Genomic DNA, 144,179 nt, shown 5'->3' with positions numbered 1-144,179 from the left:
TGCTCCTGTTCTTTCAGCACCTGATTTCAAGAAACCTTTTAAACTTGAAGTAGACGCAAGTGGTACTGGTGCTGGTGCTGTCTTAATACAAGAGGACATTCATGGCATAGACCACCCTGTCAGTTTCTTCTCACGCAAGTTCAACCGCTACCAACTAAACTATAGCACTATTGAGAAGGAAGCCCTTGCCCTTTTGCTTGCGCTTCAATACTTTGAAGTTTACATTGGGTCATGCCCTGATCCCGTTATGGTTTTTACAGACCACAATCCCCTAGTGTTTTTAAGTCGTATGTCAAACAACAACCAACGACTTATGCGATGGTCTTTAGTTTTGCAAAGTTTTAACTTGGAGATTCGGCATAAGAAAGGTTCTGAGAATGTGGTGGCTGATTCGTTGTCACGAGGCCATAATTGAAGTTGAACCTGACGTTCACTTTTAAGGGAGGGGGTGTTACGCCTTTATGTTTTGAATTTTGCTTAGTATTTTTGTGACTGTCACTGGTGTCTTTCGGTGTCTGGTTCTTGTTTCAGCCCCTCCAATTACGTCACATATCCGCCTGCATGCCATTGGACGATCATCATGACACTCTATGCCCCGCCTCTTCGTCGTGCTATTGGCTGGCAGCGAATTTCAGGTGGACATTTAAACCACGTCGGCGAAAGTGAAAGGGGGCGCGGTTTTGAATGGTGGTATGCTGTGGCTTGTGTGCCGTACTACCCCGGTTGTGCAAAACACGGTGTATTGTCGAAATTGTGGGTTGTTTTAGTCATTTTGTGTTTTCTGCCTCGTTGTATGAGTGTCCTGTTGTATGTGTTTTTCATGTAGATTTTTGTAAATATGGTTATATGTGGACCTTGTAAATACACACTATTCGGTGGTTTGTAGGAAGTCGGTGCCAGTTTTGTTATTCGGTTTATTATTGTTTTTGGCGAGATAGGGAGCGAGGGAAGGACATGTACTTTCTTTTCTTTTCTTTGGATTAGGTTCAGGGAGTTGTACTTGTTGAGTTAGAGGGAGTTTTATTTATTATTTTGGCCTTTCCGACTTCTGAAGCTGACACCACCTAAATAAAATAATTACAAGAAGGAAACTGACATGCCGCGTTCTGTTATTTTTCTTTTTTCTTTTCTATTTTTGTGCTGAGTTTCATTTTTACCTGTATGTTACGGTCTGACCTAGACCCGGTCGTAACACATCTCACAGTATGGATTCCCACACTCCTGCTTTGTCGAATTTCTCAATTATAGCAGCAGAAGAGATTTTACAACTCATCCAGTCTTGCAATCGTACCACCTGCCCATTGGATCCAGTCCCTTCCACTATGCTCCAGACCATCTTGCAAGACCTTCTACCCTTCATTACCACTATAATCAATAGATCCATAGCATCTGTTAGATATATGTTAGATCAGTCAAACTGTCATCTGTCCTTATCCTCCTTGACCTTTCAGCAGCGTTTGATATGGTCAACCACAAGACTCTCTTGTCCACCCTCAGGAGTCATGATTTGTGAATCAGCTTGGGAATGGTTCGCTTCCTACCTGTAAGGATGCTCATATCAGGTAACATGGAGGAGAGTGACATCTGCTCCACGCAGACTCTCCACTGGTGTCCCACAGGGCTCAGTACTTGGTCCTCTTCTTACCATAACCCTCCCTGCATACTCACTCTCTTGGTGAAGTTATTTCCTCACATGGGTTCTCTTACTACTGCTATGCTGATGATATACAACTTATCTTCTCTTTCCCACCCTCATATTCCCTTGGATCTCAGCATGTCTGGCAGAAATATCATCATGGATGACTACTCATTTCCACTATCGTCAATAGATCCATAGCATCTGGTCAGGTACCTACTACTTTCAAGAGAACAAGGGTTATTCCCATCCTAAAAAAAACCTGCTCTGCATCCATCAGACATCAGTAACTACAGTCCGGTATCACTTCTCTCATTTCTTTCAAAAATTCTTGAACGCATTGTCTATAATCAACTGTCTGTCTATCTCTCACAGAACAACCTCCAAGATCCCAACCAGTCTGGCTTTAAAGCAGCTCACTCTACAGAGACAGCCCTTTTGGATGTCTCTGAGAAGCTACATACAGCTAGATCAGCCAAACTATCATCCGTCCTTATCCTCCTTGAACTTTCAGCAGCGTTTGATACAGTCAACCACAAGACTCTCTTATCCACCCTCAAGAGTCTTGGGATTTGCGGATCAGCTTGGGAATGGTTTGCTTCTTACCTGGAAGGACGCTCATATCAGGTAACATGCTCCACGCAGACTCTCCACTGGCGTCCCACAGGACTCAGTACTTGGTCCTCTTCTTTTCTCCCTGTATACTCACTCTCTTGGTGAAGTTATTTCAACACATGGGATCTCTTACCATTGCTATGCTGATGATACACAACTTATCTTCTCTTTCCCACCCTCAGATGCCACAGCTTCTGACCGGATCTCAGCATGCCTGGCAGAAATTTCATCATGGATGACTGCTCATCAGTGAAAGCTCAATCCTAGCAAAACTGAACTGCTGTTCATCCCAGGTGATTCATCCCAGGTCATGATCTTGCTATATCCTTGCACAACGATCTGATCTCCCCTTCAGCCACAGCTCGCAACCTTGGGGTAGCCCTGGACAATCAACTGTCCTTTTTCACTCATGTTGTTAATGTGACTCGCTCATGTCCGTTTCTTCTCTAAAACATTAGAAGGATTCGGCCATTTTGTCCACACAGGCTGCTCAGGTACTTGTTCAGTCTCTTGTCATTTCAAGACTGGATTACTGCAACAAACTGCTGGCTGGTCTACCTATGAATGCAATTTGTCCTTCACGGCTTGTTTTCTACCTAGGGTTAGTTCTCGTATACCACCCCGCTGCTACAATCCCTCCACCTCCACTCGCTCCTCGCACTGCACCCTGCAACCTCCGATCTACCAGCACTGCTCAACTGGTTCCACCATCTCTCAGGGTAAGAGGCAAGTATACTACAAGACTATTTTCTGTTCTGTCACCAAGGTGGTGGAATAAACTTCCACTAGAGGTCCGGACAGCTGAGTCACTGGCTATTTTCAAATGGCGGTTGAAGAATTTCCTATCTCAGGCATCATCGGGCATCAAGGCAGGATACACCCTGGACGGAGTGCCAACCCATCACAGGGCACACACACTCTCATTCACTCACACAATGACGGACAATTTTTCCAGAGATGCCAATCAACCTACCATGCAGGTCTTTGGACCGGGGGAGGAAACTGGAGTACCCGGAGGAAACCCCGGGGAGAACATGCAAACTCCACACACACAAGGCGGAGGTGGGAATCGAACCCCGACCCTGGAGATGTGAGGCGAACATGCTAACCACTAAGCCACCATGCCCCCCACCACTGTGCTCATATAAATATATAAATGTCTATTAAAAAGAAATAACTTTGCTGTGGTGCTTTTTACATGCCCCATATTAGCAGGGATGAGTGTTGATAACAGAAATACATCATAAACCAACAAATTAGCATTAGCATAAGCAAGAGATTGGATTTAGTTATTCAATAACATTGTTTTCAATAATAACCAGATTTATTTGTATTTTCTCTAATCCTAACATTTTACCTCATTACATGCAACTTTATATTTCTGAATTGTAAAAAGCTTATTTCGGCATGTGTAAAAGAAAAGTACAGAAGAAAGCAAATAAAGGGAATCTCTAGTCTTTCAGTGTGTTAAGAGTATTATGCAAGTGTACTCAAGCTGAAGATAAATGGTTTACTCAAAGGGAGATAGGTTGTCTTGCACTTGCATGTCAAAGGCTTTGTACGTCAGCAAGCGGAGAGAAAAGCCAGCAGTAGGAGAAATCAGAGAACTAGAGAAAGGAGAGTAGAGACATCTGGGTTTTCAGTTGACGAGAAGTGATGAAAGATGCTCCTGCTAGCCTTCTGTAAATGCACTTTATCCTTTGCAGAAAACTTAAGCCTTGACATGCCTGACGTCATTTGGCAGGATTTGCTGGATTATGGACATGCACTGTATCTGCAGCTGAGTCTTGTACACGTCATGAACCTGATACCAAACTCAGAGAAAGCATAAGATACACAAAAACTGCTCATAATTCAACCGGAACAAATCCTTTTAGTTTGGGAGACAAAACATTATGTTTTCAAAAATCTGATTTATCACAAGAAAATAATAATGAGGCCTGGAAAAAAAGAAAATAATTGGGGAAATTGTGCTCTGCTCTGCCACTTGCTCCAAAGCTAAGTCCCTCTTCAAGTGTCACTTTGTGTTAATGCATAAATTAAATGTAAAATTTAATTGGAGTGAAATCCCATATAGCCAATTTGAATTTCCACAATTTAGAAAGAGACTCGTGATGAGTAGACATTAATCAAATAATACATTTTCAAGGTGTTCAGGATACGGTGTATCTTACACTACAGACACATAAAAAGTCATACAAAAAAACCTAATCATATAAAACATACCACAGCACTCTATTCCTTTCATCAACCTTTTTTTATTTTCCAAGTTCCCTCAACTCTCTAGCATTTTATCTCATTCCTCAACTATTTTGTTTTAAAGATATCAATGCCAAAATCCCAAAATTGCAAAAACATTTAATTTATTTGTAAATGGCAGCCAGAAAGGGGAGGTTAATATGTCCTTATCATATAATCCATGGATTACAGATAATCTTCCTTATCAAGTAGGCTACCAGTGTAGGCTTAGCATTCTGTGATTTAATATGTTTGCTGTCTAAAACCTACTGTGGATTGGGATGATTATTTCTTTTTTGTCCCCAGAAAAGTACAGTATATGTTGGACCTACATTGTACTTTTTAATGCATACTAAAACTATGATAGATTTATACAATTATAGTATTTCATTTATTTTTATTTGTCTTGTTACAGGAGCATCAAATAAGCAAAATGTGCTAAAAGAATAAAAAACAGGACTCATTAAAAGCAGTACTCAGTACCAAGAGTACCATATTATTAATGTTGTCCAGATGAAACTAAGGCCACGTTCACACTGCAAGTCTTAATGCTCAATTCAGATATTTTGCTCAGATCTGATTTTTTTGTTTGGCTGTTCACATTACCTTTTAGGCCTATATCAGATACCAGTGTGAACTGTGTGCTGTTTCGAACTGACCCGCATGCGCAAACGAACAATAACAATGACGAGGTTATGGAGGAAGTAAGCATTTTCGCTTTTCTTTCAAAATGTCTGTGTAATGGCAGCCGTAACATTAATAGCTTTGCCTGAATTGAAGTATCTCCCCATATACTAATTAGGTCTAACACCTCACTCTCCCTCCACTGACTTGCTCCATCACTGTTCTCCATTTTGTAGGCGTAGTCACATTTGTTACTCGCCGGTGCATAATTGTGACGAATGTCGATGTACAGTAGATTGACGTAAAAGTCGCTTCAAATCCACCTTGGTTGTTCACACTGCGGCCACATTGGAAAAAATCTGATTTGGGTCTGATTCAGGACCACAAATGGAAGTGGTCTAAATCTGATTTGAAAAAATCAGATCTGGGCCAGATTTGAGTGATCACACTACTCCTGAAGAAGTCTGACCTGGTCACTTGACCCCAAAAAAATCAGATTTGGGCCACTTTTACCTGCAGTGTGAACGGGGCCTACAGTAAGTAGGCACTAGGATGTACACAGATACAATTGTATACAAACAATGGATAGATGATTCTTGTCCAAGCGGTCAGTAATATGTGACTATTATTTGTAATTTACATAAAGTTAAAAGTTTATAATCGCTCATTATCTCACAATCCCTTGCAATTTTTCTGCTACTCCCTATTGAAAATGCATGGAAGATTCAGGTGATGAAAGTGCATACAGTGGACATTCAGCCTTAATGCTTAGTTAGGAACCACATCATCTGAGTTTCAGTATAATAATTTAGTGCCAACTAAAACACAAAAACAACAATAGTAAAAAAAATATTTTCATAAAAATGCTCCTAGAGTTTTACAGGTTATTATATAGATGTTTGCTGCTATTAGTGCTAAGTTCTCAGTCTTCTCAAGTTAACCAACCATTCTGTCTATCAAGCAGTGCAATCTATCACCCTGACAGTATGACAACAACTGTGTTCGGAACATTCACCACTGGCAGTGGATGAAATAAGCTGGCACTCAACATTGTTTGAAGCAGAATTTTGTCACAGATTGCATGACATAATCAAGGTTTTTGGAGACAAACCAAATGTCTTTGGTTTTTCACATCAACCTCCCTATTTGTCTTGACCAACTTTTGTGAAACTGAAGAATAATCCACACCGAGTGGAGTCTATCCATAGACACTAGCATCATGGAACCGATTCAACACAGTATCAAGTAGCACAATGCCCCTGATGCCCCATGTGGAGTGTTCCACAGCATTCACCTTAATGAATCAACTCCTCTACTTGATCATCTACAGTACGTTAAGTCCATCCACACAATAATCTTCTCAGACATCTTCTATAGTATAGAATTATATGTAAATCACAAAGTCTCTTTAAGGTTTTCTTACAGAACTGACCCTGTAACAGCTGGTAACTTCTCCAACTAATCAATTCAACCTCAACAAGGTCATTATGGTTATCATTCACTGCTTTCCAAGTCCCTGCACCTTATTCCTCTGTCCATCCCTCCTTCTATGTTTGACACAGCCAAAAATCTCATCAACTAGATGTTCCTGTACTGTCAATATTGGGACTCTGTGATTCTGTCATAAGTGTGGAATAGATTTATAGACAAACTGCTAGTCTCAGTCAGTTTATGCTACCATCTGCAATCCAATGGACAAATAGAATGAGCAAACCAAAAGAGTGGCAGATTTTTTAAAAAAACTTTTAGCCACACAATCAAGAGAACTGGACATGCTCCCAAAACTACCTCAGAAATTCCACTACTCTCTATCTCACCCTATTCAAATGTGTTCTTGATATTACTATTGTAGCAGACAAATGCTTTAGACATGCAAGCAAGTGTGGGAAAACACTTATTAGCATTTATAACAAGTAGCGCAATCCAAAAAAAGCAGAAATATGGAGGCCTTAACTACAAGATGCAAACTATTTACAAGCATTAAGACATGGAAAGTCAGATTTGAAATCACACAGAAGTACAGCGATGAGCCACAAACATTCTGGAACCAAGATTAACCTTTAGAAAAGAGAAGGAAATTGTGGAGAAAGAAAGGATCTTCTCATAAAAAAACATATGAGCTCATTAGTCAAGCATGGTGGTAGTAGCGTCATGGCTTGCGTTTGCATGGCTGCTTCTGGAACAGGTTCGCTAATCTTTATTGATGATGTTAAAGGTAACAACAGAATGAATTCAGCATTCTATTTGCCAATTTACAGAGAAATTCATCCACTGTAATTAGAAGGAACTTCATCATGCAGCAAGTCAGTCCAAGTCAGTCACCAGACCTTAACCCATGTGAACATTCAGTTCACCTCCTGAAGAGGAACACGAAGGGAAAAAAAAACAGGTAAACACCAAACAACAACTGAAAAACACTAAGGAACAAGCCTGAGAACACATTACAAAAGAAGAATGCAACCGTTGGTGAAATCAATTGGTTGTTTGCTTGGTGCAGTTATTGCAAGTAAAGGATATTCAACCAAATTTTAAGCATAATTTAATTCATTTAAAAAAAAAATCAGTTCCTATTTTGGTCATGTAAAAATTGGTCTAACACCAAAGGTGCCTTGTTCTAAGTTGTTTAACACAACTGGCTGTAAATATCAGGCAACCCAAATATCATTAATGGCTCATTTTAATCCCATCATAAAGAGTTTAGAAACAAATATTGAACTGTTTTCTAAAGGACTTACTGTTCCAGGGAAAGCTTGTGTACAGGACATAGAACATAGTAAATTGTGTTAGTCTATATTTATGCCTTCAGCCCTTTTCTATTTATTTTTTCATAGACATACTAACATAATATCTCATTTCCATTCCTTATGTTACTGAAGCTGTAGGGAGGTATCGTAGGGAATGACAGCTCAGATTTTAGTAAGTCATACAGGTCTTTCTCCAGTGGATCAAACCCCCACACCAGGAATGTAAGATGCATGGCCAGCAATTTTATACAGCAGATCTTCATCATAACATAGTGCACACGAAGCCCCTTATTATAGTTAATAACATTACATGGTGATGGTGGACAGTTCAGTGACAACCAAAAATAACGTATTGCCATATTTATTTCTATTAAAAAATGTTTTTTTGATGTTTCAAAAACAAAATATACCTTAATATATTTGAGAAATAGTCAATCAAAGGTTTTACTTTTGACATATTTGTAAATAGTTAATTGTGTAATTTCAGACTCCTAGTTTCTTGCTAATACAAACTGTGAGGTTTCATATCTTACCTTTCTCTGACCTTTCTTCTGGCAGCTCAACTCTAACTCTTTCAATATCTCAATAAATATTATTTAGTCTTCGTGACCGAAAGACCTTAAAACGGTCTCTAATAAAACTGCTGTAACAGCTTTCAGACTCAACGGGCTACTTGCATTTAGTGGTATGATGAATTTCCATTTTGAAATACTGTGGATCTCACATTTCTGGAAGCACACATTTGTCAGTATAGTGAGGCAGAAATTCATGTTTATCTTCCAGTTTATCTAAGGCCATAATAATGAGTGTACACTATAAGGTATTTATGACAGAACATTTGCAGAAACAAAATAAATTTTAGAAATGTTAGAAAAAAATGATTTACAGGCTGATAGCATGGCAAACATGTTAGCAAAATCGATCTTTGTAGCTGACATTTTCATAATAATAATTTACTGTATATGTTTAGAACCCAATTTTGTTCATGGGTGGTATTACTGCTAATTTGCAGTGAATTGTGCAGGCTAAAAGGGAACTGTGTCAGATAGAATAAGCTACAATATTAGCATGGGTGTCAACAGGTATTTTCTTTCTTTTATACTTGTATAGTTGAAGCTTTTCTATTAGTGAAAAATGTTTGTTATTATGTAGGCCTCATTAGCAGCTATGAATAATTAGCTGTCTGACAGTATTGAGGTCATACTCTCCACTGCATAACAACAGAGGAAATGTCTTATGTTCAAAGTTTTTTTGTTTGCACATTGTAGAGGATATCTCCTGCCTACCTAAGAAAGCACAGCAGAGTCCTGAATCCTGAAGCATCTCCAATCCTTCCATTCTCACCACTTTCCCTTTCCTCTCATGGACACTTCAAAATGAACTGCAAGAGAGATGGTATCATGCCACCACTATCATACTCCAAAAAAGTTTTTTTTTCCCTGAAGCAATCAGAAGGCTGAGACACTTTTTATTTGTGATGCTTCTTGATATTTCTGCTACAGTTGTCTTCTATAATTGACAGACTTCGTGCACTGTTTATTCCATGCAACATTATTCTGTTGTCCTATCTTGTTAGGATGTGTAGTAGTCCGTGAGTGGGTGTAGGTTGGGGATGAGGAGGCAGGAAGCAGACAAGGTCAATGTCACACACCCCAAAGACTATATGTACACTGTGCTTTTCAGTGGTCTTTACATATACACACATAAACATGAGCAATCACAAACAGGTCTGTGTGCTCAGCTCTCTCTGGCTGCTCTCTCTCTCTCCATCCTTATATTTCCTCCAGCGTTCACTGTTGGGAGAGCAAACACATCATTAACAAAATTACTCACAGGTGTGTGAAACTTACCGCTTGTTCTCCCGGACTCCGACCACATGCACAATACATCACTCAGCCATGCCTCCCCTCACCACCACATACCACCACCATCCAACTAAGGCCTTGAAGGGAGATAAAGTCTGCCACAGCCATCTGCACCCTTGGTCTGTGAACTGTCTAGAATTTGTAAGGCTATAAATCTAGCTACCACTGAGTGATCCAAGCATTGGTATCGTTCATGCAGTGAAGCCACTGGGTGAGATCTGAACAGAGTGTTAAAGCCTGTCACAGCAGATCGGAGGGTGATGACTGCCATCTTGAAGGCCAGGCACTCTTTTTTGATTGTGTTGTTCCTCGACTTTCTTACTGACAGCTTTCAGCAGATGTAAAGCACAGAATGCCCTCCAACCTCCACCTGGGACAATATGGCTCCCAGCCCCTTGTCCAATGAGTAGGACTGTAAAATAATAGGGACAGAAAATTTTGGAGAATACAAAAGCAACCGACCACCGGAGCACCAAACAATCTGAACAAAAGAGTCACAAATTGGTGTAAACCAAACTATGTGGAAAAGGCTGTTTGCTCTTGGGACATGGGAGTCCCAGGTGGAGGTTGGAGGGCATTCTGTGGGGGAATCTGACAGTATCCCTTTATTAAATCCAGTGTTTAGTAAAATAGGCCACATCTAACTGATTAACTTCATCAATAGGAGGCATTGGGTATGTGTCAAATTTAAACACCTTGTAGACTTTTCTAAAGTTGACACATAACCAGACTGAGGTGTCAAAGTTAGGCACCAAGACCACCAGACTAGACAATCCATGTGCAACTCCTCCCTTATCTCTATTTCTACTCCTCCGTTACCTCTATTTGGACCTCTTGTACTGCAAACAATAGGGGCTCCAGTCACTTATCCCAATTATAAGCATCGTCTTTAACACTTAGGAATCATTTTTTTAGGATTCATGTGTTTTTTTAGACCACCCTACAAGGCCTCTTTCGGGATCCCGACTTGGGAGACTATGCGGCTTCATGCACAGTGGCACCACAGCACTAAGGAAGGTTAACCCCAGCTACAGTAGATGGGGGGACTGATCTGCCTCAGGAGAGAATACTAGTCAAGGCATCTTCTCATATAGGTCAGCTCACAAATGCTTCTCTGTGACAACTAGCGCAGCTATAGAACAGTCGATGGCAAAGGCACAGAGAGTTCGGCCTGTGGCTCGGCGGAGCTCTGACACTGCCTCAGGCTTTAGTTCCTGTGCAGTGACACAAAAGGCTAACCTGCTACCATGTAGGCCTTGCCTATAAGGGACAAATCATTCTACATGGCTTGAATGATAGTGCAAGTTTCCTCCATGATGCTGAGGAAGGGGATTGATAGCTAACTAACATCTCTTTCACCTAAGGCAGTGTCCGAAACCCGTTCTTGGGCATGACCACAATCTGCAAAAAGTTGGCGGCAGCAGGTGAAGGTCAGATTAGAATGGGTGGTTGTGACGCAATGGCGGTGCATGGCCTGACATGAGAAAGCAATCATCAAGCTTAGAGCAGACAATGCTAGCATTCTCGTCAGGCCAATTCAAAATAAGCATGTGTCACCACCGGCAACAGCTCCTCAAATATGACTGTGGAGGCTGTTCAGTTGTGACCCGCTTTTCCACGTCCATACAAAATGTTTTAAGGGTATGTCTCAACTGCAGTCACAGAACTAAACTGCATGCATTACCACATTACTGCATGCAGAGACACAGGCCGAACTCTCTGTGACATAAAGCAGCCTTTGCCATCGACTGTTCTATAGCTGCGCTAGTTGTCACAGAGAAGCATTTGTGAGCTGACCTATATGAGAAGATGTCCTGACTAGTATTCTCTCCTGAGGCAGATCAGTCCCCCCATCTAGCTGGGGTTAACCTTCCTTAGTGCTCTCAGTGGTGCCACTGTGCACGAGGCCGCATAGTCTCCCAAGTCGGGATCCCGAAAGAGGTCTTGTAGGGTGGCTTAAAAAAACACGAGTCCTAAAAAAAATGATTCCTAAGTGTCAAAGACGATGCATGTAATTGGGATGCATTATTAATAGACAGAAACCTAGCTTGTCTGCCATACATACATACCTCAATGCCTGTTTTATTGTTTGTGAAGGTCAAGTGAAGTGCAGTGACATACGGCTATGTCAATGTCACCTGATTCTTGATGATAACCAAACTCTATGCGGTATCTGAAGTAACAAGAATGAGATATATATAAATTAATTACAAACATCTGTTCATAAGTTTGTAAAATTACAGCCTTTTTGAATTCTTTTTCATTCAAGGCCACGTGTAACTATAATACTATTCAAACCAGGAACCCTAGCTAGTGTTATGCTTATCATCAGTTTCTCTCAGTTCATTGTTCTTCTGCTTTTTTGCTTGTTTACATTCCATTCTCTCTCGAAATAAATCTTACTTGGAAGATGGTAATTATCATGTGCTTCATTTTTTTTTAAATAAATGGAATATAAGCCTATTACTTTTTAATCTGATTCTGATCTAATTTATTTTGTTCACTTGATGTATGTATTGCACAATTTCTACATTTTGAGAGTTGTGCATCAATCTTTATTTATGTGCACGATTGTCAGTCCGAGGATATCTGCTTTCAATCAGGTTTTTTCCAGCACTGCTTAGGAGTTTTTCCACATCCTCTCGTTCTGTTGCAGTCTTCTTTTCATTTAGATGTGTTTATAATACAGCCATGATCCATGCTTTGTATAACCATGATTACATACACATTTAAAGATGTGCATATTGAAAGCACAAATGTTCACCTCTAATGTGTTTGTAAATGGCTTATAATATTGTCAAATGATGTAATCCTGTTAATGTGAAATCGTTATCAAAATTGAGTTGTTTAATAAATAACTAAAAATTGTGGACTTTTAATCCTGCTTGTGAGAAATTTGGAAAATGTCTCATTTCATATTTCACCTGGGTCTCACCTGCAGTAACAGATTATAAACTGTTATTATTGCAGTTACGATTATGAATAACTGTTAACTGTGCCAAAAAAAATGTGTACATCACCAAAAGAACATCACATCTACAATGCAGCATCGTGGTGGGAGCATCATGTTTTATGGCAGGGATTTTTGCCACAACTGGGAATTTATGGGTAAAGGGTATCAATAATAGCTAAAAATGACAGACAATTTTAGTGCAAAACATAACAGTAAGTCAAAGCATAAATCCAAATAAGCAATGGAAGGGTTTAAGCAAAAGATTAATGGCTTTGAAAGACCTAGAAAGACCAGAGCCCAGACATCAATACAACTATTAATACGTTTGGTGACCTGAAGTGGGCTATGCACAGGAGATGGCATTACATTGTGATGGATATCAAATTTAGAATGCACTTACAGTCTAGTTTTTGCAACAAATGCTGTCCAATGCTGATAGACTCTTATTTGTGGTTCAACAAAGTAATACAACTTTTTACAGTTAAAGTTCTGTATCTGGAATTTAGATGCTCTGTGGCAATGCCCACTGTAAAAAAGCACAATACAGATTAAACTGAACTGTCTCCTACTTAATTCTGACAAGATAGTAGTAATTCTACTAAAGGCATCTAAGCTTTCTGATCGTGTTGTACTTCTTGTTGGCCTTTCACTCACATCATGTGCATCTGGCCCAGTTTGGCCATCAGGAGAATATGGAGAAATTCCAGTGGCCCGGTCTGTTTTGTGTCTGATTTCTGTCTGCCTGTTTGCCTTTTTTTACCTCAGTGGTACAAAGTGTCTGGCAAATCCTTTTACTTCTAAGAATTTTTGGTCCATTTAGTCAAAAGCAATTGGTTAATAAATCTTGAACACCATCTTGATCATCGTTTGCATCGTCTCTGTCCGGCTTCTGTAAATAAAAGCAATGTGAAACAGAGAGCAATGTAGATGCAATGAAGAACAGACAAGAAACAGCCAGATGGAGCAAAGAGGGTAAGGACATAAAAAAAAGAAATAAAAGCCTTTTCAAAGGCTGATGATGTTTTTTTTAAAGTAACTGTGTTTTAAAAGTCTGATATGCAAGCTATCAAATCAAACAGGCATGATTTGGCTGGTTAAATATGTATATACAAAATATACTACAAGTTGCTCTGAATAAATTGGTCAGTTTTTGTATCTAACAGTAAATTTGTTTTGGTTGTATGAGGTGGCCAGTGAAATTCTTGGCCTGAATGTTTTGTCCCAGTCCGGCCTGGGTGTGCATCCCTAAAACACATTCATGTGCTTATCATTTGTAGCTTATGTTGATTATCAAGCATCATGTCAGTTCTGACAGGCTACGTCGTCAAGCGTGCATCATCTGTTCATCAGCTGTCCAGACGCGCACCAATCCGGTTGCGACATCCATATTACCCGACCATTTAAATTCCCATTCATTGAGCCACTTTCTAGCGCGTCGCTGCTGCTGCGACTTAAACTCCCTCCTCCAAACCCAACTCCACCATGTGTTTGTTGTACCAGTTTCATCTTAAATCTCCACTTATTTTTCCCTCTCTCTCACTCTCTCTCTAAATATTTAATTATTTATTTATCCATTTATTCATTTTTTTTTATTTGCCAAAAAAAAAAAAAAACCTCTATGCATGATTAATGGTTCTGTTATGGGGGTCTATTCTATTTTCTAGTTGCTGCTGTCCCCGCTCGGTCCATGTTCGCTCCCGTCAGTTCAGAATGCAGCATTATTATCTCTATTTTATTAAAACTACGTTGCCTCCTGGTAAAAATTTTACATTGATCATAAAATTGCTGTCATATTTAGATCTGATCGCAATGTACACCCTTTTAACTCACTGTAGAAGAAAATTAATATCCCTAATCATCTTTTCTCTCTCTCAGTTGAGCTACAGTATACATTTGTATACAGTATACATTGCTTGTTGTTGTCAGATCCTCTTCTCAAAAAACAGTTTATTCTCAAGACTCACCGTCAGCTGATACTTTCACCTGGATACCTTGTAAGAACTGTTCTCAAACGCTTATTTACAGTATTCTCAAACAAATTACTACAAAACACTCTAATGAAATGATCATTTACAATGTGGTGTAGTCTTCTTCTTCTTTCGGCTTTTCCCTTCAGGGGTCGCCACAGCGAATCATCTCTCTCCACATATCCTTATCTTCTGCATCCTCAACACTCGCACCCACTAGCTTCATATCCTCATTAAATACATCTATATACTGTACCTCCTCTCTGGACTTCCTCTTTGCCTCCTGCCTGGCAGCTCCATGTTTAACATTCTCCTACCAATAAACTTCCTCTCCCTCCTCTGTACATGTCCAAACCATCTTAATCTGGCCTCCCTAACTTTGTCCCCCAAACGTCCAACATGAGCTGTCCCTCTGATGTACTCGTTCCTAATCCTGTCCAATCTTGTCACTCCCAAAGAGAACCTCAACATCTTCAGCTCGGCTACCTCTAGCTCAGACTCCTGTCTTTTCTTCAGTGACACTGTCTCTAAACCATACAGCATGGCCGGTGGTGTAGTATTATATCTCAAAGTAGGTTATAATCATTGAACTGCTGGATGTTCAGGTTGTGCTCTGAAATCATTGTAGGCTTAATTGATTACTGGAGAAGTTTGAGGGCAAGGCTGACCTTTTAGATCATTCTGAAAGTATCAGAATGAGTACGCAACATCATAAGTCCTCCTGGATACAGTACTGTACAGATATCATCCTTATCTAACCGATAGAGGAAGAGACCATACATTCTGATTAAACAGAGAACATATAGGCAAGTTAATTTAGTCTTATATGACCAAATTGAAATTATTTGGCATTTGAAAATGTAACAATTCATTCATTCATTTTCTACCACTTTATTCGAACTTCTCAGGTCACGGGGAGCCTGTGCCTATCTCGGGCGTCTTAGGGCATCAAGGCAGGATACACCCTGGACGGAGTAATGTAACAATTAAAACTGTCAAATTTAAGTTATAGAATTTGAAAACTGACCGTGTAGATGACAATATAATATCAGATCAGTGATTAGAATGATTTACTTGCCTCTCATTAAAATCATCATCTTTCCCTTAGATACACATTTAGATACAACCAGAACTTTTTCTAATAAGTCAGTTCTCCCTTTCGCACTGGCTATGTACTTAAATTCTTTAATCTAGCAGTTATAAAGTTCCTGATTAAGAAACCCAAACATGACCATTGTCAGACATCCAACTATTGGAAAATAGAAAAGATTCAGAAAAGATTCAGAAAGTCACTCAGCATTTAGGCCTCATTCACAACACTGAGAAAGTACTGGTTAAAGTGGTAAATGACCAACAACTGGCTTCTGATCACTGTTGTGTCTGCTTGCTTGTTTTGTTTGTGCATATTTAGACACGACTGTTCAAAACACTGTTATATGACTAATCAGTTTGCGGATGTAAATGTAGATGAATAAGCAACGAAATCATTTTCCATCGTCTCTGCATTATAAAGACGTCAGGATGTCTCCTAAGTGTTTAAGTATGATCAAGTAAACTTCGAATGTGATTTGAATCTAAAGTTACAAAATGCACAAATTGCTATCAAGTCTTCCCAGTAAATGTGAAGTCCTTCTAAATATATGCAAAAAAATCTATAGTGGATGCACATATTGATTGACTTTTTCAAATGTTTTTGACAATGCCTCCATTGTTCTCTCTCTCTATTATACTGTACATTGCACCGTCCTGTACCTTCCCTTCATTTTCTGAGAAGAAGCGCAGTGTGTGAGGGAGATATGTTAACAGAGGGAAGGGATTTTTGCACACATTCCAAAAACACTTGGGCCCTTCATAACTCACACAAGGGACTCATACTTACATAAGACATGAACCCATCTTGACCTCACACCTTTCTCTGTTGATCTTTTGCCTCTTACGTATGTGCCCACTTTCAATGGTCATTAGTGCAGGTTGTTACAGCCTCAGATGCCAAAATAAGAATCTTAGACCTTATACATAATCTTTTAGGCCACTTCTTGAGATACCCAAAAAAAATAGTTTAAATGAGCTTTAAACAGAGGAAAGGGAACAGGAAAGCAGCTGTGTTAATACTGAAAGATGAAAAAAAACAACAATGATGTCATTTTCATTTTCAGCGCAGCTGAGCGTGCTTTTTAATTGGTTGCTTGTGGACACCGGCCAATTTTGAACCTTTCACTTTTCATAGTTCTCAATACGGCACTAATAAAAATAAAACTGGATAAACAATGAAGTTAAAATTTAATTTTATTTAAAAATGTAACATGATCATTTGAAATGAGCTTTAAGAGACAAAGGTGGATAGATAAATCTTCATTTTCATGATCATGTAAATATAAAGAGGTCAATTTGGTTTTCATGCTCTGTCCCTAGTTTCTACATGACAGCAGCCTCGTTGCATAGTCCTCGGCTTTCGCTCTGCAGACAAACTCCTTATCCTGTCTGTTCTTTCGGGCCATCCAAAGTGAGCTTATTTGTGTCCAAATGGAAGACAGCATAAACATGTCATACACGATTTTAATGATTTCAGAGCAGGAGATGATACTCTGCCAAGAGAAGTTACGAATTAGAGCCTGCAGCGTTACGATTATACACATAAAATATGGATTGCAGTGAACCTTCATGCTTAAAATTATTTTCTTAATGTGCACATTTATATACCAGGGTACTGATTTGAACAGGATTTCAGGGTGTGTGTATAACTGTGTACGATATATTCAGGAAGCCTTGGGTTTTGTTCATCCTTATATGATTTGTACCATCTACATTTTGTGCATAAGAGATGAGAAATCAAAGCTGGCCACACAGAGACTTTGGACCAGTTCACTTCTCTGTGGGAGACACTTACATGAACATGAAGAGCCATGCTGCCCCCTACAGACAGCTTAAAGGATTACCTTATGTGCATTAAGTTTAAAAAAACACTCAATTCCCCCTTTTTAAATATATTTATTTAAAATAAAGATGTTTAGAGTAACCCATCAGTTATATACTGTATAAAGTATAAGGTGTAAAGTTGAACCTGTGGGCCACAAGTGAATCGTAAAAACTGCAGCTGCAGCAGAAAATGATTATTTCCAGGCACACGTGGAAATGAACTCAGTAAGATGAGACTTTCAAATATGTTACTGTATGATACTCTCTGCTAAATCTATAACTGACCATTTCTAATCATCGTATCATGCTTTTGTTGCTTACACAGCACACAATGAAGGCCAAAATGCATCACATTCTGTATGAGGAAAAGCCTAAATGAGCTTTAACCTAATGATTCACTCAATGAAGCCCAGATGGTACTTAGTTAACAAAGTCTACTAAATGTTCCCAGACGGAGGACAAATATTACAGTACAATGATCCACTGTTTGCACTTCGAAGAATTCAAAATATACCTGAGAAAGCTGAACTGTTGACCCTAAATGTCTAGAACAACATACAAGTGTGGCGAAACTAAAGTTAGTAAGAAAAAAAAAAACGTTTTCAAACTTTTTTTTTTACAATGGAACACAAAGCACATATTATTAATGTCTTTATAGTTAGTCACTCACAAACACTTATTCAATCACTCACTCACTCACTCACTTACCCACCTGAATCACTCACTCAACCACTCACTCACTCACTCACTCACTCACTCACCCACCTCAATCACTCACTCACTCACTCACTCACTCACTCACTCACTCACTCACTCACTCACTCACTCACTCACTCACCCACCTCAATCACTCACTCACTCACTCACTCACTCACTCACTCACTCACTCACTCACTCACTCACTCACTCGCACACACACACACTCACCCACCTCAATCACTCACTCACTCACTCACTCACTCACTCACTCACTCACTCACTCACCCACCTCAATCACTCACTCACTCACTCACTCACTCACTCACTCACTCACTCACTCACTCGCACACACACACACTCACCCACCTCAATCACTCACTCACTCACTCACTCACTCACTCACTCACTCACTCACTCACTCACCCACCTCAATCACTCACTCACTCACTCACTCACTCACTCGCACACACACACACTCACCCACCTCAATCACTCACTCACTCACTCACCCACCTCAATCACTCACTCACTCACTCACTCACTCACCTCAATCACTCACTCACTCACCCACCTCAATCACTCACTCACTCACTCACTCACTCACCCACCTCAATCACTCACTCACTCACTCACCTCAATCACTCACTCACTCACTCACCCACCTCAATCACTCACTCACTCACTCACTCACTCACTCACTCACTCACCCACTTCAATCACTCACTCACTCACTCACCCACCTCAATCACTCACTCACTCACTCACTCAATCACTCACTCACTCACTCACTCACTCACTCAATCACACTCACTCGCTCATTTACCCACCTGAATCACTCACTCACTTATCTCACTCACCCACCTCAATCACTCACTCACTCACTCACTCACTCACTCACTCACTCACTCACTCACTCACTCACTCACTCACTCACTCACCCACCTCAATCACTCACTCACCCACTCACTCACTCACTCACTCAATCACTCACTCACTCACCCACCTCAATCACTCACTCACTCACTCACCCACCTCAATCACTCGCTCACTCACTCACTCACTCACCTCAATCACTCACTCACTCACTCACTCACTCACTCACTCACCCACCTCAATCACTCACTCACTCACTCACTCACTCGCACACACACACTCACCCACCTCAATCACTCACTCACTCACTCACTCACCCACCTCAATCACTCACTCACTCACTCGCTCACTCACTCACCTCAATCACTCACTCACTCACTCACCCACCTCAATCACTCACTCACTCACTCACTAACTCACTCACTCACTCACTCACCCACCTCAATCACTCACTCACTCACTCACTCACTCACTCAATCACTCACTCACTCAATCACACTCACTCGCTCATTTACCCACCTGAATCACTCACTCACTCACTCACTCAGCCACTCACTCACTCAATCACACTCACTCACTCACTCACTCACTCACTCACTCACTCACTCACTCATTTACTCACAAACACTTATTCAATCACTCACTTAATCACTCGCTCACAAACACTCACTCAGTCACTCAATCACGCACTCTCACTCACTCACTCACTCACTCACTCACTCACTCACTCACTCACTCACTCACTTATTTACCCACCTCAATCACTCACTCAGTCACTCAATCACACTTATTCAATCACTCACTTAATCACTCGCTCACAAACACTCGATCACTCACTCGCTCACAAACACTCACTCAGTCACTCACTCACAAACACTTATTCAATCACTCACTCAATCACGCACTCTCACTCACTCACTCACTCACTCACTTATTTACCCACCTCAATCACTCACTCAATTACTCACTCACACTCACTCAATCACTCAATCTTATTCAATCACTCACTTAATCACTCGCTCACAAACACTCACTCAATCACTCACTCACTCACAAACACTTATTCAATCACTCACTCACTCACACTCACTCAATCAATCACTCACTCACTCGCTCAAACATTCTCACTCGATCACTCACTCAATCACTCAGACACACTCACTCACTCAATCACTCGCTCATTTACCCACCTCAATCACTCACTCAATCACACTCACTCACTCAATCACACACTCACTCACTTGCTCATAAACACTCATTCAATTACTCACTTAATCACTCGCTCACAAACACTCACTCAATCACTCAATCATTCACTCATCTCATTCACTCACTCACACTGACTCATCTTACTCACTTAATTTCACTCTCTCTCTCACTCAATCACTTACTCAGACTAACTCATTAACTTGCTCACACACACTCACTCACTCACTCACACACACTCACCCATTCACTCACTCACTCACACACTCATGCACTCATTCACTCATCTCATTCACTCATTCACACTGACTCATCTCACTCACTCAATTTCACTCTCTTACTCACTCACTCACTCACTCACTCACTCACTCACTCACTCACTCACCCATTCACTCACACACTCACCCATTCACTCACTCACTCACTCACCCATTCACTCACTCAACTCACTCATTCACACACACCTCACTCAGTCACACACTCGTTCAACTCAGCCACACACTCACTTCTACAGGCAGTTTACAGAATTCAATAAGCACTTTTTATTGGTGGTATTTTAATTTTAGTCTTATTAACAATAACAAGCCCAGGATTCAACCCAAAAGCCAGAAGGCTCTAACACTTGGTGCTGCAACAAGGTGCTTAACAAAAAGACTGCGTTTATTACCTTATGCTAATACATGTATAGACTGAGAATAAGGTGGAAAGTTTTTTGTCTGTCTAAACTTAGAAATATACACACATACGACAGCTTGCATCTTGTGTAGATATTATCTCTGATTCGGCAAATCCTAGAATCAGCCCTAAACTCTACTGTACAAGTATTGTTACATTTAGGTCTTGCTTCAACTGTTTCTGTTACATTTACAATTGTCTCTACTGCACCACCAGCTCTGAGATTTCCTCTTCCCCAACTTGAGATGGTAAAGTGACACATGTATCACATCATATCTAGGCCAGAGCAAGGGGTCTTGGGCATGGAATGACGGTGATTGGGAGATCTTCAAGGGTAATGTGAGTCCCTCTGCACAGCTGACTTCCTTCCTGCAGGAAACCCGGCCCATCCCTTCTGTCAACAGCCACTAATGAGCTCAGCAGACCGAGAGCAAGAAGAGAGCCCTACTTTGCAATGATCTTGGTCTTAGTTCCACCTGCTTCAGGATCTTAAGCTCACAACTTAGGCCCTCGATGCCAACTGATGACAGACAGGTTTCTTTGTATCTCTCAGTAGTCTAAACCTGAAAGGAGCAGACAGGTCAGGGATTGTGCCAGGAATGCAAATGGATCCCTGGGCAAGCTGTTACAAGACAAATATTTCACAGTTTGCTTGGTTACAGCACCAACCCTGTAGGTTCTGCATCACCTACCAAGGTAAACAGTCGCGCTGTGTAATCCAACAAACCAGAAAAGTTCCCACCAAAACTGATGGCACCACAGATTGCAGGTCAGTCTCAACTTCAGCCAAATGTGTGGTCTTGTCTGTGCATGAAAGAAGAGTCTCATTCATTCGTCTTCTGTAAATGCTTTATTTTAGTCAGTGTCATGGGGAATCCAGGGCCTATCCCAGGAACTACATGCAGGAAGGCTAGAAATTACTTTCAATTGGACATTCCTAGCAACACCGAGCACAACAAAGTATATAATCTGTCCTGCTTTTTGGATGTGAAGGATGGCATCACTCTCTTCTATTGATAAGAGTGACTAAGAAGGTCATATGTGTGGAACAGAGCTGTTAGCGCTCTCCTCCATGAGCGTTTAGCTAACCCTGTGCTACTGCAAAAGCAGCAGCTAAAAAGATGATTTCTCGAAGCTGTACATCTTTTACTACTAGTGGATAGGAATTAGATAATTGAGAGAAAATGGGCTAAAAGTTTTAAAGCATTACTTCGACTGTTGTTAGAGATCAGCAAAAGATCCTGTGTAATCATTCACTTTCTAAATATATTTTCATTTGGATTTTAGTAAATCGGCACGGGGGGCACGGTGGCTTAGTGGTTAGCACGTTTGCCTCACACCTCCAGGGTTGGGGGTTTGATTCCCACCTCCGCCTTGTGTGTGTGTGTGGAGTTTGCATGTTCTCCCCGTGCCTCGGGGGTTTCCTCTGGGTACTCCGGTTTCCTCCTCCGGTCCAAAGACATGCATGGTAGGTTGATTGGCATCTCTGTGAAATTGTCCGTAGTGTGTGTGTGTGTGTGTGTGTGTGTGTGTGTGTGTGTGTGTGTGTGTGTGTGTGTGTGTGTGTGTGTGTGTGTGTGTGTGTGTGTGTGTGTGTGTGTGTGTGTGTGTGTGTGTGTGTGTGCCCTGCGATGGGTTGGCACTCCGTCCAGGGTGTATCCTGCCTCAATGCCTGATGACGTCTCCCCATGACCCGAGGTAGTTCGGATAAGCGGTAGAAAATGAGTGAGTGAGTGAGTAAATCTGCTTTGTGACAATGTGCATCTTTCAAAGCATTACAATTAAATACATCATTTATAAATACATATTTATTTCAAATTGTTTCTTTGAATGCTTACAGAAATGTGTATTAGCATTCCTGTAAATTCTACTAAGTCAGATTGTTTTAATGATTCATCAGGAAAATTCTCACTCAAATACATGTTTACATCAGCAGGTTCATTTGAACCAGATTTTCAGGTGGAACCCAGATTTGGGTTACACACAAAGAACAGAATCAAACGTATTGATAAACCGATCTGGACTTTAAGAGACATAGCATAATATGCAAAAAATATATTACAGTAAGTCATCAACCAAAAGAAGGCCAAGACACTCTGCTTTGGCTAGTGAATAAATGAAGAAGTTTCAGATTCATCAAATGACTTGATGCTATAAGTTCATCTGTTCATTCTATTGCGTATCTCCAGAACCTCATCTAATTATCCATCTCATTTTTTTCTTGGTGCAGGGAAGGTCTTTCAAATTATTGCAAGTATTGCAAAGTGTTGTCATTACAGTATACCAGCTGAATTACTTGTAAAGTATCATCAATGGCATTATCCAAAAAAAAAAAAAAAAGTGAAAGCTGCGTAACATTTGTTTCAATAAACCAAATGCAAATTTGCTTGTAAAAAAACAATATAAAGCAAAAGGTTTTGGATAATACATATCATACTTTAAGACAGAATTGTTTACTTTTAAAATGTAACAGTAAATTAAGTAAATTAATTGCCATAATTGTGAGGGCCTACTGTCCTGAAGGGCTTGATCATGATCCAAATGATCATCTGTTTACCAAAGCAGCTCTGATTAAAGGACTTTGATTCACATTAAATGATGTTTAAATGCAGGGCGCACGGTGGCTTAGTGGTTAGCACGTTCGCCTCACACCTCCAGGGTTGGGGTTCGATTCCCGCCTCCGCCTTGTGTGTATGGAGTTTGCATGTTCTCCCCGTGCCTCAGGGGTTTCCTCCGGGTACTGAGGAAGGTTGATTGGCATCTCTGGAAAATTGTTAGTAGTGTGTGAGTGTGTGAGTGAATGAGAGTGTGTGTGTGCCCTGTGATGGGTTGGCACTCCGTCCAGGGTGTATCCTGCCTCGATGCCCGATGACGCCTGAGATAGGCACAGGCTTCCCGTGACCCAAGAAGTTCGGATAAGCGGTAGAAGATGAATGAATGAATGATGTTTAAATGCACACCTGCACAATACTTTTACAAATGCACAAACTGTAGCTAGAAATTTAGACAACACTTTTTTCAGCATCATTTGCGTAAAACTAATTATTTGGTATTATTTGGGATTCTGACTTCCATGGCCAACGTCCTGCTGTCTATATCAACCAACACCTTTTATGGGGTCTGATGAGCATCTGGTTCGTCCCACAGTGCCAGTTCTGCTTACCAAAATTGGCCAGCGAGCCGGGTTTCTTATCCATTTAATGTTTGGTGAATAGGTTGAGATCATTTTGGCCCCAATACCTCTAAACATTAGCTTTAAAAGATAAAACTGACTTCCTGAGCGCCAGCTATCCTCAAATTCACACTCACCCTACCTCAGTTTTATTCTATTAGAACATAATATTCACACTTAATTCTGAACCTGAGATGAAAAAAGTCAGAATGACAACAAACAGAATCTACTGTAGCATTCATTACGCTGAATCTTACATGATAGGATCAGTTTTTTAACAATGGTGGGAAAGTAAGACAGCAAGTTAATTCATAGAGGCGTTCAGAGGAAATGACATCGCCATTTTTTAAAAACCCATTCAGAGAGTACATTCAAATGGTCACTTCCTGCACTCTAACAGTGCAGTAATGCTGATTCATCAGGGTGTTACTTACTTCCTGTGATGTAGACATGTTTGCTGTTGTGACGTAACATTGATTTCCTCACTTTTATGCTTCCCAGGTTGACACGTCCTGCTTTAGGAAGTACTTTGTACGTTTCCAGGAATAAGGCTGACGAGGCACGTCCTAGAAATAGAAAGTTCTAGAACCACCCTTTCTGCCCAGATTTATTTCCACTCATTGTCACACAAATCCAATGTGTTACCAAATAAAAGGGGCTTTTTAAAATCTGACAAATAGAGGTTGGAATAGGGGAACATGGGTGAGAAATTGAAACCATGACATCAACTTGCATGAGAAAAGAGGAATGGTTAGTGTGACATTTGGATGCAACACTATGGAGCTTTCTGAAACACAATATAAGCTAATAAAACTTGTGTAGAAGTAGAAAGTTTGTGTAAACCACAGCCAGTTAAAATGTTTAGGAGATTAAAAAATTAGAGAATCTGAAAGATTAAGCAGCTTAAAGTATAATCATGGCTTAGCCTTACATACAGTAGGTAGGTTACGTTCAACTTACAGTAAATCTGACGAGCATAAATGTTACCTTTATTTTATCAGGACAATATAACAAACAAAACAAGACTACAAAGTCTACAATTGTTCTGAATTATTATTATTTCCATCTGTTAATGATCTCGTTTCGGACCTCACAGCCCTGTTTGGTTTAGGTGCAATAATACACAACAAATAATAGTTCTGTAGATTGAGATTAAGTAAACCAACGAGTATTTGTAAGAAGGCTCATCCTACCTCAAAGAGAAGATGCCAGCTCCATGAGGATCCTGAGGCATCTAGAGATGTATCAGCTCCAGTTGTATTCCACTTCATGAAGGTTTCAGACATTTGAAGAGAAGTTGCCGACCCCATGAGGACATTGAGGAGAACGACCTGTCTTATTTTAAGTTGCTCCAATTGACTGTATATGACTATAGATAGGGAATTATTTAAAATCACACTCTCCGTAGTTTATAAGAATTTATATTCACACTTTCTGGTGTCACCCAAATAAAGATAGGTTGCCTTTAGAATCTGGGTCTTCCCAAGGCTTCTTCCTAATACCATCTAAGTGAGTTTTTCCTTGCCTCAGGTTTGCTCATTAGGGATGAATAGGGATAAATTCTAATAAATTTACATTTAAACATATTATGTTCTGTAAAACTGCTTTGAGACAACGTCCATTTTTAAAAGTGCTATACAAATAAAATTAAAATTGAAATTGAAATCGAAGGCTGCATGTTGATGTTCATACTTGGTATTTTAACATCATTATCTCAGTAGTAAATTAATGCTATCTATTTGTGGCTTGGAGTCTAGTAGCCTGACTCCTTCTCTGGCTAGTGTTGAGCAGCCCTGACAAGAATCCTTGTAAACAAATCATGTATACTTCATCCCAGTGGTCATTAATCACAGTGAAATGAGTTCGCTGTTGCCTCCGCATTGCTTCCACTTCATACTCCTGAAGGGTTCATTTACAATGAAATCAAATTCTTTTATTTCAGTAAAAAAATAAATGGCAAATCTGAAAGAAGAAGTCCGCCCACATCAAGCGTCTGTTATTTTGAACTGCCGACTTTAGAATGAGTTAAAGCACTGTTTAAAAAGCCTGTGTAAAGTCATTCAAATCAAATCTAATCACATGAGCAGACATGCCACTGGCAGTCTAAACCCCAATAACCTTTGTCTCTCAAGTTATTGTTGAAGTTCTTATCCTGTAAAACTTGCCATCCATGAAAGTGAAATACAACTCGCTATCAAGTGATATTACAGTGAATCCTCTGTGCTCACTGTGTTGAGGCTGAGGGCTTAGCAGAGTGCTTGAGTGCTTCTATCTTCTTCATGATGGTTCCCTTATGCTGTGTGTGCAGGGTCTCTTCCCCTGAGACAACAGAATCCTTCATTTCAGATGAGGGGAGCAGCTGTGCTAAGTAGCTTCTCCATTAATTTACAGATTTTCTTGTGAAAATTCTAGACTGGTTCTGCTTCTAGATGTAAAAAAAAATGGCAGTTATTACAACACTTGTTACTGTACGCATTTTGTGCCATTTGTCTGGACTGGGCTGGTGCCTACATTTTGCATCTGTCACTTTGCTTCATTCCCACCTATGGGGTTTGGCTCAAAATGTCTTCCTGTTCCATTTGTAAGAAAGATTGGGAAGTGGGTGATTTTGGCACTCCAGTCAAGGCCTTTTCCTTCCTGTGGTTTTATGGCCTAGTTACCGGTGACTCACTTTCATCCTTGCGTGGTAGATATCTTTGCCAGATTTGTCTCTGCCATTATGCTGATCTTGAGGAAGTCCATGCTGTTCTTTTGTCCAAAATTGGTTCAGAAGCAGCAAACATAATGTCAGATACATGTAAGCATGCTTCATAATCAATAAAAAAAAAAGGACAAAGGGAGGGGTTTGCAATGTACAGTATTGAAGTAAACATTGCATGATGTGGTTTAAAGGAGGAGATCCACTATACCACAAGAAAAAAACCTCATCTTCACAACAAAGAATGAAAACAATTAATGTTGACGCCACTGGCCTTGCATATAGAAAATATGGCTGCCTTGAGGTCGTTGTTGTGGTGAAACAGAAGGCTTGCAGAGCAGAGGGTGTGATGAATGACTCAGTACTGTAGCTGTATCAACAAAAAAAAAAGAGGGGTTCATGAGGTTCAAAGCTAAGTTTCTAGGAAGATGAAGCTCAACATGTGCCAAATGACAAGACCAGAGCTGTGAGCCTTTCACAAAGAATAGAAAGCTGAACAAATCTGTGAAAAATGACTAAGTTTAGGGATTTTTATGTTCTGTTCAAAGCACAAATGTTATCTCATGCCTGTGTAGTTACACGTAAACTATAAGTCTTTAACTATAACACACACAGTAACACAATTTATCCAAGACATGCCACCTACACTGCAAAATACATCATGGCATGTATTCTATTAGCATTACATTCAATTCTTTGAATATAAAATTTAATATAAAATTTCCTCTTTTAACAGTATCAGTAAGACTAATTTCTAGCCATTTTTACTCAATTTTAACTAGAAATTGCCATGATTTATTGTTAAATTAGAAGAATTTTGTCACTAGAAAAAAAGTACAATTATTTGTCAATAGATTAAGAAAATGTATAGCTTTGATGCTAATAGAAATGTCTGTGACTAGGTACAATAATCTTATTGTATCTATTTGTGTTTATTGTAATCTCATAATAGTCAATAGAAAGAGAATTACATGTCCATATTCAAAATGTTTAAATATACAACTTGCTAAGGTACAAGAGTATTATTGGAAAGTGGGAGAAATAACCCAAAGGAAACCCACATGGACACTGGGAGAACATGCCCCAGAACCCTATCTGAGCTCTACTGTCTGCGTACAACATATATACAACTTTATTTTGAATCATGTTAGTCTACATGGGTGTCTGGTTGTAGCAAGTCATTAAGTAGTTAATCGTGCTTAACAGGCTGAATGGGTTGTATCTATAAAAATGATATCCATATAATATCTATAAAATAAAACTTTGTGTCATGGTGTGCATAATTTCCTTGACTTCAACTGGAGGAAAGAAAAGGAACAGGAAAAGGACGATTCATCTTGATTTATACAGATTTATAACTGTTTACATCCCTAAGAATTAGAGGCTTTAAAGCAATCTGTAGGTAAACCAACACCATAGAATCAAACTAATATGCACAGGAACCAAACTACCCTATCAAATCCACTGCATTAGCATCAGTCTGTAACGTAATGTATCCATAATACTTGGCAATCTATATTTTTGTCGTGGAGAAATAAACACAAGAGCCACTATGGTTTGCATGATCTTCATGATCTAAGCTAGTACTAAAATTTCTACTGATCCTTAAAAAAACTGACTCTTCAACCATCTTGAGCATTAACTGTGGTGTAAGAAGCCAAGGCCAATAGGAGTTTGTCCTCAGCAACGTCAGTGATGCTGGACAGAAAATTGAGACCAGCTGGGAGCCTCAAGGGTCATGGATGGTGGGTGGCTTAACAGTTTCTTAGAACACAAATGTGCGGTTCCAAGCTGAAGGATAAACAGACAGAAGGTCATTTCTTGCTGTTCATGAAATTTATCATTTGTTTCACTGTAGATGTAATCATTCGCAACCTACATTAAAATGTCCATTAAATAGATGAACCTACTTGTCTGCAGTTACTTATTGTGTCCTGTAATCCCATTAGTCTGAACAAAGCTCCACTGGCTAACACAAAAGCATCAAAATAATCCAAAAACAATTCATTAATTAAAAAATCAGGTTAATAACCAGAGAAACAATTTATAGATACTTGTCAATTGTTGTTAATAAATTAAGTACACGTGAACATGTAAACTCACATGTAAAATACACCTGAACTTCGTATGTTTTAGCTGTTTTATTATTCATGTGAACATAAAAACTAAGCATCATCGTGACTATTTTTTTGCTGTGTGTTTTTATTCATGCTCATACACCATGCTTTGTTTTCTGCAACAAATCACCAAATTTTAAGCACCACAGATGGAAATTTTTACAAAGCACATAATTGCTAATTGGCTCTGCAGACTGTCCTTATCCAATAATATTATAATGTTAAGGTTTTTACAGCTTAGTGGTTGTTACGGCACTTTAGACTCCCTGTAAAACAAGATGAAAGTCCATAAGGCAGAAGCGGCATCTCAGTGCGTTCAGAATAATGTACTACAAACTAATAATGGCAAAAGATTCAATTGTTTAGAAGATTCATTTTACGCTGTTTGAATAAGAAAAGTAAACAGGAACTAAATATATAAAAAATAAATAATTATAAGAAAGAGCAATGTATTAAGGAAAGATGGTGGGAGTCCAACTCTAACCAAACACATGTTATTTACATACAATTGCCTGTTTTGTAGATTTCGTGGTCCTCTAATTTAAAAAAAAACAGTCCTCAGAAGAGACTTCTACGTTCAAACATTAGTCGTTATTTTCTTACAGCAAAGAAGTGGAGAGAGAGAGAGAGAGAGAGAGAGAGAGAGAGAGAGAGAGAGAGAGAGAGAGAGAGAGAGAGATTTCATCTGATCCAAAGTGCAACTTTTCTAGTTTATTCTATTGCCAGGGGGATTTCCACCTTTTAAAGGGTGGTGGAAGTGGAAAGTAAAGTTTTGTACTCTGCTCGCTCTGCCAAAACAGAACATTTAATGAAAGTAAAATAAACAAATGTCACAAAAATGCCTGAATTTTTGCACAGAGAGATTCACAGAGAGATCCGAGATGTGGGCTGAGAAGGGCGATGGCAAGAAAATAAGTGGAACCCTTTGGTAAGTAAAGGTAAAATGGCATAACAGGTCAGCTGGAGCAGTTGTTGACCAGCTTCATATAAATGCTTGTATATAGATAAAAGTAGGTCCTATATACTGTAGATAGTGAATGGATAGTAGAACATTTGTCTGTATGTTGTAATTTCCTTGAATATATCTACTAATCATTCATTAAACACTACAATATTCATTTTCTACAGGCTATAAAAATGCAGATGGTCAGAACAAAGCATTTCACATGTCGTACTGTGTATGATTGTGTATGTGACAAATAACATTTCAGTTTCAATTTGAACAGTCTGTCTCTACTATTTCTTACATGATCTTGTTGTTACAGTAAATAAGACATATTTGGATGACGCATTTCAAGCAGTAACTCCTCTTTCCAGCTGTGTTATGTAAGTCTGACTACTACTACATGTTTTCCAGTAGTTCAGCCTCACTTCTGCATTCTAACGTATTCAAAGGAGGATATAACGTACACTGTGTTGCTGAACTCTACTCTTCCATGTCTGGAGTTCCAGCAACACAACGTAAAACATATCCTCCTTTGGTCCTGATTGTATTAGCTATATTAGTGTATTAACCTGAAACAGTACAATTACATAACAGAGTAATATTAATAAAAATATATCATCACAAGATCATTATAATCATTAGTACGTCTTGATATGAGTGATTACAAAAAAAAAAAAATACAAATGAGATCTCTCAAGTGAAAACGTAAATGAATATTAAGAACTCCAACTCTGAGGCTGCCAAATATACAGTACAACCATTTGCAGAATAAATGTGATGTGATATCTCCTGAAGTGTTGGTAGAGATTTTAGACAGAACTTACTGCACATCATGTGGGTGAGTCATTTAATCTATAGACCAATATCTACGTCCGAGCAAACATAAACTTAGGTATTATTACCATTTAAACAATTCAAATTACAATCAAAGCAGCTTTAAAGAAGTATAGAAACAGAATAATAATTGTGATGTTTAAAACTAAGTTCTCTAACATCTTTCCCCAATGAACAAGCCTGAGGTGACGGCGGTAAAGAAAAACTCCCTGAGATGTTATGAGGATGAAACCTCTTGAGGAACCAGATTTGGGTGACACTGGACAGGAAATAATGTCAATGTAAATAATGTCCTTTCTGGAACAGTGGAATTAAACAACCAAGAGCTCCTGAGGAACTAACAGGTCAGAGTCATTTCTGAATTCATTACAGACATAACAAATGTTCACTGGTGAAGACTTAAGTACAAAGCTGACCAAAATCTCTAAGCTGATAATAGTCTCTAAGCGGTTCTATGCACAGTACTGTAATTACATGGGTCGCAGGCCGGCCATGAAGATCAACCTCCAGCAGATTGCACCACTATGTGATGAGATGCCAACCAACGGTAGGTCATTAGGATAAAGACACTAAAATTGGTTTGGTTGCAGATCATAACTAACCTAAAGATAAATAAGTTTCCATATAAATACTTGAAGTGAGACTTAAGTGAGATTTATTCAGAAATGATGTGATGATGTTGTTGAAGAAACTAAGTGTCAGGTTGGGCCGTGCTATTTGAAGGGCTCATTTCTTCTATTCCATCTAGAACTCTTCTGGAAAATGACAGAATTGAATCCTCATTTGAATTAAATAATAGAATAAATGCGATACGATGATGTGTTCAAACTCCAGCTTAATATGGCCCACACAAGACTGTTGGAGAACAGGAGAAATCTGGAGCAGTGAACTTGGCAGTTGTGTGATGGCAGGTTAGGAAATATCTGGCCCTGCTCTGTGAAGGCAGACGAAGGCTAAATCATTTTGATTTCTCTAACAATATGGTGTCAGTTTATCAATAGTTGCACAGCCAAAAGTCAGCACATGGTATCTGAGTCTGGGTTTTTAGGTTTCAAAACAAAAACACCGGCGTTCTCAATCAAGCTCTTTTTAAAACATACCGGAAATTTTTCAAGGCATATTAAGAAGATGGCTTTATTAAGATTCAGCATGGTCTATAACTAGGATCAGTGCAAATCTGTACAGTTCCTGCTTTCCTCCTGCCAGACAGCATTCTGCAGACAATATTGCACCTGAAAAATATTTGAGCTGCACAGTGAGCTACTGTAATATTACACTGGACAAATAAAAAAGATTAAAACATATAACACCTATTTAGAATGAAATAATTCCCTTATTTATTTTGTTCCACCGGTCTGAAATAGAGGCATCTCTAACTATACGCTGATAGATAGCTCTGTTAGATGTTATTGGAGAAGGCTCAAAAAGCATTTTGAGAGATTTATCCCTCCAGCTCCTGTGTCCATTTCACAGTCTCATGATAGCTATTAAATATTCCACATTTACTATGAAACTAGAGTTATCTAGAGTTATACAGGTGCCTGTATACTTCATGGCATGAAATGAAACTGCTTTTTAGAGGGAATTTAAGCACTGTGTGTTACTCCTGATGGAACATTAGCTTCAAGAAGCCAGGTTTTAAAATTAAATTCAGATTCTGATAGCTGAAGGAAGAATCAAGCATTAGAGCAGACTCTTATAAAATTCAGTAAAAGGCACATGAGCACGCATTGTTTACCTGAGGTGACTTAACAGAGAAGGCTTGGGTGTCCAGATGGTTTACACTTTTGTACATCTGGAAAAGGCCTGCCAGTGGTTATCTCTCTCACACACACACACACACACACACACACACACACACACACACACACACACACACACACACACACACACACACACACACACACACACACTATATGTTCATATTACAAACATCATCACATGGCCTTCATTAGGAGATAAATAGGAAACTGTATGTCATGCTCTGTATTAACAGAATTCTGAAAAGTGTTTAGCATAAACCTCATAAAATATTCGTATGTGCCAGTTTATCCTGTAACCCAAGTTTTCTTTCCTTTCCTGCTTCTCTTACTAGCTTTAACTGGTAAAATGAAACAGTTTTTTATTCACAATGAAATACACTAAACTTACAGTGCTGTTGTATGTTGAGAATTTGTAATTTGATTAGACAATGTGTGCTCAGTGTAAACATTTTGTTTTTCTAGCAAAAAAATAATAAATAAATAACCCATTTTGTTCACAGCCATTACACAACAACATTAGCACTCCTGCTGTTAATATAGTACAGAAAGCTCACTGAACTGGGCTGAAAGTTATTAGCATTATGGAGAGTAAAACTAGCAGAATCACTGGAAAAAGGCTGGCTCTGATTGGCTGATGAATCTATAGCACTGGGTTCATTTTCCCCAAACCCACATCCTCACTTCATGTCATTCTGTGAGTTATTGTTACGGCTACCGATGGTGTTGTTGCACAACAATGTTTTTAAATTAAATATATATAAAATAAAAGACCCGGTGATGTACATACCAATTTTCAACTGCCACTTTATTCTATTCCCAATGTAGCCTCAGATTTTTGTTTTTGGCTTATAGGAGTGGAATCTCATGTAGTTAGATGTTTTACCTCATCTGCATTAAGATTCATTTATGTCCTAAATTTGGATCATGATGTTATGACTCCCTGGAGTTTTTTTCTGGTTGGTTGGTTGGTTGGTTGGTTGGTTGGTTGGTTGGTTGGTTGGTGGGTTGGTTGGTTGGTTGGTTGATTGGTTGATTGGTTGGTCAGTTCATTGATTGGTTAGTCAGTTGGTTGGTTGGTTGGTTGGTTGTGATGATATGATATGATATGATATGATATGATATGATATGATATGATATGATATGATATGATATGATATGATATGATAATGTCTTGAATGAGCAGGTGTTCCTGTTCCACTGGCTGTTTAGTGGAGGGTGAAATTATATTAGTAGTCATTTGCTCATAGGTCACTCATATCATACAAAAAAGTGTTTTGAGTTGTATTGATTAACATAATAGCGTAAAGGAACCTAACTGATTATAATATAATTAACTATCCTAAAAAAGCACATTTGATTGTTTATTGTTGAATAAATTTAATTTTATAAAATAAATTTAAATTAAATAAGTTTAATTACTATTTATTTATTTATTTATTTATTTATCTATCTATTTATTTATTTATTTATTTATTTATTTATTTATTTATTTATTTAATATTAATAACAAAAAAAAAGTTGCCATTGTTCATTTTGAACACTCGAGTCCCTAATCAAACAATATACCTGAAAGTATTTTATAACTTCAGATGTATTGTATATTTCTCTGTCATTGATTAACACTATGATACATTAAAATATTTTACAGGTTACTTTTACTGCACAAAGGTGATCTCTGGTACTGAGAAGCCATGCTGAGTTTCTCCTGTGCAAAAAAATCTTAGATATTTTCTCATTTGCGAATGAATGTTAATGAAAGCAAATTAATCAATTCAGCAGATAGAAAGTATTCACTAACCCTTGCCTTGAGAATCCCTGCATTCTGCTACATTGATGATGTAGAGATCAGTAACTGTAAGAATAAGCAATAAACATAAGAATAAACATATGGTCATGATTAGAAATGAAATCTTTTTTTTTTAGATCCGATATTAGCATGAAATCTTCCATTACAGTCTGTCACAAGGGAATTATTTCAATCACACAGGATGTATGTATATCTAAATACACAAGTGCATATATCTGTGTCTTTATATTAGTCTAGGTGTATGACAGAACTATTTTATTGCACTAGATCTGCTTCAGATAAGCCCCCAACACTGATATAGTCCAGTAAGTATGAGAATCACTCACACAGCTTCTGTCAAACATGCAGAATGTTGATTTTGGTTCAGTTGGAGTTGATGCACAGGAGGGTTTCTTCAGTTATTTGGAGAAAGAAAGTACCCCAGAGTTGTATAGACAAAAATAGGACTTACTTGTAGGATAAGTCAGCAGAAGTGACAGGCTAGTTATTATGAAAACTATCAAGGACATTCTAATGGAAAATGTAAGCTCTGTTTTTGTTAAAAAAAAAAAGCAAAGGGTAGAACAGCAAATGTTTTATATGTATTTATAAGAACCTTACTAAGGGTAGTGAGTGTAATGTATTACTGCTGCCGAGAATAAAGCAGAGTTTGAGATTAGTGTAATTTGACATATACATTCAAGCTAATACCTGAGGCCATCATGGGCTAGCCATGTTCGAATGACACCACAATTCTCTCAGGGTTGTGACCCTCATGACCTTGATGCTCATGGTGTACATGTCAAGTACACCAGGGTGGCACTGCAGACAATTTAATCAATTCTAGTCGATTCTATTTATTTGTATAGAAAATCTAATTCCTTCCTACCAAAGACAGCATTGCTGCTGCAACTTGAGCTGTTGTCAGAGAGCAGGGTGTCTTCACAGACAAAATTCAGACCCAAATGCAGGGATTACATGAAAAGGGGTTTAATTAGGGAAATAACAAAGGCTACAAACACTAGAAACATGCAGATGCCGAAGACAACAAACCGAAGACAATAAACAATAGACAAGACTCAGCAAACAACAGGCAGAAGACAACACTATTAAATAGGGGAGGAAATAATAGAAACACAAGGACCCCCTAGTGTCCAGGCAGGGAATAGTCCCAGCTATTCCTGACAGCTGTGGTTGTCTTCTACATACTCGGGTGTTCTTACACAAACATGTTGTTTGGTGAAGTGGAATATTGTATTAGTAAGAGAAATGAATGAGAATATAAATGAGTGCATATGTGATGTCCTGGCTTTCTGTCCATGATGTGTCCCTGCCATGAGAGATTAGGCTATAAATAACAAATGAGTATATGATATTGATCATAGAATTCTTTAATAACAGTTAGCATTGTAGCATAGTTTACATTTACCACAGTATCAGGTCCTTCAATTGTTCCCAAATGCACCATTTACAGTATTTACCAATGGTTCTGATCTCCTTCAGTTCAGTACTTTATATGCCATTTTATTTACACATAAATCTTACATAGAAGCAAATGAGGCTAGCAAGATAATGATTAACTGTAGCTAGTTAATTAAACAACCAGTGACGCAAGAGAATGCAAAACTGAATGCATTACAAAGTATGCAGATCAGATTAGATCAGTTAGTTAGCTGGATTATTAAAAGTCAGCTAACTTTTTCTGTAGACATTGTAGAATTCTGCAAAATGGACATAGCTGCTCCATTGCAACCGTGATGAGGGTGGTGATGAAGAATGATGTTGGTGATGAGATAGAGCTTACAAACACTTGTATAAGGCAAAGGACTTTACTCTTTCATTTAATACTCCACAAAGGTGGCAATTAACACTGTTGTGCACAACGAGGTTCTTTTTTATTTGCGTATAGCCCAAGGGTGTGATGAAAACAGGACTACCTTATTCATTTTCAAAAAAGGCTCCAGGTCTAACAAACTGTGAGATAATCTCCTGTGAACTGACCTCTTTGTGTCATTCCACAGGTTTTTGATAGGATTAACATCTGTGCCCTGAGTGGACAGTTCCAAATCTATGATATTCTGCTGAAGCCGTTTCTTTCTTTACCTGGATTTGTGTTATGGGTCATCATCATGCTGGAAAGTGAAAAAAAAGATTTATCTTCAGTTGTCTAACAAAATCCTGCAGTTTTTTTTTGCCAAAAAAGATTGTAATTGGGAGATATCTATGATTTCCTCAATCTTCACAAGAGCCCCAGTCCCAGCTGAAGAGAAGCAGCCCAATAAGGTTATAAGCTGTCTCGGTTTGCAGCAAACATATCTTTTAACATAATAACCATAAAGTTCTATGTAGGTTTCATCAGACCATAGCACATAGACATAAGCATAGACATACATGCTTTCATGTGCAGGGTGTGATTAGTACCTGACGCTTATACAGACAGCTCTTTTAATGTCATTGTTGGTCTCTTAGCAGCTTCTCTCATAAAATTTCATCTTGCCCTTTTGTCTTTTGTCGGGCTGTTCTGTTATTGCTACAGTAACTGCAGTGCTCCATTTTCACCAATTGTTGATGATGGGCTTCATGGTGTTCCATGATACAGCAAAAGCTTTTGTACACCTCTCCTTTTTTTTTCCCACAGTGAGATCCCATACATACTTTTTTGACAGTAGAATGACTATTCATGAGTCTGAATGTTATTGGTTAATTCTGAGCACAGGCACTCAACTCATTATAAACAATTGTTCACACTTACATGAAGACTTAAAGTTTTTTTTTTTTTTATTTTTATTATTCCCTAAAATGTCCGAGGATTGGGTCGCTGAGGCCCCCGCCTTCAACTGCCACCCAATCCACAATGCACCGGCCCCTTATGGTTCCTCCTGCAGGTGGTGGGCCCACGGGGGATTGGCCCCACGTCGCTCCTTCAGGGTGAGCCCGGCCAGGCCCTGTGGGGTAAGACCCGGCCACCAGGCGCTCGCATGCGAGCCCCAACCCCGGGCCTGGCTCCAGGGTGGGGCCCCGGTTGCGCCATACCGGGCGACGTCACGGACCTTGATCTTGAGTTCTTCATAAGGGGTGATTTGAACCGCTCTTTGTCTGGCCCGTCAGCATCATCGGTCGGCCTCAAAGATATTCTGGCAAACTGTCCAGCGCCTCAGGAGGGGGAAGCAGTGCCCTGCACACACTGTTTACAGTGGGATTGGGAATCTGCTGACTTCGACTGGGGACATCCTCGGGCGGTGGAAGGACCTCGAGGACCTCCTCAACCCCACCGGCATGTCTTCCACTGCGGAAGCAGAGACCGAGGGCTCAGTTGTGGACTCGTGGTAAGGCACCAGGGGTAGATGAGATCCACCCCGAGTACCTCAAGTCTCTGGATGTTGTGGGGCTGTCTTAGTTGACATGCCTCTGCAATATCGCGTGGCGGCAGGGGACAGTGCCTCTGGACTGGCAGACTGGGGTGGTGGTCCCTCTGTTTAAGAAGAGGGACAGGAGGGTGTGTTCCAACTATAGGGGATCACACTCCTCAGCCTCCCGGAAAAGCCTATGCCAGGGTTCTGGAGACGAGAATTTGGCAGATAGTCAAACCTCGGATTCAGGAGGAACAAACTATACCCTCGCCAGGTTGCTAGAAGGTTCATTGGAGTTTGCCCAACCAATCACCATGTGCTTTGTGGATTTGGAGAAGGCATTCGACTGTGTCCCTTGTGGTGACCTGTGGGGGGGTGCTCTGGGAGTATGGGGTCTGGAGCCCTCTGCTAAGGGCTGTCCAGTCCCTATATGACCGAAGCAGGAGTTTGGTTCGCCTTGCCGGCAGTAAGTCAGACTTGTTCACGGTGCATGTTGGACTCCGGCAGGGCTGCCCTTTGTCACCGGTCCTGTTCATTATTTATGTGGACAGAATTTCTAGGCACAGTCGGAGGTGAAGAAAGAGCTGAGCCGCAAGGCAAAGCTTTCTATTTACCAGTCGATCTACGTTCCTACCCTCACCTATGTTTATGAGCTTTGGGTCATGACTGAAAGGACAACATCCCAGATACAAGCGGCCAAAATCGGTTTCCTCCGTAGGGTGGCTGGGTGCTCCCTTAGAGATAGGGTGAGGAGCTCGGTCACTCGGGAGGAGCTCAGAGTAGAACTGCTGCTCCTCCACATCGAGAGGAGTCAGCTGAGGTGTCTCGGGCACCTCCCTGGGGAGGTGTTCCGGGTATGTCCAACTGGGAGGAGGCCCATGGGAAGACCTAGGACACGCTGGAGTGACTATGTCTCTCGGCTGGCCTGGGAACGCCTCGGTATTCCCCGGGAAGAGCTGGAGGAAGTATCTGGGGAGAAGGAAGTTTGGGCATCCCTGCTTAGACTGCTGCCCCCGCGACCCGGCCCCGGATAAGAGGTAGAAGATGGATGGATTGATGGATATTCCCTAAAATGTTGCCAATAGTTTTTTTTTATTTGGAAAAAGATCTGAGAGATTTATTTATTTTGATTGCAGTTTTTCACAAAATTACGGAATCATAGGGTTCACATACATATATATAGGCACAAATATGATCTCCAGCTTCTTTTAGTTCACGAATCAATAAATGAAAACACCAAATGCTGTGTAACTTGTGGGATTTGGTAGCCTATTGGTTAAGATGTTGGGCAACTGTTTGGAACGTTGTGATGAATTCTAGGCCTACCAAGCTGCCACTGCTGCATTGCTCCTAAGCAAGGACCTCAACCCTCAATTGTTCAACTGCATAAAATGAGATAAAATGTATGTTGCTCTGTATAAGAATGTATAGTTCTGTTATAATTTTTAGGGTGGCCAAGAAGTGCAAAACACATTAACAAATCTGAAAACAAATTAACAAATTAAAAAAACACATTAACAAACCGAAAACAAATTAACAAATCCGAAAACACGACAATTCAGAAAACCCGAAAACGGTAGGTATAGTTTGTAAATGAAAACTTACCGATCATTGGACGAGACACCTGTCACTCAAGATATACAGGTATGGAATCTTATGTGTAATGTGTAAAGTTCTCCATTTAAATATAAGAAAATAACAAAATTAATCCACAGTAATCTATCCATTCCATCTATTCCAACTTTTCCTGTGGCAGACTGTTGAACTTCATGTATACCTTGAGTGACAGGTGTCTTGTCCAATTATCGGTACGTGTTCCAATCACAAACTATACCAAACTCTGAACTGTTGAATTTTTGTTGTGTTTTCAGATTTGTTAATGTGTTTCGTGCAACGACTTACACAACCCAGAAAAGGTAGGTATAGTTTGTGAATGGAAACTTACCGATCATTGTACAAGAGGCCGGTCATTCAAGATATACAGGTGAATGACAGGTGTCTTGTCCGATGATCGGTAAGTTTCCATTCGCAAGCGATACCTACCGTTTCCGGGTTGTCTGACTTGTCGTTGTGTTTTCGGATTTGTTAATGTGTTTTGCACTTCTCGGCCACCGTACATTTTGCTATATTGTGTGTCGAAAATTAGTGGAGTTCATTAAATGAACTCCAGGTTGTGCTAGAATTGTCCCCATCAGATGTTCTCTCCTGCAGTGTGGTTGAGAAGATAAATGGCCTCCTGAGAAGACTATTAATTATAGACTTCTTAGCTAACAATGCTAAATCCAGTGCTGACCCAGTTGTTGATCCAAAATAGTAAAATTACAGCCAAAAGTTGAGGTTTTTCAAAATTCAACAACGGAAAGTCAGAAGTCTGATTTGAGGCTTTTCTACCTCACATTCATGATTTAACCATTAAACATCCAGAATCCATCAAGGGGCTGTAAAAAACAAATAAAAAATCCTTGATAATTTCAAATGTATCTTAGAAAAACTACAAATGAAATCTCATGGTTGTTGAAGACAAGGATATAGCTTTAGACCTCAGTGTCAGCATTGTCACTACTTTAAGTCCTTTTTCTAAGTGAAGGAAACTCTTGGTTCCTTTCAGCTCCCCTCATATGTCTTTTATGAGATGTCTCTGAAAAGTTGCAGCAGCCCTAAGAGTAGTTCTGCAAATAAGGATCCTTAATGCTGCTCACTGGAAACACATTTGGCTCACACATGTTTTCCCCAGGGTGATACTAGCCCCAAAATCAACAGGACCACAAACCGCAACAACATGCCATTGAAGAATAGCCTTACTCTGCAGATTACTGGCTTCTCCCCCAGTGGTTGTGCTAATCTTCAGGAAGACCTCCATAGTCCGCACCTTTCAGTTTGGTTTTGATTTTGTGTGTGTGTGTGTGTGTGTGTGTGTGTGTGTGTGTGTGTGTGTGTGTGTGTGTGTGTGTGTGTGTGTGTGTGTGTGTGTGTGTGTGTTTGTTTGTTTGTTTTGCCTGCTCTAATCCAAATGTGGTGAACATTAAGTAAGAGGAAGCTTTAAACCTAACCCTCATAATCTTAAAAAATTGACCAGTATGAAACTGACTTGGATCTAATGACAGAGCCATTCCCACAGACTTCCTAGGTAAACACAGGCTACTTAGCCATGAATGAGAAACGTATGCTACCAACTGAGAAAAGTGTTTCCTTTATAAATCTAACCACCAATAAGACAGAGTTCATTAGCAAGAAACTTAATAGGTGCATATTTCCGCTTTCAGATGATAACTGGGTGCTTTCCCATGTTACCAGCAGCTTTGCATGACTCCACCCAGAGAGCAATATTTTTGCTGTGTCTGTATTTGACTTTAGCTGTATTTGATTTAGGCTGCTAAAGCTTAGCTGTTTCTCATTATTTTCATTTGTGATTATTAAAATATATTCCCTCCCCAAGATTTCTGTTTTTGTATTTTGCAGTTCTGAGGTAGTTTGGAAATAATGGCAAAAGTGGCCCATGACATATTAGCCACGAATAAGTGTGGTACTTTTTGTGCCTGGCCATTTCACGTGTCCTAGACAGTGTGTGTGTGTGTGTGTGTGTGTGTGTGTGTGTGTGTGTGTGTGTGTGTGTGTGTGTGTGTGTGTGTGTGTGTGTGTGTGTGTGTATACTGATCCTACTCAATTACACCTGTAAACAAATGTGTTTCTGGTTCCCTAAAAACACCATTTAGCTATTAGCACTTGATCAAAACATCTTGTGTTTCTTATTTATTATTTAGTTGTTTTATTCAATATGGTTGCAACGTCAAAAATAGTGACTTCTTGTGTCGTTAATCATTTTCTTAAAGGCATTGACACAGTGGTTAATGATATTCAGATGACAGGTGTAGGGTAGCTTAGAGACACAAAAACACTTACAGTACATATGGCATAAAGTAGACCCCAAAAAGCATATAGACCCTGTTTAAACCTGGTTTTGTGTATCTTGAGTATCAAAATTATGACTATTTATACAGTATTGGTGGGCTGGTGTCTTTGTTGTTAGCACGTTTAGCACAGGACTCTCAATTTTTGAAGACAGGCAAGAGTGACATCTCCAACCCCCCACCCAAACACAACAATAGGCCTACCCTTATCGCCACCTTCTCTGGGCCAGCATTCTGCAACCTGGCCTTTTTAGGGGGCTTTCCTCTCATGGCGAATGAGAGAATTCTTAGTTGACATCTTTGAAAGACAGAGGCAATGATTAACGTATCCATGGACAGGATATCAAATATGACATGATTTTAAAAGTGACCTGTAACATCGACGATGCAATACAATTTAATTTATTTAGTGCTAATAAAATTATTAAGCCTATTTGGAGAGAGATGTTTAATGTGACAAAATGTCAGTCATCGTTTGATGACGAAAATATGACTAGACCTAGACCAGTGGTTCTCAAACTTTTTCGGCATGCGGCCCCCTTGTACAGTATACAGTGTATCACTCGTGTGTAAAAGAGTGACTGTACATAATATGACAATGTATTGTATATGAGGCACTCCGTCCAGGGTGTATCCTGCCTCGATGCCCGATGACGCCTGAGATAGGCACAGGCTCCCCGTGACCCGAGAAGTTCGGATAAGCAAATGAATGAATGAATGTATATGAGGCTACAAATATAACAGGGTATTTCCAATGGAACTGGATGGAATATGAAAGCATTAAATGCAGTTTTCTTTCTTTTTGTGTGTGTGTTTTACAGCTTTACATATGCCTATGTTTTTGGGTCCCTGGTGTTCCAAAGGCAGGATCTGGCACGCTCACTGCTGCAGGCCAGGTTTGATTCCCAGGCAGGGAACCAGCCCAAACACTCAGGGATTAACGCTCAGTGACGGTCTCGAGCCCAGATAAAATGGTAGAGGGCATATGGCATAAAACCTGTGCCAAAATCAAATATTCTGAGCGGATGTTCTGAACAGAGAGCAGCTGAAGGACAACAACAATAACAACTCACGGCTCAGATTTTTTATTGCCTCTTTTATTAAGCCCTAAGAAAAAGATGAACTGCGGAAAGCATTTGTTTTTAAGGTCCCAATTGTGTTTGATCTTTATCTTTTTACTTAATCTGCTTCACAGGTTGTTTACTTAATCTGCTTCATAAAGCATAACAGGTTTTTAATAAAACCGATGTATGATGTTGTCTTGTGCTTGATTTATAAATCAAGGGAAACTAAGGCAGGTTCATTGTAGCATTTATTGTTTGAACAGTACAGAGAGTTTCAGCTATGTTTCGCTCCCTGAACAAGTGTATTTGACAAGTGTTTTGGAAATTAGGGAACAGACGATCGGAAAGAACAGACTGTTTTTATGTGTCAGAACTTGTTTGAAAAGGATCATGGAACAACTCATATTTTTACTTCAGCTGCCCGCCTCAGCTGGGTCTTGTGTGGTCTCACGTTTTTCTTCTTTAGCAAGAAATGGACTTGAAAGGTTGGATAACACAGTTTCCTTACAGTACTTACTGTACTAGTTACTTTCTTACTAGATCTAGCATCTTCTACAGCTTCACACACACACACACACACACACACACACACACACACACACACACACACACACACACACACACACACACGCACGCACACACACACGCACACGCGCGCACACACACACACACACACGCACACACACACACACACACGCACACACACACACACACACATACAAAGACACACAAACAAATACTCTCACACACACACACACATACACAGACACACAAACAAATACTCTCACACACACACACCACACACACTCACACATGCACACACACACACACACAAACACTCACTCCACACACGAACACATACTGTACACACACACACACACAAACACTCACACCACACCCACACTCATGCACACATAGTGCAGTTTTTGTAAAAAAAAAAAAAAAAAAATAATAATAATAATAATAATAATAATAATAATAATAATAATAATAATTTAAGTTTTTTAAAGATCTGTTTCTCAAAACTGTCAGTTATTCCAACACGTGCACACACTCTGGTCCTGAGCTGATAAGACTAAAAACAATCCCTCTACTTTGTGCTGTGTGATCTTCAGAGATAAAGAATGATGTTCCCTGGGGTGTTATTTTAAATACTCTACAGGTTTGAGTAGACATCTCCTTGCTTTTGTGACCTTTTTTTTCAGAAATGCTTTCCTGAAGATCTATAATGTGTATAACTTTTTAAGACAGCTAAAACACTTGTCATGAGTCGTCAGTAAGATTTGGGAGTTTTGTGCAAATTTGCACGTACACAGACACGGACGGATACTCCAACACGTGTCCAGGCACGCCCACAAATAACACACACCAGCAAAGTGCCAATATATAGGTCATGGTTTGAGCTTGTTTTGTATATCCTCTATCTATCATTCATCACTATATAATTTGTACAGTGACTGATTTATCGTGTGACTATAAATTGCTGATTGTGATTCACTGTGTACATATTTGCTGTAATTACAATAATTGCTGTTCATGTTGTATATTTTTTGCGTACACTGCACATTACAAAATGTACAGGGAATTTTTGGATTTAGTCCTGCAAAAATAATTTGTTTAATCCCTTGAAATGTTTGTATTTCTTTATCTAGTCTTTTGTTTTTTATACATTTTCTTAATTTTTTCTTTGTACTGTTCTTAATTTTGTCATGTTGGAGCAGTAGGTAGGTTACTGTGTGTGTGTGTGTGTGTGTGTGTGTGTGTGTGTGTGTGTGTGTGTGTGTGTGTGTGTGTGTGTGTGTGTGTGTGTGTGTGGTGTGTGTGTGTGTGTGTGTGTGTGTGTGTGTGTGTGTGTGTGTGTGTGTGTGTGTGTGTGTGTGTGTGGTGTGTGTGTGTGTGTGTGTGTGTGTGTGTGTGTGTGTGTGTGTGTGTGTGTGTGTGTGACTGGTGCCTTGCTGTTTACTCGCATAGATAGATAGATAGATAGATAGATAGATAGATAGATAGATAGATAGATAGATAGATAGATAGATAGATAGATAGATAGATAGATAAACAAGATTATCAACTCAAATATTTCTAAGCAATTACACTATAAGCAACAGACATTGTACTCAAGACTGTACAGATTAAAATGTCAACCCATATAAGTTAAAAAACCTATATTATGCAGCCGCACTGACTAACTGGGAAAACCCTAAACCGGGAAAAAATAATTACTGGAAATGTCTGAATGAATGTGTGAATGAATGAATGTTTTCTGATTATCTTGGTGTCAAACAGGAATTGGTGATGGATGCTTCTATAGATATGTGTGAACATTTCAGGAACAGTGTGATGTTTATAGGTAGTTGTACGCTGCTCCTGACCCGCTGCTCCTGACCCGCTGCTCCTGACCCGCTGCTCCTGACCCGCTGCTCCTGACCCTGTGGACTCAAGCATCAACTGAAATAGCTGTATTTTCCCTCTGACACAGCATCATTAAGTTCAAAAACATCCCCAGTTTGTCATTTATTGGCCCTATGGTGAATGTAGGCCAAATTCTCACTTTATTGGGCTTAGTGAGTCCTGTGCTGATTTATGTGTGCATGTGTCGAAATGAATGGGTTCACCACCAACATTCTGATGAACTGCAAACTGCTTCTTTTTGTCTTTCTGTGGAATAATAATACGTTGACTTAACATTCAGGATCTCTGAACTCATGAAAAATTCCCAATGGCACATAAAAACACTCAGTTAGATCTAATACACTGAACTTCTTCTATCTTCTTCCCAAATCATTATTAATGTAAAATTTACATTACAAATAATTGACAAAATACATTTTCATTTATTTTGCATGAAAAAAAATTCTCTTTTTTTTGCCTCATCATTTCTCTTCATCTTTTCTTCTTACTCTGTTACATACAGCTGTAGCTTTGGGATGAAGGACAATGTAGTGCATTAAATCAAGTCAGTTTCAGGGCTTTAGCTTGATAAATACAGCACATAGTACATGACTCAAGCATCTGGCTCAAACCCCCAAATACTTCTATGCAAGTAAATCTCAGGTCCATAGGCTCAGTCGAGCAATCATTTACATTTAAATGTACCCTGGAGTGCATCAGATTCTGTACAAGCAGAGAGAGATTACCTGTATAAATTCTAATGAATACCTGGAGAATTTGATCGTTTCCCATAGATTAGACCAAAGAAGCTATTTATTTACCTTGCTGGACAATGTACTATATATACTGTACAGTAGGTTTCTATAATGTGAGTTTCCTGGTTGCTTTCAACACACCTGCCTACATATGGTGTAGAATTCTTGTACACAGATACTTAATAGTGCTAAATGTCTTCGACTTGAATGAAAAGCTCCCTTGTTGGTCATATTTCCACGGCTTTGACTTTTATGAATACAATGCAGTGGAAATGGTGCTGTATGGTGCAGTAGGGACTGGACCAGGACTACACACATACGAAGGCATGCAGGATATTCCAGGCCTGTCAATTCCATATATAATTATAAAATGTATCGTACGATACATAAAGCAGCATAAAATCTTTAGGAACATTTTTTACCAAATGAAACAGGGGCATGTTGATAAATGTTGCTGTCATCACTCGGAGGCCGCCGGCTGCTGATGACGGCCCAACACGGACAGCTAAAAGATATACAAGATACAATTATTGTGGATAGAAAGTATGATGAAAATAGCTTTGGACTGTAATTGATATGAACTGTTTCGCATTCAAGTCTCCATCAGTGAACAGCTGAGAACTTCAGCAAAACCTGAACCTAGAATAAATTTCCTAGTTATATAATTGCAATTTTTGACCATACAGTACACTATTATACAGAAGGTAAATGTTTTCTCATCACAATCTCTGATGTCCCTATGATGGGATGAAGGTTCCTTTTGGATTCTGGTTCCTCATATCCTCTCAGAGAGATTTTCCTCACCTCCGTCACTCTCGATTGTTTATTACGGATAAACTGGTACATTTCTATCCGGAATTGATATATTTCTGTAAAACTGTTCATTGTTAAGATTCTTTACAAATCATCCATCTAGACACATTACAATGTCCTCCATTGTTACTTATCCACTGTTGTTTTATCTTGTGGTTTTAAGCTCTTCCACACACTTTAACAGAAACATTTACATACAATGGCTTTGTTACACTATTTCATTTCTCCAGCTCAGTGATTTAATGTCTTGTGTACTGACGGTATGAAACATTCTGGATGTACATGACTTCAAGAACCCCTCCCATGCTTTGTCCTCACAACACGACCACTTTGAACTCCCTGGTGTCAAGCTACATCCTTGGATACAGTCTACTAATCCCAGCATGCCCCAGCCTCTCGTAAAGCTCTCCCATAAATCCATTATTCTCAGCTTGTCCGTATGATTCAATGAGTGATCAGGACCGAACATCCTGCCTGAGACTGTTTCTCTGACCATGGCAGCATGACTAAACTTCCCTGCTCTGACACTGGTCGAGTCCAAGTTCAGTTGATTTAATATGCTTTAATATCAATCTAATTAAAGACTACATGGGTTCAGCTTGTCAGGTTCTTCACCAGGATTCACATTTCCAAACATTTCCTTTTTGATAACTGAGAGTTTTTAAAGGCCTGTGGGCCTGTAAATAACAAGGAAACATAATCAAGTAAAAAAAAAAGAGGCTTCCAGGACTCTCGTTACCGAGAATCAGTATTTAATTCTGTCTAGTCAGCTTTATGCCTCTGGAGTATTTCCCTCCACACTCATCCACCTACTTATTCACACTCCTGATGGCCTTATGGGGCCCACATTTCTGGGAAGTGTTAAATACTCGTTTTTGTGGATCATGGTCAGGTCACGGTCATGACAGGGCAGCCTGGAATATGTTAGACACCCTTGTGGAAATCAGCTACCTCCGAGAGAGAGTGTACAGCCATTTACCACCCATAACCTTGGAGTATCATTAGTGTTAGACCAGTAATGGCAGCTTCGTCCATCTGAGACACCAAACAGATATTGTGATGCACAAAACCGGATGTGCAGATAATCCATGAAAGGGACACAACTGCAATTTTCTAATGGTAGGATTGTCTGCCAGACTGTTTTCAAATCTCAGTTAGTTTTTTTTTTTAACGTTTGTAGGCAAACAAAAAAAAAAATGGAAACCTTGTGCTCATGTGAATAAGCTTTTAGCTCAGTGCGGGTTGTGTTTTTACTTAAAGTTTGACTTATATGCCTTTGCACCTGTATCAGTTTCAGTTGTAGGTATGTGGATTTATTTTCAACTGTGCCAGCAATACTGCTCTCTCTCTCTCTCGCTCTCTAGCTCGCTCGCTCTCCCTCTCTACATCATGTCTCACTGCCAGCTAAAACAATAAAATTCACCTTCCAAAGCCCTAAAAGCATTTCAGCAAGGATGAATGCTGCCCTCTATTGACTCATCAGCTTTTTTCCATTTGGAGAAAGGTTTTCATGGCACTTATTAAAACTGTCAAGCTGTAAATTTTATACTTGTATGTATCTTTCTGAACAGACGAGTGAATTACCTATCAGTAATATGTGCATGTACAGTAATAATAACCTCACATCTTTAAATCGGTTGAAGGAGTAACTGCATATCGGGTCGCTCCTGCAAAGCATGGCAAGTCTGCTGTCCAAGCCCTTCACACCCCACCCTCTGTGTGTGTCACATAGAAAAGCAAGGTAGAAAAAATGAAAAAAAGGAAACTTCTTCTTAGTTTGGGCCTCTGAGCAAGGTAGGAAAAAAATGGGGCTCTGATGTCTATGAGTGGGATGAGTGGGGACTGTTAATGAGCAAAGTGGTGCATTGGAGACCAGGGCCATCTGGAGCAGCTACTCATATCCTACACAAAAGAAAAGTAAAAAAATTGAGATTTCAGAATGTCTGGTGAATCCATTGTGCCTGTCAAAGAAAACATTGATATTTTGTAGACTGTAATCGACCATGTGGGTGTTTACTGTAGGTTAAATATCCCTGCTGTAAGAAAAAGAAATAAAAAATCAGCTGTTGTTATTTTTCTAACTTTCATGCTGCTTGACTAAACTAGCTGTTATTTCTTTAAAAAGTTATGTACAATACAGTATTGTTAGCGCTGTCAGTAACCAGCATTTTCCAGCTGTTAAAGATCACCTACTGGTTTGATTAACTTGGACTTTGTTTTAGAAATGGGTCAAATGTATGACAAAGTTATGAGGACTCCTGATTATAACACCCATACTGTCCATCCAAAAGTATTGGAACAGCTTTTGAAATCAAATAATTAAAATGAGCTTTTAGCTTGAAACTGCATTAATTTATACGTTGTGATTTTAATGGAGGCTGTAAATTTTTCATGCTTTTTTTTTTTTTTTAAAGATTAGGTTTGGAAAATATTAAATATTTTGTGCAACGTGTTATTGTTAAATGAATTTATGTTATTTGTTATAATTTATGTTATCTAACATTTTAAAAACTGATTTAGTTGATTATACTTTAGTCTCTTGAGATCCTGTGCTATTAACATTTTCTGAAGTTGAATCCTCAGAAGTTGCTGGTTATTAATCCTGTAACTGAAAGCTAAGTGAGTGATGTCACGACTAAGTATGTTACAGTTTTTAACACATTATTGAGGATTAAATGAAAGCCCTCTCAGTGAAAACTTCTTTTTTTAAAAAAGAGTAAGACTTAATGCTTTAGAATATGATCAAAGTATGTAACATGATATTTCTTTTCCCTTCACTTGCACACTGCCAGCTGTCTCAGGTCCTCAATATATATTTATTCACCCTGTTTTACTCAGAAAGGTGCATTTAGTTTTTCTTAGATTTACTCTAAAAGGTAATTACTGTATAATTATGTGCATTAAATATTGTTTAAAATACATGCTTTCATATTTCGTGTTGTGTTTCATATATTGTGGTTGTGTGTGTGTGTGTGTGTGTGTGTGTGTGTGTGTGTGTGTGTGTGTGTGTGTGTGTGTGTGTGTGTGTGTGTGTGTGTGTGTGTGTGTGTGTGTGTGTTTGTGTTTTTATTCTAAATCCTATTTATTTCCTGTATATTTTAAATTAGCTGTATAATATTAAATATTAAAAATTTAAACAAAAAATAACTCATAAATAATAGTGTTCAAATATCTAGACAATTTGTCTATATGATAATATTTATTATTATTATTTGGTTGTTAAATACATATTTATGCTTTTATTACGTATGAAATGTACAGATATTTTCAAGGGAAACTACAACTACCACAATGCACCATAACCGGAAGTGGAAGGCGCGCACGTGGGCGAACATTACAATTGTGAAAAACAGGGAAGGTACGATACGGTTACAGTGTTTATTATCGGTTACAGTGTTTATTATCGGATATTGTGTTTATTATCGGTTACAGTGTTTATTATCGGTTACAGTGTTTATTATCGGATATTGTGTTTATTATCGGATACAGTGTTTATTATCGGATACTGTGTTTATTATCGGTTACAGTGTTTATTATCGGATATTGTGTTTATTATCGGATATTGTGTTTATTATCGGATACTGTGTTTATTCAGTAAGTTTCCCTTCCTGTATATCTTCATGTATGAGTTTTGTACAAGCAGAAAGAGTAAACACTGTAAACATTGTAACTGTCCCAGTGGTTAGAGAAGTACTGAGAGAAATGTTCTCATGTTATTTGTGCTTAATTACATTAAAGTGAACAAAAACACAGGTCATAATTATTGCTAATGAACATCACAGAGGCTCCTCACAGTAATGAGTGATGTAGAGTGTTTACAGCATGAACAGGTTGATATACAGATCAACGTGCTATAGACAAGATATACAGGTTGGGTGCTATAGACAAGTCAAGTAGCTTTTATTGTCATTGCAACCATATATAGCTGTTACAGTACACAGTGAAGTGAGACAACGTTTCTCCAGGACCAGGGGGCTACATAGAACAATGACAGGACTAAGGACATAATTAAGTAGTTCTAGCCACATAAAGTGCATCTGTGCAAGCTGGTGTACACAGTGCAGGACAAGACAGTGCAGGACAAGACAGACAAGACAGTGCAGGACAAAACAGTGCAAGACAAGACAGTGCAGGACAAGACAGTGCAGGACAAGACAGACAAGACAGTGCAGCCCAAAACAGTGCAAGACAAGACAGTGCAGGACAAGACAGAAAAGACAGTGCAGGACAAGACGGTGCAGGACAATACAGACAAGACAGAAAAATTTACATCAGTTGTTGGTTACACTTCGGTGTGCTTATTATTATTATTATTATTATTTTTGCATAAAAATAATAAAATCCAGTAAAAAAGTAAAATCCAGGTCAATACAAGTTCAACTTTTGGGCATATTCCAGCTGCATCGAATATGATGATGTTTTAAGTATATTTTAGTTTTGAGAAAATTTGAGAAAAAGCAATAGAACCAAGTCATTTTTTGGAATAAGAGAAGATGAATGAATAAGTAAAATAAGAGAAGGGCAGGTGACTGAGCCAGTTAGATTAACTGGAGTTAAATAATAATTGAAGAATTTCACATTCATGTTTCTAGTAATTTGTTCATTTTTGGTATGACCACATAATATGACAGAACTTTTTTTTTAATAAAGGACCGTGTCCTCCAGCTATGCCGCGCTGATGTACCCGACTCCTCTGTACTCCCATGCTGGTCGTGGGCCTTTCTCAGAGGTATATGAGCCAGCAGAAGACTCTTTCCTCTTGATTGACAGCTTGGAGAAGGATGCTGAATTGCTGCAGCGAAGCAAGTGAGTGTTTCATTTCTGTTTGCTCCTGTAGTAAATGTACCTTTATTAAACAGCCAGTTGTGACAGTTGCAGTTGTGTCTTGGTCAAGCAGTGCTTTGTTTTACAGGGCTGTCATGTGTCACGCATTGAGAGTGACAGTCACGCATTTTGGTCTTTTGTCACGCTCTCCCGCCACACATCGCATTTCTCATGCAGAAAAACGTACTATTTGTCATATTTAATATGTCGCAGTGCCCACAATTTATCTGTCCGCACCGCTGTCTCAGTTCTTAGTCGAGCCTGACGCTTATCAGCCAATTAAAAAAAGAGGCTACACAATAGCCAATCAGAAAATAGCACTATCTGGGTAAGATTTAATGCGACAACCCGTAAAAAAAAACATATTTATTAGAGAGGGTATTTTCGTTGGTCGGTTTGAACAGAACCTTAACACGAAACAGCTTGTCTCTGGACGGGACATTGTCCTCAATCATGACCCTAAAAATGGCTGGGCTTGAGCCGAACTGTTTTATTAGAGGTAGCATGGGGGGCAGTCTGAGGGGGCTTGTCCTTTTGGGTTTTAGCTAGTGATAGGATAGCTTTCTGTTGTTTTAATGTCTGCTTGTTTTTTTATTTTTCTTATAATGTATTGTGGTTGTACACTACTCTTAAATTAAGTGTTTTTTATGACTGTTTGTGAAGCACCTTGGGCAACGTCAGTTGTATAATGTGTGCTAAATAAATAATAAAAATAAAAAGAAAGAAAGAAAAAAGAAAGAAATGGCAGCAACATTACAAATGATAAAGGCAAACAAAAAGGCAACAAACACTTACAATAAACAACACCAGTACGTCATCTCTCTCTCTCTCTCTCTCTCTCTCACACACACACACACACACACACACACACACACACATTTGGTTAAATTGCGGTCAGTGATCCTTACTCCCCCATTTATTTGTTTGTTTGTTTGTTTTATTTGTTTGTTTGTTGTTTTTTGGTGGGGGGGGGGTCGATGTCATGCTGTAGATGTTGTAGATGTCACGCTCGCCTGTCTTCAAAACTTGAGAGCCCTGCATATATATGTGTAGTGTTTAGGTTCTGAATAAACTTTGGAGCCTTAGGGCTTGTGGAATACTTACATTTGAAGGGAAATTCTAAGGACAGTGAGGTCAGTTCACTAAAAAAGGTACGTTACAGGGTACATTTCCACAACCACATTGTCTCTAACAGGTTATGAACGTTTTCCATTTGTTTGCATCATTTAGCTTGATTATGAAGCTCATTAGACTGAGACTGATGTATTATTGTCTGCTGAGAAGTGAATTTGATGAGAGTGGGCTACCAGGAGATACATGATACACGGCTCAAGTGGATAAGGCTCTGGGTTGTTGATTAGAGGATCAGGGTTCAAGCCTCAGCAATGCCAAGCTGTCACTGTTGGGCCCTTGAGAAAGACCCGTAAGGCTCTGTGCTCCAGGAGGGTTGTATCCCGGCTGACCCTGTGCTCTAACCCAAACCTCTGTCTGTCTGTCTATGGCACCGCAGTGGATACAACCACATGGAGACCTTGGCAGTGTATTTGAACTGCTGTTGCGGCGGTCGGTTTTGCGCTCAAGTCTTCATCACTGAACAATTGATGACTTTATCAGGAAGGTTTTAGTGAATTCAGAAATCATGCTGATGCTCATACTTATAACTTCTCACACAACTCCACTGGACTATATTCAGTTGTAGAAACGACATCATTTATAATCCCACTCTCAGGTATCACCCCGATGAGGATGAGGTTTCTTTTGAGTCTCAAGGTTTCTAATTTTTTAAATTTCTGTAAACAGTGTGCATTGTTAAAAGCACCTTACAAATAAAATGGTATTGAATTTATTGAAGATGGCTCACAGATTTGTGCTGTCAGGATTGAGCATGGTTACTTGTGAGCACTAGTACTTCTGCACTGATAGCAACAAACATTAACTTCAGAGTGAGCTCATGTTCTCTCCACCTGTGGAACTGATGCAGTATCTGATTGTTGTCTGTGTTTCAGACCTGCTGTCTGCCTCGAGGTCGGCAGTGGCTCAGGTGTGGTCTCAGCTTTTCTGGCATCGCTAACCGGAGCTGAAGCGTTATATCTGTGAGTATGTGCACGATCGTGTGATCGCTATTTAATTTGATATCAGCATGTGACTTCATTCGTCAAAAGAAAAACAAAAGCAAAACCTTACAGCTGAAAAGAACTCCAGAAATGGAGTCCTAGGATTGTAGGACACTAGGGTCATGCAGGATTATATAAAAAAAACAACAACAATCATTTAAACACTTAAATATCGTTAGAGTCAAACAAACCATTTGTAGAATGTAACCAGAATCTGGAATAAAAATGTTCATCATTAAATTTAGATTTATCTGTAATTAGCAAGTGGTGAGGAAAAACTCCTTTGATAACAAGCTGCTCGAATTTGTATTTGTATTTGGCTGAGCGTTTGGTTTGTCCACCATTTTTTCCCCTCAGTGACTTTACAGGAAATGACATCATATTTTTTAGTGCCATCCTGTTTTTTGCGGTGCATTCTGGGATTTTCTCCGTACTCTCTGATCAGCGGCCTGTTTGAGACGCACCAGAGAGTCATTTGTTTTCTCTGCAGGGGCATATAAAACTCAGTCTGGGTAAATGTGAGTGCATGCTTTCACTGTGCCTTGTCTTGTTTATATTCTGTGCAGCTGCACTGACTTGAACCCGGCAGCAGCTCAGTGCACAGTGGAGACGTCTCGCCGCAACAACCTCCACCTGCAGCCTGTTATAACTGACTTGGTGAGATACACTTAACTCTCTCCGCTTTCCTTGCTCTTAGACCATTCGGCTAGAAATGTTTAAGCATGTTTTGCTCAGTACTGCAACACAATATCATCAGAGAGATGCCTATGGCGTGATCAGCATTTTTATGCATTAAGCATTTTTTGTGTCCCTGAAGTAAATTACTCAGATTTGAAAGCAAAGCTAAGCTATTATTAGGCTGTTTAATTTTGTTTGACGTTTTATAGTAGAGCTACAAGCCACTTCCATATTCCCTGTCATGTACAGATGAACAGTTATGTCTGTTTATATTGACATACACTTCATTCTGGTTGTTCATTTTAGTGCGTTTGCTCGGTAAAGTGAATGATTCTTAGTGGTGGTCATTTGAATTCATCCCAGTGACTCGAATCTTTTGATTCCTTACACCAAACAGATCCGTTTTCTGATCCGTTCAGCGTCTCTTACCGTATGTTACGTCATTACACCAGGAGGTGGCGCCACAAGTCTGTCAAGTCAAGAAGCTTTTATTGTCATTTTAACCATATGTAGCTGTTGCAGTACACAGTGAAATGAGACAACGTTTCTCCAGGACCAGGGGGCTACATAGAACAAAGACAGGACTAAGGACTTAGTAAGTTAGTCCTAGCCACATAAAGTGTGTCTGTGCAACCTGGTGTACACAGTGCAGGACAAGACAGTGCAGGACAATAGACAGGCAAACAAAAAATACAAGACAATACACAAAAGACAATACACAACAGCAGCCCTGACTGGTGTAAATACTGTATGTTCAAACAATAATACATCTGCAGAAATACTGGAATGAACACATTAGTATTATAGCAGCAGTTACATGAGGCATTGTAAAGTATTATGCAAAGAGCAAAAACAGCATGTAAACAGTTTGCATGTAAAGTGTTTGATATACTGTAGACATGGATGTAAACTGGAAGCGTGTGTATTTGGTGTGGGTCTGTGCAGTCCATACAGTTGACAGTTGTACATTTACAGCATTTGGCAGACGCACTTATACAGAGCGACGTACAGAAGTGATTAAATCTCTATCATTGAATACATTAATTCTGGTTCACTAGGTTACATTATAGTCTGATGGCTTGTGGGAAGAAACTGTTACACAGTTTGGTCTTGAGGGCCCGAATGCTTCGGTACCTTATCCAGACGGTAGGAGGGTGATTAGTGTGTGTGAGGGGTGTGTTGGGTCATCCACAATGCTGTAGGCTTTGTGGATGCAGCATGTGGTGTAGATGTGTCCATGATAGAGGGAAGAGAGACCCCAATGATCTTCTCAGCTTTCCTCACTATCCGCTGCAGGGTCTTGCGATCCAGGATGGTGTAGTTCCCATACCAGACAGTGATGCAGCTGCTCAGGATGCTCTAAATGGTCCTGCTGTAAAACGTAGTCAGGATTTGTCATCAAATGCGCTTGCCGATGTAGCTGGTCACTAATGCCGTGTACTCCTCCAAGTTGACAGAATCGCCATTGGTTGAAGGAATCGCCTCCCTGAAGATGTTCCAGTCAGTGCACTCAAAACAGTCCTGAAGAGCAGAGGTGGCTCCTGCTTTTCACCTGCTTCAGAATCGGGTTAGAGCGTCTGACGAGTGGTCTGTATGCTGGAAGTAGCATAACAGAGATGTGGTCTGAGTAGCCGAGGTGTGGGCGGGGCTCCGCACAATACGCGCCGGGAACGTTTGTGTAAACAAGATCCAGCGTGTTGCAAAGTCCACATACATTCACTCAAAACATTCATATAAAATCAGCATTTTTAAGAGACACGTTTTAGTTTTACGATTAATGATATGATTGATTTTAGTTTCAAGAAATGTCTTTCACACCTTAGTGCACATTAGATTGGATATGAATGCAATAAATAAATGAATGAATAATTAAAAAGAAATAGTGTATATGTGTATAAAGTAGTTTTTCAGTGCTAAAGTAGTGCTAAAAACAACACATACAACTTGTTTAAGTGCTACAGACATTTCAAACACACTGATTCTCTTTCTTCTTTCTCTACTTGTTGAAGGACAGTGAACCGTACGTACATGTATTAGCCAAGTCGACATCACCGAGTCGTATGCATTATATTCAACGGCAATTAATTTATTTATTTATTTGTTCAGAATCTGAAGGTCTGACAATCATTCGGACTCAAGAAAGGACTTTATTCGCTTAATACATCCAACCGGTGCCATGCTTCCTTTATAGCCCACCGTCAAGAAAAAGCTGCCGAAGCAGTCACGTGTTTTACACATGCAGGATTCATTCAGCTTCGAACAGATACTGTAAATATCCAACACATGAAGAAGTCTGCAGTTATCATGACCTCTTCTTTATAATGTAACCCATTAGAGCTCTTTTTCTGCCAGTTCCTCTTCTCTTTTGCACAAGTATACCTACTTCATTATTACTTAATACTGATGTGCATGTTTGTTTTCTGTTGTTGTTGCTGTTCCTCAGACCGAGTGTCTGTTGCCCAGATTGAACGGACTGGTCGATGTTCTTCTTTTCAACCCTCCATATGTAGTGACCCCAACTGTGGAGGTAAGACTCACTAATGTGTGTAATACCGTTGTGCTTACTCTGGCTGTGGCATTCTTGTGCTGTGTAAGACTTTACATCAGAAGTGGGAAGTAAATCCTGTGGCATAGTGCCCTACGAAATGGTGAGGGAAAAAACATTGTGATGTCGCAATAAACGTGTCCTAGGTTTAAAAAGAAATATGTCTAGTTTCTCTAAAGCAAATAGTTGTGTATATACAGCGTATCTATTTTAATGGAAAGAAATCCTCCTTTGCTTGCTGATGATTGAATGTCACTTACTGAGCTTGGGGTTGAGGACAACGGAGTTGTGATGCTGGGGCTTCGGGGGCATAAGACTCTCATGTACTGTCAAAAGCCCCTGGTCGACAACACAAATAAAGCGCAAGACTTTCCACTACAAGAATCCCGTCCCGAATACAGTACAAAAATCCAGTATAGAACAGAACAGAACAGTACCTATTCCTGTCAACAGGTGGCACTGTTGTTAGTATACAGCCATTGGGCAGTCGTCATTCATTCATTCATGAGGTAATAATAATACAACTGTTGGTGAGTCATAGTCTCATGTGGCTAAACCACTCTTCCCTCCCAACCCTAGCAACACTCCTGGTCGAGGAGATCGCCCAGTTTACAAGTAGGAATTCCGAGTTAAAAGGCTGTTTTCTCTGTTTTTCCTCGTCACATATCAGATGTGTTTATTCGAATGCTGCATGAGATCCAATAAAGCAACACGACCCACATATTTTCCCATTGTCATTTCTGATCTTTTTGTAAACACAGTAAAAAGACCCTTGAAAATATGACTGAAATGAACCGAAAGCATTAACTAATACTGAACTATACGGAGTCGTTTTGTCTAATATTGTTGAATTCTGGTGCACAGGTGGGAAGTCATGGCATTGAGGCATCCTGGGCAGGAGGAAAGAGAGGCAGGGAGGTGATGGACAGATTATTCCCCATGGTTTCACAGCTATTATCAGAACAGGGCCTGTTCTACCTTGTTACAGTGTCAGATAACAATCCAGGTAGGTGAGAACAATCCGAGTTCACACCGAGCACAAGCCTCATCAAAGCTTAACGTTAAGGACGAGACTGATTCTTCACCATATCACACTGATTGTCATGGTTTTATTTTCAGCTCGTACAAGTCCTGAGACATTTAGGTAACATTTTAACCCCACATTGTTGCACACTGCACACGTTCGGCTAAATTAAAAGATTTCCTCTACTGAGGTTTAATCTAGGATTAAGTGCAGTGTGAACAGCCCTATAGTGTGACACTGATTTTCTTCCCGTCAGTGATATTAAACTAGTGTGAATGTTGCGGTCTGTTCTGCTTTTGCGTCTAGAGGAGATCATGTCTCTGCTTGCTGAATCCGGGTTGAGAGGATCGGTGCATCTGTCTCGTCAGGCGGGAAGAGAAAAGCTGTCCATCCTGCGCTTCAGCAAGAGTGACATCACCAGACGGTGAATACTGAGGACACACTTACGCTACAGACTGAAATCCTCTGTGTTCCTGGAATCCTGTCCCCGTCCCAAAAAAAATCAATGTGACTCAAGTGGGAGTTAAAAGCAGCGTTTGGCTTCCAGTAAACATTATCACAAACAATAAATAATAACAATGACACTGATGTCCTGTCCTTGCTTTACAACACATTCACACAACCTTTATCTTGTGTAGCTGAAGTGTTGGGGAATTTGTGACCATAAACACTTTTTTGAAGAACTTTTGACAGATAGCTGGACTCAGACTGAAAGAGTTAAGTAAAGACGGAATGATGGTCGTGAGCACGTTAGACCTCAGTGTGTGTCTTCAAGCCCCCAAAGGTCCAGAGTGGCAGTGATGGTGGTGGTGTTCATGGAGTCTGGCTCCCACCGGTTTAAGACAAACCTGACCCAAGATGTAGTTCTGAAGATGAAGGACCTGTTTGATGAAGTGATGTTGAGATGTAGGGACTTAAGAAGCCCTGAGAAGAAGAAACCACATTTGTTCCTTGTGTCTAAATCTTAACCCACGTGGCAATAAAAGTAAAAATAGTGAATATGAAATGGGGCATGGAAGCCTTTATCACCACCACATATACATTACAGCACAGTGGAATTAGTTTCTTCTGGAGCAGAGAGGGGTAAGTGCCTTACTCAAGGGCCTAACAGTGGCAGCTTGGCAGTACTGAGGCTTGAACCCAAATCCTCCTATCGGAAACCTAGAGCCTTAATCACTTAAGCCAGCACTGCCCAAAGCATGGACTACACCAGTATGGAGGTGCCAATGCTACTGATGTGACTGTCTTTACTGTCACCTTGTTGATCCATACCCATAGAGGCCTAGAGCTGTGTGCCCTGTTGTGTATAGAAAGTACTGAAAGAAAACCGATTTGTCCTTTAAACGTTCTGTGGAGACAGAAGTGAAGTCGAGGAAAAGTGCTGAAGCTTCACTAGGAAGTTGGTAAGCAGTCAGTGCAGGAGACTCCATCATGCTGAGAATCTGATCTGGGAATGTATTGAAGGTTCTTTAGGAAGAAGTTGGAGCTCCGTACATCATCTTTCTAAATCTTCAGTTATTTCAATTCAGAATTCTGATCCAATAAAAAAAATAAAGTATTTTTTAATCTTTAAATAAAAAGAATAACTGCAACACCGCTCCAAAATCTGACAACATTCGTCACTATTTGACTGTCATATTGAGAGACTGTTCACGTCTGAATCTGAATTTAAACCTCGTTGTTAAAAACATTGACAGACAGACAGAGTGAATGTAGTACAAGAAGAAGAGGTGAAGCTTTAATATAATCAGTAGCAGGCATTTTACATTTCAGCTTTTACATGCAAAGAACATTAACAACAATTTACTGCAGTTTCTCACCAGCCATTAATGTGGAGAAACTGACGACTTCTAATTTGTCATGCAAATCCGTTACTGCGCATCACAATAAGAGCAATGGGGAAAGTGGACTCTTAACAGCAGCTAAGTTACTAACATAACTGCTTTCTTGAGTCCGTTTGGAATGTAACAGTTTCAGTCGGTGTCCATCCATGGAGCAGAATGTACGACACACTAAAGTTAACACATGACTAACACAGTGGGATTAAGACTAATTGAGAATCAAAGGTACTTTTTTTTTGTCCATGAGCTACCACGTTATCTCCGATCTGAATATTTCTCTCAACGCCTATGCTACTGGTTCCAGATGATGTGTCCATCTTCTCCGAGTCTCATCGCTCCGCTGGCTACGAGCTCTAACGCAGCAGGGAAGGCCCGGTGCTCGGCCACCCGGATGCGCTCGGACAGACTGTCCTCTGTGTCGTTTGTCAGAACGGGAACAGCTTCCTGTACGATGATGGCTCCTGCATCCACCTCCTCCTGTCGATACAAGAGAACATTAATAAGGTCCGGCTCAGTACTGATCAGAATCAGAATCAGATTTATTGGCCAAGTGTGTTGACACACACAGGGAATTTGGTTCCAGCAGTTTGTGACTCAAAGGTACAGACATAAATAACACAATACTATACAAGTAAACAATGCAGACGATGAGATACAATGTAGACAGAATGAGTATAAAATATGAATATGGAATATGAACGATTAGTAATGTACATAGTGTGGGAGTGTAAATAACAATATTGTGCAATATTATGCTTTTTGTGCAATATACAGCAGCAGTAGTGTGTAATATACAAATGATTTGATGACTGACAGACTGATAATGCAGTACTTAAGAAGCAGGGAATATAATTACAGTGTTGCCACCTTTGTTGAGATAAAGGCGACCCGAAACAGGGAAGAGTCTTTCAAAGAACATGTTTTGCTCCTAAACCCTAACGTTTGTGTAACGGAAGCCGACTCACAGCCACAAAGTGCACGCTGCAGCCTGTTATCCGAACCCCAGCCATCAGCGCTTGCTTCTGTGCGTTCACACCTTTGAAGGAAGGCAGCAGTGATGGATGGATATTCAGCAGCTTGCCTGTTACACACAAACCATTGTTTACAGTGTGCAGTGTTTCAAATACACCATTAACATTGTTGGTGACCGATGGAGGAGGCACCTCGATATACTGTAGCTGTACATGCAGATACGTACGTTATGCAGATTTTTATTTTGTCTTCATTCTATAACAGAAGCACAGCTACTAATACAGACACAGCTGAAGGATAAGTCTGGTTTCTTACCGTTCCACTTTCTGACAAAGGGCCCAGTGAGGATTCTCATAAAGCCAGCGAGGCACACCAGCTCCACTCCAAACTCCTCCAGAACACGGTCGATGGTGCTGTCAAACTCCGCACGACTGCCATACAGCTTGTGGTCTACCACCTGAACAAACACACAAACATCTGAAATGGCTGGAGTCTGGTTCGTCCCAAATATATGGGATGTGCTAGCTCACTGATTAAGGTATTGGACTACTGATCAGACGAGCGAGGCGGAGGTGATGGTGGTCAATATGGGAAGAAACCTTGAGAGGAATCAGTCTCTAAAGGGAAACTCATCCTCACTGGAGAGTGTGATCTGTGCTACCAGGAGCTTTTGAGCCTCGTTAATGTTTGAATGACAGCCGTAAGACCCGTTTCTGTGTCTGTACCACGTCTTCATCCCAGTGTTTTAGACTGCACTGATCAGGCGTTTACAGCAACAGAAATCATACAGCGTACTTAATGTATTTAATCACATTTGTGCCATATAAACTTTGTCCTACGGAAGCACATCACATTTTTTTAGATGGTCTACGAGCATAAAGTTTAGTCCCTAAATATAATGTTTTTTTTCTTTAAAGAAATCTGACTTTAGGGAATCCACAGGGAATCCACAGGGAATCATGACTATTATTGTTAATGAATAAATGAAGGTACCCGTGTCTGAATGCCTGCCATAGACGCTCTCTTCAGCCCCAGCACGCCTGGACGGTTTGAGATGACCACCACAATCTCAGCAGAACTTGAGGTCTTCTTGGTCTGTTCCATCAGTGCCTGCAGATTGGTGCCTAACACCACACCCACACACACACACACACACACAGCAGAATATAGTATGATATACAAACTTGCATTGTTACTGTTCTTATGAGACATGAGCTTAATTAAAGGAACAACAGACTCCATGACACTTTTCTTCAAATCCAGTTCTATATTAAACCTTAAACATACATACAAACCTTATACATCTATATGATGTTTCCAGGTGGAGGAGGAGCAGCTATAATTTTGAGCACTGAAATGTTAGTATTCAGTTTGGTAAAGAAGTGCAGTTAGTCAACGTGTTTATATTTAACGCACCCATCCCTGAGATCAGCACAGCCACTTTGGTCCTCCTGCGAGAGCTGGATTGTATCGGAGACGCGTCGTTCTGCACTGCGCTGGTGTCAGGAGACGGGTTTGGACCCGCTTTCAGACTGTGCTCCAGGTTCCTAATGACCACAGCTTCTGCACCTGTTAGCCATGGATGCAGAACCAATGAAAAATTGATTATTAGATTCAACCATAAATGTTCTAAACGTAAACTAGACATCCAAGATTTCGCAATCGCAGAAATTACAAAAAAAAAAGAGAAAAATCTACAACTTGCATAGCAAATTTTGAAAAAACAAATGACAAAAAAACTCTGAGATCCAGAGATCCTAGACCAGGGGTCGGCAACCCGTGGCTCCGGAGCCGCAAGTGGCTCTTTCATCCCTCTGCTGCTGCTCCCTATAGATTTGGAAAATAAAAATTTAATTCAAATGTATTTAATTTTAGTTTATTTAGTTTTTAAAAAAAATAAATTCCAAGATTATGATGCTCTTGTAACATTAAAATAAACCGTGTATAATTTTGTTTGTCGCTCAAAATTTGCGTCATAACTGCCGACTTGCGAAATCCGCTGCAGCCGTCAAGCTAAAGTTATGATGTCATGAATAAGAGGACTCAATTAGACACTGAACATTTTATTTAAAAGTAACCTTCGACCCAGCGTCTTTTTTGTTCAGGTTAGTTCAAACTGTTCAAAATAGTTTTGTTTGCCTGCAGAAATAAAATTTCGTTTACTCGGTAGCAGTTAATTGATTTCATAAATGCAACACACTACAGTTTCTTCTATACTTTCCATAAAGGTAAAAAAACGATATATACAGTGTTACTTCATTTTAGATGTCAGAAGGGTTTTGTGGCTCCATGGTTTTTTTTCTGTGGGAAACGGGTCCAAATGGCTCTTTGAGTGTTTATTTTCACATGCAAATGGACCATTTACAACATTTTCCCCCTAAAAATGAGTCTTTATTTTCCGTTTGTGTTATTGATTCATTTCAATCCAGGAATCATTTGTATTATTTAAAAAAATGAATGAATGATATTTAATGTTGTGATTCTTGTCTTCTAACCCTGATATAAGGTTCCAAAACTAGCAGCAGGAAATGGAGAAAAAAAATTAGTGTTTCTTTTACACACTGCATGTTTGTCTAACGTAACAACAGTTTTGCCCTGCAGCTGTTTCTACTGATGAGGACATGCTGAGACAAACACACAAGCTCTGATCTGTAGTTCTTTCGCTTTCCCAATCTGAGCCTTTTCAAGTGATTCAGTCGTCATCTCGAGCCTGTTACGGTTCCCTCGGTTCCACAAACTCTTTCTAAATCTACTGAAATTATGTTTAATACTCCATTACAACTCATATTCTACAAAGATGGAGTGATTATGCAGTTGCATAGGAAAGTGTGTACAGTTTGTGGGGTTTATAGATAAACAAAAAATTGTTTTTTTAATGCTGATTGAATGACTGACCCAAAGTCTTATGGCTTTACCTCATGTGGCACTGATGCACTATAACATTATATTCAGATATTTGTTTTCTTGGAGTAAATGAAGCATGACATCAGGAGTGTGTTTGGTGTCGTACAGTGGTGAGCAGTTTTTTTTACTGCAATACCCTGTGTTTCAGATTATTCCACTAGATGGCGTACTCCAAATACAGCCTATCATCTCTACACACAGATTGAGAAAAGGGTGATGAACAACACACTATTCAATTAGTTTTCTTGACCTAACCTTTTAAGCTTTAGCTCTTTAGCTAAACTTTATCTGACCTGACCTGTCCGTCACAGTATAAAACCAAGTGTGGATCAAAAAGAATGCAAAAAAAAGGCTTGTAGACAGCCAAACCTGTGGGCACCAATTCATTCTGTGTGTATTTATATATTTATAATTATTTTACATAAATTGTATTTGCATGTGTTGTATGTAAATTTTATAATTGTGATTATTTTTAAGGTTGCCCTTTTCACATCTGGCAGGAGGACTGCCGATGAAAATCAGCACTTTTGAGCCAACTCGGGTACATTTACATTATTGTAATGTTAATTAATGTACATTGTCCTCTTTGTAGAAAGAAAGAAAGAAAGAAAGAAAAGGAAAGAAAAGGAAAGAAAGGAAAGAAAAGTCTGTAATGAAATACTGCCGTTAGTTCCTCTACAACTATAAGCTGTTGTAGAAAAGACATTATTTACATTGACATTATTTACTCTACAGTGTCACACCCATGAGGACAAGGTTCACTTTTGAGTCTGGTTCCTCTCAAGGTTTCTTCCTCATATCATCTCAGGGAGATTTTCCTCACCACCGTCACCTCAAGCTTGATCATTAGGGATAGATGTTCGAGATAAACAGTAATTTATGTTTATAAATTTATAAATTAATAGTAATGTTTATTAATTGTGTAGACCAATAATTTTGCCAAAAAACAGTTTTTCTGAGTGTAGCTCAGCTATAGCTATAGTTTATGTATCGGTAGTGTAGTGTATTGTATTGTATTGTTTGCACTGTCCGTCTTCACACTGTGCACTTTACTTTAAGCTCTGTGTTGGTTTATGTAGCACCCTGGTCCAGGAGAAACATGCTCATTTATCTATGTACTGTGTCAGATAAACTGTAAATGGATGAGATGACCATAACAGCTTCTTGATTGAGAACTTAGATTGTTTTCAGGATTTCTGATGTGTGGATTTTAATGTTTTTGTGGATAACCAGCCTGTGATTCCTCCTTCATGTTAACTCACCCGGCAGTTTGTGTGTGATCGAGCCCACAATCCAAGCCTCCTCTTGAGCCTGCACTTGTCTTAGTACCCTCTGTGCGTCCTGCTTGCCCACCACCAACACTGCTCCGAGGCCACAGTTGAAGGTGCGACTCATTTCCTCCTCAGAGAGCACGCCTTCCTTCTGGAGCCACGAGAAAACGGGAGGAATCCGCCAATGCATGGCATCTAAACAAACAAACAAACAAAAACAAATAATAAACCAAAGCACTGCATTATTTTAGATTTAGCCTTTAAAAAAAAACAGAGGCTTAAAAGCAAAGATAATTTTTAGTAGATTTGTAGTTATTCGGTCCCTCCAGGATTTTGATCACAGAAATTAATGCAAAATCAAGCAAACTCTGTGATATTCTGAGAAGCTTTTCATAATGACTGCAGATTTTCTGTACATTAGGGTCCAGAAGTGTCATGTGACATCACCAGAACATGCATTCAGCCAAAGCCCTCGTGTTGAGGTGTGTTGAACATGAGAACAGCTCTTAGAGAGAAAGTCACTAGGTGGTTAAAAGAATAACCATGTGGCTGTGCAATTTCAACGATTCAAGTGGTTTTTAGGGGGAAAAAAGCACAAAAAAACTCAATCAATAAATGACAGAGGACATGTACACTACAGAAAATAAATGAATTCTTAGATGTAACCTTCAGTAAAATTGTGGAAGTGGACAATTTTTTCCCCAGATACAGAGAAATTCATAATCTCAGTCCTGATGTCGCAAAATACAGACCTTTACTTAGGACAAGTGTTGAGTAATAGGGTAATGAATTACTTAGTCTATCAGACCAGCGCCCCCAGGTGGTCCAGTGGTAGGATTCCACGCTCTCATCGCAGCCCGGGTTCGATTCCCAGCAAGGGCATCCGGCGTAAAACCAGTACCAATCTAATATGTGGACCACATAGCGATGAGTGATAATCAGTAAGCTTGAGGAGTCAGCAACACCCAACTGCCTGGTGTAGAGCCAACAACCTGTCTCTGGATAAAGAGATGGTTGTTGACTTCAGAAGAGCTCAGCGCAACCACCCTCTGCTGAACATCAACATACTGTACCTTCCGTGGAGATCAAGATCACCAAATTCTGTGATGTTCATCTGGCAGAGAACTTTACCTGCTCACTAAACACCAGCTCTATCAGTGCCTCCTACTTCCTATGAAAGCTGAGGAAAGCCCATCTCCCTCCTCCATACTGACCATGTTCTATAGAGGGACCACTGAAAGCATCCTGAGCACCTGCATAGCTGTCTGGTTTGTGAACTGCACCTTCTCGGATAGTGACGACAGCTGAGAAGCATCTCTCTTTCCTCCATCACGGACATTCATAATACAAAGCCAAAAGCATTGTGGATGCCCACACACATACTCTTCACCCTCCACACATCTGCAAAAATTCGGGCCCTCACAACCAGACTGTGCAAAAATCCCTTCCCTCATCTCTGTGTTGCTTTATGTAGCTTTATGTTGTATTTGGTAGCACCCTGGTCCTGGAGAAACACTGTTTAATTTCACTGTACTGCGTCAGCTATATATGGCTATAAATGACAATAAAAGCTTCTTGTCTCTTGACTTGACTGGAGCAGGAATCTATAGAGATATTTATACAATGCTGAAAGTTGTGACTCTGAAAGTGCCTCTGACTTACTTTGAGAACTACATCAGTTGGAGGATGAGCAGCATGACCATCAGACAAGCCACTCACATTCCAAGAGCTTACAGAGACAATGCACCAACTATACATCGGCTGATCCCCTGGAACTGACAGAAAGCCCGCTGAGTTTTATCAACATTTTTGGAATATATATAGGACAGGACCTACTGTATATGAAGTTCTTTCAGAAAGAATTAATTACAAGTTACTTCCCACAAGCTGCTGCAGAGCGGTCCTGTCCAGCCTCCCCGAGAAAGGAGATTTAGGACTCCTTAAAAATTGTAACCAGTCTCTTTGCGGTGTTAAAACATAAAATATTTACAAAGTGTTTAGCAAAAAGGCTCAAATGGTGTCTGGACTTCAGAATGAACAAACACACTGTGTTCCCAGATTAATTATGGAACAGTCTCGTTTTTAGTAAGGGATGTAATTATGTTGGCTTTGTAGAAGCCAACATTCTGTTTTCCTATTTCAGCATAGACAAAAATTTACCAGTACTTCCGGAACCGGGTCTCAAATTGGCCTTTTTTCCCCATAGACTCCCATTATAAACTTTGGAGGTTTATAACTCGGCAAGCTTTTGAACTATCTACACCAAACTTGGCCAGCTGGCCTTCCGGTTTTGCCCCAGCCCCGCCTTCAAAATATGCAAAATCAAAAAACTTTTTACAACATGGACATGTGACATATCAAAACACTCAGAACAATGAGGGAACTTCCTCAGGAGTATTCGAATGACGTCACATGATCGTCTCCACTTGCCTCCAAATGTTTTGGCACCCTAGCTTTCTGTCTACTTGCCTCCAAAAGTAACACTGACCCTTATGTCCACTCGCCTCCAAAAAGCACCGGCCTTTGTGAATACTTGCATCGTCAAAGCCAACATCAAAGTTTGTCACGACGAACTTTACAAATCTAGTTTAATTTAATCAGCTACATAATTCCAACCTTGGCATTCCTTTATTGGACCAGGAGAAAGAATTTGATTGTGTTGGTCATGGTCCTGATTGAAGTACAGTTTTTTTTCTAATAGAAGGAAAGGAGGTTTGTTAAACTATTTGATTAGAACTGCAAAGCTAGCTATATGGAAAACAAGGAAAAATAACGGGTTACACTTGGTAGTACTGACACTGAAATGATGTTGAAGTGTCTGGTAGTCAGAAGGCTAAAACATTTACATATTACAGCCTCACGGATAATAAAATGTTTTTTAATCGTATTTGGTGTGATGGAAGTTTTATGTACAGTACCTGTTGATTTTGAACGTTTGAATCTTGATTGTCTATCTTGTGTTATGGTTTGAGTATCTACACTTGTAAATTGTAATAATTGCAATAAGATTTGTTAAACCTCTCTCTCCCCGTACCCCGGTCCCCCCCGTCCCTCTCTCTTACCCATGTCCACAGCCAGCTCTTTAGGCAGAACTCTTGGAATGTTCTCCAGCAGTCCTCCTCCAGTGATGTGCGCGTAGGCTTTCACAGCTCTGCTGCGTAAGATTGGTTGGAGAAGACGGCTATAGATTTTAGTAGGTGTGAGCAGAACCTCACCTGCGAAATAATAAAGACATAAAACAGGCAATAAATCAAAGACATTATAATTACTACTGTGCTGTACTGTTATTGTAATAGTATTGTATAGTACTGTATGTGCTGTATTGTGTACTATGTCTGTACTGTTATTGTACTAGTATTGTATAGTACTGTATTGTGTACTATGTCTGTACTGTTATTGTACTAGTATTGTATAGTACTGTATTTTGTACTATGTCTGTACTGTTATTGTACTAGTATTGTACAGTACTGTATGTGCTGTATTTGGATGGGTTAAACACAGAACAAATTCTGAGTATGGGTCACCATAGTTAGCCGTATGTCACGTCACTTTTTCACTTTACTACATGCAAGTTGTTTTTTTGTCTGCTAACCAATATTAGAACCATCATTAAGCACTTTGAGCTGTGTTATGAAAGGATTTCATTACTAGTAGGTAACATTATCAGGGTCCATTTCTTTAACAGTGTGACATCTGCAACTTCTACTACACATCAAGCTGTATTTATGTTGTCTTTTTGTTGTTCAGCTGCTCCATGTTCAGGGGATCCTCTTATCCACATATAATTATTTTGGCACAGGTTTTTACGTCCGATTCCCTTCCTGATGCAACCCTCCCATTTTATGGAAGTTTGGGATAAGGATTGAGATTTAACCCCTCGGTGGCTGGGTTTCACCTGGAAATCGAATCTGCAGTGTTGAGTGAACAGGATCCTGCTTCTGAACCCCCAAGAAACTTTTATTTTATTTAAATATACCTATACATCACTGTGAGCTCGGAGACAAAAAGTTAAAAGTGAAGACACATTTAAGGCGAATGAAGAATAATTGTAAACAAGTAAACGTCAGCTTCATTAAAACTCACCTACGGTTTGTCCTGATGGTCCGAATGGAGCTGGAGAGCTATACTGAAGTCCGTCTCGTTCCAGAATCTTCCTCACTAGACTGAAGCCGTTGCTGTGCAGTCCAGAGGACGCCACACCGATCAGCATGTCCCCTTCCTGAATGTCTCCTAATCTGGGGAGCAGGGAGTTGCGTTCAACAGCACCGACGCAGAACCCTGCCAGGTCGTATTCTCCTGCACCGTATACTCCTGGCATTTCAGCCGTCTCACCACCTGAACACAAAGAAACAAGTCATGAAATCTCTGTCAGGTTAGTCTGAGACAGAGCCAGGATGTGGTGTTGTGATGTTGCTGTAGACCAGGAAGATTACAGGGGTATTAAACCTGAGACCCTGTAGGAGGTGGTGTGAGATCGGTTACAGTGAAACTGTCGTGATTAGCAGAAATGTGAACGCAACTCGTACTCGAGTCTGCACTCGTCTAACACGACTGAGGGGGGAAGGTTGTGGGACACGGAAGCGGCGCCTTTATCCAGAGTGATGTCATAAAAGTGCTTTAGTCTCATTGAATACATTAACACTTATTCACTAGGTTACAGACTTAGGTTACCAACCTAAAAACTCTCTTGGAAGCTTTTTTTTTATATATAAAAACAAACAGGGAATAAAAGGCAAGATTTTTCAGCACAACAACATTTACATGTGCATTTGTGATGAAAACACAAAAGCACCAGGGGTCAATAGGAGCAAGCTTGAAACACTTATAGTATAATTCTAACCCTTATAAATTTAATTGTTGTTTAACAATTGTTAATTGTACCCTTGTATATAATTGTTTAACCCTTATAAATAGTATAACCCTAGTACAAATAGTGTGTGTGGCATACACTCGAAGTCCTCGATAATTGAACTGAAGGAAACGCTTTGCTTACACAGAGGAAGAGGGGCGGGGCTACCGCTGGAAGAGAAAAAACTTTTTGGATGAAAAACAAAATGTCGGTAGAATTCGTTGTCTTTTAAATTAGTCCACGTTGTGCGAGTTATGTTTTAATATATTCAAAATTCACCGTGTTCTGCTAAAGTGACTGAGTTTAACAGCTTATGCTTTGAATAGTATATAAAAAAATATATAATAAAAAAAATAAATAAAATTCATCCCTTCAATAATCATACACCAGACACTGAGTACATAGCGCAGATTATATTTACATAAACGCAACAGTGCTGCTCACCCAGTAATGCACAACCCGCCATTTGACAAGCTTCAGCAATCCCACGAATCACAGAGGAAGCCACGGCCACATCCAGCTGCCCACAAGAGAAATAGTCCAAGAAGAAGAGCGGCTCTGCTCCCTGAGCCAAGACGTCGTTCACACACATGGCTACCAGATCCTGGCCGAGGCTGCCGTGGATGTTGCACGCCTGTGCGATCTTTATGGATGTTGTACAAGAACAGAATTTGTGTCGCTACGAGCAGAAATCCTTCAATAATCGATTTGATATACTGAATTAAGGTAGATTAGCAGTACCTTTAGTTTGGTGCCAACTCCATCAGTTCCAGATACGAGTATGGGGTCAACAAATCCAGCAGCTTTTAGATCAAACAAGCCAGCAAAGCCTCCGAGCTCAGCACTGCATCCTGAGTCAGGCGAAATAAACACATCAGAAATAAATAAATAAATAAATAAATAAATACGAATGTAAGAGAAAAAATAAACAAAACCTTGCTCCAGAAAAAACTTAAGTGTAGTTGGTAAATAAAACTTGTAAATTTACAACACATCTGTTATTTATTTATTTTTGTACAGGATATTCTGCTCTTCTTTTTTTGGTCCCTCAAAATATAATGTATTATAGATATCTCTAACTTTGGCAGAAATACACAACCATAAATACCAAACCAATAACATTAACCACAGACATCACTCCTTATAGAGAGAAAATATTATTAATCGTATTAAACGTACTAAAGAAAATGTTTACTTATTAATGTTATAGTTTCAGTGTATGATCCCGGACGTGGGTTTTGTCCCAACGATCACTCACAGCTATTGCAAATACAATCTTTATCCTTCAGCTTTGGTGTAAATTACAAACCAGCTTTCAGGAATAAAAGTATACCTGAAAAAGTACCAAAAACTCTTAACTCCCAAACAAACATAGACAAATCAGATAATGGACTGTAATGTTCATGGTTTTTTATTTATTTATTTTATAAGTACCTGAGCGAGACGTAGCCTTGGCTAGAGGTTTTATGATGTCCACCAGCTTGTTCCCGGCTGCTATGTCCACTCCACTGTCTTTATATGTCAGTCCTCTGTGGGATGGAGACAGGAAGTCAATGCTGCCTTTAGACTTTTATGAGGATGGTTTGTGATTTGTATTATACAATTTTATAAATTTGATAAATATAATTATTTTTATTAGGTAAATGTATTTAAATCGGGCAAACTGAGATTAAAACATGTTAAAGAGAAAAGAATTTTTTTCAAAAAGGAGTGATGAACTTTATTGGGGGGGAAAAAAAGGAGTATATTTACAGAGTTAAAGGATGTAGCAATACAAAATTGACCCCATTGTGACGTTTACATTCACCTTACAAAATCTGTAAAAAAATGTCCATTTAAACATTTAAGAGAGATCAGAAAAGTTCATTGGGGTTATTTAGTTCTTCCCTGAATACGTTATTTTACTCGAGAAACAATAACAATGTACACGGATGAACCAGATCCTTAACACGGGGTCTTTTTACCCGGATGATCAGTGACTGTGTTAATGTTTTGTGAGCGTTTTGTGTTTAACAGTCCTTTTTGTCCTGATCAGTTAAACGGCCCAATGATCTTCAGAAAAACCCTTCAGCATCTTCTGCACACTCCTGAAGGAGCTGAAGGATGTTTCCTGAGGAATTTGAACTTGTTCATTTGTGCAAATTTAGTTTTATTGCTTCTTGTGGACTACTGTATATGTAAACATGTTATGTGAAAGCGTTTATTCAGGGCAGAACTTTTAAAACAAGTGGCATCATAAATTTGCATTTTATGTCATTTGTGTCATTCTGTAAACTCAGGACAAGATGTACTCAAGTAGTGTTAGGAATGAAGAGCGCCACTTCTGGAAGATAACATGAACTGCTGAAGATTTCTGGTGTGGAGGAGTAAATCAGTCTGGTCACTGATGGCCATGTTCTCCTTCAACGTTGACTAAATCAGCATTCTTCCCATTTCAGTGAGGACATCACTAACCCTGCATATATGTAGTGTTTAAACCCCATAAGGACTCTACAGGTTGTGTGTGCGCTGGCAAGCAGAACTAAGAAAAAGGAGCACAATTTGTTATTAGCTTACTAATTAGCCAGCTAACTCACCATCTTTCTAACTAGTAGAAAAAGCAAAGAGCAGGCCGCATAAATTGTTTTACCGAGTTACAGATTATGAGGTGTCATCGAAAGGTGCTGCCATCGAGGCCAGTGGTTCTGTTAACTTAATAAATCCAATACTCATCTCATAATCCCAATTTAAACTGAAGTCTGAATTACAAGCATGCCAGTTAATATAGTGAGATCATTGAGCGGTAAATAACAGAAGTTGTCAATGACTAGACGTTAGACAAGTGCGCAGAAGAACACGTCCGAGTTCAGCAACCCTACAGGTGTGGAAATCTCCTCAGCTCCTCACACACACCTGGAACGAGTGAGGAAGCTGATGGCACGGTGGCCAATGTCGCGCCGGTACACTGCGTCTGGGAAGCCGACAGCAGCCACGCCCGCGTTCGCGCCGAGCAGGGCGCTCTCCAAAGTGGGACGAACCGCTGTGACCGTCAGAACACGCCCACCACTAGACACGACTCCACCCCCTTCCTTCAGTGCAGTGCCAGCATGGAACACCTGCAGGTCCATTTCTGTGAGCTGAGACAGTCCTGCAATACAGAAATATTTTGTACCTTTCAGTCGATACTCTTACAGAAAAATGAGGAACTCAAATTCGTTACAGGTGCAACGGTCAGAAAAACTGAAACACTCAAAAACGGATAACTGGTCAGTGAAACATCATCAAGACCATTAACATTTATATTCATGGCATTTGGCAGACACTCTTATCCAGAGTGACTTACATTTATACAGCTGAGCAAATGAGGGTTAAGGGCCTTGCTCGGGGGCCCAGGAGAGGCAACTTGGGAGAGAGGAAGTTCTGAAGACCTTCTGAGCAGTAGCCCAGCACCTTAACCACTGAGCTACCACATCTCATTACATTTACAGCATTTGGCACACACCCTTTATTTATTTCATTTTACACAACTGAACAATTGAAGGGTAAGGGCCATGCTCTGGGGCCCAGAAGGGGCAGCTTGGTGGACGTGGGATTTAAACTAACAACATTCTGGTTGGTAAGCCAACATCCCCACTTAACCAGGAACCGTCACAAACATAACCTTTACCTACTACCCATCCATTGTCCGTACAACATTTCCAACATAGTCGCATCTATCCTCTGTGAATCGTGGCACAGTTAAAGAAACGAAACGCCAACCCATCACAAGGCACAATCTCACACACAGACACACACAATGGAATGGAGGCAGAAATCAAAGCATCAGCCCATGAGGTATGAGGCAAACATTCTAACCACTAAGCCACAGATCCTCCCCCTAAACTTCCCAACAGTGCAAAATGATGTCCAGGTGAATTAACACTGAACCCTATTACAGACTGTACCTGTGATCTCAACTCCTTTCTTGTAGGCTGCTGGATAGCCTTCACTGGCCATAACCACAGTAACTGCAGCACTGTTTTCCAGCCAGAGAGGAGGACTGGAGGCAAGTTTGCCTTGGATTGTGTTCTTCAGCACCTCGTACAGATCACTCTTCAGCAGGGGCAGCAGCACCTGAACAGATAAAGTCATGTCATTAGCACAAGCAAGAATATATTCAACAATCATGGAACCTTAACACACACACACACATATATATATATACACACACACACACACACACACACACACACACACACACACACACACGTACATATTGTATATAATGTCTAGTGCATTGTTAATGTTGGGGGATTTTGTGTAGAAATATGAAACACTGTATTCACTAACCTGACATTCAGGGTCACCAAACCTGCAGTTAAACTCCAGTACTTTTGGTCCCAGCTTAGTCAACATGAGCCCTGCATACAGCACACCTAAAGGAATCGAAAAGGGTCAAAGGTCTCGGACTTGCTGTTCAAACAAAGCCTTTTCCAAACAGCTTTGCTCTTGAAACTTTTTTGTTTCTTACACATTTATTGGTTAAGGATTCTGCTTCAGTAACATACCGACATACGGCACACCCTCTTGCTTCATGCCATCTACGGTCTTCTGTAGCACAGAGGTTTTAATCTGTTGAAGCATCTCCTCAGAGACCTACATAAAAACACACCGTGGTGTTGATGGTATCTACAGAGGGAAGTGGATTGATCAGATACTCTGATGTGTGTAATCTGCGTCCATCTGAGTAAGCACTGAAAACTCGTGTGTGTGAGATGTGTCTCCTGTTCACTAGTATTGATGCAACTACAGGACACAAGATCTCCAGGGTTATCTAAGCCAAAAACAGGTAATACATGATTATACCTGCTCACAATGTCATAATAAATGACTGAATTGTCTGGAAAACATTTCAGGTTATCACATTAATAGCTGATATTTTCACTGTTTTTGCTGTTTAGTCAAACTAAATAGAAAAAAAATCACTGTATTTAATCACTTTCTAATAAACCTTACTAATAAAATTACTGTTAACCAACACGACGCCGTTATAGTAGAACTGCTTCTTGACTTAAATCAATAAACAGAATTAAACATCACTGGATATTGAGGTAAAAAAAAAATAAAAATAAAAAATGTAGGACTATTCATAGTTAGATCACACAAGCCTAGTGCTACATAAGTTAGTTAGTTAGTTGCTATACTTTACTGCCATGTCGGCTACTGAGGCTATCTTCATGGCAAGAGCGGTTAATAAGAACTAAAATAACCTAAAATCACAGAAATAAATATAGACAAATATAGACAACTTAAATGATTTTTTTTTACATTAATATATGACAGAAACGCTAAAACCTTTTCAGATGAAACCTTGTAAAATAGCTCTTTAAATGAATTGGCCTCATAAAATAACCTTCTGTGGTCATTATGCGCAGGACAGTCCAACAGAATGTGTTTGACAGTAAGGGGAATGCTGCAGTACAAGCACTGAATGGGGTCTTCTCCTTTCAGCACGTATTCATGTGTCAGTCTTGTATGCCCGATTCTACATCTGGTTAAGATCACCTGATCGAATCTTGATTTCATATGTATTAGAGACCTGTTTAGTGCTACATAAAAATTAAACACAGATAAGCCTGTGTTCACCTGTGGCGTGGGGCAGTAAGCCCCCATTCCCCCCGTGTTTGGACCCTGATCTCCATCCAGCAGGCGTTTGTGATCCTGTGCTGGAGGCATAGCAGCTACCGTGGTGCCGTCACTGAAACACAAACACTGAGGGAAAGACAGAGTTTTTAAATCGATGAACACACATGCTTTCTGAAACCAGCAATTCAGTTCAAGTTTATTTGTACAGCGCTTTTTACAATCGATACTGTCTCAAATCCAAGCAATCAAAAGAACTCCGCACTCACTGAAACTTCCTCTCCCTCAAGCAGTTCCTCCACCACCACAGTATCACCAGCAGCACCAAATGTCTTGTCCTAGAATATTAAAAAAACAATAAAAAATAACAGTATTAAACACGATACACAATCATTGTTATTCATCATTACAATATTAGGAGAAAACCCTTTACAGTCTCGTATCAAATCTTATCAGGCCCGGCTCCAGATATGAGATGAAAGGTGGGCCAAGTGATATTCCAAGTGGGCCGGTCGTATTGGGGTGGGAAACGAACGTGTCATTTTCAGAGAAAGCAACACTGAACACTCGACACGGAAAACAAAAGCATGCATCGCGATCTACAGAATATTCAAGCCACAGCCGTGACTGATAACAACGAAAAAACAAGAGAGAAAGAAACTCCAAAAAGAGCTCGGGGGTATGATTTCAGCACCGGCTGATAAGGATTCGCCCTGTTTGAATCATTCGGGACAAAATTGCTGCATCTTTGAGTGGGTGTATTTGTGCTTTTGACACCATCGGAAGCTGCAGATGAACTCGACTCCTCCATTTCTCCGACCTCATTGCCGCAAATGAATGAGGGGGTGGTAGCTGTGTCCTGGAGATCTAAAGTGGTTTTCTTTTGTCCTTTCGGAACAAGAAATCTGTACATGTTGTATTTTATTAGACTATATATAGTGTGTTAATCAAGTTCACTAACAGGTCTAATAAAGTTACTGTGACTGTCGTTTATTGCTTTATAAGCACGTCCGTTTACCTCAAAGGTTGCGTGAATGTGAATGAATGAGCTAAGTCTGTATCTCAAGCTGAATTGAATATCGCACCAATTTTGTGATTGGCTGTTATGTGGTGTGGCGCCAGGGTGGGCCAAGCCTCTGATTGGGTGGGCCAGGCCCACTCTGGCCTCCCCGTGGAGCCGGGCCTGAATCTTATACACCTTCAGTCTGATTACAGCGCTGACATTTCCTCTACCACTCACATGTGGAAAGAGTAACCTTTCCCTGAAATACAGTGTGCTTGCCACTTTATACCTGGTTTCAGTAACACAACCTGACAACGTAAACTCCACCTCGTCCTGTTTGTATGAGATGTTCTTCACATTATTATAATCCTAACCTGATAGGTTTGGTCCTTGTGTTAAATCACTGTCATTATTCCAACATACTCTAAACAGCATTAAAGCAAATCAATCATGAAACTGCAGGAATTGTCTGACCTTCATGATGCCCAGCACTGCCTGACAGGCCTCATCCTTATCTTTCGCTACGATCACTCCTTTACCGGCAGCAAGACCACTGGCTTTAACCACCAGTGCTGGAAAATCGGCTCTGCAAAAAGAAAGTCGTATCTATTCCTTGGATTGATTAACATTCAATGTTCCGATACATCTGACTGATTGTGTATATATACATAATGGGTACAAGTGTGAATGTGCAAAAAAGGACTTTTACCAACTTCTCTACAATAAAAAAATAATAATCAAGCAAAAGCATACACATTTACATTCAGTACAGGAAATTCAGTGTAAGAAGTCAGTTGTCTTTAATAAATGCAGTGAAATTAAAAGACCATAAGTCAACAGTTCCTGATTATTACTGATCACAGACAGACACAGTGGCACACACATGCACACACACAGAGGCACATACACATGCATGCTTGCACAGGCACAGAAGCACACACGTGCGCACAAGCGCACACACACACACACAGGCACACACTCTTGCACAGAGGCGCACAGGTGCACGCACAGAGGCGCACAGGCACACGCCCACACCCACAGACACACGTCCAGGCACGCAAAGCACAGAGGCACACAAAGACACATACAGACACTCTTTATACACACTCTCGGATGTAGTTGCAGGCCTCCTGAGGGTCAGTGAAGGCGCTCCAGCGGGCTGTGGGGAGGCTGTGACGGTCCATGAAACCTTTAGCAAAACTTTTGCTTGCTTCCAGCTGTGCAGCCTTTGCAGATGGTCCAAAACATGTTATACCTGCTGCAGTCAGATCATCTACCATACCTGTGCCATGAAAAGATTTCACAACCGCATTTTCCTTCTTCTCTTTGTATAATTATTACACAGAACACAGGCTGTGATGTCTAACACAACAACAAAAAGCTCTTACCTGCAGCCAAGGGAACCTCTGGACCAACCACCACCAGTCCCACATTATGATCTTTGCAATATTGGGCCAGGATGGTGTGGTTACTGACACTCACAGCTAAAGAGAATGAAACAGAAGACATTAGTGTAGCTAAAGTGTAGTATTTTTACTTCATATTTGAGTGCTGGGAGGCATTTACATACACGTACCGGAGTTGGAGATCTTTCCACAGTTGGCTGTGCCTGCATTACCCGGGGCAACTAGGACTTGCTGGACATGAGGTGATTGAGCCAGCTTCCATGCCAGCGCATGCTCGCGTCCACCACTCCCAATAACAAGCACACGCTCAGCCATGGCCAACAGTCTACTAAACAAAACAAGCAATCAACGGAGGCCCAAATTTCCCCAAATCAGCTTTACCATTACTGAGTGCTCAGAATAATGCTGCATTCAGACACACTCACACACACATGATATGATGCCAAATCTCTCTTTAAAAAAAATTTGCTTTAGCAAGAAAAATTGGAACGCTAGTTGTACCACCAACTAATAAACATTACTACTGTGGCAACCCACCGGCGACTTCATAGTACAGCCACTGGAGACTTGTAGCGATAAATGTGCTGTATGTGAAAGCAGTCCATAAATAGACTGATGGAGATCACAATAAAACACAGCAAAGGTCACAAAATGAAAACGAGGATGCACTAAGGCTTGGACTAATGATGCAGTTGTGTAACACGCAGACTTTACAGTCAGCTACAGCAGATGTCCACATCGTCATGTTTACCCACGCTGCTTGATCTTAAAAGCAATATTCGACTTCTTAAGGAAAATTGACTTACCGGATCTTTTTGATCAGTATAAATTATTTTATTGCCGGAATTTTTAAATAAATTATTTATATAGATCCTAACACAGACTTTTAGCATTTGAATAATTGTGTAAGAAAATATGAAACCTTTTTTTTTTTTTATAAATATGTTGGTCATTATTAGGCTAAGGAAAAACAGAAATACTTCAATATTACATATTTTTAAAGCTTTCATATGAGCCATTATCCAATACAATGGAGTGACACGATGAAATTCAACAATTGCATGAACAACAAAACAGGAAATTTCATTTTAGGGCAGCTGGGAAAAAAGGGCAAAAATTTAGAGTTCAATGTCAATATGTATTTCAGGCAATCAAGGATTCCAATATGTTCCAAGACTTGATGGGATTAGCTGTGAGAAACCAAAGTAAAATTGTAAAACTGATTTTCATTTTTTAACATCGACATAAACCATAAACTCAAATCAGACAATAACAATTAATCGCACAGCTCTAGGCTCAATATTCTTTTACAACTGTAGACAGGATGGTCAAAATACTCTACATGAGAGAATGCTGAGTTTAAACATGATGGATTTAAGAGTCCTGGGGTATGAAGCCTACCACTATGCCTCTGGAAACACTGGAGGAAGATCGGAGGGGAAAAAACCAACCCCACATGGTGTGATTTGTGGTTCTGAAAGATCCATAAACTACATCACTAGTTCCAAATTGGTCTCGCCTAAATTTTGATCTAGAATCTTCCATTTTTGTGGTCAGAGCAAAAAGTAAAAATTGCTGTGATGCACTTAACTTAGATTTTTGCATTTAACAGCTGAACAAGTATAAACCTGTGGTCTCAAGCACGCCCCCTTCAGTGAGGCAGAGGAACTGGCTGTTAGATCAGGAAGAATAAATGTGTTATACATGCATGTGAAATACATTACCTAGACTATGGAAAGTGTCATATAAACATGTCTACAAACATTATAGTGGGGACACACAGAGAGATAGTAACATGCAAGCACCAATTACACGTTAGATCCCGTTTGTGTTGAGGCTAAACTCCTCAGTCATCGCGGCTCTCCTGTGTTTGAGCAGGAATAACACAAACTCAGCAATTTTGACTATAAAATGATTGTAATTATTCAAAAATGTAATTTCTAGCACATATCATTGAATAAATGTTAATATTTATCAACATTCTGTGTTTTTAGTTGTTTTCATGACAACATGTGAAGCAGATGCTTTTTTGACTACACGTCCCTGCTCTCCCCACCCTGGAAAATACATTTCTGGCTACAGACATGGTAGTTACTGACCACAGATCGATATCATGTTCATTCATTTTCTACCGCTTATCTGAACTTCTCGGGTCACGGGGAGCCTGTGCCTCTCTCAGGCATCATCGGGCATCGAGGCAGGATACACCCTGGACGGAGTGCCAACCCATCACAGGGCACACACACACACACACACACTCTCATTCACTCACACACTACGGACAATTTTCCAAGATGCCAATCAACCTACCATGCATGTCTTTGGACCGGGGGAGGAAACCGGAGTACCCAGAGGAGACCCCCAAGGCACAGGGAGAACATGCAAACTCCACACACACAAGGCAGAGGTGGGAATCAAACCTCCAAACCTGGAGGTGTGAGGCAAACGTGTTGACCACTAAGCCACCGTGCGCCCCCCTACAATGAATGACGTGCTATATTAAATTAATGAGATTTAAATATGTATGTAAATATGTCCATATGTAACCTATTATTATTATTATTTATTCATCCATTCATTCATTTTTTACCACTTATCTGAACTACCTCGGGTCACGGGGAGCCTCAGGCGTCATCGGGCATTGAGGCAGGATACACCCTGGACGGAGTGCCAACCCATCGCAGGGCACACACACTCATTCACTCACACACAAACAGGACAATTTTCCAGAGATGCCAATCAACCTACCATGCATGTCTTTGGACCGGGGAGGAAACCGGAGTACCTTCAATATCATGTTAATTAATAAAAATAAGAAACACCAATTCTTGTTTCTTAAGCCATCAAAAGATTAAATACTTTGACAATTATTGTGAAATGGGTCATGAAATGGTCTTGGAGCCCTCTTCATACCACACACACACCCTCTAAAACCACCCCATGCAGTTAGATTTGCCCTACATGTAGGCAATGAAATTAACAGAACAGAAAATTGACCTATGGGACGAAAGTATGAAACGGAGCCAGTGAACTTTCCTGCTACACGAACAATCTAAATGCCACAGCAACAGAAGACGCATGTAAACGTAAAAGCACCTTTTATTTGTCCAACACAGCAGTCCACAGAGAAGGTGGTTACAAAACAGTACATTTTCACTCCTTTGAGTCTGTTTGTCAAGTCAGATTCATTGCTAAACTCTGTTTACCATTAGATTTAGACAGAAAAGATTAGATAACTAGATAAAAAAAATTAAAACTAAGGAAAAAAAAGATTCTAGGCACGAGGTAATACTCTAGTCACAATGAGACTATAATGTCCCCAATGTAGGCTTCACAAGGCTATACAGAGACAAATAAAATCTGTTATAATTACATTTATTTTATTTTTGTTATTAGTTTTAGATATTAGTTTCAATCTATATATTTTTCTAGATATTAGTTTCAATCAGTTTAAGAGTTAATACATTTATTTAGCAAAGAAACCTAAGTCTACTGCTGAAATATGCCATTTTTTGTACAGCGCTTTTAACAAACCTTGAGACTAAGCATAAAATAAACCCACCTCGTCTGGGCGACACCATTTAATCATACAGATCAAGAAAAGATCTTTTATTTTGTATATGCTGGTTTACTTCTGCCAAGCATGACGTGCAACCTGCTCGGTTTCACTTATAGGCTTGAGTGTGACTGACATCAAGTACAGCACACAGGACCTGATTTTACCCCATAATCATCAACCCGTGATAAGAACTGGGTTCACACAGGCTGAATGTGTTTGACACACTTCCTTCTGATGAGCCAAACTTTTTTGACTATTAAGAGGTCAGCTTACGCACAGAGTTTACTTCGAGGTAGTTAGGGTCCCATTTGCGCTCTATATTCTCCTGCCTATGTGGCTGCCTAGCATGCAAGAAGAAGAATCAGCACTCATAATGAATATTAAATGTGATCACGATACAAATCAAAGAAGCAAAATTCTTCATGAGTATTTTGTACCACAATATTTGAGAAAATGATTCTGCGTTATGACAATGAATAATGTGAACATTTTACATATTGAATGCCATAATTATTTGTTGTCTGTCCAAATATCCTGAACAAATGGCATTTTAGTTCTACATCATATTGCGTGTTGCTGATATCAAACAATTCTGCCTGAACCATAAACATTTTTAGTTCACGTCTTGCTTCGTATCAGAAGTCGACTCGCTTTCTCTCTACAGTAAAGACACAGGTTTTTAGATGTTTGTGCAGTTTATCCAGATATTCTGTAACTTACTGTAATTTGCTGCTTAAAGGAGCCTTTTTGTATTTTTTTCTGTTCAGGTTACAGGCATGGATTGTCAATAAAGCTTTCCTTTCGAAACCACTACAGGCAAAAACCTTTGTACTACTAGCAAAGTCAGAAGCAGCCATCGCTTTACTGATCACTTCACAGTCACACACACACACACACACAGCAACCGACAGCCACAAACCAACCGTAGTCCATTTATTTTCAATGAAAGCTTGTGACCTCTCAGTGACAGTGAGCACTGGTGATTAGATGTCCAGCGACAAAACTGCTCGGGTGTGTGTTCACGGTGTGTGTGTGTGCACTTTGGATGGGTCAAACGCAGAGAACGAATTCTGAGTATGGTTCACCATACTTAGCCGTATGTCACCTCATTTTTTTAAATTGAGAAGTTGAACCAGCGACTATGAATGGGAGTGAAGACTGTAGTGTGCATGTGATGTATAATAAAGAGAACACACTACATCTCCTTCCTCTCCATGACATGATGCAGATATACACTTTTATTTAAATTTTAGATATGAACAACTTCATAGTACAGCGACTGGAGACTGTACGTGTGACTGTAGGCATCAGTGAAATGAAGGCCCATGTGTCACTCCACGTCAAACAGCAAATCTACAATCCAACTGGACACACGGTCAGAGTCGCTGCCCAAACTGCTGGACTTGATGCTATATGTACATGCACAAGTAAATGTAGATGGACCTGATAACACACCCAAAAGAGTTGCAGGTACAAGGCAGACCTTTAAGGGGCGATCTTCAGTAAAACTATACAGAATTAAACACATCACAAACGAGACAGTTTGAGAGACAATCAAAACTAATTTGATTACAACCAAATCTATAGTGAAAGGATTATAGGTTTAATTGTGAAATAGTGCACGTGCGGTGTCTCTGATCAATCAGCAACATAACAAACAAACAAACAAACAAACAAACAACTTATCAGACTTTTTGTATCCAGGGCGTTTTGATGAGCTTTTAGATCACGTGATTAAAAGTTATGGATACGTGTTTATTGCACAAACAGCTACAGAATTACAAAGATGCATAATAAATGTATGAGAACCCAGCACTATGGTTTGTTATGTCTTTAGTATGCACTAAAAGTTTGTACTAATAAAAGTCACCTGATGTTACCAGGTCACTGGATACACACTTAGTAAAGATTTCCCATAGTGAGAGACTTAAACATGACTCACCTTCTTATTCTAGGTGAAGATAAAAGTAGAGCGTAGAGTTTTGCGACTTTAAGACAAGCAGCAGACAAACTGGGGGATCAAGACACGTGTTTTACACCAGAAAAGAAACCCCACCTCATAAGAGAGGATTGGAGTTAAGGGTATCCGCCTCCTGCTTCTGGATTGGTTTATATCTCACACGATCCGCCAATCCACAGGTAAAGACTCTGCGCTTCTCAACCAATCAGAGAGCAAGGGGCGGGAAATACTGCAGTTTATCTGAAACACTGAAACACGTGGTGTGTAATAGAGAAAAGCCTCACAAAAGCCCAGACACAAAAACACACAAAAGTATGAGCCGAAATAAGCAGGGCAAGAGTGATGTCTCCAACCCCCCCAGCGCAACCCCCCCACCAAAAAAAAAGAAAAAAGGTGTTTCACCAGGACCACTGAGCCCATTTAAAGCGAATACAAATTATTTATTCAATTTCCATTTATTAAGTTGTGTGTGTGTGTGTGTGTGTGTGTGTGAGAGAGAGAGAGAGAAAGAGACTGGTGTTGTTTATTGTGTTTGTTGCCTTTTTGGACCCCTTTATCATTTGTAATGTCGCTCCCATTTATAACAGTTCGGCTCAAACCCAGCCATTTTTAGGGTCATGATTGAGGACAATGTCCCATCCAGAGACAAGCTGTTTCGTGTTGAGGTTTTGTTCAAACCAACCATCAAAAATACCTTCTCTAATGGATATGTTTTTTTGTTTGTTTGTTTTTTTATTGGTTGTTGCGTTAAATCTTACCCATATACAATAGTGCTATTTTCTGATTGGCTATTGTGTCAGGCTCGACTAAGAACTCCAGGGGAGACGCGCTTGATTCCTGCCCGGTTCTATCGAGACAGCGATGCGGACTGATACATTTTGGGAGCTGAGGCTTATTAAATCTATGATAGTCAAAAAGTTTTTCTGCGTGAGAAATACGATGTGTTTCAGGAGAGCATGACAAAAGACCGAAATGCGTGACTGTCACTCTCAATGCGTGACACTTGACAGCCCTGAATAAGTTTTGTCTTGGGCTCAATCCCAGGTCCACCAAGCTGCCAATGTTGGGCCCCTGATCAAGGCCCTTAACCCTCAATTACTCAGTTGTATAAAAAAAGAGATAATGGAAGTAGTTCTGGATATAAGGGTGTCTGCTAAATGCTTGTAATGGAAATGAAAAAAAATTTCTTCGTTATATAAAATGGTCAGCTTGGTAAAGCATTCGAGTCATCCACAATTCTTTTCATTAATTACAATAATCATCCGACGGAACCAGGACGCATCATGTTTTTTTTATTTCTCACACAGAAAATGAATCTGAACTGAATGTCTACTGATATTACATAACCAGCCATTGAAGGAAATGCAGATAGTGCTGTCTCAAGCGGTTAAAGCTCTGGATTGTTGATTAGATTGGAGGATCAGGGTTCAGGCTATAGCACTACCAAGCTGCAACTGTCACCCCAACTTCCAACGTTGGTATATATGAAGAAAGAATTTCACTGTGCTGTAATGTATACAGTATGTGACAATTAAAGGCTTCTTCTTTAAAATGCAGTAACTAGATTCACGTCTCCAGTGAAGCATGTGTTACAGTAGCTCTCAGGCTCCTTGACAGGTAGCTGTACCTTAGATCTGGGAGAAGTAGCTAATGATTGAGAAATGGTGCTTAATAACTCAGGATAAATATTTACTTTGACATTTTTGTTCTGATCAAAGACAAACAAAACAATATCAGTACATTTCATTCCGCTCGTCCCTTTTAATGACAAAGTATAGTATGTATAGACATGATATGTTACTGATAGATTAATGTTACAGGACAGACCCACGTGCAAGCTGAACCTACACTATAATAAAGCTTGCCAATTCTAATTAGGTACAGGACTTTTTCTTAGTTTTCCAAGTAGGGAACAGGATGTTTCCCAATTTGTCCAGGTGGTCCTCCAATCAGACGTTGATTCACGGTTAAATACATTACCTTCTGTCAAAAGCTATCATCAAAAGTCTGAAATACTGACAGCAATTGTTTGTCATTTTCAGTTACAAATGAAGTAGAGTGAATTATTCACAGTTTCTGACATCATAATTACAGTTTGAACACTGAAAATTAGACCAAACACAGCAGGTCCAGAGATCACAGCAGAGGCAGTTCAGGGGCACTGAGGAGCTCCTGACTGATTGCCGAATCCTTGAGAGCAAAAAGTGTAATCCCTGGGCTGTATGCTGCTGGGATTGTTATATGCGTCATTTTAGGATGATCTTCCTCACAGTTTTCTTCTTCGATCATTTTTCTAACTTGACCTACAAGAAATAAACAATATCAATGCATGATTATGGTTGACGTTAAGCATAATGGTACTGTATGTCTACAGCATTAAAAGCATTAAAAGAACTGATGGAACCAGGAGACAATGCAAAAAGAACAGCCACCTTTTAAAGTGTGTGTAATAAATGCAGAAATTTACGTACTGTAGCACCTCCTGGCAGTGACCTGGCAGCACCTCCAGAATTATTGCATGCACAAATACAATTGTAAATACATCATTTGTATGTTTTGCTGTTTACTTCTAACACAAACCTTTTTTCTAAACACTGAATTTTTTGTAGGTAAAAAATGCTTGAACCCTTGACTCCCTTATCCAAAGCGACTTACATTTTATCTCAATTTATTTTATCAGCAGTAGCAGATTTGTAGACCTGAGAATCAAACTTACAACCTTCCGATTGGTAGCCCAACACCTTAACCACTAGGTTAAGGTACCACATCCCTGCATGTTGTTTACATACATCAGATTCTCAAGGTAAGGTTTTCTTCTTATGACACTTCCATGCAGATTATGTTTGTGCAAGCAGTGCTAATGCTGGATCACCAAAAGCCTTCCTATGGCTCCTTATTGTCACACTGGTGCTCTGCATTGCTTGTGCCAAGCATTATGGCAGTTATATCTTTTCGTGGACTACCAGATCTTGCCTTTAATTCCTTGACAGTAACTGCAAGAGATCATTTTTTATAATCTCCCTCTGCTTTGTAGGTATCAATTAGCTTTATTTTATGTGGAAAGTAGCTGTGCATTACAGGTTACAGAAAAATATTTGATTTAAAGAGTTGGCTGCACTGATTCTGTTTACTTCTTGTCACTTCCTTTGCATACAGCTGTGTATTATATCGTTTTTTTAAGTCATGTAACAATCTTTAATCATTGAAACAATCATTTAAAGCTGTAGTTTAAAATATATTCTCAGTAAAATGGTATTTATTTTAGGTAAGTATGTAGTACAGACAAATGTTATTCTTGTGACTGGAAAACTATAATGAGGCTGTGCACTGTTGTATACATGCTGTTTCTACTATTATTTTTGCCTGACAAAACAGCTTTAATGGTACCTTCCACATTTAGAGTTTTCCACCGTGGATCTTTCGGATGGTCTATCGGTGGAAGAGGAAAGTCTGCTGTTATTCTCTTTAAGACATCTTCACGACGTATCAGCAGCACAGACTCACTGCACAGACGCACATGTAACTCCTCTTCGCTGACTGTGGAATCAGTGTCATGTTAAAGTTCAATCTGATATGCGGCTGAGTCTACTATGTTTTGACAGTTGTGAACACGCACGCATGCACACACACACACACACACACACACACACACACACACACACACACACTTTTTTTTTGTATACACTTATTTCAGTTCTTAAAACTGAAGTATAGCTTGCAGTATATGTTTGCATTAACCCTGTGTTTACAACCCTCTTTTGCACAACGTTTACAGCTCTACACCTTTGCACAATGTTTTGCACGACGTTCAGAATGCACACTGGTTGGTGCTATCTTGTGTTTTTTGCCTTGTAGTGTTCTGTATTCTTTGTCTGCACTGTCGTTTGTCTTGCGGTGTTTGCACTAGGTTGCACACATTGCACTTTATGTACTGTAGCTACAGTAGGACTAACTTACTTTCAGTCCTTAGCTCTGTGTTGTTCTATGTAGCACCCTGGTCCTGGAGGAACGTTTCATTTCACTACGTTCTTGTACTCTGTAGAGCTATATGTGTATAACGTGACAATAAAAGCTTCTTGACTTGGCCAAATTCTGTAATCATTATAGTGACAAAAAAAAGAATGTTGAATATTATGTTCTTTAGTTTGTTCTGATTTCTGTTGTTCTCACAGATTACTGTATATCATCTAGTTATATTAGTGATAATATACTGTATGATATAGTCTATGTATTGTCTTATAATTTGCAACCTGGTCTAGCAGAAATGCTATCGTTTGTGCCATTTCATGATGCTAATAAAAGCTGACTAATCTTGGTAGCTTGAGGTAAGCCTAAGTCTAGAGAATTCTAGTCCACTAAAAAAGTAGACATGAAAAAACTATGAGCAACATCTTATGTGGCCGTTTTAATACTGCGGGCGTCTGAGATCACTCCACATACCAACGTCCAGTGGATTAGTCATGAAAACAGCACTGGGCGCCACTCCAAAGATCAGCTGGTGATGCCAGGCGTCAGGGATCTCTTCACCTTCTGCCACACCACGCTGCATGTTCATGGTGGCTACAGGTATGGCTTTATGCCGGATCCAGTGTGCCAGCCAAGGCACCAGATTTACCTTCCTCTGTGGGTAGAAACCAAAGAATCTGCCCATCACTTGTCCTCCACTGGCTTTCAGTGCTCCATCTATCAGCTGCATGTGTGTGGCACCTCAAAAACAAACGGCATAAATATATAACATGTTATTTCCATTTTGTCTTAATTTTGCTGTATATGTGCTTGTTTATATATTAATGCATCTCTATTCCTATAACCAATAAACTTTGCATCAAATATAAAAATAAAACAATACAGAAATTCAGCAGATAAAATTAACCCAGTGGTGAAACTGGTCTTTTCAAGAGTTAAATAGCATGCACAGTGTAAAGCAATGTACCTGCTTCGCTGCGTGAGTGAAGGTAATCAGGCAATGGGGAATTATTCCTCCTCAGCTTGGTCTGTACACTGTGGTCAGCTGTTTCTGGGGCCACCATAAGTCCAAGAGCCTGGAGCACATCCACCACTGCTGTAGCACCGCAAGCTGAAACCCCAATCTGCACTGTGTGCTTCTCTGCAGCCTCCTGGAATGACCACAACAAGGCTTTGTGCTGATCTTCATTCCCTTCCTTCTCTGTATCTGTAAGACCGCTTGCTGTACTGGATGAAACTACCTCCATCTTTATACCAGGGGCTTAACTTTAAGATTTGGACTCTTGAAGAAAAGCAAAAAAACAGAATGCAAAAAAGAACATGAGTGAGTGAGACAGTGTGTGAGTAAGTGAGTGAGAGTGTGCGAGTGAGTGAGTGAGTAAGAGTGAGTGAGTGAGTGAGTGAGTGAGTGAGTGAGTGAGTGAGTGAGTGAGTGAGAGTGTGCGAGTGAGTGAGTGAGTAAGAGTGAGTGAGTGAGTGAGTGAGTGAGTGAGTGAGAGTGATTGAGTGAGTGAGTGAGACAGAGAGTGAGTGAGTAAGTGAGTGAGACAGTAAGTGAGTGAGACAGTGAGAGAGTGAGTGAGTGAGTGAGTAAGTGAGTGAGACAGTGAGTGAGTGAGTGAGTGAGACAGTAAATGAGTGAGACAATGAGTGAGTGAGTGAGTGAGACAGAGAGACAGTGAGTGAGACAGTAAGTGAGTGAGTGAGTGAGTGAGTGAGACAGTGAGTGTGTGAGTGCTTTATGTAATGGACTGTGTAGTCCCCACATCAGAGCAACTTGTGCAGGTCACCTGCCATAACTGAGGTTCTACACTTTCAGAATCAGCAAAATGTTTATACTTTTTAAATAATTACAGGGATAAAATTCCTTTTTGTTTTTATTTAGTTTTGCCTTGAAAAAGCTCTTTCACATATCAGATGTTTATATAGAGCTAAAATCTACAAGATTCAATAATCAGAATCAGAATCAGAAAGAGCTTTATTGCCAGACATGTTTTCACATGCGAGGAATTTGTTGTAGTGACAGAAGCTCCACAGTGTAACAGAATGACTTGTACAGTATAGACAAATTATATGTACAAATGTACGAGTGTGAAATGAGCTCAATTTACACAAATCAGAACTTTGTGTGTTGTTACATGGATGATCAGTGTCTGTGTTTATTTTTAGAGAGAGTTCTTCATGAGTATCTCATTTATCCTGAGCCTTTAAACTGTCTAAAGTTCTTTAGAAAAATCCTCCAGTCCTGAACAATCTTTACTTCTGCGTATTTGTCCCTATTCCTCCAGAGGTTATATGAATTTAAGTGCCATCCTCAAGCTGACCTACATTGTCTCACCACTTCACATTAACTGTGTCTACAGACTGCATAAACCAGTAAACTAACACTGTTGTCACCCCTGAGTCTCACCCCTGAGTCTCACCCCTGAGTCTCACCCCTGAGTCTCACCCCTGAGTCTCACCATTTTCTTAGAGCACATTAATCATCTTGAACTGTCTTATGTCCTAGATAAGACTGTATACAACGATACAGTAAGAATTTAACTGTATGCAGATTTATGCACATGAATAAAACCTGAAATTTGAATATGCAAAATACACTATGACGTCACAGTAACAGCTGGCCACAGTGCTCAGGTCAGATCAGATACCACACTGTCTGATTCCTGCCTTAAATTAAATCAGTCGACTGGTAAGATTATTAGTCCTCCGACAGATATATAGTATGTGATTTAAACATAAACATAAACCAAACCGTTTTGTGTTTTTTTTCACCAGAGAGACACTAAAAGTACCATTAATGGGCCTTCATTATTATAACTAATATAAAGCTATTTAAGGGTGTAACAGTGAACTTGGGTTATTTCTTGTTTCCCAGGAAGAAAGAGGCTCTAAACGTAAACCTACCGGTCGTTCAGTTTGCACAAACTTATTTCCCTTTCCTCTTGAGCTGGCTTTATTTCTCTTCCGTCTTTTCAGTGGAGGCAGTCGAGTCAGAAGTCAGGGATTGGCTCAGAACTCACGAGTTGCGCGTTCTGATTGGTCAGAGATTCCGTCAACAGTTTATTGGTGGTAAAACAGACTGGGATTTAACCACACGATGGCAGTGTCACATTTTCAGCATTGATGTACAGAGGCATCGACTTCATTACATCAGTACATGAGTCACTTGTACATCTAACATGGCAATACAGTAGACAGTTATTCAATTTCTTTTTATTTTATTGATCTCATAAAAACCCATACACAATAACGCATGCAGTAAAATGTGGTGTTTTTTTCAGCTGTCTTGTGTCATAAAATACAAACAAATGATAAAAATAGAATAACACTATTAATAATAATAGTATCCAGAGAGGAAAGTGAAAAAAAATGTAGTACATAATAAAAATTTGTGGCAGTGATACAATAGTGCATACAATACAATACAACACAACACAACACAATACAACACAACACAATACAATACAACACAATACAACACAACACAACACAATACAATACAACACAACACAATACAACACAACACAACACAACACAACACAATACAACACAACACAACACAACACAATACAATACAACACAACACAATACAATACAATACAATACAACACAACACAATACAATACAATAGAATCAGAATCAGATTCAGAATCAGAAAGAGCTTTATTGCCAGACATGTTTTCACATGTGAGGAATTTGTTTTAGTGACAGAAACTCCCCAGTGTAACAGAATGACATATACAATATAAACAAATTGGTGTGTACACATTTAAGACAAGGCAAGTTTATTTGTTTAGCACATTTCATACACAGAGGTCATTCAAAGTGCTTTACATAGAAATTAGAAAACAATTTAGAAGAGAGAAATATATATATATATATGAAAAAATAAGAAACACAGTGAGTTCCACATATAGGTGGCATAATAACTAGAATTCACTTATTTTGAGTGAACCCTTGGTATCTCTAACTGACCTGATCCTAATGATCTGAGTAGTCTGCTTGGTTTATATTCAATTAGCATATCTGTAATGTATCTCGGTCCATGAAATGATTTATAAACGAGTAACAATACTTTAAAATCTATTCTAAATGTAACTGGAAGCCAGTGTAAGGACCTGAGGACTGGAGTGATGTGCTCAGATGTGTGAAATTTACAGGTGTGAATTGTGCAGTTGAAATATACATATACAAATATAGGCAATTTGTATGTACAAATTTTCAAGTGTGAGAAAAATGTGCAATTGAAGTATACAATATATACAATTTGTATGTGCAAATGTGCAAATTGTGAAATGTGCAATTGAAGTAAACAGTATAGACAATATGTATGTACAGATGTGCAAGAATGAAATGTGCAATTGAAGTATACTGTACATAGTACAAATGTGCAAGTGTGAAATGGCAATTAAGTGTTGTGTATTCCATGGTGTTAATTGTTAATTGTTCATCAGATGGATTGCCTGAGGGAAGAAACTGTTATGTCTGGTCGTTCTGGTGCTCAGGGCTCTGTAGCGTCGACCAGATGGCAACAGTTCAAAGAGTGAGTGTGCTGGATGTGAGGGGTCCAGAGTGATTGACTTTGCCCTTTTGCTCACTCTGGAGAAGTACAGGTCTTGAAGAGTGGTGAGAGTTGTGTCAATGATTCGCTCAGCAGTCCGAACTAAACTCTGTAGTCTTCTGAGGTCAAATTTGTTGGCTGAGCTAAACCAAACAGTCATTGAAGTGCAGAGGATGGATTCAATGATAGCAGTGTAGAACTGTTTCAGCAGATCCTGTGGCAGGTTGAACTTCCTCAGCTGACGAAGGAAGTGCAACCTCTGCTAGGCCTTTTTCACAATGGAGTCTATGTGAATGTCCCACTTCAGGTCTTGGGAGATTGTTGTTCCCAGGAATCTGAATGACACCACTGCTGTGACAATGCTGTCCATGATGGTAAGTGGGGGGAGAGCAGGGGGGTTTCTCCTGAAGTCCAATATCATCTCCACTGTCTTGAGCGTGTTCAGCTCCAGGTTGTTAAGGCTGCACCAGACAGCCAGCCGCTCAACCTCCAGTCTGTAAGTAGACTCGTCACCGTCCTGGATGAGGCCGATCAGTGTGGTGTCGTCTGCAAACTTCAGGAGCTTGACAGAGGGGTCATTAGATGTGCAGTCATATGTGTACAGGGACAAGAGCAGTGGGAGAAAACACAGCCCTGGGGGGCGCCAGTGCGAATGGTGCTGGTGCTACAATACAATACAACACAACACAACACAACACAATACAATACAATACAACACAATACAACACTACACAACACCACATAACACAATACAACACAACACAACACAACACAACACAACACAATACAATACAATACAATACAATACAATACAATACAACACTGCACAACACCACATAACACAATACAACACAACACAACACAACACAATACAATACAATACAATACAATACAATACAATACAACACTGCACAACACCACATAACACAATACAACACAATACAACACAATACAACACAATACAATACAACACAACACAACAATACAATACAACACAATACAACACAACACAACACAACATAATACAATACAACACAATACAACACAACACAACACAACACAATACAACACAACACAACAATATTTTAAATAGTGCAAATGTGCAATTTTGGAAAAATTCAGTTGAAGTAGTGGGTGATAATAATAATAATAATAATAATAATAATAATAATAATAATAATAATAATAATAATAATAATATGGACATATTTAAATCTCATTAATTTAATATAGCATGTCATTCATTGTGAAATTTTGCAGACTAATAACAGCAAATTTTTTAGTATCAAAAACAAAAGACAATACTTTTGCCTGAAAAAAAAATCATTTAATATCAGTGTACTGACAATGCTCTCAACATTCTCAGCAGTGACTCTGGTTAAAAAATTAACTGTCATTCTCAGTGTTTTCACCTTCAGTAAACTCCAGTGTCCTGTTCCGAGTTTCACTTTAATATTAAAGACCATTTTGTGCAAATTCATGACTTATAGTCCCAGTGAAGTCTGATGGATTATCTAACGCTTCTTATAATATTGTTATAATACTATTAATAATTAACAATTATTTTTGCACAAATGATACCAGCAGTGGATCAACATTCATAGTTGTGATAAGAAAAAGTATGCTGATCCTTCCTGGTTTAAAGAGGTGTAGGTTCAAAGTCAAAGATTATGGGCTTGATATATTTTTCGTGATATCAATTTAGGGCAAAGAATAATATTTAAACCTGTTCATGTCTTAAACAGGTTCATTGTGCCAAGTGCACATGCAGGTATCCTGACTGTCCCAATCAATCATTTATCTATTGGAGACATGCTGAAATTTCTGTTGCTACTCTTTTCTGTGGCTGGTAAGTTTTTGGGTTTATGTCTGATATTTATTAAAGCGGTTTTAATTTAATTTATGCTACATGTTTGCAAAATGCACTTGTTTGGCTGGAAAGCTAGATCAAGTCAAAAGACTAACTTGTATTTCAGATGTTTTCACTGTCTCTATGAAAGCTGAATATTCATTAATCAAGGATAATGCCTTTTGTTAATGGAACAGCTAAGACAGGAATTTACTATATGGTAATCAATTTTGTTGTGGTAATCGATTTTTTTTGGGGGGGGGGGCACGGTGGCTTAGTGGTTAGCACGTTTGCCTCACACCTCCAGGGTTGGGGGTTCAATTCCCGCCTCCACCTTGTGTGTTTGGGATTTCCTCCGGGTACTCCGGTTTCCTCCCTCGGTCCAAAGACATGCATGGTAGGTTGATTGGAATCTCTGGATAAATTGTCTGTAGTGTGTGATTGTGTGAGTGAATGAGTGTGTGTGTGCCCTGCGATGGGTTGGCACTCCGTCCAGGGTGTATCCTGCCTCGATGCCCGATGACGCCTGAGATAGGCACAGGCTCCCCGTGACCCGAGAAGTTCGGATAAGTGGTAGAAAATGAATGAATGAATGAATGAATAATCGATTTTGGATATTTTTTTTATTGTTCATGTAAATTGTAACTGTTTCTGGTCAGTTACATTTACAAATGCAAATGTGTATGGTTTGTGCATTTCATAAGTTCTTTACAAAAAAACAAATGATTAAACAATTGATTGAATAAATGAATTTGAGAAAAAACTCTGTGAGATGATATGAGGAAGAAACCTTGAGAGGAACCAGACTCAGAAGTGAACCTCATGACACCAGAGTGAGATTATATTATTTCCCATCTATAACCATGTACTATATGTACACTAAATATCCATTCTAGTTTTAACAGGGATTCTGCTTTGCTGAAGTTTTCAGTGTGCACTGATTGGAAAACTGATCATGGCAGTTGCAGTCCAAAACCATCTCCCCGTCTCAATGGCTTTTATGTGGTATCTACTTACATTAATGCCATGTACACTTATCTCCAGGCTATACATGTGCAACAAGCAGCTTCTAAGCTCCAAAATGAAGTCATTCACATCCTGTTATATATAATGATCAATATAGAGTAATACACTTACCTGTTTTGGGGGAAAACTGGAAAACCAAAATTTGTAAAAACATCTGAAACTGGAAAACCTGAAGGAAATCCATGGACACAGGTAGAACCTATGAAACTTGACACAGTCATTAACCCAGGACTAAAGCAGGGACTATAGAGCTATGAGCTCACTGCTGTGGCACTAAAAACATTTGAATGAATAACAACTGCACCGAGGTTCCACCCAGGACAAAATTTTTAGAGTGATCTTGTACTCATTTCCACATGGAAAATTATAAGCTATGTTATTTTCAGAGGAAATCACAAGTGTTCTTGCTAAACATATACTGTACTAATGTTGTCAAATATTACTCCCTCTGTGTATGTACTGTAGGCTTTCATGCCAGACCTTTGCAATATAATGATCTTCGTATCCAAAATGGTGGATGGGTCATTGGAGCTCCACAACTTGTACGAGATGGGCAAGAATACATGGGGAATTCTGTAGCTGCTAAACACCCAAGACAGGACAAAAAACAGGGTAAGTGTTTTAAACCTCAGCAGGTTTCACATATTTCATCTTTTACACTGCTAGACATAAATACTCATGTAATGAATTTATTTTGACCATTATAGCTGAACCTCAGTGGGAAGTTGTTCTTGCTCCAGTGCATAAAGTAAAGATGCAAGATGATATGAAACAGAAAGCTGCTCCCATTGAGGAACACAGACAAGACACCGAACCATCTAAGCGTCTTGTGGTGGATCTCAACACTGGCTTGCTAAAGGAATACATCGGTCAGTTGGACGATGGAGTTAACGGTTACAGTATATGTTGGTGCTCATCAATTTTTTTTCATTTACAGAAATGATCACTGTTAACAAACACTCTTTACACTGCAGTCTACAATCCTGTATCCAATGCTGAGTTCAGACAGGGCACGCAGAACTCTCGTGCTACTCTCGTGAACATCAGAACGGGGCAACAGTTGCCTCAGCTAACAGAGATGCAGAGAAGAGCAGAACCATGTAAGTGAGTCACACTGCCATTTGTATGAGAGGTTCCTATTTGAAATCTATCACTCATCGCATTATCCATATTCCCAATTCACGATGAACCCAACAGTTGTGTGTTTGTATATTTGATACCATATGGATTTGGTGAGGTTTTTACTGCTATTTCTTCTCCAGTGTCTCAGTACAGACAAGGCACAGAGTACACTGAGCCAACCTTGTTGGAGCTCAGGAACCCCCAGATGATGAGGAGCATGGAGAAAGCAAACGTTAACAAACAGGAAGCCACCCACAAGTCATACAATCCTGTATCCAATGCTGAGTTCAGACAGGGCACACAGGACTCTCGTGTTACTCTGGTGAACATCAGAACAGGGCAACGGTTGCCTCAGCTAACAGAGATGCAGAGGAGAGCAGAACCATGTAAGTGTTTCAGTAAAAAAACACTTAGAACACTCTGATTAATCTGATAGTATCCTATATCAATTCTATCACTTATCGCATTGTCCATATTCCCAATTCAGCTTGATGATGAAACCAACAGTTGTGGGTTTGTTTATTTGATACCATATGGATTTGGTGAGGTTGTTTCTGCTATTTCTTCTCCAGTGTCTCAGTACAGACAAGGCACAGAGTACACTGAGCCAACCTTGTTGGAGCTCAGGAACCCCCAGATGATGAGGAGCATGGACAAACCCAACGTTAACAAACAGGAAGCCACCCACAAATTCTACAATCCTGTATCCAATGCTGAGTTCAGACAGGGCACACAGGACTCTCGTGCTACTCTGGTGAACATCAGAACAGGGCAACAGTTGCCTCAGCTATCAGAGATGCAGAGAAGAGCAGAACCATGTAAGTGAGACACAATGCCATTTGTATGATAGGTTCCTATTTTAATTCTATCACTTATCGCATCATCTATATACCCAATTCAGCTTGACGATGAACCCAACAGTTGTGTGTTTGTATATTTGATACCATATGGATTTTGTGAGCATTTTACCGCTATATCTTCTCCAGTGTCTCAGTACAGACAAGGCACAGAGTACACTGAGCCAACCTTGTTGGAGCTCAGGAACCCCCAGATGATGAGGAGCATGGACAAACCCAACGTTAACAAACAGGAAGCCACCCACAAATTCTACAATCCTGTATCCAATGCTGAGTTCAGACAGGGCACACAGGACTCTCGTGTTACTCTGGTGAACATCAGAACGGGTCAACAGTTGCCTCAGCTATCAGAGATGCAGAGGAGAGCAGAACCATGTAAGTGTTTCAGTAAAAAAAACACTTAGAACACTCTGATTAATCTGATAGTATCCTATATCAATTCTATCACTTATCGCATTATCCATATTCCCAATTCAGCTTGATGATGAAACCAACAGTTGTGGGTTTGTTTATTTGATACCATATGGATTTGGTGAGGTTGTTTCTGCTATTTTGTCTCCAGTATCTCAGTTCAGACAAGGCACAGAGTACACTGAGCCAACCTTGTTGGAGCTCAGGAACCCCCAGATGATGAGGAGCATGGACAAATCCAATGTTAACAAACAGGAAGCCACCCACAGATCCTACAATCCTGTATCCAATGCTGAGTTCAGACAGGGCACACAGGACTCTCGTGTTACTCTGGTGAACATCAGAACAGGGCAACAGTTGCCTCAGCTATCAGAGATGCAGAGGAGAGGAGAACCATGTAAGTAGTTAAATAAACTATACAGGGAAACACACAGCACTCATTATAATGGTGCCAATTAATTTTTTTACTATTAGTTCTCCAGTGGTTTAAGATTCAGACAAGGCACTGACTACAGTTAGGTAAGCTTGGAGCTCGGCAAATCTCTTAATGCCACACAAAAAGGATTTTCCAAACCAGTTAGATCAAATAACAGCAGAATGTACAGACTGTTTGTCCTGAATTCAGTAGTCAAACCTTCCATGGTATGAATTTTCCTGAAAAGAAAATCTGACTCTCAGAATTTTGGATATATTAATATTTCTAATAAAAACACATCTTACCCATCTTTACGGCATGAGGTCAGCATTTAACCATTATTATCATTATTGCAATATCATCCCAACAATCCTCTAGTGTAGGAGAAACACTAACTGTGTGAACAAAGAAAAGCAACTTTCTGGATACTTTCACACTGTCAGGTAGGCAGGTATGGATGCATATACAAGTACAGTACAAAAGACTTTTATCACATAAATTATGATTTTAACTTCAATGGTCATGACAAATCTTTGAAATATAACTCATATATAAATTTAAAAAAGACACTTAAGCTACTGGTTGTCAATGGTAGTAGAAGGGTGAACATAAACATGAGGGTGTCCGTGATGGCTACGAGTTATAGTTCATTGAGCTTATGTTTGTAGGCCGCATTGTAGTCTGGTAGTTGGAGTCCGACACCAATTCTGGCACTGATATGACAGTCATGAACCAAAATACAGACAAACTAATGGAACATATTGAAAATGAAAATGGCCATCGCCAATATTTTTGTGTATCATAAGCAATAGAAAACTGACAAATTGGTCTGATTATGTATACCATTGGTTTGGTTTGTAGTTGAGTTCAAACAAGGCACTGAGTTCAGTCTGGTGAGCTTGATGAATCTTCGGAGGACAAAGATGACAGCCAAAACCTCTGTACAGGACATGGAAACCAACGAAGGTTTGTACTGGCAAATTATTTTGTATGAATGTGTCGAGGTGTGCTAAAAACTGGACGTCCTATTTCATCATCATCATCTTTTCTTCTTCATCAGTGTTTCCTGAATTCAAACGTGGCATTGAATATTCACAAGCTCAAAGACGACACGTCATCGATCAACATCGTTTCCAAGCTCTAGGAAGTAATGAAGGTGAGCAGCGAATTGCAGCCTCTGTCTCTTTAACACTTATTACAGTATTTGACTTATCTTATATTATTGTGTCCAGTGGAGATTTCTCCAGATTTTGGAGAGTTCGGACATGATACGGAATTCATCCATGCCAATTTAATAGATAGACGATTCATGGAGCGTTCTCATGTGAAACAAAGTAAGTATAAGTAAGAATAGTATGTGATTAGTTATTGATAATTACAAAAGATAAGCCAGGATTACAAATTAGTCAATAAAATATTAAATTCAAAATAGTGAAATACAGTATAAAGGTTGAAGGGCTAAGAAAGTCAAGGAATCTACAAGAGACACCAGTTATCTGTTCATCTATAGTCACAGGGCTGAAGTCCATGTTTTAAGCTTTAGTCACAGTATATTTAACCTGATACCTTTCTGAGTTATCTAAATATTTACAATAGTGAAAAATGCCTAAAAAAAAGGAGATAATTACTAGTTTTGTAATTTTTTTGATGTAAGAGTTAATATATCCTTTGCTATGCATGTAAAATATAATGTATTTATTTATAATGTATCGTTGGATCAACCAGTAAATCAGCTCCTTATGTGTCATCAATAGTTTAATAATAACTGTGGTCACTATTCGTGTTCCTAAGTATTGGAACAAAAATGTATAGTTACACTTTGTCTAAGTTTGGAGTAAAATAGGAAATAAAACAGGGACTTTTGTGACAAACAGGAATAAATTTGATATTTATTTTACAGAATAAAATTGTACTTAAATAAAACAATGCGACATTTGAGCAGTTTTTAAAAAATATATTTAAAAAAAACATTTTGTGATTGTTTGACTTGTGTTGAAGTTTCTATCTGCCATGGAGATATTATTAATGGAAAATGTTATATTTTCAGTCTAAAATGACAGATCTTTGATGAAGCTGAAGATATTCTGAATTGGTAAGATCTTTGTTGTACCAGCCTCCACTGTCCTCCAGAGCAATTCTCTCCCTATATTTTCATTTGACTTCAGTGACAAATTAGTCACAAATATTTTAGATAACCTTTAACATATAGCTCAATAAACGTGTGACGTAGGCTTTGTTTAATTGTGTTCGTTATTTAGAATTCCTTCTGAAATTGTTCAGACCTAAATAACTGAGATGTAACAGGCCTGAGAGGAAACTATGAATTTCTGAGCTACTCAGAGGATTGTATGAGATTTGCACATGTTTCTTCTCACACATAAATAAGACAATAATGTATGTGTAATAAAAAAAATCCACTAAAGAAGAGATTAAAGGAGTGAGAGTAAATGGAGGCATTGCTTATCAAGGGTTTAATTTTATACAAGTAAATTTATCAGTGAAATTTATACATTTATTATAAACTCTAGGAGATGAGTAATTATTTAGTTTATCCTATATTTATTTTTTTATCATTCATTTCTAACTAACTAACTAACTAATATCACATTCAACACAGCAGTTCAGCAGTTCATATGCCTTCCTCGGCTCATCTTCTTCTATCTGCACTGTGCTGATGATTTGCTGTAGTTATCCTGTAAATATCCAATAGTTATATCAATATAAATCATTTATTGAACCCTTCAAGTACAATTTAAAAGATAACAACTAGGCCACCCGATAAAGGGCCCATACATCAGATTCTTTGTGTTCTGGTCTTATCAGTTGAGTGTAATTCAACTTTGAACCAAAACTGTGCTTTGGAAAATGGAAATGACTCCTCTGAAAGCAACAAGAAGGATTGTATTTTTTATTTCTGCAGTTAATTCTTACATATGCTAAGTAACCAATTTACTTAGTACACTATTTACTTATGTACAAATAAATCTTACCTAATTTACTTCCCTAATGTACTTTCTTATATACATACAGTAGGTATTTAGAGTTAACTATCACACCTGTTAGACTTCTACTATTACTTACTACTGCCTACACCTACTGTTACTATTCCTACTTACTTACTATTCACTTATACTCTTCAGATTACTACTGTGACTACTACTACTCTTACTCTGGCTCCTTCTACTTTTTATATTTACGACATTTGGAAGACACCTTTCTCTCATTTATACAGCTGAGTAATTAAGGGTTAAGAGCCTTGATCAGGGCCTCAGCAGTGTCAGTTTGTTGGCCCTCGGCTTCAAACACACGACTTTCCGATCAGCAGTACAACACCTTAACCTCTAGGCTACTACATCCCTCTTTTTGGCTACCACATACCATATAAAACTTTTTCTACGGTCTTCTTCTTCCTCTTCCTCCTTCTCTTACCACTTCTACTAATACTACTAATACTACTAATACTACTAAAACTGCTCGTACTAATAGGAATTTGCTTCTGTTTTACAATCTAGATGGACAACAGCACACTGTGGCCTGAAAAGAGCATTCATTTCTTCATAACAGTGTCAAAGTTTCTTCAGAGGAGCAAAACTATCAAAGATCATCCACTGACTTGCCTAATTCTCTGAAATTAATTCAAAATGTTTTTCAACAATAAAGAACACTAAGCATTTCAAATTGTGGTTCTTTTTTGTTTGCTACCTCAAGTCCATGTAGTACAAGTGTCTCTCAAACTATGAAACTCATTTTAATTTCAATACACAGCATGACTGCTTTACAGACCTGAGAGAAGAGAAGCCGGTAAAGTAATTGTTTAGACTTTCCATGTAAGTTTGAAGCTTATAATGTGCTGTTTGATCCAGCAAAGCTCATTCACACTACATCCCATCTGCAGTAAAGGTCACAAATAGTTCAACAAAAAGGTCCATATAGATGATCTAGCAGTTTAGCTGACTGCTCTCTTCCTATCCCTACTGTGAAATATCAAAAATGGATCTGTGAACTAAAAACACTGCTTTGGTCATATGAAAATTACATCGTTTTTGTTCACAATCAACACAACGCTGCATGTACAGTATTTACATCAGGCCTCTGTCACTCAACTCATCCACACAGAATGACTACACAATATAGTCCAGAGGATGTCATCAAGGAACAAGTGTATGGAAGCAGGAACGGGATCAGGATAAGGCAGGGAAACACATAAGACACAAAAAAAGAATGCCCCCTGCTGTTCCCACAGAGAATGGTCCAAACACCCTGACAAAAAGAATTTTGTTTTGATAAATTAAGTAACATTATTGCACTGGCAGATTTCTATTAAAGCTGCTAACAAAAAAATGTAAGAAAAACAGCACTGGGCTCAAACACCCAGAAAAGCCACGCACAAATACTAAATACTTCCTAATACAGAAAATACTATGTTACAAAATAAATTTTAATTTAATAATTTCATCATTTGTTTCTTGTCACAAGATAAGGACGTAGAGAGATGAGCATGCATGTAGGGCAGTTTATTAAAGAAAGAGTAAACAATACAATAGGAAAAGTCATAATCAGAAATCAGGCACAGATACGGTGATCAGAAAACAGGGTAAACAGGTCTAGGCAAAAACACAGGAAACCCTGGGAAGAAACATAGTCTAAGCAGACCTGTTAAAACATGTTTGGTGCAGTCAAGCAAAACATAATGTAAAGCTAAGTAAAAAGGATAAGAAGGGTGTGTGTGTGTGTGTGTGTGTGTGTGTGTGTGTGTGTGTGTGTGTGTGTGTGTGTGTGTGTGTGTGTGTGTGTGTGTGTGTGTGTGTGTGATTGTGTGGTGTGTGGGGTGTCACTGTGTGACTCTAACAGAGTTTTCATGATGATTACTTGTTCCCTTGTACAAGACATTACTGATCAGTTTTCTATAACAAACCGAGATAACAGGTGTGTGTGTGTGTGTGTGTGTGTGTGTGTGTGTGTGTGTGTGTGTGTGTGTGTGTGTGTGTGTGTGTGTGTGTGTGTGTGTGTGTTTGTGTGTGTGTGTGTGTGTGTGTGTGTGTGTGTGTGTGTGTGTGTGTGTGTGTGAGAGAGAGAGTGTGTGTTCCCTTGTACAAGACATTACTGATCAGTTTTCTATAACAAACCGAGATAACAGGTGTGTGTGTGTGTGTGTGTGTGTGTGTGTGTGTGTGTGTGTGTGTGTGTGTGTGTGTGTGTGTGTGTGTGAGTGTGTGTGTGTGAGTGTGTGTGTTCCCTTGTACAAGACATTACTGATCAGTTTTCTATAACAGAATGAGATAACAGGCCCTGTGTGTGTGTGTGTGTGATGTGTGTGCAGAGCCCTATCGACCCTATACGCCCACTACGCAAATTACGCAAGGCCCCGCCTCCCCCTGCCTCATTTTACAGCGTGTGTCAATGTTTACTGTGTAGATGACAATTTGAAGCAGAGCTATCCATCTGGCCATGAAAATAGAAAAAAGAAACAAAATGAAATGTGAAATGTGAGAACAGCAATCAGGTAAACTTGTGTTCTCTTCAAGTTTGATGTCAGCAAGAGCAAATAACAGTAAAGTTAAGTTGATGTGATTCTGTCTCTAGTCTCTATCCGACCAGCTAAATTAGCTGTGCAGTGCTGCCAGCGCATCTCTTGGCCTGGCCACGGGTCAGGTAGGAGGGCCCCTTAGCAGAATTTTGCTTAGGGCCCAAGGGAGGTCTGTGTTTGTGTGTGTGTGTGTGTGTGTGTGTGTGTGTGTGTGTGTGTGTGTGTGTGTGTGTGTGTGTGTGTGTGTGTGTGTGTGTGTGTGTGTGTGTGTGTGTGTGTGTGTGTGTGTGTGTGTGTGTGTGTGAGAGAGAGATAACAGGCCTTGTGTCCAGTGTTGTAATCCATCCATCCATCCATCCAAATTCTACCGCTTATCTGGCCGGGTCGCGGGGGCAGCAGACTAAGCAGGGATGCCCAAACTTACCTCTCCCCAGACACTTCCTACAGCTCTTCAGGGGGAATACCGAGGCGTTCCCACGCCAGCCGAGAGACATAGTCCCTCCAGCGTGTCCTAGATCTTCCCCGGGGCCTCCTCCCAGTTGGACATGCCTGGAACACCTCCCCAGGGAGGCATCCAGGAGGCATCCGAAACAGATGCCCGAGCCACCTCAACTGACACCTCTCAATGTGGAGGAGCAGCGGCTCGACTCTGGGTTCCTCCCGAGTGGCTGAGCTCCTCACCCTATCTTTAATGGAGCGCCCAGCCACCCTACGGAGGAAAATCATTTCGGCCACTTGTATCCGGGATCTTGTCCTTTCGGTCATGACCCAAAGCTCATGACCATAGTTGAGGGTAGGAACGTAGATCGACTGGTAAACAGAGAGCTTCACCTTGCGGCTCAGCTCTTTCTTCACCACAACAGACCGGTATATTGACCGCATCACTGCAGAAGGTATACCGATCCACCTGTCGATCTCCCGCTCCATCCTTCCCTCACTCGTGAACAAGACCCCAAGATACTTAAACTCCTCCACTTGAGGCAGGAACTCTCTGCCAACCTGAAGGGGACAAGCCACCCTTTTCCGGCTGAGAACCATGGCCACAGACATGGAGGTGCTGATTCTCATCCCCGCCGCTTCACACTCGGCTGCAAACCGTTCCACAACTTCATCTGCAAAAAGCAGAGATGAAATCCTGTGGTCCCCAAAACGGACTCCCTCCGGCCCCCGACTATGCCTAGAAATCCTGTCCATATAAATAATGAACAGGACCGGTGACAAAGGGCAGCCCTGTCGGAGTCCAACATGCACTGGGAACAAATCTGACTTACTGTCGGCTATGCGAACCAAACTCCTGCTACGGTCATATAGGGACCAGACAGCCCTTAGCAGAGGGCCCCGGACCCCATACTCCCAGAGCACCCCCCACAGGTCACCACGAGGGACAGAGTCGAATGCCTTCTCCAAATCCACAAAGCACATGTGGACAGGTTGGGCAAACTCCCATGAACCCTCCAGCAACCTGGCGAGGGTATAGAGATGGTCCAGTGTTCCACGACCATTGTTCCTCCTGAATCCGAGGTTCGACTATCGGCCGAATTCTCCTCTCCAGTACCCTGGCATAGACTTTTCCGGGGAGGCTGAGGAGTGTGATCCCCTGTAGTTGGAACACACCCTCCGGTCCCCCTTCTTAAACAGAGGGTCCACCACCCCAGTCTGCCAGTCCAGAGGCACTGTCCCCAACCGCCACACGATGTTGCAGAGGCGTATCAACCAAGACAGCCTCACAACATCCAGAGACTTGAGGTACTCGGGGTGGATCTCATCCACCCCCGGTGCCTTGCCACTGAGGAGCTTCCTGAACTATCTCAGTGACCTCAGTTTGGAGTCTACAACCAAGCCCTCGGCCTCTGCTTCTTCAGTGGAAGACATGTCGGTGGGGTTGAGGAGATCCTCGAAGTACTCCTTCTACCGTCCGAGAATGTTCCGAGTCGAAGTCAGCAGATTCCCACTCCCACTGTAAACAATGTGTGCAGGGCACTTCTTCCCCCTCTTGAGGCACCGGATAGTTTGCCAGAATTTCTTCGAGGCCCACCGATAGTCCTTCTCCATGGCCTCACCGAACTCCTCCCAGACCCGAGTTTTCGCCTCCACAACCACCCGGGCTGATGCTCGCTTGGCCCTCTGGTACCTATCAGCTGCCTCCGGAGTCCCCTGAGCCAACCAGGCTCGATAGGACTCCTTTTTCAGCTTAACAGCATCCCTTACTTCCGGGGTCCACCACCGGCGATGGGGATTGCCGCCACGACAGGCACCGGAGACCTTAAGGCCACAGCTCCAAGCAGCCGCGTCGACAATGGAGGTGGAGAACATGGTCCACTCGGACTCAATGTCTCCAACCTCCCTCGGGATCTGGTTGAAGCTCTGCCGGAGGTGGGAGTTGAAGAACTCTCTGACCGGAGACTCTGCCAAACGTTCCCAGCAGACCCTCACAGTACGTTTGGGTCTGCCAAATCTGTCCAAATTCCTCCCCCACCATCGGATCCAACTCACCACCAGGTTGTGATCAGTTGATAGCTCCGCCCCACTGTTTACAAGAGTGTCCAAGACATACGGCCGGAGGTCAGATGAAACAACCACAAAGTCGATCATCGACCTCCGACCTATGGTGTCCTGGTGCCATGTGTACTGATGAACACCCTTATGCTTGAACATGGTGTTTGTTATGGACAAACTGTGACTAGCACAGAAGTCCAAAGCGTGCACGCGCAGTCAGAACTGGAGGCGTTTATCTATAACGTTAATCGGCTGAAAGCCACAAATACGGCAACCAAAAGCAGTGAAATGTCACTATTCTTATTACCAGAGTTGTAGCACAAACAAAATATTAATGCAAACAATCCATTCAATACTAAATAAAAATAACATTTATTGATTTGGTCTTTGTCTTGTGAATTTTTTTTATTAATGACTGCATTCATTGGACACACTGTAGAGAATGCACACACATGAACTGATTTGATCCAAGACTGGCATCATTACATCATGCATAAAATTTTGGTGTCCACTTTTGCCATTTAGTAATACCATAAGTTTTGGCTTACTATGTAGTCATATAATATAAAACTCTTCTTGTTTTAAATTCTCACTGAGGGCTAAAACCCCCTAAAGATGACATCCTAGAACCGTCCCTGCTCTTATGCCTACCGAAAATCACTGAAATTTTACTTTTTACTTTTACTTCAAATACTTAAGTACATTAAATATCAGAAAATTACTTTTGATACTTAAGTACAGTAAATATCAGATACTTTAAGACTTTTACTTGAGTAATATTCTAAAAGGTGACTTTCACTTCTACCAAAGTCTTTTACTAGTACGATACTTGTACTTTTACTCAAGTATTGCTTTCTAGTACTTTATACAACACTGGTATGTTAATTAAAATAAAAAAATGTATAATATGACTTGCTGTTTATATTTGTTTTGTTTTTATTGCATTTATATGATATTTGTGTTTTTGTAATTGAATGTTTGCCATGAAAATAGCTTTTGATTGCTGACATGGATAATGAATAATCTGAATCTGTTTTTAGATTCCCAAGTGATTAACAGAGACATCAGTCATGGACAAGTTGCAGGGACACTAAACACTTTTTTTTTAGTGGTTAACTCAGCTGCCAATCCTGGAAGGATGTCACCAGTTAGGTTGGCAGTGTAACACACAAGTCCGTCCTCAAAGTCAAACTTTTTTTTTGCTTGGTTTATGTGACTTTATTACATACTCATTTAATGTGGCAAAAGTATTGCGGGAAAAGAATAAATATAAGTTTGAACGGTCTTTGGCACCTCAACTATCTAACTTATTATGTTCCTCTCAAATTTGTGATTTGCTTCCACCTGCAAATTGCTTTGTGCATCATATTTAACAAACCAATACAATTTAAATGTTTAAATGAACATGTCACACCATTGTAGCAGTGTTGCATACAGTAGTCTATAAGGTTTACTCAAGTGGAAGAATATAAGTAATAAACTTACACCTACTAGCACTATGCATTATATTGTGAAAAAGTAGATTATCTTAATATCAAAACCTTAAATTTTCTATGGACTTAATGAGAAATACATGTCTGACCTTTGGAACGAACCAAAAAAAACTAGAAATCGCATTCATGACGATTTATAGTGATTTTATTTCTTTGCCTACATTGACGCTAATGCATTAAGAGGAGGAGGTCCCCCTGTACCAAGATGGCGGCTCAATTGACGCATTCGTTTCAATGTACTGCAGTATTCAAGGCGACATCCAGTGTATATATCTATGTTTCAAGCCTAGAAGAAAAAGTGAGCCGGAAGTGAAACACCCCAGTCTTCCTGTCTGTACAGGGGCATTGTGGGATATCAGCAACTGAATTGACTGAAAGAAATGGCAACAGACATTGAACAGATTTTTCGGGATTTTGTGATGAATAAAATAAAAGAAATAGAAGATGAAAGTCAGGATAAGAGGTAAATGTATTTATTTATCTTTAACTAGTAATAAAAATCGCAGTGCTGTCGTGTAGCAGCGATGCTAATGCTACCGTTAGCTAATCGCTAACGGGCCCGTTAGCATCAAGCTAACCGGCTACAACGACGTCACAGCGTTATAACGCTACTGAAGGGATTGTAGTGTAACACAATAACAATAATACTGTTGTAGTAGGAAATAAATCATATGTTTGTCTTGACCTACAACTGGCTGGAGCTTTTATCCACCGACCGCGTTGTTTTTTTTTAAATTATTATCTTTGTATAACAGAACCTGATCTTATGAATGATAACGCAGGTGTTTCTTAGACGTTTGGTCTAAAACGCTACGCATAAACGTGTTTATTATAATAACTGTGTGTATTTATCTGTATGGTCTCTGTACATATCCGTCTGCTGGAGCATCAACGTTACAAATCGCTCTGAAGGGAAAGAAGCAGATGCTCTAAAAGTCGCCACGTACATTTACATTTCTGTCATTTGTCGGACACCTTTATTCAGAATGACTTACAAATTTATTTCACTTTATATTTATACAATTGAGGGGCCTTCAGGGGCCACAGGAGTCGCAGCTTGGTGGACCTGGGATTCGGGTCAATTTATTTATATTTTGTGGGATGTGGTAGCTCAGTGGTTAAGGTTCGCCACTGATCGGAAGGTCATTGGTTCGAATCCCAGGTTGCCACTGCAGGGCCCCTGAGCAAGGCCTTTAACCCTTAATTATTTTCTGAAATAAGAAAATGTAAGTCACTCTGAATAAGAGTGTCTGCTAAATGCTGTAAATGTAAATTGAAATATATTTATTCAAACAATTTATTTGCATACAGCTTTAACATTTTCCCATTGTCTCAAAGCAGCTTTACAGAAGTATGGAAACAGAAGAGAGAGAAAAATAAATAAATATATAATAATAATAATAATAATAATAATAATAAGAAATAAGAATAAAAATAAATAAGTGAATATATTTATTTATGTTAACTTAAAATGTATTATATATTATAAATATATATATATATATATTTATTTATTATATATATATTTAAAATGTTAACTTAAAATTTAAAATATATACTCATATCCCTATATAAAAGATAAAAGATATATCTATCCCTATACCTAATGAGCAAGCCGGAGGTGACGGTGACAAGGAAAAACTCCCTGAGAGGATATGAGGAAGAAACCTTAAGAGGAAACAGAGTCAGAAGGGAACCTCATAGTCATTTGGGTGACACTCTACAGTAAATAGTGTAAATGTAAATAATGTCCTTTCTAACAGTTTATAATAGTGCAACCGAGAGCTCCTGAGGAACTAATGGGTCATCGTAACCTCTGAGTTCAGCACAGACCTGATAGCTGATAAAGACGGCCATATAGCTAATGACCTTCCGATCGGCAGTCCAACACCTTAACCACATCCCACATGTCCTTAGGGACTGATTTATTGTTTCATGAAGATTTTCTAATAATACTTAAAGGCTTTTAAAGGCAAATAAGTCAAAAATATTTTGGATAACATTTAACATACCTTAATAAACCTGTGTGACAGCTTTGTTTACTTTATTTAACTCGTGTTTGTGAGTTGTTGTAGAGTTCATTGTGAAATTGTATACATCGATATTTAGATCTAAGTAACTAAGATGTAACCGTAAGAGATTCGCACACATTTCTTCTCACACAGGAATACATGAATATGACACTAGTCATTATTGATGTGTAAAAGAAATCCACTGAAGTGTAGATCAGAGGAGATCACATCGGAATCGGAGGCCTTGTTTATCTCAAGGGTTTGATTTTTTACAAGTAAAACTATAAACGCTATCAGGTGAGTACATGCTTAGTTTATCCTATATTGAATTTTGAACATGAAGGTTTTCTCAAGATACTTAAGGGCTTTTCACACTGCGCTTAACTGCTGGATATCATTGTTGTAAATCCTTCTTTTGACCCCGGCTTGAGAAACGTGTTTACTTGACTGTAACTCTGGATAAAGGTGTCTGCTAAATGCTGTAAACATCATATTCATAAGCAATTTCAACAGTAGAATTCATATTTCATGCAAAATATATAATCTTAAGTGGATTAGTCAGTGTTTACATTATATAATTATAAAACTATATGTTATGGTGCATAATTGGCACCCTGTCCAGGGAGTCCCTCAGCCTGTTCCCCGAGTCAGGTTTCCTAAGACCCTGCAAGGTTAAGCGTCACAGAAAATGAATGTGTATTCTATGTTATGCTTCCCAAACCGGATTATCTCTCTATCCAATGTTCTCTAATTTATTTACAACGAAAATGTATTAAAACTTTCATTAAATGTTCAAATTTGCTCTCCCCCCCCCAGCCTTCCAGAGAAGGTGGAATCTAATAATGGGACATCACACACTGAGCAAGCGGCAGGTGTAAACGAAGAAGCTGCTCAGGTTGATGCTCTGACCACAGCCACAGGTGAGTCAGTCTTTTATTCTCTGAATGAACGACAGAACCTCCCATCAGCTAATCACTTAATATCTCTCTTTCCTTTTCCATTGTATAGATAAAGTCTCAAACACTGCATCCCATGTCAACAGTGGCAAAGAAGAACTGATTACTAAACACAAGAAATCTAAAAAGCACAAAAAACACAAAAGCAAAAAGAAGAAGAAGAAACATAAGGAGAGCAGCTCAGAGTCCGAGTCGGGCGGAAAGACACAGGAAAGGTATCTACACTGACTCACAAGTCGTAATCAACTGCTTTTGAGTAAAGGAGGATAAATAGCTGTATAATGAGGAAGGAGCTACAATATGATGAGATTTGCTTTCTTTTTTCATATTAAAGTCTTCATTTGTTTTCAAACTAGCAAAGTGTAAATCAGTGCAACGATTCGGTCTGAATCAAATGAATTGTGTTTCTTAGAGACTTTCACTCCTCCATGATATTCAAATGTAATATCCATTCTAGCATAATAATAGTAACATTTCATTTAACTTTACTATGTATATAAATGTCTTGTTTGTTGAATAATGAATCATTCAGTTTGGTAAATTTCCTTTGGATTTGGTTCCTGTTTACTTTAGTGTGAAGAAAAAGAAGAGAAAGAAAAAGAAGAAACATAAACATGGAGAAAAGGGAAAAAAGTATGATTCACCGTCTGGAAGCTCTTCGGAATCTGACACTGAATCTGAGTCTGAAATGAAACCTTTGTGTGAAACTGTTAAAACTTTAACTGGGAAGATGCCTCAAGATTTACCTGACATTATTCCTAAGCTTGAGACAGCTTTTGACAAACACAAAGAAAGTAAAAAAGACAAAAGGAGCTCCAGTCGCTGCAGGACCTCCCGACAAGACAAGAGTTTAAGAAGGCAGCGCTCCTGTTCCAGACATAGATCCAGATCCCGGTCACCGAGACGATCTTCGAGATCAAGGTCCAAATCACTTTCCAGGAAAAGTCCAAGAAGGCCGTGTGCGCAGAAAAGGTGGAGAAGTCGATCCAGGTCTAGATCCCAACGGCGTAACCGACGGTCCAGATCTCATTCTACCGGAAGAGGCAGACATTCCATATCCAGGTCACTGTCTCAAGAAAATAGATCAAGGTCTAACGCAAAGAAGAGCAAGAGATCTCGATCCAAAAGTAGGAGTTCGTCATCAAGTTCCCGCTCAAAATCGAGTGATCAGCATCCTGTGAATGAGAGAAAAATGCAAAGTACAGCAGCAGAAATAAAGCTTGATGGCTCTCTAAACAAAAACCTAAAGGAAGCAGAAAATGGAGACCAAGAGAAAAGTGAGACTGTGCCAGAGACCCCCTCTACCATTATTATTACAGACGGCATAATAAATGATGGCCAAGTTACTAGATCTGCTGGCTCCTGGAGACCCATTCCTTTCCTGAACGCAGGCGTGTCTGTTCCTGACTCCTCTGAAAAGTGTATTATACCCACAATGCCTTTGGATACGAAAGATGTTTTACTATATACCTCAGGTGGGTCCCGAGACCTCCATGGCACTGAAAAGGAAGCAGAAATCATTAGTTCTGAACTGAAAGACTCCCAAGACTTTAAACAGAAGTCCATATCACCAAATCAAAGGCACTCAAAATCCCCTTCAGGAAAAAGATCAACGTCCAGTTCACCTGTCCAACAAAGGCAGTTCAGATCATCCTCCAGGAACAACACAAAGTCTCCTTTGCATCAGAAAAGATCCAAGTCCAGAAAACGCACTAGGCGTTCTAAATCCAATTCGCCCGATAGGAAAAGGTCAAAGTCCCATTCACCAGGGAGAAGGAGAAGGTCTAGGACCTTGGAGAGAAAGCGATCACAATCTAGACAGAGGTCTCGCTCTAAATCCAGAAGGTCTAGGTCTGGCTCACGCCGGAAAAGGGGCGTTTTCAGAACCCGCATGTTTAGCCAGCGGGATCGGTGGAAACGAGAGCCGAGCCATTCTCCTGTCGTCATCCTGCGGAAGAAAAGATCGACCTCCAGAACACACCGCAGCACCAGCACGACACCCCCACGCCTTACTGAGCTCGGTATAACCACCTTTATTTAGTTCTCTTAAAGTTCTATTAAGAAATAACATTTTGTGATTGCCTGAAGTGAACAAGTGTGCTTTTCATTTAGCCAGTTAGAGAAGGAAGGTGACAACATTACTATAGAGAGCGAGCATTGGAACATAGCGATACATCAGTGATCCAAAGATGATGTATATCGTATCAGCTGTCTTAATGATGAATTGATTAACTTAAGTCTTTAAAGACACCGAAGGCTTCCGACATTAATTTGGTCCATACAGTAATTAAATTATGGTGTGGCGTATTAAGAAAGAATCTTTTATTTTTGTGTCATTTATATTAAAAAATCTAAACTAATCTTTTTGGTTTTTGTGCCTTTGGCATGATTTTTTTTTATAGAGATCATCATATTGTCCTAAGGTGCATCTTTCTTTGGTGGTATCAGGACACACCAAATACCCCACCGTGTAGTTTCATTCATTTCGTACTCCTGTGCTCTGCTATTTAAAAACATTACTGAATAACAAATGCTTCACCCTCCAGGATTTAGCCATTTTGCTTTCATAGAAATGAAGACAAAATCAAGCAAAGCTGCAATATTCAGAGGAAGTTACAATTCTTGGAAATGGCCACAGATGTAATGTGACATCATGACAATGTGCCATCAGCCAAATCATTCTTTGTTTCAGCTGCATTAAACATGAGCACAGCGATCACACAGAAAGCCATTACACACATGTCTTCACTGGTAGGAGTTTAAAAGAAGAATCCTGTGCTTGCAATTTCACCGTAGAGAAGTTCTTTTCTTTTTTCTTCTTTTTTTTTCCAACAAAAAAAAAAACCAATATTTTAAACAAAATATGGAAAACAGCCTTTTTGGCCACAACAATCACATAAACCTCAAAATAGCAAAATCCGGGAAGGTTCTGATTAGCTCATGTTCTGCGCCTTTAAAGACCTTCACATTTTAATGGCCTCAAAATATTCCCACTATGGCCAAAGTTTTTGTAGGAGTCTGAGCGTCACACCCTTACGTCGTTCTTACTAACACTTATCTAAATGTCAGAAGCACACAATTGTAAAAGAGCGTTTCTGTATGCTGTAACATTTCAGTTTCCCTTCACTGGAGCTAAGAAGCCTGTTTCAGGATGATGATGATGATGTGAGCTGCATGAAGACGTTCACGATTCTTTAATATTATGTTTCACCTTCCTTTATTTTTTTTTTACTTCCAGATAAAGAACAGTTGCTTGAAATTGCCAAAGCTAATGCTGCAGCTATGTGTGCTAAAGCTGGTATGCCAATTCCTGAGAGTCTGAGGCCAAAAACCATCCTTCAGCTGCCCTTGCCAAACCCAAATCCCACACCATTGCCCTTACCCCTGCCCCTACCGGTCAATCTCCCCATGGGAATGCAAGGAATGTCTAACATGACCATGAATGCTGCTGTGGCTAGCATGACTGCTGCCACCATGACCGCGGCTCTATCGGGCATGAACGCACTTGCTGCCATGCCACAGATGGCACCTTTGCCCACGATAACCAACAAGCCTCCACCCTCGGCCACACCAAATCTGAATCTGGTCTCCATCGAGGAAGCGAAAAAAAAATTGGCTAAGCAAGCAAACACCTACAGCATCAAGGAGTTGACAGAAGTATGGCATTTTGTTCAAAGTATTTTTTTTTCCACTTTATCTTGTTGCAAATGCAACACAAAAAACCACAAGAAATTTAAATCCATGTAATGATTTTTTTTACAGAAATGCAAAAAGATTGCGGAGAGTAAAGAGGAGATGGCTATCGCAAAGCCACATGTTTCTGACGACGAGGATGACGACAGGCCCTTTGGAGCAGTTGCCCTTAAGGAGAATAAGGGCATTACCTTCTGTCTCAGCGTATGTATGACATACACAGGTTTACCATGATGTCTTCAATAAATATTGATTTCTTTATGAATCTTTTCTGATATCATGTTCTGTGGTTTATAATTGAAGTGGCACAGATACATTCTCTGTAATGGTGGTAAAATGGAGTAGCATGAATGGCTTGAACGTGGTCTTGCTTTGCTTTGGTCTTCCATTTCAGTAAAGCAGACAGTTGCTTTTCAGCCATTCATGCCATTAAATCTCTCTCTTCCCCTAATTCTTACAGTAACCTCCTTCCCCTTCCTGTGCCAACATGTCCCTCCTTTTCTTCAGAACCCGTCTGTGAAGCCAGCAGTAAGGACCGAGGCTGCTTTTGCCAAGGAGTTCCCGGTGTCTTCAGGTTCACAGCATCGCAAAAAGGAAGAAGATGGAATGTATGGAGAATGGATGCCTGTGGACAAAAAGACTGATAAAGCAGGGGCACCTTCAGCATCTGCTGGGGCCGAGGACCAGAGTAAAGCCAGCGACAGTGTCTTCCCCGAGGCGCCCTCACAGGTCACTTGTCTCACTCGCCGTAGACTCATGTGTTTCTTTTTAACACTGATGCAGGTTCTGAATAGTCTTTTGTTTTCCTCTTGGATGTTTTAGCCAGTGGACATCACGCTTGCAATTAGTGAAAGAGCGGTAGCACAGAAGAGACTGGCTGAGAATCCCTTCGACATCAATGCTATGTGCATGCTTAATCGTGCACAGGAGCAGGTAAGCTTGACCTTTATCTTCTGAACTACAGGATTACTAGAACTACTTACTACAGTGATAAGATTTATGCTAAAGCACTTTTTTTCCCCTCCTTCGGCTGCTCCCTGTTCAGGGTCGCCAAAGTGGATCACGTGGTCCGCATAATTAGATTTGGCACTGGTTTTACGCCGGATGCCGTTCCTGACGCAACCCTCCCGTTTTTTACCCGGGCTCGGGACTGGCACTGAGAGTTAACTGTTCAGTGGCTGGATTAATGCCCTGCCTGGGATTCGAACACGGGCCGCGGCAATGAGAGCGCTGTATCCTGCCGCTGGACCACCTGGTTCACCTATCTATTAAAAAAAAAAATCTAATAATCTATGGGAATTACAATGAATCGTGTAAAAAGGATAAATCCTCAGAGATAAGAAATGAAATAAATATGTTTATGGAGAGTATATTATTGTTATTAATTGGATGAACTTACACCATCTATACGGCACTACAGAGCCCCAAATACCAGCACAACCAGGCACAAGAACAGTTTTTTACCACCTCCATCCTTGTACATCCCTGCATCTTATTCTATTCGATTCCATTCTATTATCTATAGCACAGCCGTACATTCATTTTTTTTGCCTGTTTGTATTTACATATGTGTGTTTTAATTTTTATTGTCTGTGTGGTGTCTCTGTAAAACAACTCAATCAATTTCAACAAATTCCTTGTATGCACAAGCAACCTGCTGTTGTTGGCGATCACAGAGGTCAGACGTTTCTTGTAGTTGGCCACTCAGTTCCTCTCCAAGTCATTGAGGGTTCAATCCTGACACTTGGCAACTTGAACCTTCAGCTCACTTCACAGATTTTATGAGATGAAGGTGTGCAGACTGGCTAGGCCACTCCAGGACCTTAATGTACGTCTTCTCGAGCCACTCCTTGCTTCCTTGGTCGTGATTTTTTTAAATTCATTGTCATGCTGGAATCCAAATCCACGACATATCCCTGGCAGAGGGAAGGAGGTTCTCTTGATGTAGTGACGTTGTCCTGTCCCCTTAGCAGAAAAACATGACAAAGCATAATATTTAAACCTCCATGTTTGATGGTGATGATGGTGTTCTTAGGGTCATAGGCAGCATTCCTTCTCCTCCAACGAGTTGAGTTTATGCCAGGTCTCATCTGACCACAACAGTTTCACCCAGTTCCCCTCTAAATCATTCAGATGTTCATTGTCAAACTTCTGACAGGCCTGTATATATATATGCTTTATTGAGCAGGGGGACCTTGCTGGCGCTGCAGGATATGAGTCGTTCACGGCGTAATGTGTTACCAATTGTTTTCTTGGTAACTATGGTCCCAGCTGCCATGAGATCATTGACAAGATCCTCCAGTGTAGTTCTGGGCTGACTCCTCACTGTTCTCATGATCGTTGAAACTCCATGAGGTGAGATCTTGCTGGAGCCCCAGACCGAGGGAGTCTGACAGTTATCATGTGTTTCTTTCATTAAGAGAGTGCTCCTAATTTCAGCTCATTACCTGTATAAAAGACACCTGGGAGCCAAAAATTTTAAGGGTTAAATACTTATTTCAATGATTTTAAAATGCAAATCAATTTATAACGTTTTTGAAATGTGTTTTTCTGTATTATTCTCTCTCACTGTTAAAATAAACCTATTTACTATTAAACTATTAAAATTATAAACTATTAAATTTATGGACTGATCGTTTTTTTTTGTCAGTGGACAAACATACAAAATCAGCAGGGGATCAAATATTTTTTTCCTTCACTGTATGTGTTGAGAAGTCACCAGTACTGAGTAGGAGGTCATTTACCACTTTAACCAGCACTTTTGCTGTGGCTGCCATAGACACCTTAACCAGAGAAAGAAGAAAAGTAGAACAATGGGGTGCTTCATCCCTCAAACGGTAATAAAAGGACTTTAACAGAAACCGGTTGGACACCATATTGTACTTGTTTAGGCTCTGAAGAATGTCTATTTATGCTATCAAACTAACAACTGTCTAAGGCAAAAACAGGTCTGTCTAACCTAACTGCATTTTCAAGCCTGTTCAGTAAAATATCATGGTTTATTCTGTCAAATTAAATGTTGCACTCGAGTCCCAGAGTATTAAAACAAACACAGAGGCAAGAAGTTGGTCACTGACCACTTTTTTTTTTTAATTCAAAAATTTTTTTATTTGACTTGAGTTGGTTGTATATTTGCAGGTGGATGCTTGGGCCCAGTCCAACACAATCCCAGGTCTATTCACTGGTTCTACAGGTGCTCAAGTGCTCTCCTCTGAAGAGCTGTCCAACAGTGGCCCACAGGCTTGGATCAAGAAGGTAAAGTCATGACCTAGTCCCAGAATTTAGATCAGGGAACTAGTCTTTTGGTTTAGTGCTGATTTTCTGATTGATTTGTGCTTTGGACAAACTTTTTGCCCAAATCTTATAGATTACACAGCCATCATTGCTGTCCCAGCACACTTGGGGAAACATTTAATACCCTTTCCATTGACACGCTGCCAGTTCTGGTGCCAGGGCTGTTGCTGCTTCAATACCCAACTCTAGCATAAAACTATTTTTGATGTCTGTTTTTTGTTAGCTGTGGAACACACAACCTCTTCCAAACAAAGTAGTAATTAAAGTGGATTATGTATATGACATTTCATTTTTGTGGACTGGGTACACCTTTCCACCAGGGTCATGCAGATTGTTTTTGTCTGTGTGTGTGAAATTCTGTTGTAGCAGGTGCATTGCAAGAGGGGCATCACACCTCACTGATTGACTATAGACTACTTAGTAAGTTTTCTTTGAAAGATGGAAGGAAGGAAGAGCACCTGAAGTAAGTCACCTGGAGCAGCAACCCTGTTAAATGAGACCGAAAACTCAAAGTTGATTATATGAAAGATAAAGGAGTAAACGTCCCGTTATTACGGAAACCAGTCTACCAGGAAATCCTGGTAAGAGAAACAACAATTTATGTACTTTAAACCAGCACACATGGAATTATGCAGCGACCAAGAAGCTAAAGCAAATCCATTTGTATCTGAAAGCTTCACCCAGGAAACTTTTCCCAAACCGGCGAAGCTCCCCATCGCTTCGCCAAGGTTTTATATGACAGCTAATTAATTATAACAGGAGGAAATACATTTTGTATCAGAAATCAATTTAGAATCAATTGTAAATTTGCTATATTCCTTTGTTTTAGAAACTGATTTCAAGCATGTGTGTAGAGAAAGAACTTTCCCTGTCAGTGCCATAGCATTTACACAGCCAGAGAGAAAGAGGGATTCATCAGGGATTTGCTTCTGACATGGCCAGCTTCACTTAGTTACAAACTTATGAGACTGTAATTATGTTTTACAAACCAGAAAGTTCCTGAAAAAAAAATGTATTTCCATATGCGGTATTGCTTTCTATAGCATTTGAGCATATGAACACTTCATCTGTAAGTGTTTTAAGGAGGTGACCTTTAATCAACCTGGACAACATTTAATTTACTGACGATGACCATTATGTAAAGTTTTTTTTTCTTTTTTTTTCTTCACTTTATTTTCTTTATTTTTTTTTTTGGTCAATGATGCAATTTATGTAGCATTTATTTTCCATTGTCAGTATCTTAGATTCTGAGCTCAAGGATTTTCACCAGGTGTTTTCACTATTTATTATTTTTCCCTGCTGGCGGGGTTTGGGGTGGGGTGGGGCTTGTTGGCGGGGTTGCAGGGGCGGAAGAGGGGTGGGGGTTCACAGTGTGCCCTGTGAACTCTCACCACTCTATATGGAAACTTGTTGCAGGGTCAGTCCTTGTAGCTGCCTTGTTGCCATGGTCACTGTCAGGCCCCTTCTATTCACGTCAGATGCACAGCCGATGATGAGGGCCTAGGTACGTACGTCATCATACAGCACCCATACTTTTATTCATGTGGATTTGTCTCCACTCTAACAAAAACCTTTCTGCCATGCCTGTGTGTGTTTCAACTGAACTGGTGGGGTGGTAAGGCTGGTTTTGATTCCTCTGTCACAGGAAACAAAGACATTTTTAATATATTTATATGATTTTTGTAGCATGCTAATTGTAGTCTCATGCTAGCTATGCTTGTACAATTAGGACCTGGAATGATAAAAACTACACTTTAAAGTATAGCTTTGAGAAAGCTGCTTTTGCATATCATAAAATACTTAATCTACATATAAGGGTTTTTTATTATTTGAGATTGTGCTCATATCTTTAGGTAACACCACGGAGCCAGAAGATAGCTAGTACTGTTGAGTGGCCCTTAGTTTAAGTACAGCACAAAACTATACGTGGTCTGTGACCTCTTACTATTTCCTTTGTGCTTCTTTTTCTCCCCGTTTTCTCTCTCTCTCTCTCTCTCTCTCTCTCTCTGTCTCTCTTGCTCTCTCTCCCTCTATCTCTCTTGCTCTCTCTCCCTCTATCTCTCTTGCTCTCTCTCTCTCTCTCACTCTCTGTCTCTCTAACTCGCTCTCTCTGTCTCGCTCTCTGCCTCTGTCTCGCTCTCTGCCTCTGTCTCGCTCTCTGCCTCTCTCTCGCTCTCTGCCTCTCTCTCGCTCTCTGCCTCTCTCTCGCTCTCTGCCTCTCTCTCGCTCTCTGCCTCTCTCTCTGTCTCGCTCTTTCTCTCGCTCTCTGCCTCTCTCTCTGTCTCGCTCTTTCTCTCGCTCTCTGCCTCTCTCTCTGTCTCGCTCTCTCTCTCGCTCTCTGCCTCTCTCTCGCTCTCTGCCTCTCATTCTCTCGCTCTCTGCCTCTCTCATTCTCTGTCTCTCTAACTCGCTCTCTGCCCCGCTCTCTGCCTCTCTCTCTGTCTCGCTCTCTGCCTCTCTCTCGCTCTCTGCCTCTCTCTCATTCTCTCGCTCTCTGCCTCTCTCTCATTCTCTGTCTCTCTATATCGCTCTCTCTGTCTTGCTCTCTGCCTCTCTCTCGCTCTCTGTCTCTCTCTCTCTCTTCTCTCCCTCCCTTTCTCTCTCTGTCTCGCTCTCTTCACTCTCTCTTCTCTCTCTCTTTCACTCTGTCTCTCTCTCTGTCTCTCTCTTTTGCGCTCTCTCTCTCTCCCCCCCCCACTCCTTCCCTTTGTTTTCTGCCCATATCTAAATGCTTTTCATCCAGGACCAATTCCTGCGTGCAGCCCCGGTGTCGGGAGGCATGGGGGAGATGCTGATGAAAAAGATGGGTTGGCGTGCTGGAGAAGGCCTCGGCAAGCACAGAGAAGGCACAGTGGAGCCTATTGTTATAGACTTCAAAACTGACCGCAAGGGTGAGTTCTTCTCACAGGACGCATCCGAGATCGAGCGCTGTGTCAGTACCTAATGCATTCGATTCAATACATACTACATCAGTACGAATCAAATCTGGCCGTTACACTTCTGCTATGTTTGGCACTGTCATGTGAACTACAATGTCAGATTGACCACAAAAACAATAAGCTGCAACCAAACACTTTTAGTTCTGACTGCACTGAAAGTCCTGATGCATTGAGGCAGGGGAGTCAAACTCAAACTCACAGTGGGCCAAAATATAAATCTGAGATAAAGTCACGGGCCAACCTGAATATTTATTGAAAAATTAACTGCAACTGATTTGTAATGTTCATCCTTTTTCATATGGAAACAAACTTTAGTTTTGCTTAAACACAGGATTTGGAACAACCAGAGGTTGATATTACAAACACATAAGAAATTACATTTGAAATAAGACACATCAGTGGTGTTCATTTCTCAAACTTTGACCATACACTTTTTGACAAACTCCCCCTCATTAAAGGGCAGATTTTGCGATCTCTGCTGCCACAATAAAGCTTTACAGCAATAAAGCTTGATTTTGCTTTCATGAACAGTCTGCCGGGAAACCAGACTTTTCTTCATCTCCTCCGCTTTCTGGTGCTTCTGCTTTACGTCTAGGGCCTTATACTTCTCATAATGTTTCGTTTCATAGTGTCTTCTTATGTTATATTCTGTCGTTACAGACACGTTAGCTCCGTTAGCACACAAGACAAACAGGTCTGTCCTTTATATTGGTGAACAGATAATCTGCCTCCCTCCTGTCTTGAAATCTCCTATTGTCCAACTTTCGTTTGGCCATTTTTGTGGAGGGTGGAATTAACTTGCCCGATGTGACTGTAACATGGTTGTTAACGACAGTCAACAGAGAATGAGGGGCGCTTGCTGTTCGTGACTACGCGTCAATACAGTGGCAAGGCATTCTGGGATTTGTAGTATTAGCGGAGCATGCGGCTAGCCTGCTGTAATGCACATCTGATATGATCTCGCGGGCCAAATATAATTACACCGCGGGCCAGAGTTCGACACCCCTGCATTATGGGATAGTGCAGTGTTCATTAGCTCTACACTGCTGAACCTTGGCAGAAACAGGAGGTCATCTGGGTTTTTGTCACCAGCTGGTTTATGAATGCTGAGAATTCATATAATATGTATGTAGTTTACACACTGCAGTGATAAACTGTCATATTTGGCCTGCTGTGTAGTAGGATAGTAGTGAGATTGGGATGCAGCCACTATGTATAGACTTTATCTATTTTTTTTTTTAACAAGGTGGTTAATCCTAACATCTGATAATTTGCTTTGTCCATGTAGGGCTGGTAGCAGAGGGGGAGAAGACCCAGAAATCTGGAAATCTGGTGATGATGAAGGATCTTTTAGGTAAGTCTGTTTTCATAAACATTTGGGGCTAAAAACATTCAATGCTATAAGACTTTACTCGTGTAATCTCGGAAGGTGCAGATAGGTTGCATAGTATGTGTAAGCTATTGGTGAATACAAGTTAAAGCAAAATTTGCCATCAGTCAAGTAAAGGTCTGGTGTGTGCTCTTTGTTAGCCGACTGAGCTACTGTGTGTAAATCTGTACGTATTGTACACACTGCAGTGATAAACTGTCATATCACCAGAACACAAGTTTGCCCTTCACTAAACACTGACCAAACTTTAACATTTACTGCATTAAGACACGACGTATAAAGTGCTTTGAAGCCTTTAACAGTAAATACATTAACACTGGTTCCATAGGTTACAGACTTAAGGTGAAGTCTAAAACTCTGTTGGCACCCCCCCCCCCCCCAATCACACCTATATGCCATTCTTCCCCCCAAACTGTTGTTACAAAGTACACAGTTTTTATGATGTCTGTGTCTGCTACAGCATTAAGATTTCACTGGAACTAAGAAGCTCAAACCCTGTTCCAACTTGACAGTGTCCCTGTGCACAAAGCAACCTCCATGAAGACACGGTGTGTGAAAGTTAATGACAGTGAAAGAACTCCTGTTCTTTCCTTCACAGAGCCTCAACTCAACCCCACTGAACACCTGGGATGAACTGGATCACCGACTGAACCCTCATCACTTTACATCAGTGTCTGATCTCACTAAAGCTCTTGTAGCCGAACGATCACAAATCCCCAAAGCCAAGCTCCAAAATCTAGTGGAAAGCCTTTCTGAAAGAGCATCAGCTCCATATTAATGGCCGTGGTTATGGAATTTTTGGAGGTTTAAGATGTACACATGGGTGTGATGTCAGGTGTCCACACAGTCTGAGTGTCTTGTCAGATCTCCACTTCGGCTCAAATCACAAAGTCACTGTTTTGTTTGTTCATCTTTACATGTTATTTAGATTATAACCTATTGATTATAACCTATGTTTGGGAAGTCGAGGCCTAATGGTTAGAGAGTCTGACTCCTAACCCTAAGGTTGTGGGTTCGAGTCTCGGGCCGGCCACGACTGCGGTGCCCTGAGCAAGACACCGAACCCCCCCCCCCCCAACTGCTCCCCGGGCGCCGCAGCATAAATGGCTGCCCACTGCTCCGCGTGTGTGTTAACTGCTGTGTGTGTTCACGGGTGTTTGTGTGCGTGTTCACTGCTTTGTGTGCACTTTGGATGGGTTAAATGCAGAGAACAAAGTCTGAGTATGGGTCACCGTACTTAGCCGTATGTCATGTCACTTTCACTTTTCACTATTCCTTACATTATATTCCTTCCTGTTTGCTATGGTGCCTGATCGCGACATTATTCCCCACAGGGAAGCACCCGGTGTCCGCTCTAATGGAGCTGTGCAATAAGAAAAAATGGCCCCAGCCCGAGTTTGTCATGGTGCTCCATAGCGGTCCTGATCACCGGAAGAATTTTCTCTTTAAGGTTAGTGCACAAAGTATTATAACTTAAACAGAAAGCACAAAACCATTCTGTTAATAAATGCTTTAATGCCCAGTTAAATGAATCCAAATGACATACATTAAAGCTAAATTCTGTTTAACTTTTTAACGTATTAAGAAAACATTATTATATGCAGGTTATATACGTTTCTGCTCATGTGGTTTGAATTCTATTCACTAAGACACTTGAATTTCTTTAACAGTGTAAATAACAAGCAGATTCGCAGGCTGTGTATGATGTATATGGCCATTAAGCCTGGATTGTGGTTCTTTCGTAGTTACTGTATAAAGACAAAGACCTCAAACACTGACTTCATAAAAACATTAATAGCTACTCATGCTACCAATCCCATGATGCATTGCGACATCTGCTGTGCAGTGTCGTCGTTTATCTCAGTAAGACTCAGGGCTGTCACTTTTAAACTGATATTCAAACATGACCTGTAAAATTCATATTCAAACTATAATTTGCCCACATGAATATTAATGTGCATTAAAAACCTTTTCATTTTCTGATCCACCAATGAGGTCCTTAACGTGAATGCCCTCACGACCAATCAGAAATTTATCTAACGAACAGAAAATTACGACTTCAAGCATACAACCTGCATATTAATATTAATAATAATGATAATATTAATAATAATACTTTATTTATGAAGCATTTTAAAAACAGCCACAGCTGACACAAAAAACTGAAGAGAATGATTTGTTTTTTTGGTAGCCTTTTTTGAAGGGGGACGTTCAACCATATTCGAAAGAATTTCCTTCAAACGACCCGCAAAATTCGTTCAAACTCGTTTTCTCAAATAAAGTGACAGCCCGAGTAAGGCTGCGTCTATTTATGTTTAGACAATGAGGGAAAAAACATCATGTAAAAATGGGAGAAAAATTTCAATTTCAAGATTCCACACCAACTCCACTGGACAACACCAAATCACTGATTTTCTAAAAGCAAGAGTTTCATACATATTGAAGAAAGTTGTGATTAATTTCAGCTGGCAAATAAATTCTAATATAAAATAATACACACGACCTGTGAAATGCATTTGTTTATTTTTCCGGCTGCTACACAAAAGTCAAGGTTACCTTTTCACTGTCGAGACGGTTGGCGTCTTTAAAGCTTCTGTATGCTTTGGGAGACATTTATGGCATTTAGAGGCCTGTTTAAAAGAATGCAGTCTTGACCTTTTCAACTCTTTAGTGTGTAAAACTACATTTTACAGCTTCAGCAGGTTTGGGTTTGACCATTCGGTTCTGGGTTAATTGATTCTGACTTCAAGCAGCAGAAACGCAGCTACCGTGTTGATGTTTCTTGTTTGTCTCCTTTCAGGTGGTGGTGAATGGATGTGATTACCAGCCTCAGACAGCCAGCCCCAATAAAAAGCATGCCAAGGCCATGGCAGCTACAGTAGCTCTCCAGGCTATGGGCGAGATCGCTGGGGACAACGTGCATTCAGGACCTCAGTTCACAGCAGCCACCAGCACCTGATTAGTGCCCTAACACAACGCACAACTCGGTTCTCATTCGATTTGCCTGCTGGATATCAGTTCGGATTCCCTTTTATCCCTGATTTTATTTTTTTTTTAAGTTTCCCTTTTGTAAACACATCCTTACAGACCTGAGCCTGTCCAAGAAAACTCGAGTATGTGTGTAAGCCAGTCGCCTGTAACAGTGAAGCTCGGCCAAAAGTCATTACTGACCCGTAGATTTTAGGACTTTCTGACTCTTAGGCTTCAAAGAGAAATCCTGCTTTCTGTATGGGTTCTGTGTACCGTCTCTGATCTGTCCTGATCAGGCTTCTTTGTGAAATGATGTGTTCATGCGTTTCCTTGTTACGCGAATTCTGTTTTATACATGATTACATAATGGTTAATTTGATAAAAAAAAAAATTCTTCTTTATGAAGGAATTACAGATGTGGTGTAATGTTGCTTCGGTCTACATACAGTATGTACATATCATGCATATGGTCACACATGGACCATTAATACACTGTTATGGGCTGTGGACAGGCGGAATATTTTATTTGATAAAATGTAATAAATTTGTCGTCTCAAGCACATGTTGAAGGACTGATTGCATTAGAATTTTAATAAGAGGAGAATCTTATTGTTTTGTGTAATGGTTAAAGTCTAACAAGGTCTTAATCACAATATCGATAAGAACACAATAGTAAAATAGTTTAACTTTATACTTCATTTATTTTGCACATGAACTTCAGCTCTACGTCGTTGTGTGTATAACGTTCATGGATATGACTGGTGATGGTCTGAAATCTTCAGATTCCAGGAATTCTGAACGAGGAGTCAGATCTCGGTCAGCTTTAAGAATATGATTTGACCAGGAGTTGGATTCTAGACATAAATGGATATAGGTTGTACTGTATTGTTAGTACAGTTTGTATATCCAGAAAATCTTCCCATGACTTTCATGAACACCACTAGTGTGGTCAGTCAATCAGATTATAACTCCAAGCCTTGTCCGACTGGAGGCTTTTCTCACCTTAACAGTTTGCTCTACAAATATTTATAAAATGCAGCCAGTTTGTTATTATTTATATGCACTATGCCATTAACCTTACATTTTTGAACAAGAAACATGCAGTAGTCCATAATACAATAAAAAACAGTTCATTTAATACACAAGAAGATTAAAATAAATGCACACCATATTTTTCATTATATAAAGCTACATTTTTGTCCGAATTCTTTCCTAAATCACGTGCATGATGTTAAAATGATGAGTCGAACAGCTTCAATTGCAAATGAGTAGTGAAATGAAACCCCTTTAAACAGGGTCACATGTTAAAAACATACTAACAGCTAAATGAACAAAAACACCAAGTTAAACAGTTAACCTTCAGAATTAAGAAGCAGTGTTTGATTTATTGTGACGTCCCATTCTATAGTTGGAGGAGGTCCATGGGTTGTAGAGAGGCTTCAGGACCTCCAGCTGTATGAGTAGTCCCTCAGGTCCAGGTGTCGGAGTGCACTCTTGCCCAGCGTCGCCTGCTCGCTCAGCTGTTGCACCGTGTTCTTCTGTAGACCGCAGCGGCTCAACTCCTCCAACACGTTACTCTGTACAAACACAACAGGAAGTGATGAGCCATAATAATCATAACTAACCTTTCCAGACATCACTAATCTGCCAAAAATGTTTATTTCACCCTAGAATAAACGCTAGAGATCGAACGGATTAAAACTAACAGGCGACATGAAAAAACAAACGGAATCCTGATTGAATGTTGGTGCTTCGTTACATTTGGCTCCCATCTGTGCTGCTGAAAAATTAAGAGGAGCTTTACTCGATAAAACAAACACAAAAAACCACAACGGACTCCAGCTTCATAGACATTTCAAATAAAATAGGGGAAGATAAAATGAACTGGAAGATAAAATGTGTTATAACCTGTAAGTCAGCAGTAACCTATCAGTCTGATCATACTGTCGAAGTCTGTTGTTAAAAGTGTTCTACAAATAAAAAATTAATTGAATTACATAGAACAACGCTTATTTCTGCTTATTCTGACCATCACTGATTAGCCGTGGTATGTTTGGTGGGTTCCTTCTTTAATGTTAGGAGTGTGGGAGAATAAGACATCCAGAAGACAGCAGAACATCCAGACAAAACCTCTGCAGTATTGCTGGAGCGTAACGCACCTGTTGGTCAGGTTCAGACGGCCTGCTGACTGGGACGTTTAGAACCGCGCTAGGCTCGTGTGTGTACAGTGCCATGGAGAAGCCTCCTTTCTGGGCTGGTCTCAGGAGCTGGGTCAGTGTGTGTAGTGCATGGGGCATTACAGGACCGGTGACCTCCAGACTGCACACGTCCTGATAACCCGTCCTCACTTGGGTCTTCACGTTTATACTTCGTGCCTGGACAAAGGAAACAAATAATAAATATAAACACCACATATACACAGTTTTGTACAGGATACAACTAAATATTTGTGTACTTTGTTAATATCTGCTGTAACTTTAACACTGTTAAAAGACAATTTAATGGTGTCGGTGACCTTCAGTGTGTGCAGTGTAGCTCCTCTGAACGCTGTTGGGGCCAGCAGTGTTGGGGGTAAACCTGCCTGAGGACCGGCTGCAGCCACCAGGCTCTTACAGTTGATGAGGAAATTGATCAAGGTGAAGGAGTTTGAACCCTCCACCAGAACTACAGACTCGGGCCTGTGGTCCAGTCGTACCTCGTTGTGCTCTTTCCGCCTAGCAAAAGTGATATATATTATATATAGAATACAACATTGTGTAAAGGGGATGGAGGCATGTGGTCTTACTCTATACATGTACAGTACAAGGACCCACAGTTTCTCACAGCAAAGATGAAGAGTAAGACTAAAAAAAATGAGGCTTTGGTGGCAGAAAATCACAAAGTGAGATGTGGCGGTCAGACAAACAGAAAAGATAAAAGAAAAGCTTAACATACAGCTTGATTGAGATGGCATCTGGCTTCTTGATCTTGTCTTGTACCCCCATCTCTTTCAGCCAGGAGAAACATTCATCATCATCATCATCCTCTTCCGCCTCCTCTTCTTCCTTATCACTAAACTCGGATGTCCTGAAACAAAAAAAAAACATGGCTAAGGGATGAAGTTAAAGAAGCTAGTCACAGCTGAGCTTTTCAAATAAAACATTACTCACAAGGTGCTGCAGTGTTCATCTCCTTCGGTCAGCACAGAGCCGCTCTCTTTGCTCTTCCTCCTCTCTTCCAGTAGAGGGAGTGAGAACTCTATCCCTACAAAAAACCCAGACAATCCAGGCATGAAATGCTGATGTAAAAAAGGACATTATTCTTAAAATCCTTAAAGTCATTAACTTTTGTCTTGTCAAACTCTGAGCATTATTTCCTCTAGGAATAACTGAATAAATATGTTTACACAAAGGACCTGCTAGGGGTCACTGCATCCTGTTGGTAAGTTTTAATGAAGCTGCAAGTTCACTGACAAAGTAGGAACAAACCCCATTGTTTCGTTATGACCTGCACCATCAGCACCGTTTCAGTCTCAGGTGCAATAAGTTTGTAACAAGAAGATCTGCGTTTACTGAACCGTGTACGTGTGTGAGAGCGTTTAACATTTTACCCTCAGCTTTCATGGCTTCCCGCAGACCCCTGGTGGTTGGGGAGAGCAGTGCAGTGATGCCTTTCGCTCCACTCAGTCCTGCTGCTCTGAACAGCACAGTGAACTGGTAGGAACAAAGGTAGAAGTATGGACAGAGTCTGGCCTTTAGGAGACTGTACAAAGACGTCAAGCTCACAGACCTGTAAAATAAACACACATTAACACCAGCAACTAAACAGAAAAGAGAAACACAATTGCTTATGAATTCCTTGTTAATGACACCTTAACACACAGAGTACAAAGACACACACACTCACTCGCACGCTCGCACAAACACTCGCACAACCACACACTCGCACTCACACAAACACATCTCCCTCACTGACCATTCACTCATCATGCACTGCTGTAAGGCAGTATCTTGTGCCCATGGTGTACTTTTGCCAGAAAAACCACGATTGGCACCGATCCTGGGGAACAGAGAGAGCCACGGCAGTGAAGGATGCTGCCAGTACTGCAGACACTGCTGGAAACCACAGCGAAGCTCTGCACAGCTGCGAGGGTCCTGAGGGGAAAATATTGAAACACAGTAGGAGTTAATGCAGGTCAATTTCTGCACCAGCCTTCAAACTGCACACCAAAGTGAGCATCAGCGACTGTGACCCCAGTGTAGATAAAATGTCTCTCTCTATCTCTTTCTAAAATGTTATACAGGTCACATCTGCTCCAAACTAGCTGGATTAATACGGGCAGCTTTAACCAAACCCGACAGCAGCTCTGCTTTGCAATCAATACTTTTAATACACTTTATTTTTAAATAAGCAGCTCTTTTTTAAAAAAAACAACTATCATCTATAGTTGAAATGAAGCATTTCGGTGAGATGATTACGGCAAACATTTCATTAACAGTACCATATATTATCATCCTGCATGTAATGTGAGATCACATAGCTTTATGTGTTGAGAGGACATTCTGACAGTTAGGATAAAGTCCTGCTGCAGCACATACAGCACAACATAAAACAACAAACCTCTTCCCTTCTCCACACAGTCATTTATGCTTTCATTAATTCCACCAACAGGGAATAATGTCCCATATGTCCCCTTCATTGACTGCTCAGAAATAGCTGAAGCAACAGATATGGTCTTGATTCTGGGTTACAGATGATTGATTACAGATGATGTGTAGAGAACAAAATTAAAAACAAAGCTAGGAATTTGTGATTACAAAGTCTGCTGATCTACACATACAATCTGTTTTATTTTTCATTACATTGCTGTTTAATAATAACAAAATGTAGACAGAACAAATCAGATGGAAAGACAAGCTACATTATTAATATCGATAAATAAATCCACTCATTTGGAGAGAGAAAGGGGAATGTTGTACATGTACATGTGGTCTTTCAGGACAACAATCTCCTCATCGATACAACATTTCTCAGACTGTATATTTATAATCACACCCTCCGGTGTCACCCACATGAGGATGAGGTTCACTTTGTGTCTGGTTCCTCTCAAGGTTTCTTCCTTTACCATCTAAGGGAGTTTTTCCTCCTCACCACAGTCACCTGAGTCACCTCAGACTTGCTCATTGGGGATAAATACAAACACATTTAAATACATCTAATATTAATCTTGATTTTTGTATGATCTTTATATTATTCTTTATAGAAACCATTTGTTCTATCTTCATGTTCTGTAAAGCCGCTTTGAGACGATGTCCATTGTTAAAAGCGCTAAGCAGTTAAATATGAATATGGCGTTAAGTTAAACTGTCCGTAGTTTAGATTAAACGTCTTGAGCAAGTCTGAAGGAGATTACAGCATGACTGATGTTAACTAGTCTGATGTAATCAAAGTCAAACCTATACTGATTTAGATTAAGAAACTAAAAACATTCTCTATTAATCGTTACAGAACTTGGGAGAGAGGAGACGTGATGTCGCATACAGCCGAACAATTACCGAGGTGAGCTGGGGAAAGCCACGGGGCTTCTAGGGGTCAGTTCATATAGGAGACGCATGTGCGACTGTCATTCATAATACACCGAAATGTCGACTGGATCATCTGATGCTTTTTATTAGAGGAGGAAGAAGAAGAAGACTTGAGTGCTAATTCATAGCAGTGAACTAACAGAGTTCTTTAAAAAAAAAATCAGACAATGTGGGCAGGTCTGGTGAGCAAACCATGCACAAAGATTATTTCAGGAAGTTCAATGTTATATCATGTTTTTGTGGTTTTAACAAACATGACATACACTTTTATTCATTTCGCTACCTTCTGCTCCATGTTTATTATAACGTAACATCCGATTCGTTTGTTCAACCGTACAGGAATTACCTGGATACTGTGTGGAAGAGGAGTGTACTCTGCCCTGCAGTGTAAGCTCAGGCCCTGTGCTTCCTCTTGAGCTTTTAGATGCTCGGCCCAGGAGAAGGACTGCGGAGAGGTGACGAGCACTCGGGTCTTCAGGCTCCAGTCTGCTGGATATTCTCTACACACTTCTGGATGGGATTCACTGCAAAGATCAGGAGCCCCGGGACTCTAAGAACAGTGAACAAAGGCCAGACCTATTACATCTAAAACAAGTATCCATTACATTACACATTATATTAAATGGTCAGCAAACTCTTGGAGAATTTCTAGAGCCAATGAAAAGAAAAAAGGTCTAAAATGAGAGCGATTAGGGAACAAAAGTGCTGCGAGTCATTTGTGGTGAAAATGAAATGAAATGTGACTGTAGAGATTTCTGAGTCACTTTTGAGTGATTCACAATCCAACACAATCCAACAGAGCCTGAATACAACCTTTAAAGTTCTAACGTGATCTAAAGTGATCGGAGGTGATGCAAAGTGATCGGAGGTGATGCAACGTGATCGGAGGTGATGCAACGTGATCGGAGGTGATGCAAAGTGATCGGAGGTGATGCAACGTGATCGGAAATGATGCAAAGTGATCGGAGGTGATGCAAAGTGATCGGAGGTGATGCAAAGTGATCGGAGGTGATGCAAAGTGATCGGAGGTGATGCAAAGTGATCGGAGGTGATGCAACGTGATCGGAGGTGATGCAACGTGATCGGAGGTGATGCAACGTGATCGGAGGTGATGCAACGTGATCGGAGGTGATGCAACGTGATCGGAGGTGATGCAAAAATGACCCAGTTTTACACACCTTCAGGACAAGAGTCTCTTTTTCAGACTCAAATACATCGTCATCAAATAACGACTGATCTTCAGAAAGACAAACCAGTTCCTCTGACTGAAAAAAACAAACATGAGAAATAATGGACATTAATCAATATAAATGAAAATAAACAAGAAAACAAGACTTTTCGCTCAACTTTAAAGGATAAAACAGAAACATTGCTATTATTAAAACATTAGAGTTATTAAGTATTAGGGAGCAACGTCTAAACACAACAATGTTTTATCTGTATAATTTAGTGTCTTGAGTAAAGATTATATACAAAATGGTCATACGTTTAATTCAGGAAATTAAATCGTTATAAACAGAAACACAACTCATTTGTTTACTTTAAGTTTATAAGCATGTCGGTGTTAATTTAACACACAATACTAAAGAGACACTTTATATAAAACCAGACTGTTATTGCTGTATGATGTGTGTAGAGATTATAAACAAACCTACAGGTGATATTCTAGTGATATTCTAGTGATATTCTAGTCATATTGTAGTGATATTCTAGTCATATTGTAGTGATATTCTAGTCATATTGTAGTGATACTGTAGTGATATTCTAGTGATATTCTAGTGATATTCTAGTGATATTCTAGTGATAGTGATATTCTAGTCATATTGTAGTGATATTCTAGTGATATTGTAGTGATATTCTAGTGATATTGATATTCTAGTGATATTCTAGTGATATTGTAGTGATATTGTAGTGATAGTGATATTTTAGTGATAGTGATATTCTAGTGATATTCTAGTGATAGTGATATTGTAGTGATATTGTAGTGATATTCTAGTGATAGTGATATTCTAGTGATAGTGATATTCTAGTGATATTCTAGTGATAGTGATATTGTAGTGATATTGTAGTGATATTCTAGTGATAGTGATATTCTAGTGATACTGTAGTGATATTCTAGTGATACTGTAGTGATACTGTAGTGATACCCTAGTGATACCCTAGTGATACTGTAGTGATATTGTAGTGATACTGTAGTGATATTGTAGTGATACTGTAGTGATACTGTAGTGATATTGTAGTGATACTGTAGTGATATTGTAGTGATACTGTAGTGATACTGTAGTGATATTGTAGTGATACTGTAGTGATACTGTAGTGATACTGTAGTGATATTGTAGTGATATTGTAGTGATATTGTAGTGATATTGTAGTGATACTGTAGTGATATTGTAGTGATACTGTAGTGATACTGTAGTGATATTGTAGTGATATTGTAGTGATACTGTAGTGATATTGTAGTGATACTGTAGTGATACTGTAGTGATACTGTAGTGATATTGTAGTGATATTGTAGTGATACTGTAGTGATATTGTAGTGATACTGTAGTGATATTGTAGTGATACTGTAGTGATATTGTAGTGATACTGTAGTGATACTGTAGTGATATTGTAGTGATACTGTAGTGATACTGTAGTGATATTGTAGTGATACTGTAGTGATACTGTAGTGATATTGTAGTGATACTGTAGTGATATTCTAGTGATACTGTAGTGATACTGTAGTGATACTGTAGTGATACTGTAGTGATATTGTACCTTAGTACGAACGGTTTGGAGGCTGTTTTCCCGCAGAGACACTAAACTGTTAGCATTCCGCTGGTTTTCCTCCTCACACAAAGCGCTGAACAGCTGTTTGCTCTCCGCTGTGTTTCCTGAGCAGTTTCGCTTCTTCGGGCTGCTGTAGGTGTTTTCGATGTTGGCGAACGGGTTTCTGCGCTTTAATCCGCCGGCTGCTTGCCTGTGAGTGTTGAGCCGCGGCCCAGGAGCGAAAGGCCGGATTTCAGCTCCCTCTGAGCCGCAGAACGCCGCCGCAGCGCCCCGGATCACCGTCGCGCTCCGCTTCCTCCTCATGCGAAGGACATCACACGGCTTCTTAAAGCTCGGAGAGTAACAGCTGTGATCGCTCATGTCTGCTTTAGTCCTTATAATAACGGATAAACGCAGACACGCAACACACACGGAGCTGCAGATGAAGGCGCGCGCGCTCCGACTCTTGTGTTCAGAATCTGAATTTCCCGCGTGACGTGAACGCTACTGCGGATGCGTTCGTCTTGCGCAGATTTCACCAGGACTGCGTAAATATGCCGATATGTCGAGGCTGCGTAAATACTGCGTTAACATCCGGTTGGTGTTTTATTCATTCATTCATTCATTCATTCATTCATTCATTCATTTTCTACCGCTTTTATTTATTTAGGTTGTTTTTTTTCCGTGACAGATGCAAAGTCTCTTCTGATACACAATAAAAGTCTCGCAAATTACAAACTAGAACGCGATGATATTATGTACTAGTAATAATAAGATCGTTTATTGTTTAAAATATGCTTCTATTTGACTGCTATGTGATATATTAATAATAATAATAATAATAATAATAATAATAATAATAATAATAATAATAAATTATTATATAATAATAATAATAAATATTATCGAGCATATTTAATGATTAAAGGCCCACATTGTAACTGTAATTAAAATAATGAATTAAAATAATGATGCTTTAATATAGTTCTGTTAACCATCTGTCTTTTTTTACACAGGCGCATGAGTACAGAGATCATGGGGCACAAGGCAGGACATGAACAGGGTGTCAAACCCATCACAGGGCAAAATCACACACACTCACACACCCAATAACACACTATATGGACAAATTAGAGATGGTAATCAGACTACAAACGCATGTCTTTAGACTGGGGAGGAATCTGAACATGCAAACTGTGGTCACGGCCGTCAACATGAACCCCCACTACAGCACTGGAGGTCTGAGGACCACTGGGTGTGCTTCAGGAATACATCATGAATGGGACACCAGACCATCAGTGATCGCTGCACACACACACACACACACACACACACACACACACACACACACACACACACACACACACACACACACACACACACATTCACACTTGGGCCAATTAACATAAATTGGAGAAAATGTGAAACTGAAGACCTTGGAGATGTGAGACAGCTACCTGCTTCTCAATGGTGCTATGTTATATTATTTATAATCACACACTCCACTGTCACCCAGTTGAGGATGAGGTTCCTCTCAAGGTTTCTTCCTCATATCGTCTCAGGGAGTTTGGCTCCTCAACACGGTTAACTCAGCCTTTCTCATTAGGGATGAATTTAAATGAAAAAATTGGAAATCATAATTTTTATTCTGAATATTTATACTTCTGTAAAGCTGCTTTGACACCCATTGGTAATTATATTGAATTATAGAATTGAATTGAATCAAACCAATGTTAATTCTATACAAAAAAGGCACAATTTTCTGATCTCTTTAATACAAATTTGAAATGTAAACCTTATTTTTGGTTTCAGCATAAACAGAGTCCATGCTTCTTATGTTGTATTATCCTGCATGCTGGAAATTAATATTCCATATTACTTGATAAGTGGGACATGAATTTGACTCGTCTGGTGACTTCTTTTTAATACGTTCCCTCATCTTCTAACCCACTCCTTCAGTGTCATGTGTTTAGATTAATGGAAGCTTTCTGCCTCTGACCACAGTTAATTTCCCGCTGTTTACCATTATCATGTGTGATTAATCATGGGGTGAAATCTGCAAGCGGAACCCGGCTGAAATGACAGGAGACGGGAATTGTTGAGGCAGACGAGTTTGCAGAGGTTACTGCCCTGTCTATTGATTCTGTTGGCTGTCAGTGCTGATGCGGGAAAGAAGCGTCCACTTGATGAATGGTGTGTAATTGATAGGTGAGAGACCTTGACTCTTAATCAGCCTCAGAATGTTTAGGCTAAATTGGGTAAGAATATGGAGATTGGGCTGGAAGATCAGAGAGAATTATCAGTGCCAATCAAGAGATCGGAGCGGAATTTTAAGCATGAAAGTCTTCAACATTCTGACATATGATTCATAAATTTTGACATCCTGTGCATTTGTACTTTAGCTGCTAACTATTTTTTTAATAATGTAATTATTTTGTTGTTGAGCGGGTTTTAGAGCCGTGGTTCACATCTGTGAGTTCTGATGGTTGAGTTTTATTTTGAACGATATTTTAATTGCTATAAATTACTTCCCTTAAAGATTAGGCTTTTTTGTGCTTTTTGTCTCTTTTTTTCACTCACTCATAAACACACACACACACACACACACACACACACACACACACACACACACACACACACACACACACACACACACACACACACTTTTGTAACTGTCTCTACACACAAATATTGTGAAAATATTTTGCAAATATTGCTATTTGGAAGTCAAACACAAAAAAAGTTGGTTACTCTTTCAAAAAAAAAAAAAAAAAAAAAAACCCACTGAGGTAATAACAAATTTCCTATTGTTTTTATGGAGAAGGTTATCCTGAAGTCTCTCTCTCTCTCTCTCTCTCTCTCTCTCTCTCTCTCTCTCTCTCTCTCTCTCTCTCTCTCTCTCTCTCTCTCTCTCCCTCTCACACACACACACACACACACACACACACACACACACACACACACACACACACACACACAAATAGCCACTTATAAATATAAAGTTTGGTATGTGATGTGTGTGTGTGTGTGTGTGTGTGTGTGTGTGTGTGTGTGTGTGTGTGTGTGTGTGTGTGTGGATGGTGGTGGTGTCATACTGCTCTGACACACTATGCTTTTTATATGATTTTTTAAATATATTTTATGGACCTTGGCCTCAATCCTGGAGCTGGATTATAGCTAAAGCTCTGTAGTCACTTTGCACTGACTGTTGAGCTAGTCTGCATTTCAATTGCCCTGTATGTATATGTGTGTGTGTGTGTGTGTGTGTGTGTGTGTGTGTGTGTGTGTGTGTGTGTGTGTGTGTGTGTGTGTGTGTGTGTGTTGTAGAGGAGCTTGAAATTAAGAAAAACAAGTTTGAAGATGTTTGATGTGAGCTAAACAAGATGGCCAAAATCAAAGAAGGGAAATGAACAGCTGAGAGATGAGAAGAGAAGAGAAGAGAAGAGAAGAGAAGAGAAGAGAAGAGAAGAGAAGAGAAGTGAGAACATAAAGAGAGTGCATATTTTTCTGTAAGATAGTGTTGAATAGCACTGGCAGGTCAGGGCTTGTCTGCTTGTCTGTATAAATTCTTCTTAGGTCAGGAATAGCACATGGGGTTGGCAGAGGGGGTATTAGAAGCTGGCACCATTTTGGGAGCCTGGTCATTCTTGTCCTATCAGCACAAGATGACACTGAGAATGAGAGACAGTCTCCCCACTTTCCCGCTGATTTCTCATGACCCTGACCGTGGCTCATTGAAGAGAAAGAAGGACGGCACACAATGTTGTCTATAAACAGTCAGCTTCTTCACAAGGTTTACATTCACAAAATAAAGCAGTACTAAAAAAAACATATAGGCTATGGAGCATTTCTAGTTTTCTCAAGTGTGGAATTCAAAGACACTGTCAACATCAGCCAACCAGTGATATCAACAAGCAGTTTACAGTCTATTTACATAAAAGTAGGTGAACTCTTTGTTACAGGAAAACTCGTCCCTGAAACACAGACGGGATTTGCAGTGTAAGAGGACCTTTTAAAGGCAGTGACTGATGAGGTAAAGCCTCATAAACCTGGGATTGCATGTGCAACAGAGCTCCATGTCTCATTTAGATATGAAATGCATATAGGAATCAACCAGTGTTAGCGCTGTGAGCACAGGACACACACGTATCTGCATGTTATCGTTAGAAATCTCAGTACTGCCGGGTCTCAGTCGAACACTTATCCAGTCATTGTAAATAACCGGCAGTCACGTGAAATTCATAATTCGTTGCCACAAATGAGTAGTTCCAAGCTGTTCTTTGGCAGATCTACATTTTCTGGCTAATATTTTTCACCTATGATGGTTTAATTCTTCAGATTCAAGTTTTATGACAGTGCCATGTCAGTGTATTTGTTTAGAAAGAGAAGGAGCTGGTGTAATAATAATAATAACAACAACAACAACAACAAATTATCCTTAATTATCTTAAGAAAAACAAATCTGAGTCTCATGCTGTGGAAAGTCGAGTCCATGCACCGCTCCATCAACTGTCCACTTCATATTGCTCAACATGTCAGACCAGTGTTCAGTAACTTTGGTGGTCAGTATGGCCTCCACACCGCCTCAGCAGACATGCTGGTTGGAGAGCTGCTGTGGCTTTCCTCTGCATCTACAACAATGTCATTCTGATTGGGCAGTGAGGGGTGCAGGAGGGCTGAGCCTGTCGAGGCACTGGTGCAGGGTGGCAGGATCCTAGGTGGCGAACGCTCCCCCCCACCTCCTCCAGACATCATGGAGAATTGGTACGACCCTGTAGCGCTGCTGTAGTAGAGGTGATAGGGTGAAGTGCTGGCCTGGAAGTGTCCACTCTGGCCCTGGGAGGAGCCAGCAGGGTAGGGAGGAGGTAAGTAAGTGTGGTAGCGGCCAGCCGACGCCGTCATAGCTGACATGCCGATGCCTATAGCGTTGGTGACGGGGGTAGGAGTGTAGGTGAAGGCTGCTGTGGGGTAGGGGACTCGGGGATCAGTGAAGCGGTTGTCTGGCAGGGAGGGGATGGAGGAGAAGGGGCGCTCCAGACCGACACGCGGGTCACTGAATAGGTCTGAACCTGCAAGAGAAAAGGTTTTAGTTAAAGTTCCTATAACATGAATCTACAAAATCCATGTATCTACAAAAATATGGGGGGAGTCTGAAATCAGGTACTGTAACAGTTACTACTAAATATGACTCAGTCTTTTGCATTTAATTCAGTAATTAATTTGGTTCAGTACCAACTGCATTTGATTCAGTACCTGCTGCATTCGATTCAGTACCTACTAAATTCAATTCAGTACCTACTGCCTTTGATTCAGTACCCACTGCCTTTGATTCAGTACCTACTGCCTTTGATTCAGTACCCACTGCCTTTGATTCAGTGCCCACTGCCTTTGATTCAGTGCCCACTGCCTTTGATTCAGTGCCCACTGCCTTTGATTCAGTGCCCACTGCCTTTGATTCAGTACCTACTGCCTTTGATTCAGTACCTACTGCCTTTGATTCAGTGCCCACTGCCTTTGATTCAGTACCTACTGCCTTTGATTCAGTACCCACTGCCTTTGATTCAGTGCCCACTGCCTTTGATTCAGTACCTACTGCCTTTGATTCAGTACCTACTGCCTTTGATTCAGTGCCCACTGCCTTTGATTCAGTACCTACTGCCTTTGATTCAGTACCTACTGCCTTTGATTCAGTACCTACTGCATTTCATTCAGTAGATAATGAATTTGATTCAGAATCGGCTGCATTCGATTCAGTACCTACTGCTCAGGCATTAATACTATATGTACTGGGCAATATATGTGAGTAGATTTAATAAAATCCAAACACACCACATCCACCATATTGGCATCATAGTGTGACCTACAATGTCTGACCTACAATATAAGACTTTGTGTTTGTGTGATTTTTTCTTTCGTTAAGAATTTACTCAGGTGTTCTTATACAGGGTTTAACCAAAAGCAGCAATGTATAAAACAGATTGCACTGAAAACTATATTTAATTCTGACAGCACTTCAGTGCCAGCCCTGTTGCATTATGGGATTGCATAGTGTGCACTGGCTTCATACTGCAGAAGCTACGCAGAAGCAGTGGGTCAACTGGGTATTTTCACCTACTGTTTTATGAATGCTGAGGACTCATTTCCCCTGCGGTGTGATGCTTTTCACCCGCCGTATAATAGGGGAGTAGGGATATTAATTAAATCAACCTTCCAGACAATGAAAACTACGTTACGCCTGCCAAAAATTACATTATCAAACTTCAATTTATTGTAAGTGTATTATATATTTTTGTCAAAGGCATTAAGAGCATCTTAACTGGTAGAGAGTGAAAGTGTCCAATGTGGCTTTAACACTTTATCATGAACTTCGTGCCGATGCTTATGGGACATTTAGTGCAGCTCATTCTATACACATGATATTGGATGATTGTATCAAAAAGAAGATGATTTCATTCGATCATCAAAGTGCCCTCGAAATGAGCGAAGCTTTGAGCTGATTGGTGAACGGACAAAGCCCCGTCTCCTTTGTGAACATCTCAATGAGAAGGTATTCATGCACAAATGTTGAATTAGCTCTTCAGCTGCATGCAAAAAGCTTCTGTTAGCTAATCCCTTATTTACATAGCATAAACATATGGTCCATCCAAAAATTCCCCTTAATCTAATTTAGGGTTTTATTAGTCAGCCAAAATGAGAGTAAGTTTAGAAGCAGAGTTATTTGAGAGTTTTATACTATTTAAGTTCTTTTTGTCTGACGTTAGTACAAATCAACGCTGCTATGGAAGTGTTTCTCTAAAAGATGTTTAAGGCCACAGTCAGAAAACTGAACCAGTTTCCAATGTCACCTACAAATAATTACGCATTCTCTATTTATCATTGGGTTTCTATTTGTTTTTTCAGCTCGAGTATGTCAGACCTAAGTGAAGTCAGATTAAATTACGGCTTTATTTTATTTATTTACAGATCAGCCAAGATTCTGTCATGAGTAAATAAATAAATCCATATTTAATATGAACAAAATTATTTAAGCATTGAAATGCAGGCTACCAAAAAGAATAGAGTCGTGTGTTTTTAAGATTAAGTACAAAGTAACCGATCTAATAATAATAAAAAATATCTAATTCTAATTAAGATGCCATGCTATATTACATTTTTTTCTTTCTTATTTTCTCGTGATCACGACTTACTTTTCTCGTGATCTCTGCATAAGGACATGTTCTAGAGGCAGCAAAAGCTCAGTAATGCAGCATCATGATCAGAGACTCGCTCAGACTGAAACAGCTCTCTGTCTGTCAGTGATAGACAACTTCCACATAAGTGTCTTACATTTAAGAAGGATGCTTTGAGGTGTGGTACATTTAGGATGGAGATTTCAGACGCTGACGTGCACATACACCAGAAACAGTCGCAAGGTGCCAGAAAATTAATTTGCGATAACAGGAAAACAAGAAAGAAAAAAATATACTAATGCATGGCTTTTTAGGACTTCCGTGTAATTACTACTTCTGTGTAGTACAACTACTATACTACTATAAAAATATAAATAATGTTTAGTTGATTAGACCTTCAGGTGAACACAAATGCACCTGTGACTCACCTGAAAGACTAATAAACTAATACTTTAGCTAAGAATAATGGAAACACTGATAATTAGATTTGTGCTTCAGTCTCACTCACAAAATGAAAGGAATTTAATAAGGATAAAATTGAATTAAACTGAATTTCTGAACACTCATATTCAGTTGACTGTTCACAGGTTCTATTAAAAAAGCAGCAGTTGTGTCTCAGTGATGCTCAGGTGAGGTGTGATGACGTGTGTGACGCTGACACACGTGAGATCTTACAGTGTATTGGGTTGCGGCTGGGAGAGATGGGCGTCGTCGGGTGAATAGCCGGTGCAGAAATAGCGCCCAGGTAAGGATAGGATTGCTCATAAGACCAGGACGGAGACGTCTGCATTTGCCTGGAGTCTGAAAACAGCAAGATAAAGAAAACAGCAGCATTAAAACAGCTGGCATTTGGACCCAGTCTCACAAGTGGACACATTACAATAACCGCTAATAAAACATTCTATCATATTTTAACTTTAGATATGTCTCCTTCGATTAAAGGGCGGTGTTTGTTTATTTTTGGTGCAATTCCACTAAAATTCCTTATGTGGTACATTTGTAAAAAAAAAAAAAAAACTGTTTAGACCCCTGTATCTGTTTAGACTGTTTAGGACTATTTAACGTCTTTTATATTAGTTATAATATTACTTACGGGTTTTGTTAGAATAAAGATATAAACACACACACACACACACACACACACACACACACACACACACACACACATATATATATATATATATATATATATATATATATATATACTGTATACAGTATGTGTATTAATAATCTGAAATATTTAATCATTTATAATCTAAAAAAAAAGTTTAAAAAAAGTTTTTTTTATCGCTATGACGAATGAAAAGCTATAAACACTAAAGCTGATGTCCCAAATCTTTCTTCTTCTTTTATAGTAAAAACGGTCATTCAGACTCATCTGGAAAGACGACGATGATTTCCTCCTCACACGTATGACGTAACATGTTGAATTCATATTCCTTATATGGAATCTGATGTTATTAACACACAGTATAACTGCGCCGCCATTATCACTGAGCTCTGAATCATAACATGTACAAATCAGCACTATAAGCAGTTTACAGCACTGACACGCTGCTGTAGAAGAGGATTTGTGAGAGTTATTATTATAATACACCTGAAAAATAAAGATTACATCATCACATGTTAATGTGTGAACATAGCCTAATGAGCAAGCCAAAGGTTACGAGGCAAGAAAAACTCATGAGGAACAAAACCTTGAGAGGAACCAAACTCAAAAGGGAAGCCATCCTCATCTGGGTGACACCTGAGAGTGAGATTATAAATCATTTCCCTTCCATAACTCTACTATATGATATATGGTAAAATGATCGAATGAAGTTTATTCTAGTTTTATCCTCAAATCTGTCTTGCTGAAGTTATTGACTTTTCACTGATGGAGACGTGAGTGTTCGTGGTAACCGCAGTCTAAAGCCATCTTCATGGTTTCTAAGTGCTACTTTCCGCTGCAATCCCATGTACCTCTATGCTGTCTGTGTGGGTCCGTCCTCAGCAGCGGCGATAGGCAACGTTATCAGCACTTAGGCACAACAAACAAGACACCACCGGACAGAAAAAGAAAGACTTTTACTCATCTTTCCTATCTCTAGATCCTGTAATCTCTCTCTCTTGCTCTCTCTCTTGTGCACAATCTCTCTCTCTCTCTCTCTCTCTCTCTCTCTCTCTCTCTCCCTCCCCCTCTCCTGCTCTCCCTCCCTCCCTACGATCCTCTAAATGCTCACCGATAGCCTGCAGTCTTCCAGACAGAAGAGGAAGGCGAGCCATCAGAGAGGAAGCAAATTACGCAGAGCGGCCAAAGCGAGCGTTCCAGGCTGTTTCAAGTGGAGCCAGACTGCGGCGTAGTGCCAAGTCTCCCCCCTCGAATCCCTACGGCCTCCTCCAGAAGACCCCCCCCCTCCCACCACCTCCCCAGGCCTAGTGCTTCAGCTATGGGCCAGGAGTCACACATGGCTGGGTGGGTGGCTTGAGGCGTCTTGGTGCATCCGGTGCAGGCAAAGCTCATTCATGTTTTACTGGACTCCCACATACACGCACATGTGGATACGAAGTGTGGAGGGAACAGAACGAGGAGTGAACATGGATAAAAGCACACATGCCCATACTCTTACTCTGCTGGACAGGAGACACTAGACAGAAGAATAACAGAAAATGTTTTTTGAGCACGTTTCAGTATGACATGGACATTTTTGATCTAATCGAGCATCCCATCAACAGGTTCATGCTTAAATGTCAGATCTGAGGTTGTTGCATAAATAAAACTAAATCGTCATGTAGAATACAATTTTCTGTTTTTCATACTGAACATACACACCATCACTATTTATTCCTATCAGCACATCCAAATATTTTAGATCTAATCTAATAATCTCAGTCTCAGCACTTCCTAAAATTCCAGTCATGCAGTTAAAAAAACAATTCATTACATTTCACCGTTGCTATGTCACTTCCTGTCAAAGTGCTAACAACTGCTCCACACACACACACACACACACACACACACACACACACACGCACACACACACGCACACACACACGCACACACACACACGCACACACACGCACACACACACGCACACACACGCACACACACGCACACACTTCTCCAATTTTTTGACAAACATGACTACAACACAAAAGCGTTCCCTAAGCACTCTAAAACACACACACTCCGGCCTGTGGTTCCAGCTGCTACTGATTTACTATGTTTTGAAAAAAGAGAGAGAAGAGTGCGTGAAAGAGAAAGAAAGGAGGGAGAAAACAGAGAAAGAGCTCTTGAATGACTTAATAACAGTTTCCTCTGGCGGTGCTTCTACTGCTATTTCTGGCGTCAGGATCAGAGAGGCGAGAGCAGCACGCAGAAGGAAACACACTGTTTCAGACCTCAGCACTTCCACCAGCCATCCTTCCATCTCCTAACCCTCTGCATTGCTCTGCACTCTTTTCTATTCATTCCTTTCTTCATGCTCGCACGTACTCGGCTGTTCTCATTGGGCTAATAATAATAATGCTTAAAAAGTAACGTTTTATTTAAACTTTTTCTCTATTCTTCTAACCAGCAAAATCTCATATTGCTTAACGCTGTATTATACCCAAAGACCGGTTTTAATAAAATGTTTGATTTTCTCATAAAGCTGCTTCCTGTCAGTGGATTCTCACTTCCCTATTTCCCCTAGTCTACTTCCTCTAAGAATGCATATGCAATCTCTCTCTCTCTCTCTCTCTCATACACACAGACACATACCTCACTCCGATTACATGGCTTCAGAGAGGAAGAGAAAGTAACGATCAATCTCTCGCTGAGGGCCTCCAGCTTAAATACACCAATTAGGTAATTCCCAAAAACAATGAACAACAACAACAAAAAAGAGAAGTGCTGTAAGTATGCTAATATAATACCTAACTGTTATAGCCAGATAGATTTCCCAGAAACTGGCTTCTGTTTTTGATGGGAAAAGAGTTTAAAAAAAGGCTTACTCACATTTCACAGTAAGCAATTACTCAGAATTAATGTATAAATACTAAACATATGCCAGCAGCACGATGATGTGGCCTTCAGCACGTTGGATTCGGTTGTGCAACTGCTTAGAAATCTTTTTGTCTATTAACTGTGATTGAAAACAGTCTCATGTTGTACACCCAGCAGGATAAAATGGGGCTTTCCAGTCCAAAAGATTCAAAGTGAAATGGGGAAATAATTTTTATGGCCTCAGTTATATTTTATGAGACTCTGGTGTATGTGTATTAGTGTGTTTGTGTGTGTGTGTGTGTGTGTGTGTGTGTGTGTGTGTGTGTGTGTGTGTGTGTGTGTGTGTGTTAGTGGGAAGTGGATGCTTGTCTGGTGGTAAAGAGCGTGTGTGTGTGTGTGTGTGTGTGTGTGTGTGTGTGTGTGTGTGTGTGTGTGTGTGTGTGTGTGTGTGTGTGTGTGTGTGTGTGTGTGTGTGTTAGTGTGATGTGGTTTCGTGTCTGGTGGTAAAGAGCGTGTGTGTGTGTGTGTGTGTGTGTGTGTGTGTGTGTGTGTGTGTGTGTGTGTGTGTGTGTGTGTGATGCACTGCTCAGGCATT

The 144,179-nt window shown here is 39.9% G+C and overlaps 7 protein-coding genes and 1 long non-coding RNA gene across 31 annotated transcripts in view; 4 read left to right on the top strand and 4 right to left on the bottom strand.

Annotated features, from left to right (window-relative positions):
- The first annotated feature begins 29,673 nt into the window (after positions 1-29,673).
- LOC113648953 lies at positions 29,674-31,150 on the top strand. The gene is made up of 3 exons (XR_007138518.1): positions 29,674-29,926; positions 30,264-30,324; positions 30,958-31,150. It is a non-coding gene; the product is annotated as an uncharacterized LOC113648953 (long non-coding RNA).
- Positions 31,151-49,824: 18,674 nt separating this feature from the next.
- n6amt1 (N-6 adenine-specific DNA methyltransferase 1) lies at positions 49,825-58,372 on the top strand. Of its 2 annotated transcripts, none has more exons than XM_027156212.2 (7): positions 49,825-49,963; positions 51,256-51,411; positions 53,436-53,522; positions 54,110-54,200; positions 56,665-56,748; positions 57,631-57,772; positions 58,097-58,372. In XM_027156212.2, exons 2-7 carry the CDS (start codon positions 51,284-51,286, stop codon positions 58,216-58,218), a joined length of 654 nt encoding a protein of 217 aa, XP_027012013.2. In that variant the 5' UTR covers positions 49,825-49,963; positions 51,256-51,283; the 3' UTR covers positions 58,219-58,372. The 2 variants fall into 2 exon arrangements, with proteins under 2 accessions (XP_027012013.2, XP_027012014.2); XM_027156213.2 differs by lacking the exon at positions 49,825-49,963 and adding an exon at positions 50,090-50,199.
- Positions 58,373-59,501: 1,129 nt separating this feature from the next.
- On the bottom strand, positions 59,502-83,294 carry gart (phosphoribosylglycinamide formyltransferase). Of its 2 annotated transcripts, none has more exons than XM_027156211.2 (22): positions 83,139-83,294; positions 77,808-77,965; positions 77,620-77,715; positions 77,339-77,513; positions 76,706-76,817; positions 75,498-75,566; positions 75,232-75,357; positions 74,154-74,241; positions 73,936-74,021; positions 73,551-73,719; positions 72,520-72,754; positions 71,062-71,156; positions 70,369-70,478; positions 70,072-70,270; positions 68,862-69,113; positions 67,841-67,993; positions 64,770-64,973; positions 62,020-62,172; positions 61,597-61,727; positions 60,919-61,060; positions 60,597-60,712; positions 59,502-60,108 (listed from the first exon to the last, which is right to left on the bottom strand). In XM_027156211.2, exons 2-22 carry the CDS (start codon positions 77,950-77,952, stop codon positions 59,923-59,925), a joined length of 3,042 nt encoding a protein of 1,013 aa, XP_027012012.2. In that variant the 5' UTR covers positions 77,953-77,965; positions 83,139-83,294; the 3' UTR covers positions 59,502-59,922. The 2 variants fall into 2 exon arrangements, with proteins under 2 accessions (XP_027012012.2, XP_027012011.2); XM_027156210.2 differs by having other exon boundaries at positions 77,808-77,962.
- A 1,599-nt stretch (positions 83,295-84,893) lies between these two features.
- On the bottom strand, positions 84,894-90,187 carry LOC113648645. Of its 3 annotated transcripts, XM_047803665.1 has the most exons (6): positions 90,030-90,187; positions 88,090-88,404; positions 87,597-87,863; positions 86,544-86,693; positions 85,628-85,659; positions 84,894-85,459 (listed from the first exon to the last, which is right to left on the bottom strand). In XM_047803665.1, exons 2-6 carry the CDS (start codon positions 88,367-88,369, stop codon positions 85,442-85,444), a joined length of 747 nt encoding a protein of 248 aa, XP_047659621.1. In that variant the 5' UTR covers positions 88,370-88,404; positions 90,030-90,187; the 3' UTR covers positions 84,894-85,441. The 3 variants fall into 3 exon arrangements, with proteins under 3 accessions (XP_047659621.1, XP_027011715.1, XP_027011716.1); XM_027155914.2 differs by lacking the exon at positions 85,628-85,659; XM_027155915.2 differs by lacking the exon at positions 85,628-85,659 and having other exon boundaries at positions 88,090-88,273; positions 90,030-90,174.
- A 3,221-nt stretch (positions 90,188-93,408) lies between these two features.
- On the top strand, positions 93,409-101,044 carry wu:fa56d06 (uncharacterized protein LOC795664 homolog). 3 transcript variants are annotated; one of them, XM_047802910.1, is made up of 13 exons: positions 93,411-93,535; positions 95,027-95,173; positions 95,269-95,430; positions 95,536-95,661; positions 95,824-96,069; positions 96,256-96,501; positions 96,670-96,915; positions 97,103-97,348; positions 98,228-98,332; positions 98,427-98,522; positions 98,599-98,700; positions 99,414-99,458; positions 100,879-101,044. In XM_047802910.1, exons 1-12 carry the CDS (start codon positions 93,499-93,501, stop codon positions 99,416-99,418), a joined length of 1,764 nt encoding a protein of 587 aa, XP_047658866.1. In that variant the 5' UTR covers positions 93,411-93,498; the 3' UTR covers positions 99,419-99,458; positions 100,879-101,044. The 3 variants fall into 3 exon arrangements, with proteins under 3 accessions (XP_047658867.1, XP_047658868.1, XP_047658866.1); XM_047802911.1 differs by lacking the exon at positions 95,824-96,069 and having other exon boundaries at positions 93,409-93,535; XM_047802912.1 differs by lacking the exon at positions 97,103-97,348 and having other exon boundaries at positions 93,409-93,535.
- Positions 101,045-107,187: 6,143 nt separating this feature from the next.
- LOC113648692 (SON DNA and RNA binding protein) lies at positions 107,188-124,693 on the top strand. Of its 11 annotated transcripts, XM_047803328.1 has the most exons (13): positions 107,188-107,345; positions 109,711-109,814; positions 109,903-110,065; positions 110,424-111,871; positions 113,089-113,507; positions 113,613-113,747; positions 114,051-114,272; positions 114,366-114,476; positions 116,682-116,798; positions 119,581-119,728; positions 121,065-121,130; positions 122,501-122,616; positions 123,967-124,693. In XM_047803328.1, exons 1-13 carry the CDS (start codon positions 107,263-107,265, stop codon positions 124,123-124,125), a joined length of 3,291 nt encoding a protein of 1,096 aa, XP_047659284.1. In that variant the 5' UTR covers positions 107,188-107,262; the 3' UTR covers positions 124,126-124,693. The 11 variants fall into 11 exon arrangements, 6 of the variants coding, with proteins under 6 accessions (XP_047659284.1, XP_047659285.1, XP_047659287.1 ...); XM_047803329.1 differs by lacking the exons at positions 122,501-122,616; positions 123,967-124,693 and adding an exon at positions 121,765-122,211; XR_007138465.1 differs by lacking the exons at positions 121,065-121,130; positions 122,501-122,616; positions 123,967-124,693 and adding an exon at positions 118,254-118,341 and having other exon boundaries at positions 119,581-119,706.
- Positions 124,694-125,250: 557 nt separating this feature from the next.
- LOC113648693 (DNA replication fork stabilization factor DONSON) lies at positions 125,251-132,972 on the bottom strand. Its single transcript, XM_027155998.2, has 10 exons — positions 132,458-132,972; positions 130,879-130,965; positions 130,047-130,250; positions 128,091-128,269; positions 127,726-127,904; positions 127,286-127,379; positions 127,071-127,202; positions 126,652-126,850; positions 126,296-126,511; positions 125,251-125,713 (listed from the first exon to the last, which is right to left on the bottom strand). Exons 1-10 carry the CDS (start codon positions 132,827-132,829, stop codon positions 125,576-125,578), a joined length of 1,800 nt encoding a protein of 599 aa, XP_027011799.2. The 5' UTR covers positions 132,830-132,972; the 3' UTR covers positions 125,251-125,575.
- Positions 132,973-136,211: 3,239 nt separating this feature from the next.
- The window catches only part of runx1 (RUNX family transcription factor 1), a 38,400-nt gene continuing 30,432 nt past the window's right edge, over positions 136,212-144,179 (bottom strand). For all 8 annotated transcript variants that reach the window (XM_027156373.2, XM_027156371.2, XM_047803335.1 and 5 more), the window contains 2 exons: positions 140,293-140,418; positions 136,212-137,517 (listed from right to left, as the gene is read on the bottom strand). In XM_027156373.2, the coding sequence (XP_027012174.1) occupies positions 137,012-137,517; positions 140,293-140,418 (632 nt within the window). In that variant the 3' untranslated portion in view covers positions 136,212-137,011. The remainder of the gene's footprint in view (positions 137,518-140,292; positions 140,419-144,179) is intronic.

The sequence above is a fragment of the Tachysurus fulvidraco genome, chromosome 18 (genome assembly GCF_022655615.1).
Source record: "Tachysurus fulvidraco isolate hzauxx_2018 chromosome 18, HZAU_PFXX_2.0, whole genome shotgun sequence".
Taxonomy (NCBI): Eukaryota; Metazoa; Chordata; class Actinopteri; order Siluriformes; family Bagridae; genus Tachysurus; species Tachysurus fulvidraco.
Note: the sequence above shows the minus strand (reverse complement) of the source record. Positions and strands in the feature narration are given on the sequence as shown.

Bases quoted from the DNA above. Each gene is read 5' to 3' on its own strand.
- n6amt1 (XM_027156212.2), top strand. From the start codon at position 51,284: ATGTACCCGACTCCTCTGTACTCCCATGCTGGTCGTGGGCCTTTCTCA. The intron at 53,523-54,109 runs GTGAGTATGTGC...TATTCTGTGCAG, and splicing joins GGAGCTGAAGCGTTATATCT to CTGCACTGACTTGAACCCGG. The intron at 56,749-57,630 runs GTAAGACTCACT...TCTGGTGCACAG, and splicing joins TAGTGACCCCAACTGTGGAG to GTGGGAAGTCATGGCATTGA.
- gart (XM_027156211.2), bottom strand. From the start codon at position 77,952: ATGGCTGAGCGTGTGCTTGTTATTGGGAGTGGTGGACGCGAGCATGCG. The intron at 70,479-71,061 runs GTACTTATAAAA...CGCCTGACTCAG, and splicing joins CAAGGCTACGTCTCGCTCAG to GATGCAGTGCTGAGCTCGGA. The intron at 70,271-70,368 runs GTACTGCTAATC...ACATCCATAAAG, and splicing joins GAGTTGGCACCAAACTAAAG to ATCGCACAGGCGTGCAACAT.
- LOC113648645 (XM_027155914.2), bottom strand. From the start codon at position 88,369: ATGGAGGTAGTTTCATCCAGTACAGCAAGCGGTCTTACAGATACAGAG. The intron at 86,694-87,596 runs GTATGTGGAGTG...CTGATTCCACAG, and splicing joins GACTAATCCACTGGACGTTG to TCAGCGAAGAGGAGTTACAT. The intron at 85,460-86,543 runs GTACCATTAAAG...TATTTCTTGTAG, and splicing joins GAAAACTCTAAATGTGGAAG to GTCAAGTTAGAAAAATGATC.
- wu:fa56d06 (XM_047802910.1), top strand. From the start codon at position 93,499: ATGCTGAAATTTCTGTTGCTACTCTTTTCTGTGGCTG. The intron at 95,431-95,535 runs GTCAGTTGGACG...TTTACACTGCAG, and splicing joins CTTGCTAAAGGAATACATCG to TCTACAATCCTGTATCCAAT. The intron at 95,662-95,823 runs GTAAGTGAGTCA...TTTCTTCTCCAG, and splicing joins GCAGAGAAGAGCAGAACCAT to TGTCTCAGTACAGACAAGGC.
- LOC113648692 (XM_047803328.1), top strand. From the start codon at position 107,263: ATGGCAACAGACATTGAACAGATTTTTCGGGATTTTGTGATGAATAAA. The intron at 114,477-116,681 runs GTAAGCTTGACC...GTATATTTGCAG, and splicing joins TTAATCGTGCACAGGAGCAG to GTGGATGCTTGGGCCCAGTC. The intron at 122,617-123,966 runs GTTAGTGCACAA...GTCTCCTTTCAG, and splicing joins GGAAGAATTTTCTCTTTAAG to GTGGTGGTGAATGGATGTGA.
- LOC113648693 (XM_027155998.2), bottom strand. From the start codon at position 132,829: ATGAGCGATCACAGCTGTTACTCTCCGAGCTTTAAGAAGCCGTGTGAT. The intron at 130,251-130,878 runs GTGTGTAAAACT...CACTGTTCTTAG, and splicing joins AAGAGACTCTTGTCCTGAAG to AGTCCCGGGGCTCCTGATCT. The intron at 128,270-130,046 runs GTAATTCCTGTA...TTTTCCCCTCAG, and splicing joins CTCTTCCACACAGTATCCAG to GACCCTCGCAGCTGTGCAGA.